We start from the raw sequence: 140,722 nt of genomic DNA on the forward strand, positions 1-140,722 counted from the left end.
GCAGTCTGCTGAAAGCAAGCTGTGCTCTGACAGTCTTTCTTATGGAGTGCAGTTAAGCTAATAAAACTCTTTCTGCCTTTCATTGCAAGCGAGCCCGAAAGTGTTTTTATGCTTCATAACGGATTGTAAAAGCAAAGATGCAGTTTGCTGAAAACAAGTTTATCTTTGACAGTCTTGAATACTGAGTGCGGTTCAGTTAATAAAACTGTCTTTCTGGTGCTCATTGCAAACACGCCAGAAAGTGTTTTTCTGTGTTCCAATTGTTAGTATAAACAAATACGCAGTCTGCTGAAAGCAAGCTGTGCTCTGACAGTCTTTCTTATGGAGCGCAGTTCAGCTAATAAAACACTTTCTGCCTTTCATTGCAAGCAAGCCCGAAAGTGTTTTTATGCTTCATAACGGATTGTAAAAGCAAAGATGCAGTTTGCTGAAAACAAGTTTATCTTTGACAGTCTTGAATACTGAGTGCGGTTCAGTTAATAAAACTGTCTTTCTGGTGCTCATTGCAAACACGCCAGAAAGTGTTTTTCTGTGTTCCAATTGTTAGTATAAACAAATACGCAGTCTGCTGAAAGCAAGCTGTGCTCTGACAGTCTTTCTTATGGAGCGCAGTTCAGCTAATAAAACTCTTTCTGCCTTTCATTGCAAGCGAGCCCGAAAGTGTTTTTATGCTTCATAACGGGTTGTAAAAGCAAAGATGCAGTTTGCTGAAAACAAGTTGTTCTTTGACAGTCTTGAATACTGAGTGCGGTTCAGTTAATAAAACTGTCTTTCTGGTGCTCATTGCAAGCAAGCCAGAAAGTGTTTTTCTGTGTTCCAATTGCTAGTATAAAGAAATACGCAGTCTGCTGAAAGCAAGCTGTGCTCTGACAGTCATTCTTATGGAGTGCAGTTCAGCTAATAAAACACTTTCTGCCTTTCATTGCAAGCGAGCCCGAAAGTGTTTTTATGCTTCATAATGGACTGTAAAAGCAAAGATGCAGTTTGCTGAAAACAAGTTGTTCTTTGACAGTCTTGAATACTAAGTGCAGTTGAGTTAATAAAACTGTCTTTCTGGTGCTCATTGCAAGCAAGCCAGAAAGTGTTTTTCTGTGTTCCAATTGCTAGTATAAACAAATAAGCAGTCTGCTGAAAGCAAGCTGTGCTCTGACAGTCTTTCTTATGGAGTGCAGTTCAGCTAATAAAACTCTTTCTGCCTTTCATTGCAAGCGAGCCCGAAAGTGTTTTTATGCTTCATAACGGGTTGTAAAAGCAAAGATGCAGTTTGCTGAAAACAAGTTGTTCTTTGACAGTCTTGAATACTGAGTGCGGTTCAGTTAATAAAACTGTCTTTCTGGTGCTCATTGCAAGCAAGCCAAAAAGTGTTTTTCTGTGTTCCAATTGCTAGTATAAAGAAATACGCAGTCTGCTGAAAGCAAGCTGTGCTCTGACAGTCATTCTTATGGAGTGCAGTTCAGCTAATAAAACACTTTCTGCCTTTCATTGCAAGCGAGCCCGAAAGTGTTTTTATGCTTCATAATGGACTGTAAAAGCAAAGATGCAGTTTGCTGAAAACAAGTTGTTCTTTGACAGTCTTGAATACTGAGTGCGGTTCAGTTAATAAAACTGTCTTTCTGGTGCTCATTGCAAGCAAGCCAGAAAGTGTTTTTCTGTGTTCCAATTGCTAGTATAAAGAAATAAGCAGTCTGCTGAAAGCAAGCTGTGCTCTGACAGTCATTCTTATGGAGTGCAGTTCAGCTAATAAAACACTTTCTGCCTTTCATTGCAAGCGAGCCCGAAAGTGTTTTTATGCTTCATAATGGACTGTAAAAGCAAAGATGCAGTTTGCTGAAAACAAGTTGTTCTTTGACAGTCTTGAATGCTGAGTGCGGTTCAGTTAATAAAACTGTCTTTCTGGTGCTCATTGCAAACAAACAAGAAAGTGTTTTTCTGTGCTCTACTTGTTAGTATAAACAAATATGCATTCTGCTGAAAGCAAGCTGTGCTCTGACAGTCTTTCTTATGGAGTGCAGTTCAGCTAATAAAACTCTTTCTGCCTTTCATTGCAAGCGAGCCCGAAAGTGTTTTTATGCTTCATAATGGGTTGTAAAAGCAAAGATGCAGTTTGCTGAAAACAAGTTGTTCTTTGACAGTCTTGAATACTGAGTGCGGTTCAGTTAATAAAACTGTCTTTCTGGTGCTCATTGCAAGCAAGCCAGAAAGTGTTTTTCTGTGTTCCAATTGCTAGTATAAAGAAATACGCAGTCTGCTGAAAGCAAGCTGTGCTCTGACAGTCTTTCTTATGGAATGCAGTTCAGCTAATAAAACTCTTTCTGCCTTTCATTGCAAGCGAGCCCGAAAGTGTTTTTATGCTTCATAACGGGTTGTAAAAGCAAAGATGCAGTTTGCTGAAAACAAGTTGTTCTTTGACAGTCTTGAATACTGAGTGCGGTTCAGTTAATAAAACTGTCTTTCTGGTGCTCATTGCAAACACGCCAGAAAGTGCTTTTCTGTGTTCCAATTGTTAGTATAAACAAATACGCAGTCTGCTGAAAGCAAGCTGTGCTCTGACAGTCTTTCTTATGGAGCGCAGTTCAGCTAATAAAACACTTTCTGCCTTTCATTGCAAGCAAGCCCGAAAGTGTTTTTATGCTTCATAATGGATTGTAAAAGCAAAGATGCAGTTTGCTGAAAACAAGTTTATCTTTGACAGTCTTGAATACTGAGTGCGGTTCAGTTAATAAAACTGTCTTTCTGGTGCTCATTGCAAACACGCCAGAAAGTGTTTTTCTGTGTTCCAATTGTTAGTATAAACAAATACGCAGTCTGCTGAAAGCAAGCTGTGCTCTGACAGTCTTTCTTATGGAGCGCAGTTCAGCTAATAAAACTCTTTCTGCCTTTCATTGCAAGCGAGCCCGAAAGTGTTTTTATGCTTCATAACGGGTTGTAAAAGCAAAGATGCAGTTTGCTGAAAACAAGTTGTTCTTTGACAGTCTTGAATACTGAGTGCGGTTCAGTTAATAAAACTGTCTTTCTGGTGCTCATTGCAAGCAAGCCAGAAAGTGTTTTTCTGTGTTCCAATTGCTAGTATAAAGAAATACGCAGTCTGCTGAAAGCAAGCTGTGCTCTGACAGTCATTCTTATGGAGTGCAGTTCAGCTAATAAAACACTTTCTGCCTTTCATTGCAAGCGAGCCCGAAAGTGTTTTTATGCTTCATAATGGACTGTAAAAGCAAAGATGCAGTTTGCTGAAAACAAGTTGTTCTTTGACAGTCTTGAATACTAAGTGCAGTTGAGTTAATAAAACTGTCTTTCTGGTGCTCATTGCAAGCAAGCCAGAAAGTGTTTTTCTGTGTTCCAATTGCTAGTATAAACAAATAAGCAGTCTGCTGAAAGCAAGCTGTGCTCTGACAGTCTTTCTAATGGAGTGCAGTTCAGCTAATAAAACTCTTTCTGCCTTTCATTGCAAGCGAGCCCGAAAGTGTTTTTATGCTTCATAACGGGTTGTAAAAGCAAAGATGCAGTTTGCTGAAAACAAGTTGTTCTTTGACAGTCTTGAATACTGAGTGCGGTTCAGTTAATAAAACTGTCTTTCTGGTGCTCATTGCAAGCAAGCCAAAAAGTGTTTTTCTGTGTTCCAATTGCTAGTATAAAGAAATACGCAGTCTGCTGAAAGCAAGCTGTGCTCTGACAGTCATTCTTATGGAGTGCAGTTCAGCTAATAAAACACTTTCTGCCTTTCATTGCAAGCGAGCCCGAAAGTGTTTTTATGCTTCATAATGGACTGTAAAAGCAAAGATGCAGTTTGCTGAAAACAAGTTGTTCTTTGACAGTCTTGAATACTGAGTGCGGTTCAGTTAATAAAACTGTCTTTCTGGTGCTCATTGCAAGCAAGCCAGAAAGTGTTTTTCTGTGTTCCAATTGCTAGTATAAAGAAATACGCAGTCTGCTGAAAGCAAGCTGTGCTCTGACAGTCATTCTTATGGAGTGCAGTTCAGCTAATAAAACACTTTCTGCCTTTCATTGCAAGCGAGCCCGAAAGTGTTTTTATGCTTCATAATGGACTGTAAAAGCAAAGATGCAGTTTGCTGAAAACAAGTTGTTCTTTGACAGTCTTGAATACTGAGTGCGGTTCAGTTAATAAAACTGTCTTTCTGGTGCTCATTGCAAACACGCCAGAAAGTGTTTTTCTGTGTTCCAATTGTTAGTATAAACAAATACGCAGTCTCCTGAAAGCAAGCTGTGCTCTGACAGTCTTTCTTATGGAGCGCAGTTCAGCTAATAAAGCTCTTTCTGCCTTTCATTGCAAGCGAGCCCGAAAGTGTTTTTATGCTTCATAATGGGTTGTAAAAGCAAAGATGCAGTTTGCTGAAAACAAGTTGTTCTTTGACAGTCTTGAATACTGAGTGCGGTTCAGTTAATAAAACTGTCTTTCTGGTGCTCATTGCAAACACGCCAGAAAGTGTTTTTCTGTGTTCCAATTGTTAGTATAAACAAATACGCAGTCTCCTGAAAGCAAGCTGTGCTCTGACAGTCTTTCTTATGGAGCGCAGTTCAGCTAATAAAACTCTTTCTGCCTTTCATTGCAAGCGAGCCCGAAAGTGTTTTTATGCTTCATAACGGGTTGTAAAAGCAAAGATGCAGTTTGCTGAAAACAAGTTGTTCTTTGACAGTCTTGAATACTAAGTGCAGTTGAGTTAATAAAACTGTCTTTCTGGTGCTCATTGCAAACAAACAAGAAAGTGTTTTTCTGTGTTCTACTTGTTAGTATAAACAAATATGCATTCTGCTGAAAGCAAGCTGTGCTCTGACAGTCTTTCTTATGGAGTGCAGTTCAGCTAATAAAACTCTTTCTGCCTTTCATTGCAAGCGAGCCCGAAAGTGTTTTTATGCTTCATAATGGACTGTAAAAGCAAAGATGCAGTTTGCTGAAAACAAGTTGTTCTTTGACAGTCTTGAATACTGAGTGCGGTTCAGTTAATAAAACTGTCTTTCTGGTGCTCATTGCAAACACGCCAGAAAGTGTTTTTCTGTGTTCCAATTGTTAGTATAAACAAATACGCAGTCTCCTGAAAGCAAGCTGTGCTCTGACAGTCTTTCTTATGGAGCGCAGTTCAGCTAATAAAACTCTTTCTGCCTTTCATTGCAAGCGAGCCCGAAAGTGTTTTTATGCTTCATAACGGGTTGTAAAAGCAAAGATGCAGTTTGCTGAAAACAAGTTGTTCTTTGACAGTCTTGAATACTAAGTGCAGTTGAGTTAATAAAACTGTCTTTCTGGTGCTCATTGCAAACAAACAAGAAAGTGTTTTTCTGTGTTCTACTTGTTAGTATAAACAAATATGCATTCTGCTGAAAGCAAGCTGTGCTCTGACAGTCTTTCTTATGGAGTGCAGTTCAGCTAATAAAACTCTTTCTGCCTTTCATTGCAAGCGAGCCCGAAAGTGTTTTTATGCTTCATAATGGACTGTAAAAGCAAAGATGCAGTTTGCTGAAAACAAGTTGTTCTTTGACAGTCTTGAATACTGAGTGCGGTTCAGTTAATAAAACTGTCTTTCTGGTGCTCATTGCAAACACGCCAGAAAGTGTTTTTCTGTGTTCCAATTGTTAGTATAAACAAATACGCAGTCTCCTGAAAGCAAGCTGTGCTCTGACAGTCTTTCTTATGGAGCGCAGTTCAGCTAATAAAACTCTTTCTGCCTTTCATTGCAAGCGAGCCCGAAAGTGTTTTTATGCTTCATAATGGGTTGTAAAAGCAAAGATGCAGTTTGCTGAAAACAAGTTTATCTTTGACAGTCTTGAATACTGAGTGCGGTTCAGTTAATAAAACTGTCTTTCTGGTGCTCATTGCAAGCAAGCCAGAAAGTGTTTTTCTGAGTTCCAATTGTTAGTATAAACAAATACGCAGTCTGCTGAAAGCAAGCTGTGCTCTGACAGTCTTTCTTATGGAGTGCAGTTCAGCTAATAAAACTCTTTCTGCCTTTCATTGCAAGCGAGCCCGAAAGTGTTTTTATGCTTCATAACGGGTTGTAAAAGCAAAGATGCAGTTTGCTGAAAACAAGTTGTTCTTTGACAGTCTTGAATACTGAGTGCGGTTCAGTTAATAAAACTGTCTTTCTGGTGCTCATTGCAAACAAACCAGAAAGTGTTTTTCTGTGTTCTACTTGTTAGTATAAACAAATATGCAGTCTGCTGAAAGCAAGCTGTGCTCTGACAGTCTTTCTTATGGAGTGTAGTTAAGCTAATAAAACTCTTTCTGCCTTTCATTGCAAGCGAGCCCGAAAGTGTTTTTATGCTTCATAACGGGTTGTAAAAGCAAAGATGCAGTTTGCTGAAAACAAGTTGTTCTTTGACAGTCTTGAATACTGAGTGCGGTTCAGTTAATAAAACTGTCTTTCTGGTGCTCATTGCAAGCAAGCCAGAAAGTGTTTTTCTGTGTTCCAATTGCTAGTATAAAGAGATACGCAGTCTGCTGAAAGCAAGCTGTGCTCTGACAGTCATTCTTATGGAGTGCAGTTCAGCTAATAAAACTCTTTCTGCCTTTCATTGCAAGCGAGCCCGAAAGTGTTTTTATGCTTCATAATGGACTGTAAAAGCAAAGATGCAGTTTGCTGAAAACAAGTTGTTCTTTGACAGTCTTGAATACTGAGTGCGGTTCAGTTAATAAAACTGTCTTTCTGGTGCTCATTGCAAACAAACAAGAAAGTGTTTTTCTGTGTTCTACTTGTTAGTATAAACAAATATGCATTCTGCTGAAAGCAAGCTGTGCTCTGAAGGTCTTTCTTATGGAGTGCAGTTCAGCTAATAAAACTCTTTCTGCCTTTCATTGCAAGCGAGCCCGAAAGTGTTTTTATGCTTCATAATGGGTTGTAAAAGCAAAGATGCAGTTTGCTGAAAACAAGTTGTTCTTTGACAGTCTTGAATACTGAGTGCGGTTCAGTTAATAAAACTGTCTTTCTGGTGCTCATTGCAAGCAAGCCAGAAAGTGTTTTTCTGTGTTCCAATTGCTAGTATAAAGAAATACGCAGTCTGCTGAAAGCAAGCTGTGCTCTGACAGTCTTTCTTATGGAGTGCAGTTCAGCTAATAAAACTCTTTCTGCCTTTCATTGCAAGCGAGCCCGAAAGTGTTTTTATGCTTCATAACGGGTTGTAAAAGCAAAGATGCAGTTTGCTGAAAACAAGTTGTTCTTTGACAGTCTTGAATACTGAGTGCGGTTCAGTTAATAAAACTGTCTTTCTGGTGCTCATTGCAAGCAAGCCAAAAAGTGTTTTTCTGTGTTCCAATTGCTAGTATAAAGAAATACGCAGTCTGCTGAAAGCAAGCTGTGCTCTGACAGTCATTCTTATGGAGTGCAGTTCAGCTAATAAAACACTTTCTGCCTTTCATTGCAAGCGAGCCCGAAAGTGTTTTTATGCTTCATAATGGACTGTAAAAGCAAAGATGCAGTTTGCTGAAAACAAGTTGTTCTTTGACAGTCTTGAATACTGAGTGCGGTTCAGTTAATAAAACTGTCTTTCTGGTGCTCATTGCAAGCAAGCCAGAAAGTGTTTTTCTGTGTTCCAATTGCTAGTATAAAGAAATACGCAGTCTGCTGAAAGCAAGCTGTGCTCTGACAGTCATTCTTATGGAGTGCAGTTCAGCTAATAAAACACTTTCTGCCTTTCATTGCAAGCGAGCCCGAAAGTGTTTTTATGCTTCATAATGGATTGTAAAAGCAAAGATGCAGTTTGCTGAAAACAAGTTTATCTTTGACAGTCTTGAATACTGAGTGCGGTTCAGTTAATAAAACTGTCTTTCTGGTGCTCATTGCAAACACGCCAGAAAGTGTTTTTCTGTGTTCCAATTGTTAGTATAAACAAATACGCAGTCTGCTGAAAGCAAGCTGTGCTCTGACAGTCTTTCTTATGGAGCGCAGTTCAGCTAATAAAACTCTTTCTGCCTTTCATTGCAAGCGAGCCCGAAAGTGTTTTTATGCTTCATAACGGGTTGTAAAAGCAAAGATGCAGTTTGCTGAAAACAAGTTGTTCTTTGACAGTCTTGAATACTGAGTGCGGTTCAGTTAATAAAACTGTCTTTCTGGTGCTCATTGCAAGCAAGCCAGAAAGTGTTTTTCTGTGTTCCAATTGCTAGTATAAAGAAATACGCAGTCTGCTGAAAGCAAGCTGTGCTCTGACAGTCATTCTTATGGAGTGCAGTTCAGCTAATAAAACACTTTCTGCCTTTCATTGCAAGCGAGCCCGAAAGTGTTTTTATGCTTCATAATGGACTGTAAAAGCAAAGATGCAGTTTGCTGAAAACAAGTTGTTCTTTGACAGTCTTGAATACTAAGTGCAGTTGAGTTAATAAAACTGTCTTTCTGGTGCTCATTGCAAGCAAGCCAGAAAGTGTTTTTCTGTGTTCCAATTGCTAGTATAAACAAATAAGCAGTCTGCTGAAAGCAAGCTGTGCTCTGACAGTCTTTCTAATGGAGTGCAGTTCAGCTAATAAAACTCTTTCTGCCTTTCATTGCAAGCGAGCCCGAAAGTGTTTTTATGCTTCATAACGGGTTGTAAAAGCAAAGATGCAGTTTGCTGAAAACAAGTTGTTCTTTGACAGTCTTGAATACTGAGTGCGGTTCAGTTAATAAAACTGTCTTTCTGGTGCTCATTGCAAGCAAGCCAGAAAGTGTTTTTCTGTGTTCCAATTGCTAGTATAAAGAAATACGCAGTCTGCTGAAAGCAAGCTGTGCTCTGACAGTCATTCTTATGGAGTGCAGTTCAGCTAATAAAACACTTTCTGCCTTTCATTGCAAGCGAGCCCGAAAGTGTTTTTATGCTTCATAATGGACTGTAAAAGCAAAGATGCAGTTTGCTGAAAACAAGTTGTTCTTTGACAGTCTTGAATACTAAGTGCAGTTGAGTTAATAAAACTGTCTTTCTGGTGCTCATTGCAAGCAAGCCAGAAAGTGTTTTTCTGTGTTCCAATTGCTAGTATAAACAAATAAGCAGTCTGCTGAAAGCAAGCTGTGCTCTGACAGTCTTTCTTATGGAGTGCAGTTCAGCTAATAAAACTCTTTCTGCCTTTCATTGCAAGCGAGCCCGAAAGTGTTTTTATGCTTCATAACGGGTTGTAAAAGCAAAGATGCAGTTTGCTGAAAACAAGTTGTTCTTTGACAGTCTTGAATACTGAGTGCGGTTCAGTTAATAAAACTGTCTTTCTGGTGCTCATTGCAAGCAAGCCAAAAAGTGTTTTTCTGTGTTCCAATTGCTAGTATAAAGAAATACGCAGTCTGCTGAAAGCAAGCTGTGCTCTGACAGTCATTCTTATGGAGTGCAGTTCAGCTAATAAAACACTTTCTGCCTTTCATTGCAAGCGAGCCCGAAAGTGTTTTTATGCTTCATAATGGACTGTAAAAGCAAAGATGCAGTTTGCTGAAAACAAGTTGTTCTTTGACAGTCTTGAATACTAAGTGCAGTTGAGTTAATAAAACTGTCTTTCTGGTGCTCATTGCAAGCAAGCCAGAAAGTGTTTTTCTGTGTTCCAATTGCTAGTATAAACAAATAAGCAGTCTGCTGAAAGCAAGCTGTGCTCTGACAGTCTTTCTTATGGAGTGCAGTTCAGCTAATAAAACTCTTTCTGCCTTTCATTGCAAGCGAGCCCGAAAGTGTTTTTATGCTTCATAACGGGTTGTAAAAGCAAAGATGCAGTTTGCTGAAAACAAGTTGTTCTTTGACAGTCTTGAATACTGAGTGCGGTTCAGTTAATAAAACTGTCTTTCTGGTGCTCATTGCAAGCAAGCCAGAAAGTGTTTTTCTGTGTTCCAATTGTTAGTATAAACAAATACGCAGTCTGCTGAAAGCAAGCTGTGCTCTGACAGTCTTTCTTATGGAGCGCAGTTCAGCTAATAAAACACTTTCTGCCTTTCATTGCAAGCAAGCCCGAAAGTGTTTTTATGCTTCATAATGGATTGTAAAAGCAAAGATGCAGTTTGCTGAAAACAAGTTTATCTTTGACAGTCTTGAATACTGAGTGCGGTTCAGTTAATAAAACTGTCTTTCTGGTGCTCATTGCAAACACGCCAGAAAGTGTTTTTCTGTGTTCCAATTGTTAGTATAAACAAATACGCAGTCTGCTGAAAGCAAGCTGTGCTCTGACAGTCTTTCTTATGGAGCGCAGTTCAGCTAATAAAACTCTTTCTGCCTTTCATTGCAAGCGAGCCCGAAAGTGTTTTTATGCTTCATAACGGGTTGTAAAAGCAAAGATGCAGTTTGCTGAAAACAAGTTGTTCTTTGACAGTCTTGAATACTGAGTGCGGTTCAGTTAATAAAACTGTCTTTCTGGTGCTCATTGCAAGCAAGCCAGAAAGTGTTTTTCTGTGTTCCAATTGCTAGTATAAAGAAATACGCAGTCTGCTGAAAGCAAGCTGTGCTCTGACAGTCATTCTTATGGAGTGCAGTTCAGCTAATAAAACACTTTCTGCCTTTCATTGCAAGCGAGCCCGAAAGTGTTTTTATGCTTCATAATGGACTGTAAAAGCAAAGATGCAGTTTGCTGAAAACAAGTTGTTCTTTGACAGTCTTGAATACTAAGTGCAGTTGAGTTAATAAAACTGTCTTTCTGGTGCTCATTGCAAGCAAGCCAGAAAGTGTTTTTCTGTGTTCCAATTGCTAGTATAAACAAATAAGCAGTCTGCTGAAAGCAAGCTGTGCTCTGACAGTCTTTCTTATGGAGTGCAGTTCAGCTAATAAAACTCTTTCTGCCTTTCATTGCAAGCGAGCCCGAAAGTGTTTTTATGCTTCATAACGGGTTGTAAAAGCAAAGATGCAGTTTGCTGAAAACAAGTTGTTCTTTGACAGTCTTGAATACTGAGTGCGGTTCAGTTAATAAAACTGTCTTTCTGGTGCTCATTGCAAGCAAGCCAGAAAGTGTTTTTCTGTGTTCCAATTGTTAGTATAAACAAATACGCAGTCTGCTGAAAGCAAGCTGTGCTCTGACAGTCTTTCTTATGGAGCGCAGTTCAGCTAATAAAACACTTTCTGCCTTTCATTGCAAGCAAGCCCGAAAGTGTTTTTATGCTTCATAATGGATTGTAAAAGCAAAGATGCAGTTTGCTGAAAACAAGTTTATCTTTGACAGTCTTGAATACTGAGTGCGGTTCAGTTAATAAAACTGTCTTTCTGGTGCTCATTGCAAACACGCCAGAAAGTGTTTTTCTGTGTTCCAATTGTTAGTATAAACAAATACGCAGTCTGCTGAAAGCAAGCTGTGCTCTGACAGTCTTTCTTATGGAGCGCAGTTCAGCTAATAAAACTCTTTCTGCCTTTCATTGCAAGCGAGCCCGAAAGTGTTTTTATGCTTCATAACGGGTTGTAAAAGCAAAGATGCAGTTTGCTGAAAACAAGTTGTTCTTTGACAGTCTTGAATACTGAGTGCGGTTCAGTTAATAAAACTGTCTTTCTGGTGCTCATTGCAAGCAAGCCAGAAAGTGTTTTTCTGTGTTCCAATTGCTAGTATAAAGAAATACGCAGTCTGCTGAAAGCAAGCTGTGCTCTGACAGTCATTCTTATGGAGTGCAGTTCAGCTAATAAAACACTTTCTGCCTTTCATTGCAAGCGAGCCCGAAAGTGTTTTTATGCTTCATAATGGACTGTAAAAGCAAAGATGCAGTTTGCTGAAAACAAGTTGTTCTTTGACAGTCTTGAATACTAAGTGCAGTTGAGTTAATAAAACTGTCTTTCTGGTGCTCATTGCAAGCAAGCCAGAAAGTGTTTTTCTGTGTTCCAATTGCTAGTATAAACAAATAAGCAGTCTGCTGAAAGCAAGCTGTGCTCTGACAGTCTTTCTTATGGAGTGCAGTTCAGCTAATAAAACTCTTTCTGCCTTTCATTGCAAGCGAGCCCGAAAGTGTTTTTATGCTTCATAACGGGTTGTAAAAGCAAAGATGCAGTTTGCTGAAAACAAGTTGTTCTTTGACAGTCTTGAATACTGAGTGCGGTTCAGTTAATAAAACTGTCTTTCTGGTGCTCATTGCAAGCAAGCCAGAAAGTGTTTTTCTGTGTTCCAATTGTTAGTATAAACAAATACGCAGTCTGCTGAAAGCAAGCTGTGCTCTGACAGTCTTTCTTATGGAGCGCAGTTCAGCTAATAAAACACTTTCTGCCTTTCATTGCAAGCAAGCCCGAAAGTGTTTTTATGCTTCATAATGGATTGTAAAAGCAAAGATGCAGTTTGCTGAAAACAAGTTTATCTTTGACAGTCTTGAATACTGAGTGCGGTTCAGTTAATAAAACTGTCTTTCTGGTGCTCATTGCAAACACGCCAGAAAGTGTTTTTCTGTGTTCCAATTGTTAGTATAAACAAATACGCAGTCTGCTGAAAGCAAGCTGTGCTCTGACAGTCTTTCTTATGGAGCGCAGTTCAGCTAATAAAACTCTTTCTGCCTTTCATTGCAAGCGAGCCCGAAAGTGTTTTTATGCTTCATAACGGGTTGTAAAAGCAAAGATGCAGTTTGCTGAAAACAAGTTGTTCTTTGACAGTCTTGAATACTGAGTGCGGTTCAGTTAATAAAACTGTCTTTCTGGTGCTCATTGCAAGCAAGCCAGAAAGTGTTTTTCTGTGTTCCAATTGCTAGTATAAAGAAATACGCAGTCTGCTGAAAGCAAGCTGTGCTCTGACAGTCATTCTTATGGAGTGCAGTTCAGCTAATAAAACACTTTCTGCCTTTCATTGCAAGCGAGCCCGAAAGTGTTTTTATGCTTCATAATGGACTGTAAAAGCAAAGATGCAGTTTGCTGAAAACAAGTTGTTCTTTGACAGTCTTGAATACTAAGTGCAGTTGAGTTAATAAAACTGTCTTTCTGGTGCTCATTGCAAGCAAGCCAGAAAGTGTTTTTCTGTGTTCCAATTGCTAGTATAAACAAATAAGCAGTCTGCTGAAAGCAAGCTGTGCTCTGACAGTCTTTCTTATGGAGTGCAGTTCAGCTAATAAAACTCTTTCTGCCTTTCATTGCAAGCGAGCCCGAAAGTGTTTTTATGCTTCATAACGGGTTGTAAAAGCAAAGATGCAGTTTGCTGAAAACAAGTTGTTCTTTGACAGTTTTGAATACTGAGTGCGGTTCAGTTAATAAAACTGTCTTTCTGGTGCTCATTGCAAACACTCCAGAAAGTGTTTTTCTGTGTTCCAATTGTTAGTATAAACAAATACGCAGTCTCCTGAAAGCAAGCTGTGCTCTGACAGTCTTTCTTATGGAGCGCAGTTCAGCTAATAAAACTCTTTCTGCCTTTCATTGCAAGCGAGCCCGAAAGTGTTTTTATGCTTCATAACGGGTTGTAAAAGCAAAGATGCAGTTTGCTGAAAACAAGTTGTTCTTTGACAGTCTTGAATACTAAGTGCAGTTGAGTTAATAAAACTGTCTTTCTGGTGCTCATTGCAAACAAACAAGAAAGTGTTTTTCTGTGTTCTACTTGTTAGTATAAACAAATATGCATTCTGCTGAAAGCAAGCTGTGCTCTGACAGTCTTTCTTATGGAGTGCAGTTCAGCTAATAAAACTCTTTCTGCCTTTCATTGCAAGCGAGCCCGAAAGTGTTTTTATGCTTCATAATGGACTGTAAAAGCAAAGATGCAGTTTGCTGAAAACAAGTTGTTCTTTGACAGTCTTGAATACTGAGTGCGGTTCAGTTAATAAAACTGTCTTTCTGGTGCTCATTGCAAACACGCCAGAAAGTGTTTTTCTGTGTTCCAATTGTTAGTATAAACAAATACGCAGTCTCCTGAAAGCAAGCTGTGCTCTGACAGTCTTTCTTATGGAGCGCAGTTCAGCTAATAAAACTCTTTCTGCCTTTCATTGCAAGCGAGCCCGAAAGTGTTTTTATGCTTCATAATGGGTTGTAAAAGCAAAGATGCAGTTTGCTGAAAACAAGTTTATCTTTGACAGTCTTGAATACTGAGTGCGGTTCAGTTAATAAAACTCTCTTTCTGGTGCTCATTGCAAGCAAGCCAGAAAGTGTTTTTCTGTGTTCCAATTGTTAGTATAAACAAATACGCAGTCTGCTGAAAGCAAGCTGTGCTCTGACAGTCTTTCTTATGGAGTGCACTTCAGCTAATAAAACTCTTTCTGCCTTTCATTGCAAGCGAGCCCGAAAGTGTTTTTATGCTTCATAACGGGTTGTAAAAGCAAAGATGCAGTTTGCTGAAAACAAGTTGTTCTTTGACAGTCTTGAATACTGAGTGCGGTTCAGTTAATAAAACTGTCTTTCTGGTGCTCATTGCAAGCAAGCCAGAAAGTGTTTTTCTGTGTTCCAATTGCTAGTATAAAGAGATACGCAGTCTGCTGAAAGCAAGCTGTGCTCTGACAGTCATTCTTATGGAGTGCAGTTCAGCTAATAAAACTCTTTCTGCCTTTCATTGCAAGCGAGCCCGAAAGTGTTTTTATGCTTCATAATGGACTGTAAAAGCAAAGATGCAGTTTGCTGAAAACAAGTTGTTCTTTGACAGTCTTGAATACTGAGTGCGGTTCAGTTAATAAAACTGTCTTTCTGGTGCTCATTGCAAACAAACAAGAAAGTGTTTTTCTGTGTTCTACTTGTTAGTATAAACAAATATGCATTCTGCTGAAAGCAAGCTGTGCTCTGACAGTCTTTCTTATGGAGTGCAGTTCAGCTAATAAAACTCTTTCTGCCTTTCATTGCAAGCGAGCCCGAAAGTGTTTTTATGCTTCATAATGGGTTGTAAAAGCAAAGATGCAGTTTGCTGAAAACAAGTTGTTCTTTGACAGTCTTGAATACTGAGTGCGGTTCAGTTAATAAAACTGTCTTTCTGGTGCTCATTGCAAGCAAGCCAGAAAGTGTTTTTCTGTGTTCCAATTGCTAGTATAAAGAAATACGCAGTCTGCTGAAAGCAAGCTGTGCTCTGACAGTCTTTCTTATGGAGTGCAGTTCAGCTAATAAAACTCTTTCTGCCTTTCATTGCAAGCGAGCCCGAAAGTGTTTTTATGCTTCATAACGGGTTGTAAAAGCAAAGATGCAGTTTGCTGAAAACAAGTTGTTCTTTGACAGTCTTGAATACTGAGTGCGGTTCAGTTAATAAAACTGTCTTTCTGGTGCTCATTGCAAGCAAGCCAGAAAGTGTTTTTCTGTGTTCCAATTGCTAGTATAAAGAAATACGCAGTCTGCTGAAAGCAAGCTGTGCTCTGACAGTCATACTTATGGAGTGCAGTTCAGCTAATAAAACACTTTCTGCCTTTCATTGCAAGCGAGCCCGAAAGTGTTTTTATGCTTCATAATGGACTGTAAAAGCAAAGATGCAGTTTGCTGAAAACAAGTTGTTCTTTGACAGTCTTGAATACTAAGTGCAGTTGAGTTAATAAAACTGTCTTTCTGGTGCTCATTGCAAGCAAGCCAGAAAGTGTTTTTCTGTGTTCCAATTGTTAGTATAAACAAATACGCAGTCTGCTGAAAGCAAGCTGTGCTCTGACAGTCTTTCTTATGGAGCGCAGTTCAGCTAATAAAACACTTTCTGCCTTTCATTGCAAGCAAGCCCGAAAGTGTTTTTATGCTTCATAATGGATTGTAAAAGCAAAGATGCAGTTTGCTGAAAACAAGTTTATCTTTGACAGTCTTGAATACTGAGTGCGGTTCAGTTAATAAAACTGTCTCTCTGGTGCTCATTGCAAACACGCCAGAAAGTGTTTTTCTGTGTTCCAATTGTTAGTATAAACAAATACGCAGTCTGCTGAAAGCAAGCTGTGCTCTGACAGTCTTTCTTATGGAGCGCAGTTCAGCTAATAAAACTCTTTCTGCCTTTCATTGCAAGCGAGCCCGAAAGTGTTTTTATGCTTCATAACGGGTTGTAAAAGCAAAGATGCAGTTTGCTGAAAACAAGTTGTTCTTTGACAGTCTTGAATACTGAGTGCGGTTCAGTTAATAAAACTGTCTTTCTGGTGCTCATTGCAAGCAAGCCAGAAAGTGTTTTTCTGTGTTCCAATTGCTAGTATAAAGAAATACGCAGTCTGCTGAAAGCAAGCTGTGCTCTGACAGTCATACTTATGGAGTGCAGTTCAGCTAATAAAACACTTTCTGCCTTTCATTGCAAGCGAGCCCGAAAGTGTTTTTATGCTTCATAATGGACTGTAAAAGCAAAGATGCAGTTTGCTGAAAACAAGTTGTTCTTTGACAGTCTTGAATACTAAGTGCAGTTGAGTTAATAAAACTGTCTTTCTGGTGCTCATTGCAAGCAAGCCAGAAAGTGTTTTTCTGTGTTCCAATTGTTAGTATAAACAAATACGCAGTCTGCTGAAAGCAAGCTGTGCTCTGACAGTCTTTCTTATGGAGTGCACTTCAGCTAATAAAACTCTTTCTGCCTTTCATTGCAAGCGAGCCCGAAAGTGTTTTTATGCTTCATAACGGGTTGTAAAAGCAAAGATGCAGTTTGCTGAAAACAAGTTGTTCTTTGACAGTCTTGAATACTGAGTGCGGTTCAGTTAATAAAACTGTCTTTCTGGTGCTCATTGCAAGCAAGCCAGAAAGTGTTTTTCTGTGTTCCAATTGCTAGTATAAAGAGATACGCAGTCTGCTGAAAGCAAGCTGTGCTCTGACAGTCATTCTTATGGAGTGCAGTTCAGCTAATAAAACTCTTTCTGCCTTTCATTGCAAGCGAGCCCGAAAGTGTTTTTATGCTTCATAATGGACTGTAAAAGCAAAGATGCAGTTTGCTGAAAACAAGTTGTTCTTTGACAGTCTTGAATACTGAGTGCGGTTCAGTTAATAAAACTGTCTTTCTGGTGCTCATTGCAAACAAACAAGAAAGTGTTTTTCTGTGTTCTACTTGTTAGTATAAACAAATATGCATTCTGCTGAAAGCAAGCTGTGCTCTGACAGTCTTTCTTATGGAGTGCAGTTCAGCTAATAAAACTCTTTCTGCCTTTCATTGCAAGCGAGCCCGAAAGTGTTTTTATGCTTCATAATGGGTTGTAAAAGCAAAGATGCAGTTTGCTGAAAACAAGTTGTTCTTTGACAGTCTTGAATACTGAGTGCGGTTCAGTTAATAAAACTGTCTTTCTGGTGCTCATTGCAAGCAAGCCAGAAAGTGTTTTTCTGTGTTCCAATTGCTAGTATAAAGAAATACGCAGTCTGCTGAAAGCAAGCTGTGCTCTGACAGTCTTTCTTATGGAGTGCAGTTCAGCTAATAAAACTCTTTCTGCCTTTCATTGCAAGCGAGCCCGAAAGTGTTTTTATGCTTCATAACGGGTTGTAAAAGCAAAGATGCAGTTTGCTGAAAACAAGTTGTTCTTTGACAGTCTTGAATACTGAGTGCGGTTCAGTTAATAAAACTGTCTTTCTGGTGCTCATTGCAAGCAAGCCAGAAAGTGTTTTTCTGTGTTCCAATTGCTAGTATAAAGAAATACGCAGTCTGCTGAAAGCAAGCTGTGCTCTGACAGTCATACTTATGGAGTGCAGTTCAGCTAATAAAACACTTTCTGCCTTTCATTGCAAGCGAGCCCGAAAGTGTTTTTATGCTTCATAATGGACTGTAAAAGCAAAGATGCAGTTTGCTGAAAACAAGTTGTTCTTTGACAGTCTTGAATACTAAGTGCAGTTGAGTTAATAAAACTGTCTTTCTGGTGCTCATTGCAAGCAAGCCAGAAAGTGTTTTTCTGTGTTCCAATTGTTAGTATAAACAAATACGCAGTCTGCTGAAAGCAAGCTGTGCTCTGACAGTCTTTCTTATGGAGCGCAGTTCAGCTAATAAAACACTTTCTGCCTTTCATTGCAAGCAAGCCCGAAAGTGTTTTTATGCTTCATAATGGATTGTAAAAGCAAAGATGCAGTTTGCTGAAAACAAGTTTATCTTTGACAGTCTTGAATACTGAGTGCGGTTCAGTTAATAAAACTGTCTCTCTGGTGCTCATTGCAAACACGCCAGAAAGTGTTTTTCTGTGTTCCAATTGTTAGTATAAACAAATACGCAGTCTGCTGAAAGCAAGCTGTGCTCTGACAGTCTTTCTTATGGAGCGCAGTTCAGCTAATAAAACTCTTTCTGCCTTTCATTGCAAGCGAGCCCGAAAGTGTTTTTATGCTTCATAACGGGTTGTAAAAGCAAAGATGCAGTTTGCTGAAAACAAGTTGTTCTTTGACAGTCTTGAATACTGAGTGCGGTTCAGTTAATAAAACTGTCTTTCTGGTGCTCATTGCAAGCAAGCCAGAAAGTGTTTTTCTGTGTTCCAATTGCTAGTATAAAGAAATACGCAGTCTGCTGAAAGCAAGCTGTGCTCTGACAGTCATACTTATGGAGTGCAGTTCAGCTAATAAAACACTTTCTGCCTTTCATTGCAAGCGAGCCCGAAAGTGTTTTTATGCTTCATAATGGACTGTAAAAGCAAAGATGCAGTTTGCTGAAAACAAGTTGTTCTTTGACAGTCTTGAATACTAAGTGCAGTTGAGTTAATAAAACTGTCTTTCTGGTGCTCATTGCAAGCAAGCCAGAAAGTGTTTTTCTGTGTTCCAATTGCTAGTATAAACAAATAAGCAGTCTGCTGAAAGCAAGCTGTGCTCTGACAGTCTTTCTTATGGAGTGCAGTTCAGCTAATAAAACTCTTTCTGCCTTTCATTGCAAGCGAGCCCGAAAGTGTTTTTATGCTTCATAACGGGTTGTAAAAGCAAAGATGCAGTTTGCTGAAAACAAGTTGTTCTTTGACAGTCTTGAATACTGAGTGAGGTTCAGTTAATAAAACTGTCTTTCTGGTGCTCATTGCAAGCAAGCCAGAAAGTGTTTTTCTGTGTTCCAATTGCTAGTATAAAGAAATACGCAGTCTGCTGAAAGCAAGCTGTGCTCTGACAGTCATACTTATGGAGTGCAGTTCAGCTAATAAAACACTTTCTGCCTTTCATTGCAAGCGAGCCCGAAAGTGTTTTTATGCTTCATAATGGACTGTAAAAGCAAAGATGCAGTTTGCTGAAAACAAGTTGTTCTTTGACAGTCTTGAATACTAAGTGCAGTTGAGTTAATAAAACTGTCTTTCTGGTGCTCATTGCAAGCAAGCCAGAAAGTGTTTTTCTGTGTTCCAATTGCTAGTATAAACAAATAAGCAGTCTGCTGAAAGCAAGCTGTGCTCTGACAGTCTTTCTTATGGAGTGCAGTTCAGCTAATAAAACTCTTTCTGCCTTTCATTGCAAGCGAGCCCGAAAGTGTTTTTATGCTTCATAACGGGTTGTAAAAGCAAAGATGCAGTTTGCTGAAAACAAGTTGTTCTTTGACAGTCTTGAATACTGAGTGAGGTTCAGTTAATAAAACTGTCTTTCTGGTGCTCATTGCAAGCAAGCCAGAAAGTGTTTTTCTGTGTTCCAATTGCTAGTATAAAGAAATACGCAGTCTGCTGAAAGCAAGCTGTGCTCTGACAGTCTTTCTTATGGAGTGCAGTTCAGCTAATAAAACTCTTTCTGCCTTTCATTGCAAGCGAGCCCGAAAGTGTTTTTATGCTTCATAACGGGTTGTAAAAGCAAAGATGCAGTTTGCTGAAAACAAGTTGTTCTTTGACAGTCTTGAATACTGAGTGCGGTTCAGTTAATAAAACTGTCTTTCTGGTGCTCATTGCAAACACGCCAGAAAGTGTTTTTCTGTGTTCCAATTGTTAGTATAAACAAATACGCAGTCTGCTGAAAGCAAGCTGTGCTCTGACAGTCTTTCTTATGGAGCGCAGTTCAGCTAATAAAACACTTTCTGCCTTTCATTGCAAGCAAGCCCGAAAGTGTTTTTATGCTTCATAATGGATTGTAAAAGCAAAGATGCAGTTTGCTGAAAACAAGTTTATCTTTGACAGTCTTGAATACTGAGTGCGGTTCAGTTAATAAAACTGTCTTTCTGGTGCTCATTGCAAACACGCCAGAAAGTGTTTTTCTGTGTTCCAATTGTTAGTATAAACAAATACGCAGTCTGCTGAAAGCAAGCTGTGCTCTGACAGTCTTTCTTATGGAGCGCAGTTCAGCTAATAAAACTCTTTCTGCCTTTCATTGCAAGCGAGCCCGAAAGTGTTTTTATGCTTCATAACGGGTTGTAAAAGCAAAGATGCAGTTTGCTGAAAACAAGTTGTTCTTTGACAGTCTTGAATACTGAGTGCGGTTCAGTTAATAAAACTGTCTTTCTGGTGCTCATTGCAAGCAAGCCAGAAAGTGTTTTTCTGTGTTCCAATTGCTAGTATAAAGAAATACGCAGTCTGCTGAAAGCAAGCTGTGCTCTGACAGTCATACTTATGGAGTGCAGTTCAGCTAATAAAACACTTTCTGCCTTTCATTGCAAGCGAGCCCGAAAGTGTTTTTATGCTTCATAATGGACTGTAAAAGCAAAGATGCAGTTTGCTGAAAACAAGTTGTTCTTTGACAGTCTTGAATACTAAGTGCAGTTGAGTTAATAAAACTGTCTTTCTGGTGCTCATTGCAAGCAAGCCAGAAAGTGTTTTTCTGTGTTCCAATTGCTAGTATAAACAAATAAGCAGTCTGCTGAAAGCAAGCTGTGCTCTGACAGTCTTTCTTATGGAGTGCAGTTCAGCTAATAAAACTCTTTCTGCCTTTCATTGCAAGCGAGCCCGAAAGTGTTTTTATGCTTCATAACGGGTTGTAAAAGCAAAGATGCAGTTTGCTGAAAACAAGTTGTTCTTTGACAGTCTTGAATACTGAGTGCGGTTCAGTTAATAAAACTGTCTTTCTGGTGCTCATTGCAAACAAACCAGAAAGTGTTTTTCTGTGTTCTACTTGTTAGTATAAACAAATATGCAGTCTGCTGAAAGCAAGCTGTGCTCTGACAGTCATTCTTATGGAGTGCAGTTCAGCTAATAAAACACTTTCTGCCTTTCATTGCAAGCGAGCCCGAAAGTGTTTTTATGCTTCATAATGGACTGTAAAAGCAAAGATGCAGTTTGCTGAAAACAAGTTGTTCTTTGACAGTCTTGAATACTAAGTGCAATTGAGTTAATAAAACTGTCTTTCTGGTGCTCATTGCAAGCAAGCCAGAAAGTGTTTTTCTGTGTTCCAATTGTTAGTATAAACAAATAAGCAGTCTGCTGAAAGCAAGCTGTGCTCTGACAGTCTTTCTTATGGAGTGCAGTTCAGCTAATAAAACTCTTTCTGCCTTTCATTGCAAGCGAGCCCGAAAGTGTTTTTATGCTTCATAACGGGTTGTAAAAGCAAAGATGCAGTTTGCTGAAAACAAGTTGTTCTTTGACAGTCTTGAATACTGAGTGCGGTTCAGTTAATAAAACTGTCTTTCTGGTGCTCATTGCAAGCAAGCCAGAAAGTGTTTTTCTGTGTTCCAATTGTTAGTATAAACAAATACGCAGTCTGCTGAAAGCAAGCTGTGCTCTGACAGTCTTTCTTATGGAGCGCAGTTCAGCTAATAAAACACTTTCTGCCTTTCATTGCAAGCAAGCCCGAAAGTGTTTTTATGCTTCATAATGGATTGTAAAAGCAAAGATGCAGTTTGCTGAAAACAAGTTTATCTTTGACAGTCTTGAATACTGAGTGCGGTTCAGTTAATAAAACTGTCTTTCTGGTGCTCATTGCAAGCAAGCCAGAAAGTGTTTTTCTGTGTTCCAATTGCTAGTATAAAGAAATACGCAGTCTGCTGAAAGCAAGCTGTGCTCTGACAGTCATACTTATGGAGTGCAGTTCAGCTAATAAAACACTTTCTGCCTTTCATTGCAAGCGAGCCCGAAAGTGTTTTTATGCTTCATAATGGACTGTAAAAGCAAAGATGCAGTTTGCTGAAAACAAGTTGTTCTTTGACAGTCTTGAATACTAAGTGCAGTTGAGTTAATAAAACTGTCTTTCTGGTGCTCATTGCAAGCAAGCCAGAAAGTGTTTTTCTGTGTTCCAATTGCTAGTATAAACAAATAAGCAGTCTGCTGAAAGCAAGCTGTGCTCTGACAGTCTTTCTTATGGAGTGCAGTTCAGCTAATAAAACTCTTTCTGCCTTTCATTGCAAGCGAGCCCGAAAGTGTTTTTATGCTTCATAACGGGTTGTAAAAGCAAAGATGCAGTTTGCTGAAAACAAGTTGTTCTTTGACAGTCTTGAATACTGAGTGCGGTTCAGTTAATAAAACTGTCTTTCTGGTGCTCATTGCAAGCAAGCCAGAAAGTGTTTTTCTGTGTTCCAATTGTTAGTATAAACAAATACGCAGTCTGCTGAAAGCAAGCTGTGCTCTGACAGTCTTTCTTATGGAGCGCAGTTCAGCTAATAAAACACTTTCTGCCTTTCATTGCAAGCAAGCCCGAAAGTGTTTTTATGCTTCATAATGGATTGTAAAAGCAAAGATGCAGTTTGCTGAAAACAAGTTTATCTTTGACAGTCTTGAATACTGAGTGCGGTTCAGTTAATAAAACTGTCTTTCTGGTGCTCATTGCAAACACGCCAGAAAGTGTTTTTCTGTGTTCCAATTGTTAGTATAAACAAATACGCAGTCTGCTGAAAGCAAGCTGTGCTCTGACAGTCTTTCTTATGGAGCGCAGTTCAGCTAATAAAACTCTTTCTGCCTTTCATTGCAAGCGAGCCCGAAAGTGTTTTTATGCTTCATAACGGGTTGTAAAAGCAAAGATGCAGTTTGCTGAAAACAAGTTGTTCTTTGACAGTCTTGAATACTGAGTGCGGTTCAGTTAATAAAACTGTCTTTCTGGTGCTCATTGCAAGCAAGCCAGAAAGTGTTTTTCTGTGTTCCAATTGCTAGTATAAACAAATAAGCAGTCTGCTGAAAGCAAGCTGTGCTCTGACAGTCTTTCTTATGGAGTGCAGTTCAGCTAATAAAACTCTTTCTGCCTTTCATTGCAAGCGAGCCCGAAAGTGTTTTTATGCTTCATAACGGGTTGTAAAAGCAAAGATGCAGTTTGCTGAAAACAAGTTGTTCTTTGACAGTCTTGAATACTGAGTGCGGTTCAGTTAATAAAACTGTCTTTCTGGTGCTCATTGCAAGCAAGCCAGAAAGTGTTTTTCTGTGTTCCAATTGCTAGTATAAAGAAATACGCAGTCTGCTGAAAGCAAGCTGTGCTCTGACAGTCATTCTTATGGAGTGCAGTTCAGCTAATAAAACACTTTCTGCCTTTCATTGCAAGCGAGCCCGAAAGTGTTTTTATGCTTCATAATGGACTGTAAAAGCAAAGATGCAGTTTGCTGAAAACAAGTTGTTCTTTGACAGTCTTGAATACTAAGTGCAGTTGAGTTAATAAAACTGTCTTTCTGGTGCTCATTGCAAGCAAGCCAGAAAGTGTTTTTCTGTGTTCCAATTGCTAGTATAAACAAATAAGCAGTCTGCTGAAAGCAAGCTGTGCTCTGACAGTCTTTCTTATGGAGTGCAGTTCAGCTAATAAAACTCTTTCTGCCTTTCATTGCAAGCGAGCCCGAAAGTGTTTTTATGCTTCATAACGGGTTGTAAAAGCAAAGATGCAGTTTGCTGAAAACAAGTTGTTCTTTGACAGTCTTGAATACTGAGTGCGGTTCAGTTAATAAAACTGTCTTTCTGGTGCTCATTGCAAACAAACCAGAAAGTGTTTTTCTGTGTTCTACTTGTTAGTATAAACAAATATGCAGTCTGCTGAAAGCAAGCTGTGCTCTGACAGTCATTCTTATGGAGTGCAGTTCAGCTAATAAAACACTTTCTGCCTTTCATTGCAAGCGAGCCCGAAAGTGTTTTTATGCTTCATAATGGACTGTAAAAGCAAAGATGCAGTTTGCTGAAAACAAGTTGTTCTTTGACAGTCTTGAATACTAAGTGCAATTGAGTTAATAAAACTGTCTTTCTGGTGCTCATTGCAAGCAAGCCAGAAAGTGTTTTTCTGTGTTCCAATTGTTAGTATAAACAAATAAGCAGTCTGCTGAAAGCAAGCTGTGCTCTGACAGTCTTTCTTATGGAGTGCAGTTCAGCTAATAAAACTCTTTCTGCCTTTCATTGCAAGCAAGCCCGAAAGTGTTTTTATGCTTCATAATGGATTGTAAAAGCAAAGATGCAGTTTGCTGAAAACAAGTTTATCTTTGACAGTCTTGAATACTGAGTGCGGTTCAGTTAATAAAACTGTCTTTCTGGTGCTCATTGCAAACACGCCAGAAAGTGTTTTTCTGTGTTCCAATTGTTAGTATAAACAAATACGCAGTCTGCTGAAAGCAAGCTGTGCTCTGACAGTCTTTCTTATGGAGCGCAGTTCAGCTAATAAAACTCTTTCTGCCTTTCATTGCAAGCGAGCCCGAAAGTGTTTTTATGCTTCATAATGGATTGTAAAAGCAAAGATGCAGTTTGCTGAAAACAAGTTGTTCTTTGACAGTCTTGAATACTGAGTGCGGTTCAGTTAATAAAACTGTCTTTCTGGTGCTCATTGCAAGCAAGCCAGAAAGTGTTTTTCTGTGTTCCAATTGCTAGTATAAAGAAATACGCAGTCTGCTGAAAGCAAGCTGTGCTCTGACAGTCTTTCTTATGGAGTGCAGTTCAGCTAATAAAACTCTTTCTGCCTTTCATTGCAAGCGAGCCCGAAAGTGTTTTTATGCTTCATAACGGGTTGTAAAAGCAAAGATGCAGTTTGCTGAAAACAAGTTGTTCTTTGTTAGTCTTGAATACTGAGTGCGGTTCAGTTAATAAAACTGTCTTTCTGGTGCTCATTGCAAACAAACAAGAAAGTGTTTTTCTGTGTTCTACTTGTTAGTATAAACAAATATGCATTCTGCTGAAAGCAAGCTGTGCTCTGACAGTCTTTCTTATGGAGTGCAGTTCAGCTAATAAAACTCTTTCTGCCTTTCATTGCAAGCGAGCCCGAAAGTGTTTTTATGCTTCATAATGGGTTGTAAAAGCAAAGATGCAGTTTGCTGAAAACAAGTTGTTCTTTGACAGTCTTGAATACTGAGTGCGGTTCAGTTAATAAAACTGTCTTTCTGGTGCTCATTGCAAACACGCCAGAAAGTGTTTTTCTGTGTTCCAATTGTTAGTATAAACAAATACGCAGTCTGCTGAAAGCAAGCTGTGCTCTGACAGTCTTTCTTATGGAGCGCAGTTCAGCTAATAAAACTCTTTCTGCCTTTCATTGCAAGCAAGCCCGAAAGTGTTTTTATGCTTCATAATGGGTTGTAAAAGCAAAGATGCAGTTTGCTGAAAACAAGTTGTTCTTTGACAGTCTTGAATACTGAGTGCGGTTCAGTTAATAAAACTGTCTTTCTGGTGCTCATTGCAAACACGCCAGAAAGTGTTTTTATGCTTCATAACGGGTTGTAAAAGCAAAGATGCAGTTTGCTGAAAACAAGTTGTTCTTTGACAGTCTTGAATACTGAGTGCGGTTCAGTTAATAAAACTGTCTTTCTGGTGCTCATTGCAAGCAAGCCAAAAAGTGTTTTTCTGTGTTCCAATTGCTAGTATAAAGAAATACGCAGTCTGCTGAAAGCAAGCTGTGCTCTGACAGTCATTCTTATGGAGTGCAGTTCAGCTAATAAAACACTTTCTGCCTTTCATTGCAAGCGAGCCCGAAAGTGTTTTTATGCTTCATAATGGACTGTAAAAGCAAAGATGCAGTTTGCTGAAAACAAGTTGTTCTTTGACAGTCTTGAATACTAAGTGCAGTTGAGTTAATAAAACTGTCTTTCTGGTGCTCATTGCAAGCAAGCCAGAAAGTGTTTTTCTGTGTTCCAATTGCTAGTATAAACAAATAAGCAGTCTGCTGAAAGCAAGCTGTGCTCTGACAGTCTTTCTTATGGAGTGCAGTTCAGCTAATAAAACTCTTTCTGCCTTTCATTGCAAGCGAGCCCGAAAGTGTTTTTATGCTTCATAACGGGTTGTAAAAGCAAAGATGCAGTTTGCTGAAAACAAGTTGTCCTTTGACAGTCTTGAATACTGAGTGCGGTTCAGTTAATAAAACTGTCTTTCTGGTGCTCATTGCAAGCAAGCCAGAAAGTGTTTTTCTGTGTTCCAATTGTTAGTATAAACAAATACGCAGTCTGCTGAAAGCAAGCTGTGCTCTGACAGTCTTTCTTATGGAGCGCAGTTCAGCTAATAAAACACTTTCTGCCTTTCATTGCAAGCAAGCCCGAAAGTGTTTTTATGCTTCATAATGGATTGTAAAAGCAAAGATGCAGTTTGCTGAAAACAAGTTTATCTTTGACAGTCTTGAATACTGAGTGCGGTTCAGTTAATAAAACTGTCTTTCTGGTGCTCATTGCAAACACGCCAGAAAGTGTTTTTCTGTGTTCCAATTGTTAGTATAAACAAATACGCAGTCTGCTGAAAGCAAGCTGTGCTCTGACAGTCTTTCTTATGGAGCGCAGTTCAGCTAATAAAACTCTTTCTGCCTTTCATTGCAAGCGAGCCCGAAAGTGTTTTTATGCTTCATAACGGGTTGTAAAAGCAAAGATGCAGTTTGCTGAAAACAAGTTGTTCTTTGACAGTCTTGAATACTGAGTGCGGTTCAGTTAATAAAACTGTCTTTCTGGTGCTCATTGCAAGCAAGCCAGAAAGTGTTTTTCTGTGTTCCAATTGCTAGTATAAAGAAATACGCAGTCTGCTGAAAGCAAGCTGTGCTCTGACAGTCATTCTTATGGAGTGCAGTTCAGCTAATGAAACACTTTCTGCCTTTCATTGCAAGCGAGCCCGAAAGTGTTTTTATGCTTCATAACGGGTTGTAAAAGCAAAGATGCAGTTTGCTGAAAACAAGTTGTTCTTTGACAGTCTTGAATACTAAGTGCAGTTAAGTTAATAAAACTGTCTTTCTGGTACTCATTGCAAGCAAGCCAGAAAGTGTTTTTCTGTGTTCCAATTGCTAGTATAAACAAATATGCAGTCTGCTGAAAGCAAGCTGTGCTCTGACAGTCTTTCTTATGGAGTGCAGTTAAGCTAATAAAACTCTTTCTGCCTTTCATTGCAAGCGAGCCCGAAAGTGTTTTTATGCTTCATAACGGGTTGTAAAAGCAAAGATGCAGTTTGCTGAAAACAAGTTGTTCTTTGACAGTCTTGAATACTGAGTGAGGTTCAGTTAATAAAACTGTCTTTCTGGTGCTCATTGCAAACACGCCAGACAGTGTTTTTCTGTGTTCCAATTGTTAGTATAAACAAATACGCAGTCTCCTGAAAGCAAGCTGTGCTCTGACAGTCTTTCTTATGGAGCGCAGTTCAGCTAATAAAACTCTTTCTGCCTTTCATTGCAAGCGAGCCCGAAAGTGTTTTTATGCTTCATAACGGGTTGTAAAAGCAAAGATGCAGTTTGCTGAAAACAAGTTGTTCTTTGACAGTCTTGAATACTAAGTGCAGTTGAGTTAATAAAACTGTCTTTCTGGTGCTCATTGCAAACAAACAAGAAAGTGTTTTTCTGTGTTCTACTTGTTAGTATAAACAAATATGCATTCTGCTGAAAGCAAGCTGTGCTCTGACAGTCTTTCTTATGGAGTGCAGTTCAGCTAATAAAACTCTTTCTGCCTTTCATTGCAAGCGAGCCCGAAAGTGTTTTTATGCTTCATAATGGACTGTAAAAGCAAAGATGCAGTTTGCTGAAAACAAGTTGTTCTTTGACAGTCTTGAATACTGAGTGCGGTTCAGTTAATAAAACTGTCTTTCTGGTGCTCATTGCAAACACGCCAGAAAGTGTTTTTCTGTGTTCCAATTGTTAGTATAAACAAATACGCAGTCTCCTGAAAGCAAGCTGTGCTCTGACAGTCTTTCTTATGGAGCGCAGTTCAGCTAATAAAACTCTTTCTGCCTTTCATTGCAAGCGAGCCCGAAAGTGTTTTTATGCTTCATAATGGGTTGTAAAAGCAAAGATGCAGTTTGCTGAAAACAAGTTTATCTTTGACAGTCTTGAATACTGAGTGCGGTTCAGTTAATAAAACTCTCTTTCTGGTGCTCATTGCAAGCAAGCCAGAAAGTGTTTTTCTGTGTTCCAATTGTTAGTATAAACAAATACGCAGTCTGCTGAAAGCAAGCTGTGCTCTGACAGTCTTTCTTATGGAGTGCAGTTCAGCTAATAAAACTCTTTCTGCCTTTCATTGCAAGCGAGCCCGAAAGTGTTTTTATGCTTCATAACGGGTTGTAAAAGCAAAGATGCAGTTTGCTGAAAACAAGTTGTTCTTTGACAGTCTTGAATACTGAGTGCGGTTCAGTTAATAAAACTGTCTTTCTGGTGCTCATTGCAAACAAACCAGAAAGTGTTTTTCTGTGTTCTACTTGTTAGTATAAACAAATATGCAGTCTGCTGAAAGCAAGCTGTGCTCTGACAGTCTTTCTTATGGAGTGCAGTTAAGCTAATAAAACTCTTTCTGCCTTTCATTGCAAGCGAGCCCGAAAGTGTTTTTATGCTTCATAACGGGTTGTAAAAGCAAAGATGCAGTTTGCTGAAAACAAGTTGTTCTTTGACAGTCTTGAATACTGAGTGCGGTTCAGTTAATAAAACTGTCTTTCTGGTGCTCATTGCAAGCAAGCCAGAAAGTGTTTTTCTGTGTTCCAATTGCTAGTATAAAGAGATACGCAGTCTGCTGAAAGCAAGCTGTGCTCTGACAGTCATTCTTATGGAGTGCAGTTCAGCTAATAAAACTCTTTCTGCCTTTCATTGCAAGCGAGCCCGAAAGTGTTTTTATGCTTCATAATGGACTGTAAAAGCAAAGATGCAGTTTGCTGAAAACAAGTTGTTCTTTGACAGTCTTGAATACTGAGTGCGGTTCAGTTAATAAAACTGTCTTTCTGGTGCTCATTGCAAACAAACAAGAAAGTGTTTTTCTGTGTTCTACTTGTTAGTATAAACAAATATGCATTCTGCTGAAAGCAAGCTGTGCTCTGACAGTCTTTCTTATGGAGTGCAGTTCAGCTAATAAAACTCTTTCTGCCTTTCATTGCAAGCGAGCCCGAAAGTGTTTTTATGCTTCATAACGGGTTGTAAAAGCAAAGATGCAGTTTGCTGAAAACAAGTTGTTCTTTGACAGTCTTGAATACTGAGTGCGGTTCAGTTAATAAAACTGTCTTTCTGGTGCTCATTGCAAGCAAGCCAGAAAGTGTTTTTCTGTGTTCCAATTGCTAGTATAAAGAAATACGCAGTCTGCTGAAAGCAAGCTGTGCTCTGACAGTCTTTCTTATGGAGTGCAGTTCAGCTAATAAAACTCTTTCTGCCTTTCATTGCAAGCGAGCCCGAAAGTGTTTTTATGCTTCATAACGGGTTGTAAAAGCAAAGATGCAGTTTGCTGAAAACAAGTTGTTCTTTGACAGTCTTGAATACTGAGTGCGGTTCAGTTAATAAAACTGTCTTTCTGGTGCTCATTGCAAACACGCCAGAAAGTGTTTTTCTGTGTTCCAATTGTTAGTATAAACAAATACGCAGTCTGCTGAAAGCAAGCTGTGCTCTGACAGTCTTTCTTATGGAGCGCAGTTCAGCTAATAAAACTCTTTCTGCCTTTCATTGCAAGCGAGCCCGAAAGTGTTTTTATGCTTCATAACGGGTTGTAAAAGCAAAGATGCAGTTTGCTGAAAACAAGTTGTTCTTTGACAGTCTTGAATACTGAGTGCGGTTCAGTTAATAAAACTGTCTTTCTGGTGCTCATTGCAAGCAAGCCAGAAAGTGTTTTTCTGTGTTCCAATTGCTAGTATAAAGAAATACGCAGTCTGCTGAAAGCAAGCTGTGCTCTGACAGTCATTCTTATGGAGTGCAGTTCAGCTAATAAAACACTTTCTGCCTTTCATTGCAAGCGAGCCCGAAAGTGTTTTTATGCTTCATAATGGACTGTAAAAGCAAAGATGCAGTTTGCTGAAAACAAGTTGTTCTTTGACAGTCTTGAATACTAAGTGCAGTTGAGTTAATAAAACTGTCTTTCTGGTGCTCATTGCAAGCAAGCCAGAAAGTGTTTTTCTGTGTTCCAATTGCTAGTATAAACAAATAAGCAGTCTGCTGAAAGCAAGCTGTGCTCTGACAGTCTTTCTTATGGAGTGCAGTTCAGCTAATAAAACTCTTTCTGCCTTTCATTGCAAGCGAGCCCGAAAGTGTTTTTATGCTTCATAACGGGTTGTAAAAGCAAAGATGCAGTTTGCTGAAAACAAGTTGTTCTTTGACAGTCTTGAATACTGAGTGCGGTTCAGTTAATAAAACTGTCTTTCTGGTGCTCATTGCAAGCAAGCCAAAAAGTGTTTTTCTGTGTTCCAATTGCTAGTATAAAGAGATACGCAGTCTGCTGAAAGCAAGCTGTGCTCTGACAGTCATTCTTATGGAGTGCAGTTCAGCTAATAAAACTCTTTCTGCCTTTCATTGCAAGCGAGCCCGAAAGTGTTTTTATGCTTCATAATGGACTGTAAAAGCAAAGATGCAGTTTGCTGAAAACAAGTTGTTCTTTGACAGTCTTGAATACTGAGTGCGGTTCAGTTAATAAAACTGTCTTTCTGGTGCTCATTGCAAACAAACAAGAAAGTGTTTTTCTGTGTTCTACTTGTTAGTATAAACAAATATGCATTCTGCTGAAAGCAAGCTGTGCTCTGACAGTCTTTCTTATGGAGTGCAGTTCAGCTAATAAAACTCTTTCTGCCTTTCATTGCAAGCGAGCCCGAAAGTGTTTTTATGCTTCATAACGGGTTGTAAAAGCAAAGATGCAGTTTGCTGAAAACAAGTTGTTCTTTGACAGTCTTGAATACTGAGTGCGGTTCAGTTAATAAAACTGTCTTTCTGGTGCTCATTGCAAGCAAGCCAGAAAGTGTTTTTCTGTGTTCCAATTGCTAGTATAAAGAAATACGCAGTCTGCTGAAAGCAAGCTGTGCTCTGACAGTCTTTCTTATGGAGTGCAGTTCAGCTAATAAAACTCTTTCTGCCTTTCATTGCAAGCGAGCCCGAAAGTGTTTTTATGCTTCATAACGGGTTGTAAAAGCAAAGATGCAGTTTGCTGAAAACAAGTTGTTCTTTGACAGTCTTGAATACTGAGTGCGGTTCAGTTAATAAAACTGTCTTTCTGGTGCTCATTGCAAACACGCCAGAAAGTGTTTTTCTGTGTTCCAATTGTTAGTATAAACAAATACGCAGTCTGCTGAAAGCAAGCTGTGCTCTGACAGTCTTTCTTATGGAGCGCAGTTCAGCTAATAAAACACTTTCTGCCTTTCATTGCAAGCAAGCCCGAAAGTGTTTTTATGCTTCATAATGGATTGTAAAAGCAAAGATGCAGTTTGCTGAAAACAAGTTTATCTTTGACAGTCTTGAATACTGAGTGCGGTTCAGTTAATAAAACTGTCTTTCTGGTGCTCATTGCAAACACGCCAGAAAGTGTTTTTCTGTGTTCCAATTGTTAGTATAAACAAATACGCAGTCTGCTGAAAGCAAGCTGTGCTCTGACAGTCTTTCTTATGGAGCGCAGTTCAGCTAATAAAACTCTTTCTGCCTTTCATTGCAAGCGAGCCCGAAAGTGTTTTTATGCTTCATAACGGGTTGTAAAAGCAAAGATGCAGTTTGCTGAAAACAAGTTGTTCTTTGACAGTCTTGAATACTGAGTGCGGTTCAGTTAATAAAACTGTCTTTCTGGTGCTCATTGCAAGCAAGCCAGAAAGTGTTTTTCTGTGTTCCAATTGCTAGTATAAAGAAATACGCAGTCTGCTGAAAGCAAGCTGTGCTCTGACAGTCATTCTTATGGAGTGCAGTTCAGCTAATAAAACACTTTCTGCCTTTCATTGCAAGCGAGCCCGAAAGTGTTTTTATGCTTCATAATGGACTGTAAAAGCAAAGATGCAGTTTGCTGAAAACAAGTTGTTCTTTGACAGTCTTGAATACTAAGTGCAGTTGAGTTAATAAAACTGTCTTTCTGGTGCTCATTGCAAGCAAGCCAGAAAGTGTTTTTCTGTGTTCCAATTGCTAGTATAAACAAATAAGCAGTCTGCTGAAAGCAAGCTGTGCTCTGACAGTCTTTCTTATGGAGTGCAGTTCAGCTAATAAAACTCTTTCTGCCTTTCATTGCAAGCGAGCCCGAAAGTGTTTTTATGCTTCATAACGGGTTGTAAAAGCAAAGATGCAGTTTGCTGAAAACAAGTTGTTCTTTGACAGTCTTGAATACTGAGTGCGGTTCAGTTAATAAAACTGTCTTTCTGGTGCTCATTGCAAGCAAGCCAAAAAGTGTTTTTCTGTGTTCCAATTGCTAGTATAAAGAGATACGCAGTCTGCTGAAAGCAAGCTGTGCTCTGACAGTCATTCTTATGGAGTGCAGTTCAGCTAATAAAACTCTTTCTGCCTTTCATTGCAAGCGAGCCCGAAAGTGTTTTTATGCTTCATAATGGACTGTAAAAGCAAAGATGCAGTTTGCTGAAAACAAGTTGTTCTTTGACAGTCTTGAATACTGAGTGCGGTTCAGTTAATAAAACTGTCTTTCTGGTGCTCATTGCAAACAAACAAGAAAGTGTTTTTCTGTGTTCTACTTGTTAGTATAAACAAATATGCATTCTGCTGAAAGCAAGCTGTGCTCTGACAGTCTTTCTTATGGAGTGCAGTTCAGCTAATAAAACTCTTTCTGCCTTTCATTGCAAGCGAGCCCGAAAGTGTTTTTATGCTTCATAACGGGTTGTAAAAGCAAAGATGCAGTTTGCTGAAAACAAGTTGTTCTTTGACAGTCTTGAATACTGAGTGCGGTTCAGTTAATAAAACTGTCTTTCTGGTGCTCATTGCAAGCAAGCCAGAAAGTGTTTTTCTGTGTTCCAATTGCTAGTATAAAGAAATACGCAGTCTGCTGAAAGCAAGCTGTGCTCTGACAGTCTTTCTTATGGAGTGCAGTTCAGCTAATAAAACTCTTTCTGCCTTTCATTGCAAGCGAGCCCGAAAGTGTTTTTATGCTTCATAACGGGTTGTAAAAGCAAAGATGCAGTTTGCTGAAAACAAGTTGTTCTTTGACAGTCTTGAGTACTGAGTGCGGTTCAGTTAATAAAACTGTCTTTCTGGTGCTCATTGCAAACACGCCAGAAAGTGTTTTTCTGTGTTCCAATTGTTAGTATAAACAAATACGCAGTCTGCTGAAAGCAAGCTGTGCTCTGACAGTCTTTCTTATGGAGCGCAGTTCAGCTAATAAAACTCTTTCTGCCTTTCATTGCAAGCGAGCCCGAAAGTGTTTTTATGCTTCATAACGGGTTGTAAAAGCAAAGATGCAGTTTGCTGAAAACAAGTTGTTCTTTGACAGTCTTGAATACTGAGTGCGGTTCAGTTAATAAAACTGTCTTTCTGGTGCTCATTGCAAGCAAGCCAGAAAGTGTTTTTCTGTGTTCCAATTGCTAGTATAAAGAAATACGCAGTCTGCTGAAAGCAAGCTGTGCTCTGACAGTCATTCTTATGGAGTGCAGTTCAGCTAATAAAACACTTTCTGCCTTTCATTGCAAGCGAGCCCGAAAGTGTTTTTATGCTTCATAATGGACTGTAAAAGCAAAGATGCAGTTTGCTGAAAACAAGTTGTTCTTTGACAGTCTTGAATACTAAGTGCAGTTGAGTTAATAAAACTGTCTTTCTGGTGCTCATTGCAAGCAAGCCAGAAAGTGTTTTTCTGTGTTCCAATTGCTAGTATAAACAAATAAGCAGTCTGCTGAAAGCAAGCTGTGCTCTGACAGTCTTTCTTATGGAGTGCAGTTCAGCTAATAAAACTCTTTCTGCCTTTCATTGCAAGCGAGCCCGAAAGTGTTTTTATGCTTCATAACGGGTTGTAAAAGCAAAGATGCAGTTTGCTGAAAACAAGTTGTTCTTTGACAGTCTTGAATACTGAGTGCGGTTCAGTTAATAAAACTGTCTTTCTGGTGCTCATTGCAAGCAAGCCAGAAAGTGTTTTTCTGTGTTCCAATTGCTAGTATAAAGAAATACGCAGTCTGCTGAAAGCAAGCTGTGCTCTGACAGTCTTTCTTATGGAGTGCAGTTCAGCTAATAAAACTCTTTCTGCCTTTCATTGCAAGCGAGCCCGAAAGTGTTTTTATGCTTCATAACGGGTTGTAAAAGCAAAGATGCAGTTTGCTGAAAACAAGTTGTTCTTTGACAGTCTTGAATACTGAGTGCGGTTCAGTTAATAAAACTGTCTTTCTGGTGCTCATTGCAAACACGCCAGAAAGTGTTTTTCTGTGTTCCAATTGTTAGTATAAACAAATACGCAGTCTGCTGAAAGCAAGCTGTGCTCTGACAGTCTTTCTTATGGAGCGCAGTTCAGCTAATAAAACACTTTCTGCCTTTCATTGCAAGCAAGCCCGAAAGTGTTTTTATGCTTCATAATGGATTGTAAAAGCAAAGATGCAGTTTGCTGAAAACAAGTTTATCTTTGACAGTCTTGAATACTGAGTGCGGTTCAGTTAATAAAACTGTCTTTCTGGTGCTCATTGCAAACACGCCAGAAAGTGTTTTTCTGTGTTCCAATTGTTAGTATAAACAAATACGCAGTCTGCTGAAAGCAAGCTGTGCTCTGACAGTCTTTCTTATGGAGCGCAGTTCAGCTAATAAAACTCTTTCTGCCTTTCATTGCAAGCGAGCCCGAAAGTGTTTTTATGCTTCATAACGGGTTGTAAAAGCAAAGATGCAGTTTGCTGAAAACAAGTTGTTCTTTGACAGTCTTGAATACTGAGTGCGGTTCAGTTAATAAAACTGTCTTTCTGGTGCTCATTGCAAGCAAGCCAGAAAGTGTTTTTCTGTGTTCCAATTGCTAGTATAAAGAAATACGCAGTCTGCTGAAAGCAAGCTGTGCTCTGACAGTCATTCTTATGGAGTGCAGTTCAGCTAATAAAACACTTTCTGCCTTTCATTGCAAGCGAGCCCGAAAGTGTTTTTATGCTTCATAATGGACTGTAAAAGCAAAGATGCAGTTTGCTGAAAACAAGTTGTTCTTTGACAGTCTTGAATACTAAGTGCAGTTGAGTTAATAAAACTGTCTTTCTGGTGCTCATTGCAAGCAAGCCAGAAAGTGTTTTTCTGTGTTCCAATTGCTAGTATAAACAAATAAGCAGTCTGCTGAAAGCAAGCTGTGCTCTGACAGTCTTTCTTATGGAGTGCAGTTCAGCTAATAAAACTCTTTCTGCCTTTCATTGCAAGCGAGCCCGAAAGTGTTTTTATGCTTCATAATGGACTGTAAAAGCAAAGATGCAGTTTGCTGAAAACAAGTTGTTCTTTGACAGTCTTGAATACTGAGTGCGGTTCAGTTAATAAAACTGTCTTTCTGGTGCTCATTGCAAACAAACAAGAAAGTGTTTTTCTGTGTTCTACTTGTTAGTATAAACAAATATGCATTCTGCTGAAAGCAAGCTGTGCTCTGACAGTCTTTCTTATGGAGTGCAGTTCAGCTAATAAAACTCTTTCTGCCTTTCATTGCAAGCGAGCCCGAAAGTGTTTTTATGCTTCATAACGGGTTGTAAAAGCAAAGATGCAGTTTGCTGAAAACAAGTTGTTCTTTGACAGTCTTGAATACTGAGTGCGGTTCAGTTAATAAAACTGTCTTTCTGGTGCTCATTGCAAGCAAGCCAGAAAGTGTTTTTCTGTGTTCCAATTGCTAGTATAAAGAAATACGCAGTCTGCTGAAAGCAAGCTGTGCTCTGACAGTCTTTCTTATGGAGTGCAGTTCAGCTAATAAAACTCTTTCTGCCTTTCATTGCAAGCGAGCCCGAAAGTGTTTTTATGCTTCATAACGGGTTGTAAAAGCAAAGATGCAGTTTGCTGAAAACAAGTTGTTCTTTGACAGTCTTGAATACTGAGTGCGGTTCAGTTAATAAAACTGTCTTTCTGGTGCTCATTGCAAACACGCCAGAAAGTGTTTTTCTGTGTTCCAATTGTTAGTATAAACAAATACGCAGTCTGCTGAAAGCAAGCTGTGCTCTGACAGTCTTTCTTATGGAGCGCAGTTCAGCTAATAAAACACTTTCTGCCTTTCATTGCAAGCAAGCCCGAAAGTGTTTTTATGCTTCATAATGGATTGTAAAAGCAAAGATGCAGTTTGCTGAAAACAAGTTTATCTTTGACAGTCTTGAATACTGAGTGCGGTTCAGTTAATAAAACTGTCTTTCTGGTGCTCATTGCAAACACGCCAGAAAGTGTTTTTCTGTGTTCCAATTGTTAGTATAAACAAATACGCAGTCTGCTGAAAGCAAGCTGTGCTCTGACAGTCTTTCTTATGGAGCGCAGTTCAGCTAATAAAACTCTTTCTGCCTTTCATTGCAAGCGAGCCCGAAAGTGTTTTTATGCTTCATAACGGGTTGTAAAAGCAAAGATGCAGTTTGCTGAAAACAAGTTGTTCTTTGACAGTCTTGAATACTAAGTGCAGTTGAGTTAATAAAACTGTCTTTCTGGTGCTCATTGCAAGCAAGCCAGAAAGTGTTTTTCTGTGTTCCAATTGCTAGTATAAACAAATAAGCAGTCTGCTGAAAGCAAGCTGTGCTCTGACAGTCTTTCTTATGGAGTGCAGTTCAGCTAATAAAACTCTTTCTGCCTTTCATTGCAAGCGAGCCCGAAAGTGTTTTTATGCTTCATAATGGACTGTAAAAGCAAAGATGCAGTTTGCTGAAAACAAGTTGTTCTTTGACAGTCTTGAATACTAAGTGCAGTTGAGTTAATAAAACTGTCTTTCTGGTGCTCATTGCAAGCAAGCCAGAAAGTGTTTTTCTGTGTTCCAATTGCTAGTATAAACAAATAAGCAGTCTGCTGAAAGCAAGCTGTGCTCTGACAGTCTTTCTTATGGAGTGCAGTTCAGCTAATAAAACTCTTTCTGCCTTTCATTGCAAGCGAGCCCGAAAGTGTTTTTATGCTTCATAACGGGTTGTAAAAGCAAAGATGCAGTTTGCTGAAAACAAGTTGTTCTTTGACAGTCTTGAATACTGAGTGCGGTTCAGTTAATAAAACTGTCTTTCTGGTGCTCATTGCAAACACGCCAGAAAGTGTTTTTCTGTGTTCCAATTGTTAGTATAAACAAATACGCAGTCTGCTGAAAGCAAGCTGTGCTCTGACAGTCTTTCTTATGGAGCGCAGTTCAGCTAATAAAACTCTTTCTGCCTTTCATTGCAAGCGAGCCCGAAAGTGTTTTTATGCTTCATAACGGGTTGTAAAAGCAAAGATGCAGTTTGCTGAAAACAAGTTGTTCTTTGACAGTCTTGAATACTGAGTGCGGTTCAGTTAATAAAACTGTCTTTCTGGTGCTCATTGCAAACAAACCAGAAAGTGTTTTTCTGTGTTCTACTTGTTAGTATAAACAAATATGCAGTCTGCTGAAAGCAAGCTGTGCTCTGACAGTCATTCTTATGGAGTGCAGTTCAGCTAATAAAACACTTTCTGCCTTTCATTGCAAGCGAGCCCGAAAGTGTTTTTATGCTTCATAATGGACTGTAAAAGCAAAGATGCAGTTTGCTGAAAACAAGTTTTTCTTTGACAGTCTTGAATACTAAGTGCAGTTGAGTTAATAAAACTGTCTTTCTGGTGCTCATTGCAAGCAAGCCAGAAAGTGTTTTTCTGTGTTCCAATTGTTAGTATAAACAAATAAGCAGTCTGCTGAAAGCAAGCTGTGCTCTGACAGTCTTTCTTATGGAGTGCAGTTCAGCTAATAAAACTCTTTCTGCCTTTCATTGCAAGCAAGCCCGAAAGTGTTTTTATGCTTCATAATGGATTGTAAAAGCAAAGATGCAGTTTGCTGAAAACAAGTTTATCTTTGACAGTCTTGAATACTGAGTGCGGTTCAGTTAATAAAACTGTCTTTCTGGTGCTCATTGCAAACACGCCAGAAAGTGTTTTTCTGTGTTCCAATTGTTAGTATAAACAAATACGCAGTCTGCTGAAAGCAAGCTGTGCTCTGACAGTCTTTCTTATGGAGCGCAGTTCAGCTAATAAAACTCTTTCTGCCTTTCATTGCAAGCGAGCCCGAAAGTGTTTTTATGCTTCATAACGGGTTGTAAAAGCAAAGATGCAGTTTGCTGAAAACAAGTTGTTCTTTGACAGTCTTGAATACTGAGTGCGGTTCAGTTAATAAAACTGTCTTTCTGGTGCTCATTGCAAACACGCCAGAAAGTGTTTTTCTGTGTTCCAATTGTTAGTATAAACAAATACGCAGTCTGCTGAAAGCAAGCTGTGCTCTGACAGTCTTTCTTATGGAGCGCAGTTCGGCTAATAAAACTCTTTCTGCCTTTCATTGCAAGCGAGCCCGAAAGTGTTTTTATGCTTCATAACGGGTTGTAAAAGCAAAGATGCAGTTTGCTGAAAACAAGTTGTTCTTTGACAGTCTTGAATACTGAGTGCGGTTCAGTTAATAAAACTGTCTTTCTGGTGCTCATTGCAAACACGCCAGAAAGTGTTTTTCTGTGTTCCAATTGTTAGTATAAACAAATACGCAGTCTGCTGAAAGCAAGCTGTGCTCTGACAGTCTTTCTTATGGAGCGCAGTTCAGCTAATAAAACTCTTTCTGCCTTTCATTGCAAGCGAGCCCGAAAGTGTTTTTATGCTTCATAACGGGTTGTAAAAGCAAAGATGCAGTTTGCTGAAAACAAGTTGTTCTTTGACAGTCTTGAATACTGAGTGCGGTTCAGTTAATAAAACTGTCTTTCTGGTGCTCATTGCAAACAAACCAGAAAGTGTTTTTCTGTGTTCTACTTGTTAGTATAAACAAATATGCAGTCTGCTGAAAGCAAGCTGTGCTCTGACAGTCATTCTTATGGAGTGCAGTTCAGCTAATAAAACACTTTCTGCCTTTCATTGCAAGCGAGCCCGAAAGTGTTTTTATGCTTCATAATGGACTGTAAAAGCAAAGATGCAGTTTGCTGAAAACAAGTTTTTCTTTGACAGTCTTGAATACTAAGTGCAGTTGAGTTAATAAAACTGTCTTTCTGGTGCTCATTGCAAGCAAGCCAGAAAGTGTTTTTCTGTGTTCCAATTGTTAGTATAAACAAATAAGCAGTCTGCTGAAAGCAAGCTGTGCTCTGACAGTCTTTCTTATGGAGTGCAGTTCAGCTAATAAAACTCTTTCTGCCTTTCATTGCAAGCAAGCCCGAAAGTGTTTTTATGCTTCATAATGGATTGTAAAAGCAAAGATGCAGTTTGCTGAAAACAAGTTTATCTTTGACAGTCTTGAATACTGAGTGCGGTTCAGTTAATAAAACTGTCTTTCTGGTGCTCATTGCAAACACGCCAGAAAGTGTTTTTCTGTGTTCCAATTGTTAGTATAAACAAATACGCAGTCTGCTGAAAGCAAGCTGTGCTCTGACAGTCTTTCTTATGGAGCGCAGTTCAGCTAATAAAACTCTTTCTGCCTTTCATTGCAAGCGAGCCCGAAAGTGTTTTTATGCTTCATAATGGACTGTAAAAGCAAAGATGCAGTTTGCTGAAAACAAGTTGTTCTTTGACAGTCTTGAATACTAAGTGCAGTTGAGTTAATAAAACTGTCTTTCTGGTGCTCATTGCAAGCAAGCCAGAAAGTGTTTTTCTGTGTTCCAATTGCTAGTATAAACAAATAAGCAGTCTGCTGAAAGCAAGCTGTGCTCTGACAGTCTTTCTTATGGAGTGCAGTTCAGCTAATAAAACTCTTTCTGCCTTTCATTGCAAGCGAGCCCGAAAGTGTTTTTATGCTTCATAACGGGTTGTAAAAGCAAAGATGCAGTTTGCTGAAAACAAGTTGTTCTTTGACAGTCTTGAATACTGAGTGCGGTTCAGTTAATAAAACTGTCTTTCTGGTGCTCATTGCAAGCAAGCCAGAAAGTGTTTTTCTGTGTTCCAATTGTTAGTATAAACAAATACGCAGTCTGCTGAAAGCAAGCTGTGCTCTGACAGTCTTTCTTATGGAGCGCAGTTCAGCTAATAAAACACTTTCTGCCTTTCATTGCAAGCAAGCCCGAAAGTGTTTTTATGCTTCATAATGGATTGTAAAAGCAAAGATGCAGTTTGCTGAAAACAAGTTTATCTTTGACAGTCTTGAATACTGAGTGCGGTTCAGTTAATAAAACTGTCTTTCTGGTGCTCATTGCAAACACGCCAGAAAGTGTTTTTCTGTGTTCCAATTGTTAGTATAAACAAATACGCAGTCTGCTGAAAGCAAGCTGTGCTCTGACAGTCTTTCTTATGGAGTGCAGTTCAGCTAATAAAACTCTTTCTGCCTTTCATTGCAAGCGAGCCCGAAAGTGTTTTTATGCTTCATAACGGGTTGTAAAAGCAAAGATGCAGTTTGCTGAAAACAAGTTGTTCTTTGACAGTCTTGAATACTGAGTGCGGTTCAGTTAATAAAACTGTCTTTCTGGTGCTCATTGCAAACAAACCAGAAAGTGTTTTTCTGTGTTCTACTTGTTAGTATAAACAAATATGCAGTCTGCTGAAAGCAAGCTGTGCTCTGACAGTCATTCTTATGGAGTGCAGTTCAGCTAATAAAACACTTTCTGCCTTTCATTGCAAGCGAGCCCGAAAGTGTTTTTATGCTTCATAATGGACTGTAAAAGCAAAGATGCAGTTTGCTGAAAACAAGTTTTTCTTTGACAGTCTTGAATACTAAGTGCAGTTGAGTTAATAAAACTGTCTTTCTGGTGCTCATTGCAAGCAAGCCAGAAAGTGTTTTTCTGTGTTCCAATTGTTAGTATAAACAAATAAGCAGTCTGCTGAAAGCAAGCTGTGCTCTGACAGTCTTTCTTATGGAGTGCAGTTCAGCTAATAAAACTCTTTCTGCCTTTCATTGCAAGCAAGCCCGAAAGTGTTTTTATGCTTCATAATGGATTGTAAAAGCAAAGATGCAGTTTGCTGAAAACAAGTTTATCTTTGACAGTCTTGAATACTGAGTGCGGTTCAGTTAATAAAACTGTCTTTCTGGTGCTCATTGCAAACACGCCAGAAAGTGTTTTTCTGTGTTCCAATTGTTAGTATAAACAAATACGCAGTCTGCTGAAAGCAAGCTGTGCTCTGACAGTCTTTCTTATGGAGCGCAGTTCAGCTAATAAAACTCTTTCTGCCTTTCATTGCAAGCGAGCCCGAAAGTGTTTTTATGCTTCATAATGGACTGTAAAAGCAAAGATGCAGTTTGCTGAAAACAAGTTGTTCTTTGACAGTCTTGAATACTAAGTGCAGTTGAGTTAATAAAACTGTCTTTCTGGTGCTCATTGCAAGCAAGCCAGAAAGTGTTTTTCTGTGTTCCAATTGCTAGTATAAACAAATAAGCAGTCTGCTGAAAGCAAGCTGTGCTCTGACAGTCTTTCTTATGGAGTGCAGTTCAGCTAATAAAACTCTTTCTGCCTTTCATTGCAAGCGAGCCCGAAAGTGTTTTTATGCTTCATAACGGGTTGTAAAAGCAAAGATGCAGTTTGCTGAAAACAAGTTGTTCTTTGACAGTCTTGAATACTGAGTGCGGTTCAGTTAATAAAACTGTCTTTCTGGTGCTCATTGCAAGCAAGCCAGAAAGTGTTTTTCTGTGTTCCAATTGTTAGTATAAACAAATACGCAGTCTGCTGAAAGCAAGCTGTGCTCTGACAGTCTTTCTTATGGAGCGCAGTTCAGCTAATAAAACACTTTCTGCCTTTCATTGCAAGCAAGCCCGAAAGTGTTTTTATGCTTCATAATGGATTGTAAAAGCAAAGATGCAGTTTGCTGAAAACAAGTTTATCTTTGACAGTCTTGAATACTGAGTGCGGTTCAGTTAATAAAACTGTCTTTCTGGTGCTCATTGCAAACACGCCAGAAAGTGTTTTTCTGTGTTCCAATTGTTAGTATAAACAAATACGCAGTCTGCTGAAAGCAAGCTGTGCTCTGACAGTCTTTCTTATGGAGTGCAGTTCAGCTAATAAAACTCTTTCTGCCTTTCATTGCAAGCGAGCCCGAAAGTGTTTTTATGCTTCATAACGGGTTGTAAAAGCAAAGATGCAGTTTGCTGAAAACAAGTTGTTCTTTGACAGTCTTGAATACTGAGTGCGGTTCAGTTAATAAAACTGTCTTTCTGGTGCTCATTGCAAGCAAGCCAGAAAGTGTTTTTCTGTGTTCCAATTGCTAGTATAAAGAAATACGCAGTCTGCTGAAAGCAAGCTGTGCTCTGACAGTCATTCTTATGGAGTGCAGTTCAGCTAATAAAACACTTTCTGCCTTTCATTGCAAGCGAGCCCGAAAGTGTTTTTATGCTTCATAATGGACTGTAAAAGCAAAGATGCAGTTTGCTGAAAACAAGTTGTTCTTTGACAGTCTTGAATACTAAGTGCAGTTGAGTTAATAAAACTGTCTTTCTGGTGCTCATTGCAAACAAACCAGAAAGTGTTTTTCTGTGTTCTACTTGTTAGTATAAACAAATATGCAGTCTGCTGAAAGCAAGCTGTGCTCTGACAGTCATTCTTATGGAGTGCAGTTCAGCTAATAAAACACTTTCTGCCTTTCATTGCAAGCGAGCCCGAAAGTGTTTTTATGCTTCATAATGGACTGTAAAAGCAAAGATGCAGTTTGCTGAAAACAAGTTGTTCTTTGACAGTCTTGAATACTAAGTGCAATTGAGTTAATAAAACTGTCTTTCTGGTGCTCATTGCAAGCAAGCCAGAAAGTGTTTTTCTGTGTTCCAATTGTTAGTATAAACAAATAAGCAGTCTGCTGAAAGCAAGCTGTGCTCTGACAGTCTTTCTTATGGAGTGCAGTTCAGCTAATAAAACTCTTTCTGCCTTTCATTGCAAGCAAGCCCGAAAGTGTTTTTATGCTTCATAATGGATTGTAAAAGCAAAGATGCAGTTTGCTGAAAACAAGTTTATCTTTGACAGTCTTGAATACTGAGTGCGGTTCAGTTAATAAAACTGTCTTTCTGGTGCTCATTGCAAACACGCCAGAAGGTGTTTTTCTGTGTTCCAATTGTTAGTATAAACAAATACGCAGTCTGCTGAAAGCAAGCTGTGCTCTGACAGTCTTTCTTATGGAGCGCAGTTCAGCTAATAAAACTCTTTCTGCCTTTCATTGCAAGCGAGCCCGAAAGTGTTTTTATGCTTCATAATGGATTGTAAAAGCAAAGATGCAGTTTGCTGAAAACAAGTTGTTCTTTGACAGTCTTGAATACTGAGTGCGGTTCAGTTAATAAAACTGTCTTTCTGGTGCTCATTGCAAGCAAGCCAGAAAGTGTTTTTCTGTGTTCCAATTGCTAGTATAAAGAAATACGCAGTCTGCTGAAAGCAAGCTGTGCTCTGACAGTCTTTCTTATGGAGTGCAGTTCAGCTAATAAAACTCTTTCTGCCTTTCATTGCAAGCGAGCCCGAAAGTGTTTTTATGCTTCATAATGGACTGTAAAAGCAAAGATGCAGTTTGCTGAAAACAAGTTGTTCTTTGACAGTCTTGAATACTGAGTGCGGTTCAGTTAATAAAACTGTCTTTCTGGTGCTCATTGCAAACACGCCAGAAAGTGTTTTTCTGTGTTCCAATTGTTAGTATAAACAAATACGCAGTCTCCTGAAAGCAAGCTGTGCTCTGACAGTCTTTCTTATGGAGCGCAGTTCAGCTAATAAAACTCTTTCTGCCTTTCATTGCAAGCGAGCCCGAAAGTGTTTTTATGCTTCATAATGGGTTGTAAAAGCAAAGATGCAGTTTGCTGAAAACAAGTTTATCTTTGACAGTCTTGAATACTGAGTGCGGTTCAGTTAATAAAACTGTCTTTCTGGTGCTCATTGCAAACACGCCAGAAAGTGTTTTTCTGTGTTCCAATTGTTAGTATAAACAAATACGCAGTCTGCTGAAAGCAAGCTGTGCTCTGACAGTCTTTCTTATGGAGTGCAGTTCAGCTAATAAAACTCTTTCTGCCTTTCATTGCAAGCGAGCCCGAAAGTGTTTTTATGCTTCATAACGGGTTGTAAAAGCAAAGATGCAGTTTGCTGAAAACAAGTTGTTCTTTGACAGTCTTGAATACTGAGTGCGGTTCAGTTAATAAAACTGTCTTTCTGGTGCTCATTGCAAACAAACCAGAAAGTGTTTTTCTGTGTTCTACTTGTTAGTATAAACAAATATGCAGTCTGCTGAAAGCAAGCTGTGCTCTGACAGTCATTCTTATGGAGTGCAGTTCAGCTAATAAAACACTTTCTGCCTTTCATTGCAAGCGAGCCCGAAAGTGTTTTTATGCTTCATAATGGACTGTAAAAGCAAAGATGCAGTTTGCTGAAAACAAGTTTTTCTTTGACAGTCTTGAATACTAAGTGCAGTTGAGTTAATAAAACTGTCTTTCTGGTGCTCATTGCAAGCAAGCCAGAAAGTGTTTTTCTGTGTTCCAATTGTTAGTATAAACAAATAAGCAGTCTGCTGAAAGCAAGCTGTGCTCTGACAGTCTTTCTTATGGAGTGCAGTTCAGCTAATAAAACTCTTTCTGCCTTTCATTGCAAGCAAGCCCGAAAGTGTTTTTATGCTTCATAATGGATTGTAAAAGCAAAGATGCAGTTTGCTGAAAACAAGTTTATCTTTGACAGTCTTGAATACTGAGTGCGGTTCAGTTAATAAAACTGTCTTTCTGGTGCTCATTGCAAACACGCCAGAAAGTGTTTTTCTGTGTTCCAATTGTTAGTATAAACAAATACGCAGTCTGCTGAAAGCAAGCTGTGCTCTGACAGTCTTTCTTATGGAGCGCAGTTCAGCTAATAAAACTCTTTCTGCCTTTCATTGCAAGCGAGCCCGAAAGTGTTTTTATGCTTCATAATGGACTGTAAAAGCAAAGATGCAGTTTGCTGAAAACAAGTTGTTCTTTGACAGTCTTGAATACTAAGTGCAGTTGAGTTAATAAAACTGTCTTTCTGGTGCTCATTGCAAGCAAGCCAGAAAGTGTTTTTCTGTGTTCCAATTGCTAGTATAAACAAATAAGCAGTCTGCTGAAAGCAAGCTGTGCTCTGACAGTCTTTCTTATGGAGTGCAGTTCAGCTAATAAAACTCTTTCTGCCTTTCATTGCAAGCGAGCCCGAAAGTGTTTTTATGCTTCATAACGGGTTGTAAAAGCAAAGATGCAGTTTGCTGAAAACAAGTTGTTCTTTGACAGTCTTGAATACTGAGTGCGGTTCAGTTAATAAAACTGTCTTTCTGGTGCTCATTGCAAGCAAGCCAGAAAGTGTTTTTCTGTGTTCCAATTGTTAGTATAAACAAATACGCAGTCTGCTGAAAGCAAGCTGTGCTCTGACAGTCTTTCTTATGGAGCGCAGTTCAGCTAATAAAACACTTTCTGCCTTTCATTGCAAGCAAGCCCGAAAGTGTTTTTATGCTTCATAATGGATTGTAAAAGCAAAGATGCAGTTTGCTGAAAACAAGTTTATCTTTGACAGTCTTGAATACTGAGTGCGGTTCAGTTAATAAAACTGTCTTTCTGGTGCTCATTGCAAACACGCCAGAAAGTGTTTTTCTGTGTTCCAATTGTTAGTATAAACAAATACGCAGTCTGCTGAAAGCAAGCTGTGCTCTGACAGTCTTTCTTATGGAGTGCAGTTCAGCTAATAAAACTCTTTCTGCCTTTCATTGCAAGCGAGCCCGAAAGTGTTTTTATGCTTCATAACGGGTTGTAAAAGCAAAGATGCAGTTTGCTGAAAACAAGTTGTTCTTTGACAGTCTTGAATACTGAGTGCGGTTCAGTTAATAAAACTGTCTTTCTGGTGCTCATTGCAAGCAAGCCAGAAAGTGTTTTTCTGTGTTCCAATTGCTAGTATAAAGAAATACGCAGTCTGCTGAAAGCAAGCTGTGCTCTGACAGTCATTCTTATGGAGTGCAGTTCAGCTAATAAAACACTTTCTGCCTTTCATTGCAAGCGAGCCCGAAAGTGTTTTTATGCTTCATAATGGACTGTAAAAGCAAAGATGCAGTTTGCTGAAAACAAGTTGTTCTTTGACAGTCTTGAATACTAAGTGCAGTTGAGTTAATAAAACTGTCTTTCTGGTGCTCATTGCAAACAAACCAGAAAGTGTTTTTCTGTGTTCTACTTGTTAGTATAAACAAATATGCAGTCTGCTGAAAGCAAGCTGTGCTCTGACAGTCATTCTTATGGAGTGCAGTTCAGCTAATAAAACACTTTCTGCCTTTCATTGCAAGCGAGCCCGAAAGTGTTTTTATGCTTCATAATGGACTGTAAAAGCAAAGATGCAGTTTGCTGAAAACAAGTTGTTCTTTGACAGTCTTGAATACTAAGTGCAATTGAGTTAATAAAACTGTCTTTCTGGTGCTCATTGCAAGCAAGCCAGAAAGTGTTTTTCTGTGTTCCAATTGTTAGTATAAACAAATAAGCAGTCTGCTGAAAGCAAGCTGTGCTCTGACAGTCTTTCTTATGGAGTGCAGTTCAGCTAATAAAACTCTTTCTGCCTTTCATTGCAAGCAAGCCCGAAAGTGTTTTTATGCTTCATAATGGATTGTAAAAGCAAAGATGCAGTTTGCTGAAAACAAGTTTATCTTTGACAGTCTTGAATACTGAGTGCGGTTCAGTTAATAAAACTGTCTTTCTGGTGCTCATTGCAAACACGCCAGAAAGTGTTTTTCTGTGTTCCAATTGTTAGTATAAACAAATACGCAGTCTCCTGAAAGCAAGCTGTGCTCTGACAGTCTTTCTTATGGAGCGCAGTTCAGCTAATAAAACTCTTTCTGCCTTTCATTGCAAGCGAGCCCGAAAGTGTTTTTATGCTTCATAATGGGTTGTAAAAGCAAAGATGCAGTTTGCTGAAAACAAGTTTATCTTTGACAGTCTTGAATACTGAGTGCGGTTCAGTTAATAAAACTCTCTTTCTGGTGCTCATTGCAAGCAAGCCGGAAAGTGTTTTTCTGTGTTCCAATTGTTAGTATAAACAAATACGCAGTCTGCTGAAAGCAAGCTGTGCTCTGACAGTCTTTCTTATGGAGTGCAGTTCAGCTAATAAAACACTTTCTGCCTTTCATTGCAAGCGAGCCCGAAAGTGTTTTTATGCTTCATAATGGACTGTAAAAGCAAAGATGCAGTTTGCTGAAAACAAGTTGTTCTTTGACAGTCTTGAATACTGAGTGCGGTTCAGTTAATAAAACTGTCTTTCTGGTGCTCATTGCAAACACGCCAGAAAGTGTTTTTCTGTGTTCCAATTGTTAGTATAAACAAATACGCAGTCTGCTGAAAGCAAGCTGTGCTCTGACAGTCTTTCTTATGGAGTGCAGTTCAGCTAATAAAACTCTTTCTGCCTTTCATTGCAAGCGAGCCCGAAAGTGTTTTTATGCTTCATAACGGGTTGTAAAAGCAAAGATGCAGTTTGCTGAAAACAAGTTGTTCTTTGACAGTCTTGAATACTGAGTGCGGTTCAGTTAATAAAACTGTCTTTCTGGTGCTCATTGCAAACACGCCAGAAAGTGTTTTTATGCTTCATAACGGGTTGTAAAAGCAAAGATGCAGTTTGCTGAAAACAAGTTGTTCTTTGACAGTCTTGAATACTGAGTGCGGTTCAGTTAATAAAACTGTCTTTCTGGTGCTCATTGCAAGCAAGCCAGAAAGTGTTTTTCTGTGTTCCAATTGCTAGTATAAAGAGATACGCAGTCTGCTGAAAGCAAGCTGTGCTCTGACAGTCATTCTTATGGAGTGCAGTTCAGCTAATAAAACTCTTTCTGCCTTTCATTGCAAGCGAGCCCGAAAGTGTTTTTATGCTTCATAATGGACTGTAAAAGCAAAGATGCAGTTTGCTGAAAACAAGTTGTTCTTTGACAGTCTTGAATACTGAGTGCGGTTCAGTTAATAAAACTGTCTTTCTGGTGCTCATTGCAAACAAACAAGAAAGTGTTTTTCTGTGTTCTACTTGTTAGTATAAACAAATATGCATTCTGCTGAAAGCAAGCTGTGCTCTGACAGTCTTTCTTATGGAGTGCAGTTCAGCTAATAAAACTCTTTCTGCCTTTCATTGCAAGCGAGCCCGAAAGTGTTTTTATGCTTCATAATGGGTTGTAAAAGCAAAGATGCAGTTTGCTGAAAACAAGTTGTTCTTTGACAGTCTTGAATACTGAGTGCGGTTCAGTTAATAAAACTGTCTTTCTGGTGCTCATTGCAAACACGCCAGAAAGTGTTTTTCTGTGTTCCAATTGTTAGTATAAACAAATACGCAGTCTGCTGAAAGCAAGCTGTGCTCTGACAGTCTTTCTTATGGAGCGCAGTTCAGCTAATAAAACTCTTTCTGCCTTTCATTGCAAGCAAGCCCGAAAGTGTTTTTATGCTTCATAATGGGTTGTAAAAGCAAAGATGCAGTTTGCTGAAAACAAGTTGTTCTTTGACAGTCTTGAATACTGAGTGCGGTTCAGTTAATAAAACTGTCTTTCTGGTGCTCATTGCAAACAAACCAGAAAGTGTTTTTCTGTGTTCTACTTGTTAGTATAAACAAATATGCAGTCTGCTGAAAGCAAGCTGTGCTCTGACAGTCATTCTTATGGAGTGCAGTTCAGCTAATAAAACACTTTCTGCCTTTCATTGCAAGCGAGCCCGAAAGTGTTTTTATGCTTCATAATGGACTGTAAAAGCAAAGATGCAGTTTGCTGAAAACAAGTTTTTCTTTGACAGTCTTGAATACTAAGTGCAGTTGAGTTAATAAAACTGTCTTTCTGGTGCTCATTGCAAGCAAGCCAGAAAGTGTTTTTCTGTGTTCCAATTGTTAGTATAAACAAATAAGCAGTCTGCTGAAAGCAAGCTGTGCTCTGACAGTCTTTCTTATGGAGTGCAGTTCAGCTAATAAAACTCTTTCTGCCTTTCATTGCAAGCAAGCCCGAAAGTGTTTTTATGCTTCATAATGGATTGTAAAAGCAAAGATGCAGTTTGCTGAAAACAAGTTTATCTTTGACAGTCTTGAATACTGAGTGCGGTTCAGTTAATAAAACTGTCTTTCTGGTGCTCATTGCAAACAAACCAGAAAGTGTTTTTCTGTGTTCTACTTGTTAGTATAAACAAATATGCAGTCTGCTGAAAGCAAGCTGTGCTCTGACAGTCATTCTTATGGAGTGCAGTTCAGCTAATAAAACTCTTTCTGCCTTTCATTGCAAGCAAGCCCGAAAGTGTTTTTATGCTTCATAATGGATTGTAAAAGCAAAGATGCAGTTTGCTGAAAACAAGTTTATCTTTGACAGTCTTGAATACTGAGTGCGGTTCAGTTAATAAAACTGTCTTTCTGGTGCTCATTGCAAACACGCCAGAAAGTGTTTTTCTGTGTTCCAATTGTTAGTATAAACAAATACGCAGTCTGCTGAAAGCAAGCTGTGCTCTGACAGTCTTTCTTATGGAGCGCAGTTCAGCTAATAAAACTCTTTCTGCCTTTCATTGCAAGCGAGCCCGAAAGTGTTTTTATGCTTCATAACGGGTTGTAAAAGCAAAGATGCAGTTTGCTGAAAACAAGTTGTTCTTTGACAGTCTTGAATACTGAGTGCGGTTCAGTTAATAAAACTGTCTTTCTGGTGCTCATTGCAAACACGCCAGAAAGTGTTTTTCTGTGTTCCAATTGTTAGTATAAACAAATACGCAGTCTGCTGAAAGCAAGCTGTGCTCTGACAGTCTTTCTTATGGAGCGCAGTTCAGCTAATAAAACTCTTTCTGCCTTTCATTGCAAGCGAGCCCGAAAGTGTTTTTATGCTTCATAACGGGTTGTAAAAGCAAAGATGCAGTTTGCTGAAAACAAGTTGTTCTTTGACAGTCTTGAATACTAAGTGCAGTTGAGTTAATAAAACTGTCTTTCTGGTGCTCATTGCAAACAAACAAGAAAGTGTTTTTCTGTGTTCTACTTGTTAGTATAAACAAATATGCATTCTGCTGAAAGCAAGCTGTGCTCTGACAGTCTTTCTTATGGAGTGCAGTTCAGCTAATAAAACTCTTTCTGCCTTTCATTGCAAGCGAGCCCGAAAGTGTTTTTATGCTTCATAACGGGTTGTAAAAGCAAAGATGCAGTTTGCTGAAAACAAGTTGTTCTTTGACAGTCTTGAATACTGAGTGCGGTTCAGTTAATAAAACTGTCTTTCTGGTGCTCATTGCAAGCAAGCCAGAAAGTGTTTTTCTGTGTTCCAATTGCTAGTATAAACAAATAAGCAGTCTGCTGAAAGCAAGCTGTGCTCTGACAGTCTTTCTTATGGAGTGCAGTTCAGCTAATAAAACTCTTTCTGCCTTTCATTGCAAGCGAGCCCGAAAGTGTTTTTATGCTTCATAACGGGTTGTAAAAGCAAAGATGCAGTTTGCTGAAAACAAGTTGTTCTTTGACAGTCTTGAATACTGAGTGCGGTTCAGTTAATAAAACTGTCTTTCTGGTGCTCATTGCAAGCAAGCCAGAAAGTGTTTTTCTGTGTTCCAATTGCTAGTATAAAGAAATACGCAGTCTGCTGAAAGCAAGCTGTGCTCTGACAGTCATTCTTATGGAGTGCAGTTCAGCTAATAAAACACTTTCTGCCTTTCATTGCAAGCGAGCCCGAAAGTGTTTTTATGCTTCATAATGGACTGTAAAAGCAAAGATGCAGTTTGCTGAAAACAAGTTGTTCTTTGACAGTCTTGAATACTAAGTGCAGTTGAGTTAATAAAACTGTCTTTCTGGTGCTCATTGCAAGCAAGCCAGAAAGTGTTTTTCTGTGTTCCAATTGCTAGTATAAACAAATAAGCAGTCTGCTGAAAGCAAGCTGTGCTCTGACAGTCTTTCTTATGGAGTGCAGTTCAGCTAATAAAACTCTTTCTGCCTTTCATTGCAAGCGAGCCCGAAAGTGTTTTTATGCTTCATAACGGGTTGTAAAAGCAAAGATGCAGTTTGCTGAAAACAAGTTGTTCTTTGACAGTCTTGAATACTGAGTGCGGTTCAGTTAATAAAACTGTCTTTCTGGTGCTCATTGCAAACAAACCAGAAAGTGTTTTTCTGTGTTCTACTTGTTAGTATAAACAAATATGCAGTCTGCTGAAAGCAAGCTGTGCTCTGACAGTCATTCTTATGGAGTGCAGTTCAGCTAATAAAACACTTTCTGCCTTTCATTGCAAGCGAGCCCGAAAGTGTTTTTATGCTTCATAATGGACTGTAAAAGCAAAGATGCAGTTTGCTGAAAACAAGTTGTTCTTTGACAGTCTTGAATACTAAGTGCAATTGAGTTAATAAAACTGTCTTTCTGGTGCTCATTGCAAGCAAGCCAGAAAGTGTTTTTCTGTGTTCCAATTGTTAGTATAAACAAATAAGCAGTCTGCTGAAAGCAAGCTGTGCTCTGACAGTCTTTCTTATGGAGTGCAGTTCAGCTAATAAAACTCTTTCTGCCTTTCATTGCAAGCAAGCCCGAAAGTGTTTTTATGCTTCATAATGGATTGTAAAAGCAAAGATGCAGTTTGCTGAAAACAAGTTTATCTTTGACAGTCTTGAATACTGAGTGCGGTTCAGTTAATAAAACTGTCTTTCTGGTGCTCATTGCAAACACGCCAGAAAGTGTTTTTCTGTGTTCCAATTGTTAGTATAAACAAATACGCAGTCTGCTGAAAGCAAGCTGTGCTCTGACAGTCTTTCTTATGGAGCGCAGTTCAGCTAATAAAACTCTTTCTGCCTTTCATTGCAAGCGAGCCCGAAAGTGTTTTTATGCTTCATAATGGATTGTAAAAGCAAAGATGCAGTTTGCTGAAAACAAGTTGTTCTTTGACAGTCTTGAATACTGAGTGCGGTTCAGTTAATAAAACTGTCTTTCTGGTGCTCATTGCAAACACGCCAGAAAGTGTTTTTCTGTGTTCCAATTGTTAGTATAAACAAATACGCAGTCTGCTGAAAGCAAGCTGTGCTCTGACAGTCTTTCTTATGGAGCGCAGTTCAGCTAATAAAACTCTTTCTGCCTTTCATTGCAAGCGAGCCCGAAAGTGTTTTTATGCTTCATAACGGGTTGTAAAAGCAAAGATGCAGTTTGCTGAAAACAAGTTGTTCTTTGACAGTCTTGAATACTGAGTGCGGTTCAGTTAATAAAACTGTCTTTCTGGTGCTCATTGCAAGCAAGCCAGAAAGTGTTTTTCTGTGTTCCAATTGCTAGTATAAAGAAATACGCAGTCTGCTGAAAGCAAGCTGTGCTCTGACAGTCATTCTTATGGAGTGCAGTTCAGCTAATGAAACACTTTCTGCCTTTCATTGCAAGCGAGCCCGAAAGTGTTTTTATGCTTCATAACGGGTTGTAAAAGCAAAGATGCAGTTTGCTGAAAACAAGTTGTTCTTTGACAGTCTTGAATACTAAGTGCAGTTAAGTTAATAAAACTGTCTTTCTGGTACTCATTGCAAGCAAGCCAGAAAGTGTTTTTCTGTGTTCCAATTGCTAGTATAAACAAATATGCAGTCTGCTGAAAGCAAGCTGTGCTCTGACAGTCTTTCTTATGGAGTGCAGTTAAGCTAATAAAACTCTTTCTGCCTTTCATTGCAAGCGAGCCCGAAAGTGTTTTTATGCTTCATAACGGGTTGTAAAAGCAAAGATGCAGTTTGCTGAAAACAAGTTGTTCTTTGACAGTCTTGAATACTGAGTGAGGTTCAGTTAATAAAACTGTCTTTCTGGTGCTCATTGCAAACACGCCAGACAGTGTTTTTCTGTGTTCCAATTGTTAGTATAAACAAATACGCAGTCTCCTGAAAGCAAGCTGTGCTCTGACAGTCTTTCTTATGGAGCGCAGTTCAGCTAATAAAACTCTTTCTGCCTTTCATTGCAAGCGAGCCCGAAAGTGTTTTTATGCTTCATAACGGGTTGTAAAAGCAAAGATGCAGTTTGCTGAAAACAAGTTGTTCTTTGACAGTCTTGAATACTAAGTGCAGTTGAGTTAATAAAACTGTCTTTCTGGTGCTCATTGCAAACAAACAAGAAAGTGTTTTTCTGTGTTCTACTTGTTAGTATAAACAAATATGCATTCTGCTGAAAGCAAGCTGTGCTCTGACAGTCTTTCTTATGGAGTGCAGTTCAGCTAATAAAACTCTTTCTGCCTTTCATTGCAAGCGAGCCCGAAAGTGTTTTTATGCTTCATAATGGACTGTAAAAGCAAAGATGCAGTTTGCTGAAAACAAGTTGTTCTTTGACAGTCTTGAATACTGAGTGCGGTTCAGTTAATAAAACTGTCTTTCTGGTGCTCATTGCAAACACGCCAGAAAGTGTTTTTCTGTGTTCCAATTGTTAGTATAAACAAATACGCAGTCTCCTGAAAGCAAGCTGTGCTCTGACAGTCTTTCTTATGGAGCGCAGTTCAGCTAATAAAACTCTTTCTGCCTTTCATTGCAAGCGAGCCCGAAAGTGTTTTTATGCTTCATAATGGGTTGTAAAAGCAAAGATGCAGTTTGCTGAAAACAAGTTTATCTTTGACAGTCTTGAATACTGAGTGCGGTTCAGTTAATAAAACTCTCTTTCTGGTGCTCATTGCAAGCAAGCCAGAAAGTGTTTTTCTGTGTTCCAATTGTTAGTATAAACAAATACGCAGTCTGCTGAAAGCAAGCTGTGCTCTGACAGTCTTTCTTATGGAGTGCAGTTCAGCTAATAAAACTCTTTCTGCCTTTCATTGCAAGCGAGCCCGAAAGTGTTTTTATGCTTCATAACGGGTTGTAAAAGCAAAGATGCAGTTTGCTGAAAACAAGTTGTTCTTTGACAGTCTTGAATACTGAGTGCGGTTCAGTTAATAAAACTGTCTTTCTGGTGCTCATTGCAAACAAACCAGAAAGTGTTTTTCTGTGTTCTACTTGTTAGTATAAACAAATATGCAGTCTGCTGAAAGCAAGCTGTGCTCTGACAGTCTTTCTTATGGAGTGCAGTTAAGCTAATAAAACTCTTTCTGCCTTTCATTGCAAGCGAGCCCGAAAGTGTTTTTATGCTTCATAACGGGTTGTAAAAGCAAAGATGCAGTTTGCTGAAAACAAGTTGTTCTTTGACAGTCTTGAATACTGAGTGCGGTTCAGTTAATAAAACTGTCTTTCTGGTGCTCATTGCAAGCAAGCCAGAAAGTGTTTTTCTGTGTTCCAATTGCTAGTATAAAGAGATACGCAGTCTGCTGAAAGCAAGCTGTGCTCTGACAGTCATTCTTATGGAGTGCAGTTCAGCTAATAAAACTCTTTCTGCCTTTCATTGCAAGCGAGCCCGAAAGTGTTTTTATGCTTCATAATGGACTGTAAAAGCAAAGATGCAGTTTGCTGAAAACAAGTTGTTCTTTGACAGTCTTGAATACTGAGTGCGGTTCAGTTAATAAAACTGTCTTTCTGGTGCTCATTGCAAACAAACAAGAAAGTGTTTTTCTGTGTTCTACTTGTTAGTATAAACAAATATGCATTCTGCTGAAAGCAAGCTGTGCTCTGACAGTCTTTCTTATGGAGTGCAGTTCAGCTAATAAAACTCTTTCTGCCTTTCATTGCAAGCGAGCCCGAAAGTGTTTTTATGCTTCATAACGGGTTGTAAAAGCAAAGATGCAGTTTGCTGAAAACAAGTTGTTCTTTGACAGTCTTGAATACTGAGTGCGGTTCAGTTAATAAAACTGTCTTTCTGGTGCTCATTGCAAGCAAGCCAGAAAGTGTTTTTCTGTGTTCCAATTGCTAGTATAAAGAAATACGCAGTCTGCTGAAAGCAAGCTGTGCTCTGACAGTCTTTCTTATGGAGTGCAGTTCAGCTAATAAAACTCTTTCTGCCTTTCATTGCAAGCGAGCCCGAAAGTGTTTTTATGCTTCATAACGGGTTGTAAAAGCAAAGATGCAGTTTGCTGAAAACAAGTTGTTCTTTGACAGTCTTGAATACTGAGTGCGGTTCAGTTAATAAAACTGTCTTTCTGGTGCTCATTGCAAACACGCCAGAAAGTGTTTTTCTGTGTTCCAATTGTTAGTATAAACAAATACGCAGTCTGCTGAAAGCAAGCTGTGCTCTGACAGTCTTTCTTATGGAGCGCAGTTCAGCTAATAAAACTCTTTCTGCCTTTCATTGCAAGCGAGCCCGAAAGTGTTTTTATGCTTCATAACGGGTTGTAAAAGCAAAGATGCAGTTTGCTGAAAACAAGTTGTTCTTTGACAGTCTTGAATACTGAGTGCGGTTCAGTTAATAAAACTGTCTTTCTGGTGCTCATTGCAAGCAAGCCAGAAAGTGTTTTTCTGTGTTCCAATTGCTAGTATAAAGAAATACGCAGTCTGCTGAAAGCAAGCTGTGCTCTGACAGTCATTCTTATGGAGTGCAGTTCAGCTAATAAAACACTTTCTGCCTTTCATTGCAAGCGAGCCCGAAAGTGTTTTTATGCTTCATAATGGACTGTAAAAGCAAAGATGCAGTTTGCTGAAAACAAGTTGTTCTTTGACAGTCTTGAATACTAAGTGCAGTTGAGTTAATAAAACTGTCTTTCTGGTGCTCATTGCAAGCAAGCCAGAAAGTGTTTTTCTGTGTTCCAATTGCTAGTATAAACAAATAAGCAGTCTGCTGAAAGCAAGCTGTGCTCTGACAGTCTTTCTTATGGAGTGCAGTTCAGCTAATAAAACTCTTTCTGCCTTTCATTGCAAGCGAGCCCGAAAGTGTTTTTATGCTTCATAACGGGTTGTAAAAGCAAAGATGCAGTTTGCTGAAAACAAGTTGTTCTTTGACAGTCTTGAATACTGAGTGCGGTTCAGTTAATAAAACTGTCTTTCTGGTGCTCATTGCAAGCAAGCCAAAAAGTGTTTTTCTGTGTTCCAATTGCTAGTATAAAGAGATACGCAGTCTGCTGAAAGCAAGCTGTGCTCTGACAGTCATTCTTATGGAGTGCAGTTCAGCTAATAAAACTCTTTCTGCCTTTCATTGCAAGCGAGCCCGAAAGTGTTTTTATGCTTCATAATGGACTGTAAAAGCAAAGATGCAGTTTGCTGAAAACAAGTTGTTCTTTGACAGTCTTGAATACTGAGTGCGGTTCAGTTAATAAAACTGTCTTTCTGGTGCTCATTGCAAACACGCCAGAAAGTGTTTTTCTGTGTTCCAATTGTTAGTATAAACAAATACGCAGTCTGCTGAAAGCAAGCTGTGCTCTGACAGTCTTTCTTATGGAGCGCAGTTCAGCTAATAAAACTCTTTCTGCCTTTCATTGCAAGCGAGCCCGAAAGTGTTTTTATGCTTCATAACGGGTTGTAAAAGCAAAGATGCAGTTTGCTGAAAACAAGTTGTTCTTTGACAGTCTTGAATACTGAGTGCGGTTCAGTTAATAAAACTGTCTTTCTGGTGCTCATTGCAAGCAAGCCAGAAAGTGTTTTTCTGTGTTCCAATTGCTAGTATAAAGAAATACGCAGTCTGCTGAAAGCAAGCTGTGCTCTGACAGTCATTCTTATGGAGTGCAGTTCAGCTAATAAAACACTTTCTGCCTTTCATTGCAAGCGAGCCCGAAAGTGTTTTTATGCTTCATAATGGACTGTAAAAGCAAAGATGCAGTTTGCTGAAAACAAGTTGTTCTTTGACAGTCTTGAATACTAAGTGCAGTTGAGTTAATAAAACTGTCTTTCTGGTGCTCATTGCAAGCAAGCCAGAAAGTGTTTTTCTGTGTTCCAATTGCTAGTATAAACAAATAAGCAGTCTGCTGAAAGCAAGCTGTGCTCTGACAGTCTTTCTTATGGAGTGCAGTTCAGCTAATAAAACTCTTTCTGCCTTTCATTGCAAGCGAGCCCGAAAGTGTTTTTATGCTTCATAACGGGTTGTAAAAGCAAAGATGCAGTTTGCTGAAAACAAGTTGTTCTTTGACAGTCTTGAATACTGAGTGCGGTTCAGTTAATAAAACTGTCTTTCTGGTGCTCATTGCAAGCAAGCCAAAAAGTGTTTTTCTGTGTTCCAATTGCTAGTATAAAGAGATACGCAGTCTGCTGAAAGCAAGCTGTGCTCTGACAGTCATTCTTATGGAGTGCAGTTCAGCTAATAAAACTCTTTCTGCCTTTCATTGCAAGCGAGCCCGAAAGTGTTTTTATGCTTCATAATGGACTGTAAAAGCAAAGATGCAGTTTGCTGAAAACAAGTTGTTCTTTGACAGTCTTGAATACTGAGTGCGGTTCAGTTAATAAAACTGTCTTTCTGGTGCTCATTGCAAACAAACAAGAAAGTGTTTTTCTGTGTTCTACTTGTTAGTATAAACAAATATGCATTCTGCTGAAAGCAAGCTGTGCTCTGACAGTCTTTCTTATGGAGTGCAGTTCAGCTAATAAAACTCTTTCTGCCTTTCATTGCAAGCGAGCCCGAAAGTGTTTTTATGCTTCATAACGGGTTGTAAAAGCAAAGATGCAGTTTGCTGAAAACAAGTTGTTCTTTGACAGTCTTGAATACTGAGTGCGGTTCAGTTAATAAAACTGTCTTTCTGGTGCTCATTGCAAGCAAGCCAGAAAGTGTTTTTCTGTGTTCCAATTGCTAGTATAAAGAAATACGCAGTCTGCTGAAAGCAAGCTGTGCTCTGACAGTCTTTCTTATGGAGTGCAGTTCAGCTAATAAAACTCTTTCTGCCTTTCATTGCAAGCGAGCCCGAAAGTGTTTTTATGCTTCATAACGGGTTGTAAAAGCAAAGATGCAGTTTGCTGAAAACAAGTTGTTCTTTGACAGTCTTGAGTACTGAGTGCGGTTCAGTTAATAAAACTGTCTTTCTGGTGCTCATTGCAAACACGCCAGAAAGTGTTTTTCTGTGTTCCAATTGTTAGTATAAACAAATACGCAGTCTGCTGAAAGCAAGCTGTGCTCTGACAGTCTTTCTTATGGAGCGCAGTTCAGCTAATAAAACTCTTTCTGCCTTTCATTGCAAGCGAGCCCGAAAGTGTTTTTATGCTTCATAACGGGTTGTAAAAGCAAAGATGCAGTTTGCTGAAAACAAGTTGTTCTTTGACAGTCTTGAATACTGAGTGCGGTTCAGTTAATAAAACTGTCTTTCTGGTGCTCATTGCAAGCAAGCCAGAAAGTGTTTTTCTGTGTTCCAATTGCTAGTATAAAGAAATACGCAGTCTGCTGAAAGCAAGCTGTGCTCTGACAGTCATTCTTATGGAGTGCAGTTCAGCTAATAAAACACTTTCTGCCTTTCATTGCAAGCGAGCCCGAAAGTGTTTTTATGCTTCATAATGGACTGTAAAAGCAAAGATGCAGTTTGCTGAAAACAAGTTGTTCTTTGACAGTCTTGAATACTAAGTGCAGTTGAGTTAATAAAACTGTCTTTCTGGTGCTCATTGCAAGCAAGCCAGAAAGTGTTTTTCTGTGTTCCAATTGCTAGTATAAACAAATAAGCAGTCTGCTGAAAGCAAGCTGTGCTCTGACAGTCTTTCTTATGGAGTGCAGTTCAGCTAATAAAACTCTTTCTGCCTTTCATTGCAAGCGAGCCCGAAAGTGTTTTTATGCTTCATAACGGGTTGTAAAAGCAAAGATGCAGTTTGCTGAAAACAAGTTGTTCTTTGACAGTCTTGAATACTGAGTGCGGTTCAGTTAATAAAACTGTCTTTCTGGTGCTCATTGCAAGCAAGCCAGAAAGTGTTTTTCTGTGTTCCAATTGCTAGTATAAAGAAATACGCAGTCTGCTGAAAGCAAGCTGTGCTCTGACAGTCTTTCTTATGGAGTGCAGTTCAGCTAATAAAACTCTTTCTGCCTTTCATTGCAAGCGAGCCCGAAAGTGTTTTTATGCTTCATAACGGGTTGTAAAAGCAAAGATGCAGTTTGCTGAAAACAAGTTGTTCTTTGACAGTCTTGAATACTGAGTGCGGTTCAGTTAATAAAACTGTCTTTCTGGTGCTCATTGCAAACACGCCAGAAAGTGTTTTTCTGTGTTCCAATTGTTAGTATAAACAAATACGCAGTCTGCTGAAAGCAAGCTGTGCTCTGACAGTCTTTCTTATGGAGCGCAGTTCAGCTAATAAAACACTTTCTGCCTTTCATTGCAAGCAAGCCCGAAAGTGTTTTTATGCTTCATAATGGATTGTAAAAGCAAAGATGCAGTTTGCTGAAAACAAGTTTATCTTTGACAGTCTTGAATACTGAGTGCGGTTCAGTTAATAAAACTGTCTTTCTGGTGCTCATTGCAAACACGCCAGAAAGTGTTTTTCTGTGTTCCAATTGTTAGTATAAACAAATACGCAGTCTGCTGAAAGCAAGCTGTGCTCTGACAGTCTTTCTTATGGAGCGCAGTTCAGCTAATAAAACTCTTTCTGCCTTTCATTGCAAGCGAGCCCGAAAGTGTTTTTATGCTTCATAACGGGTTGTAAAAGCAAAGATGCAGTTTGCTGAAAACAAGTTGTTCTTTGACAGTCTTGAATACTGAGTGCGGTTCAGTTAATAAAACTGTCTTTCTGGTGCTCATTGCAAGCAAGCCAGAAAGTGTTTTTCTGTGTTCCAATTGCTAGTATAAAGAAATACGCAGTCTGCTGAAAGCAAGCTGTGCTCTGACAGTCATTCTTATGGAGTGCAGTTCAGCTAATAAAACACTTTCTGCCTTTCATTGCAAGCGAGCCCGAAAGTGTTTTTATGCTTCATAATGGACTGTAAAAGCAAAGATGCAGTTTGCTGAAAACAAGTTGTTCTTTGACAGTCTTGAATACTAAGTGCAGTTGAGTTAATAAAACTGTCTTTCTGGTGCTCATTGCAAGCAAGCCAGAAAGTGTTTTTCTGTGTTCCAATTGCTAGTATAAACAAATAAGCAGTCTGCTGAAAGCAAGCTGTGCTCTGACAGTCTTTCTTATGGAGTGCAGTTCAGCTAATAAAACTCTTTCTGCCTTTCATTGCAAGCGAGCCCGAAAGTGTTTTTATGCTTCATAATGGACTGTAAAAGCAAAGATGCAGTTTGCTGAAAACAAGTTGTTCTTTGACAGTCTTGAATACTGAGTGCGGTTCAGTTAATAAAACTGTCTTTCTGGTGCTCATTGCAAACAAACAAGAAAGTGTTTTTCTGTGTTCTACTTGTTAGTATAAACAAATATGCATTCTGCTGAAAGCAAGCTGTGCTCTGACAGTCTTTCTTATGGAGTGCAGTTCAGCTAATAAAACTCTTTCTGCCTTTCATTGCAAGCGAGCCCGAAAGTGTTTTTATGCTTCATAACGGGTTGTAAAAGCAAAGATGCAGTTTGCTGAAAACAAGTTGTTCTTTGACAGTCTTGAATACTGAGTGCGGTTCAGTTAATAAAACTGTCTTTCTGGTGCTCATTGCAAGCAAGCCAGAAAGTGTTTTTCTGTGTTCCAATTGCTAGTATAAAGAAATACGCAGTCTGCTGAAAGCAAGCTGTGCTCTGACAGTCTTTCTTATGGAGTGCAGTTCAGCTAATAAAACTCTTTCTGCCTTTCATTGCAAGCGAGCCCGAAAGTGTTTTTATGCTTCATAACGGGTTGTAAAAGCAAAGATGCAGTTTGCTGAAAACAAGTTGTTCTTTGACAGTCTTGAATACTGAGTGCGGTTCAGTTAATAAAACTGTCTTTCTGGTGCTCATTGCAAACACGCCAGAAAGTGTTTTTCTGTGTTCCAATTGTTAGTATAAACAAATACGCAGTCTGCTGAAAGCAAGCTGTGCTCTGACAGTCTTTCTTATGGAGCGCAGTTCAGCTAATAAAACACTTTCTGCCTTTCATTGCAAGCAAGCCCGAAAGTGTTTTTATGCTTCATAATGGATTGTAAAAGCAAAGATGCAGTTTGCTGAAAACAAGTTTATCTTTGACAGTCTTGAATACTGAGTGCGGTTCAGTTAATAAAACTGTCTTTCTGGTGCTCATTGCAAACACGCCAGAAAGTGTTTTTCTGTGTTCCAATTGTTAGTATAAACAAATACGCAGTCTGCTGAAAGCAAGCTGTGCTCTGACAGTCTTTCTTATGGAGCGCAGTTCAGCTAATAAAACTCTTTCTGCCTTTCATTGCAAGCGAGCCCGAAAGTGTTTTTATGCTTCATAACGGGTTGTAAAAGCAAAGATGCAGTTTGCTGAAAACAAGTTGTTCTTTGACAGTCTTGAATACTAAGTGCAGTTGAGTTAATAAAACTGTCTTTCTGGTGCTCATTGCAAGCAAGCCAGAAAGTGTTTTTCTGTGTTCCAATTGCTAGTATAAACAAATAAGCAGTCTGCTGAAAGCAAGCTGTGCTCTGACAGTCTTTCTTATGGAGTGCAGTTCAGCTAATAAAACTCTTTCTGCCTTTCATTGCAAGCGAGCCCGAAAGTGTTTTTATGCTTCATAATGGACTGTAAAAGCAAAGATGCAGTTTGCTGAAAACAAGTTGTTCTTTGACAGTCTTGAATACTAAGTGCAGTTGAGTTAATAAAACTGTCTTTCTGGTGCTCATTGCAAGCAAGCCAGAAAGTGTTTTTCTGTGTTCCAATTGCTAGTATAAACAAATAAGCAGTCTGCTGAAAGCAAGCTGTGCTCTGACAGTCTTTCTTATGGAGTGCAGTTCAGCTAATAAAACTCTTTCTGCCTTTCATTGCAAGCGAGCCCGAAAGTGTTTTTATGCTTCATAACGGGTTGTAAAAGCAAAGATGCAGTTTGCTGAAAACAAGTTGTTCTTTGACAGTCTTGAATACTGAGTGCGGTTCAGTTAATAAAACTGTCTTTCTGGTGCTCATTGCAAACACGCCAGAAAGTGTTTTTCTGTGTTCCAATTGTTAGTATAAACAAATACGCAGTCTGCTGAAAGCAAGCTGTGCTCTGACAGTCTTTCTTATGGAGCGCAGTTCAGCTAATAAAACTCTTTCTGCCTTTCATTGCAAGCGAGCCCGAAAGTGTTTTTATGCTTCATAACGGGTTGTAAAAGCAAAGATGCAGTTTGCTGAAAACAAGTTGTTCTTTGACAGTCTTGAATACTGAGTGCGGTTCAGTTAATAAAACTGTCTTTCTGGTGCTCATTGCAAACAAACCAGAAAGTGTTTTTCTGTGTTCTACTTGTTAGTATAAACAAATATGCAGTCTGCTGAAAGCAAGCTGTGCTCTGACAGTCATTCTTATGGAGTGCAGTTCAGCTAATAAAACACTTTCTGCCTTTCATTGCAAGCGAGCCCGAAAGTGTTTTTATGCTTCATAATGGACTGTAAAAGCAAAGATGCAGTTTGCTGAAAACAAGTTTTTCTTTGACAGTCTTGAATACTAAGTGCAGTTGAGTTAATAAAACTGTCTTTCTGGTGCTCATTGCAAGCAAGCCAGAAAGTGTTTTTCTGTGTTCCAATTGTTAGTATAAACAAATAAGCAGTCTGCTGAAAGCAAGCTGTGCTCTGACAGTCTTTCTTATGGAGTGCAGTTCAGCTAATAAAACTCTTTCTGCCTTTCATTGCAAGCAAGCCCGAAAGTGTTTTTATGCTTCATAATGGATTGTAAAAGCAAAGATGCAGTTTGCTGAAAACAAGTTTATCTTTGACAGTCTTGAATACTGAGTGCGGTTCAGTTAATAAAACTGTCTTTCTGGTGCTCATTGCAAACACGCCAGAAAGTGTTTTTCTGTGTTCCAATTGTTAGTATAAACAAATACGCAGTCTGCTGAAAGCAAGCTGTGCTCTGACAGTCTTTCTTATGGAGCGCAGTTCAGCTAATAAAACTCTTTCTGCCTTTCATTGCAAGCGAGCCCGAAAGTGTTTTTATGCTTCATAACGGGTTGTAAAAGCAAAGATGCAGTTTGCTGAAAACAAGTTGTTCTTTGACAGTCTTGAATACTGAGTGCGGTTCAGTTAATAAAACTGTCTTTCTGGTGCTCATTGCAAACACGCCAGAAAGTGTTTTTCTGTGTTCCAATTGTTAGTATAAACAAATACGCAGTCTGCTGAAAGCAAGCTGTGCTCTGACAGTCTTTCTTATGGAGCGCAGTTCGGCTAATAAAACTCTTTCTGCCTTTCATTGCAAGCGAGCCCGAAAGTGTTTTTATGCTTCATAACGGGTTGTAAAAGCAAAGATGCAGTTTGCTGAAAACAAGTTGTTCTTTGACAGTCTTGAATACTGAGTGCGGTTCAGTTAATAAAACTGTCTTTCTGGTGCTCATTGCAAACACGCCAGAAAGTGTTTTTCTGTGTTCCAATTGTTAGTATAAACAAATACGCAGTCTGCTGAAAGCAAGCTGTGCTCTGACAGTCTTTCTTATGGAGCGCAGTTCAGCTAATAAAACTCTTTCTGCCTTTCATTGCAAGCGAGCCCGAAAGTGTTTTTATGCTTCATAACGGGTTGTAAAAGCAAAGATGCAGTTTGCTGAAAACAAGTTGTTCTTTGACAGTCTTGAATACTGAGTGCGGTTCAGTTAATAAAACTGTCTTTCTGGTGCTCATTGCAAACAAACCAGAAAGTGTTTTTCTGTGTTCTACTTGTTAGTATAAACAAATATGCAGTCTGCTGAAAGCAAGCTGTGCTCTGACAGTCATTCTTATGGAGTGCAGTTCAGCTAATAAAACACTTTCTGCCTTTCATTGCAAGCGAGCCCGAAAGTGTTTTTATGCTTCATAATGGACTGTAAAAGCAAAGATGCAGTTTGCTGAAAACAAGTTTTTCTTTGACAGTCTTGAATACTAAGTGCAGTTGAGTTAATAAAACTGTCTTTCTGGTGCTCATTGCAAGCAAGCCAGAAAGTGTTTTTCTGTGTTCCAATTGTTAGTATAAACAAATAAGCAGTCTGCTGAAAGCAAGCTGTGCTCTGACAGTCTTTCTTATGGAGTGCAGTTCAGCTAATAAAACTCTTTCTGCCTTTCATTGCAAGCAAGCCCGAAAGTGTTTTTATGCTTCATAATGGATTGTAAAAGCAAAGATGCAGTTTGCTGAAAACAAGTTTATCTTTGACAGTCTTGAATACTGAGTGCGGTTCAGTTAATAAAACTGTCTTTCTGGTGCTCATTGCAAACACGCCAGAAAGTGTTTTTCTGTGTTCCAATTGTTAGTATAAACAAATACGCAGTCTGCTGAAAGCAAGCTGTGCTCTGACAGTCTTTCTTATGGAGCGCAGTTCAGCTAATAAAACTCTTTCTGCCTTTCATTGCAAGCGAGCCCGAAAGTGTTTTTATGCTTCATAATGGACTGTAAAAGCAAAGATGCAGTTTGCTGAAAACAAGTTGTTCTTTGACAGTCTTGAATACTAAGTGCAGTTGAGTTAATAAAACTGTCTTTCTGGTGCTCATTGCAAGCAAGCCAGAAAGTGTTTTTCTGTGTTCCAATTGCTAGTATAAACAAATAAGCAGTCTGCTGAAAGCAAGCTGTGCTCTGACAGTCTTTCTTATGGAGTGCAGTTCAGCTAATAAAACTCTTTCTGCCTTTCATTGCAAGCGAGCCCGAAAGTGTTTTTATGCTTCATAACGGGTTGTAAAAGCAAAGATGCAGTTTGCTGAAAACAAGTTGTTCTTTGACAGTCTTGAATACTGAGTGCGGTTCAGTTAATAAAACTGTCTTTCTGGTGCTCATTGCAAGCAAGCCAGAAAGTGTTTTTCTGTGTTCCAATTGTTAGTATAAACAAATACGCAGTCTGCTGAAAGCAAGCTGTGCTCTGACAGTCTTTCTTATGGAGCGCAGTTCAGCTAATAAAACACTTTCTGCCTTTCATTGCAAGCAAGCCCGAAAGTGTTTTTATGCTTCATAATGGATTGTAAAAGCAAAGATGCAGTTTGCTGAAAACAAGTTTATCTTTGACAGTCTTGAATACTGAGTGCGGTTCAGTTAATAAAACTGTCTTTCTGGTGCTCATTGCAAACACGCCAGAAAGTGTTTTTCTGTGTTCCAATTGTTAGTATAAACAAATACGCAGTCTGCTGAAAGCAAGCTGTGCTCTGACAGTCTTTCTTATGGAGTGCAGTTCAGCTAATAAAACTCTTTCTGCCTTTCATTGCAAGCGAGCCCGAAAGTGTTTTTATGCTTCATAACGGGTTGTAAAAGCAAAGATGCAGTTTGCTGAAAACAAGTTGTTCTTTGACAGTCTTGAATACTGAGTGCGGTTCAGTTAATAAAACTGTCTTTCTGGTGCTCATTGCAAACAAACCAGAAAGTGTTTTTCTGTGTTCTACTTGTTAGTATAAACAAATATGCAGTCTGCTGAAAGCAAGCTGTGCTCTGACAGTCATTCTTATGGAGTGCAGTTCAGCTAATAAAACACTTTCTGCCTTTCATTGCAAGCGAGCCCGAAAGTGTTTTTATGCTTCATAATGGACTGTAAAAGCAAAGATGCAGTTTGCTGAAAACAAGTTTTTCTTTGACAGTCTTGAATACTAAGTGCAGTTGAGTTAATAAAACTGTCTTTCTGGTGCTCATTGCAAGCAAGCCAGAAAGTGTTTTTCTGTGTTCCAATTGTTAGTATAAACAAATAAGCAGTCTGCTGAAAGCAAGCTGTGCTCTGACAGTCTTTCTTATGGAGTGCAGTTCAGCTAATAAAACTCTTTCTGCCTTTCATTGCAAGCAAGCCCGAAAGTGTTTTTATGCTTCATAATGGATTGTAAAAGCAAAGATGCAGTTTGCTGAAAACAAGTTTATCTTTGACAGTCTTGAATACTGAGTGCGGTTCAGTTAATAAAACTGTCTTTCTGGTGCTCATTGCAAACACGCCAGAAAGTGTTTTTCTGTGTTCCAATTGTTAGTATAAACAAATACGCAGTCTGCTGAAAGCAAGCTGTGCTCTGACAGTCTTTCTTATGGAGCGCAGTTCAGCTAATAAAACTCTTTCTGCCTTTCATTGCAAGCGAGCCCGAAAGTGTTTTTATGCTTCATAACGGGTTGTAAAAGCAAAGATGCAGTTTGCTGAAAACAAGTTGTTCTTTGACAGTCTTGAATACTGAGTGCGGTTCAGTTAATAAAACTGTCTTTCTGGTGCTCATTGCAAACACGCCAGAAAGTGTTTTTCTGTGTTCCAATTGTTAGTATAAACAAATACGCAGTCTGCTGAAAGCAAGCTGTGCTCTGACAGTCTTTCTTATGGAGCGCAGTTCGGCTAATAAAACTCTTTCTGCCTTTCATTGCAAGCGAGCCCGAAAGTGTTTTTATGCTTCATAACGGGTTGTAAAAGCAAAGATGCAGTTTGCTGAAAACAAGTTGTTCTTTGACAGTCTTGAATACTGAGTGCGGTTCAGTTAATAAAACTGTCTTTCTGGTGCTCATTGCAAACACGCCAGAAAGTGTTTTTCTGTGTTCCAATTGTTAGTATAAACAAATACGCAGTCTGCTGAAAGCAAGCTGTGCTCTGACAGTCTTTCTTATGGAGCGCAGTTCAGCTAATAAAACTCTTTCTGCCTTTCATTGCAAGCGAGCCCGAAAGTGTTTTTATGCTTCATAACGGGTTGTAAAAGCAAAGATGCAGTTTGCTGAAAACAAGTTGTTCTTTGACAGTCTTGAATACTGAGTGCGGTTCAGTTAATAAAACTGTCTTTCTGGTGCTCATTGCAAACAAACCAGAAAGTGTTTTTCTGTGTTCTACTTGTTAGTATAAACAAATATGCAGTCTGCTGAAAGCAAGCTGTGCTCTGACAGTCATTCTTATGGAGTGCAGTTCAGCTAATAAAACACTTTCTGCCTTTCATTGCAAGCGAGCCCGAAAGTGTTTTTATGCTTCATAATGGACTGTAAAAGCAAAGATGCAGTTTGCTGAAAACAAGTTTTTCTTTGACAGTCTTGAATACTAAGTGCAGTTGAGTTAATAAAACTGTCTTTCTGGTGCTCATTGCAAGCAAGCCAGAAAGTGTTTTTCTGTGTTCCAATTGTTAGTATAAACAAATAAGCAGTCTGCTGAAAGCAAGCTGTGCTCTGACAGTCTTTCTTATGGAGTGCAGTTCAGCTAATAAAACTCTTTCTGCCTTTCATTGCAAGCAAGCCCGAAAGTGTTTTTATGCTTCATAATGGATTGTAAAAGCAAAGATGCAGTTTGCTGAAAACAAGTTTATCTTTGACAGTCTTGAATACTGAGTGCGGTTCAGTTAATAAAACTGTCTTTCTGGTGCTCATTGCAAACACGCCAGAAAGTGTTTTTCTGTGTTCCAATTGTTAGTATAAACAAATACGCAGTCTGCTGAAAGCAAGCTGTGCTCTGACAGTCTTTCTTATGGAGCGCAGTTCAGCTAATAAAACTCTTTCTGCCTTTCATTGCAAGCGAGCCCGAAAGTGTTTTTATGCTTCATAATGGACTGTAAAAGCAAAGATGCAGTTTGCTGAAAACAAGTTGTTCTTTGACAGTCTTGAATACTAAGTGCAGTTGAGTTAATAAAACTGTCTTTCTGGTGCTCATTGCAAGCAAGCCAGAAAGTGTTTTTCTGTGTTCCAATTGCTAGTATAAACAAATAAGCAGTCTGCTGAAAGCAAGCTGTGCTCTGACAGTCTTTCTTATGGAGTGCAGTTCAGCTAATAAAACTCTTTCTGCCTTTCATTGCAAGCGAGCCCGAAAGTGTTTTTATGCTTCATAACGGGTTGTAAAAGCAAAGATGCAGTTTGCTGAAAACAAGTTGTTCTTTGACAGTCTTGAATACTGAGTGCGGTTCAGTTAATAAAACTGTCTTTCTGGTGCTCATTGCAAGCAAGCCAGAAAGTGTTTTTCTGTGTTCCAATTGTTAGTATAAACAAATACGCAGTCTGCTGAAAGCAAGCTGTGCTCTGACAGTCTTTCTTATGGAGCGCAGTTCAGCTAATAAAACACTTTCTGCCTTTCATTGCAAGCAAGCCCGAAAGTGTTTTTATGCTTCATAATGGATTGTAAAAGCAAAGATGCAGTTTGCTGAAAACAAGTTTATCTTTGACAGTCTTGAATACTGAGTGCGGTTCAGTTAATAAAACTGTCTTTCTGGTGCTCATTGCAAACACGCCAGAAAGTGTTTTTCTGTGTTCCAATTGTTAGTATAAACAAATACGCAGTCTGCTGAAAGCAAGCTGTGCTCTGACAGTCTTTCTTATGGAGTGCAGTTCAGCTAATAAAACTCTTTCTGCCTTTCATTGCAAGCGAGCCCGAAAGTGTTTTTATGCTTCATAACGGGTTGTAAAAGCAAAGATGCAGTTTGCTGAAAACAAGTTGTTCTTTGACAGTCTTGAATACTGAGTGCGGTTCAGTTAATAAAACTGTCTTTCTGGTGCTCATTGCAAACAAACCAGAAAGTGTTTTTCTGTGTTCTACTTGTTAGTATAAACAAATATGCAGTCTGCTGAAAGCAAGCTGTGCTCTGACAGTCATTCTTATGGAGTGCAGTTCAGCTAATAAAACACTTTCTGCCTTTCATTGCAAGCGAGCCCGAAAGTGTTTTTATGCTTCATAATGGACTGTAAAAGCAAAGATGCAGTTTGCTGAAAACAAGTTTTTCTTTGACAGTCTTGAATACTAAGTGCAGTTGAGTTAATAAAACTGTCTTTCTGGTGCTCATTGCAAGCAAGCCAGAAAGTGTTTTTCTGTGTTCCAATTGTTAGTATAAACAAATAAGCAGTCTGCTGAAAGCAAGCTGTGCTCTGACAGTCTTTCTTATGGAGTGCAGTTCAGCTAATAAAACTCTTTCTGCCTTTCATTGCAAGCAAGCCCGAAAGTGTTTTTATGCTTCATAATGGATTGTAAAAGCAAAGATGCAGTTTGCTGAAAACAAGTTTATCTTTGACAGTCTTGAATACTGAGTGCGGTTCAGTTAATAAAACTGTCTTTCTGGTGCTCATTGCAAACACGCCAGAAAGTGTTTTTCTGTGTTCCAATTGTTAGTATAAACAAATACGCAGTCTGCTGAAAGCAAGCTGTGCTCTGACAGTCTTTCTTATGGAGCGCAGTTCAGCTAATAAAACTCTTTCTGCCTTTCATTGCAAGCGAGCCCGAAAGTGTTTTTATGCTTCATAATGGACTGTAAAAGCAAAGATGCAGTTTGCTGAAAACAAGTTGTTCTTTGACAGTCTTGAATACTAAGTGCAGTTGAGTTAATAAAACTGTCTTTCTGGTGCTCATTGCAAGCAAGCCAGAAAGTGTTTTTCTGTGTTCCAATTGCTAGTATAAACAAATAAGCAGTCTGCTGAAAGCAAGCTGTGCTCTGACAGTCTTTCTTATGGAGTGCAGTTCAGCTAATAAAACTCTTTCTGCCTTTCATTGCAAGCGAGCCCGAAAGTGTTTTTATGCTTCATAACGGGTTGTAAAAGCAAAGATGCAGTTTGCTGAAAACAAGTTGTTCTTTGACAGTCTTGAATACTGAGTGCGGTTCAGTTAATAAAACTGTCTTTCTGGTGCTCATTGCAAGCAAGCCAGAAAGTGTTTTTCTGTGTTCCAATTGTTAGTATAAACAAATACGCAGTCTGCTGAAAGCAAGCTGTGCTCTGACAGTCTTTCTTATGGAGCGCAGTTCAGCTAATAAAACACTTTCTGCCTTTCATTGCAAGCAAGCCCGAAAGTGTTTTTATGCTTCATAATGGATTGTAAAAGCAAAGATGCAGTTTGCTGAAAACAAGTTTATCTTTGACAGTCTTGAATACTGAGTGCGGTTCAGTTAATAAAACTGTCTTTCTGGTGCTCATTGCAAACACGCCAGAAAGTGTTTTTCTGTGTTCCAATTGTTAGTATAAACAAATACGCAGTCTGCTGAAAGCAAGCTGTGCTCTGACAGTCTTTCTTATGGAGTGCAGTTCAGCTAATAAAACTCTTTCTGCCTTTCATTGCAAGCGAGCCCGAAAGTGTTTTTATGCTTCATAACGGGTTGTAAAAGCAAAGATGCAGTTTGCTGAAAACAAGTTGTTCTTTGACAGTCTTGAATACTGAGTGCGGTTCAGTTAATAAAACTGTCTTTCTGGTGCTCATTGCAAACAAACCAGAAAGTGTTTTTCTGTGTTCTACTTGTTAGTATAAACAAATATGCAGTCTGCTGAAAGCAAGCTGTGCTCTGACAGTCATTCTTATGGAGTGCAGTTCAGCTAATAAAACACTTTCTGCCTTTCATTGCAAGCGAGCCCGAAAGTGTTTTTATGCTTCATAATGGACTGTAAAAGCAAAGATGCAGTTTGCTGAAAACAAGTTTTTCTTTGACAGTCTTGAATACTAAGTGCAGTTGAGTTAATAAAACTGTCTTTCTGGTGCTCATTGCAAGCAAGCCAGAAAGTGTTTTTCTGTGTTCCAATTGTTAGTATAAACAAATAAGCAGTCTGCTGAAAGCAAGCTGTGCTCTGACAGTCTTTCTTATGGAGTGCAGTTCAGCTAATAAAACTCTTTCTGCCTTTCATTGCAAGCAAGCCCGAAAGTGTTTTTATGCTTCATAATGGATTGTAAAAGCAAAGATGCAGTTTGCTGAAAACAAGTTTATCTTTGACAGTCTTGAATACTGAGTGCGGTTCAGTTAATAAAACTGTCTTTCTGGTGCTCATTGCAAACACGCCAGAAAGTGTTTTTCTGTGTTCCAATTGTTAGTATAAACAAATACGCAGTCTGCTGAAAGCAAGCTGTGCTCTGACAGTCTTTCTTATGGAGCGCAGTTCAGCTAATAAAACTCTTTCTGCCTTTCATTGCAAGCGAGCCCGAAAGTGTTTTTATGCTTCATAATGGACTGTAAAAGCAAAGATGCAGTTTGCTGAAAACAAGTTGTTCTTTGACAGTCTTGAATACTAAGTGCAGTTGAGTTAATAAAACTGTCTTTCTGGTGCTCATTGCAAGCAAGCCAGAAAGTGTTTTTCTGTGTTCCAATTGCTAGTATAAACAAATAAGCAGTCTGCTGAAAGCAAGCTGTGCTCTGACAGTCTTTCTTATGGAGTGCAGTTCAGCTAATAAAACTCTTTCTGCCTTTCATTGCAAGCGAGCCCGAAAGTGTTTTTATGCTTCATAACGGGTTGTAAAAGCAAAGATGCAGTTTGCTGAAAACAAGTTGTTCTTTGACAGTCTTGAATACTGAGTGCGGTTCAGTTAATAAAACTGTCTTTCTGGTGCTCATTGCAAGCAAGCCAGAAAGTGTTTTTCTGTGTTCCAATTGTTAGTATAAACAAATACGCAGTCTGCTGAAAGCAAGCTGTGCTCTGACAGTCTTTCTTATGGAGCGCAGTTCAGCTAATAAAACACTTTCTGCCTTTCATTGCAAGCAAGCCCGAAAGTGTTTTTATGCTTCATAATGGATTGTAAAAGCAAAGATGCAGTTTGCTGAAAACAAGTTTATCTTTGACAGTCTTGAATACTGAGTGCGGTTCAGTTAATAAAACTGTCTTTCTGGTGCTCATTGCAAACACGCCAGAAAGTGTTTTTCTGTGTTCCAATTGTTAGTATAAACAAATACGCAGTCTGCTGAAAGCAAGCTGTGCTCTGACAGTCTTTCTTATGGAGTGCAGTTCAGCTAATAAAACTCTTTCTGCCTTTCATTGCAAGCGAGCCCGAAAGTGTTTTTATGCTTCATAACGGGTTGTAAAAGCAAAGATGCAGTTTGCTGAAAACAAGTTGTTCTTTGACAGTCTTGAATACTGAGTGCGGTTCAGTTAATAAAACTGTCTTTCTGGTGCTCATTGCAAACAAACCAGAAAGTGTTTTTCTGTGTTCTACTTGTTAGTATAAACAAATATGCAGTCTGCTGAAAGCAAGCTGTGCTCTGACAGTCATTCTTATGGAGTGCAGTTCAGCTAATAAAACACTTTCTGCCTTTCATTGCAAGCGAGCCCGAAAGTGTTTTTATGCTTCATAATGGACTGTAAAAGCAAAGATGCAGTTTGCTGAAAACAAGTTTTTCTTTGACAGTCTTGAATACTAAGTGCAGTTGAGTTAATAAAACTGTCTTTCTGGTGCTCATTGCAAGCAAGCCAGAAAGTGTTTTTCTGTGTTCCAATTGTTAGTATAAACAAATAAGCAGTCTGCTGAAAGCAAGCTGTGCTCTGACAGTCTTTCTTATGGAGTGCAGTTCAGCTAATAAAACTCTTTCTGCCTTTCATTGCAAGCAAGCCCGAAAGTGTTTTTATGCTTCATAATGGATTGTAAAAGCAAAGATGCAGTTTGCTGAAAACAAGTTTATCTTTGACAGTCTTGAATACTGAGTGCGGTTCAGTTAATAAAACTGTCTTTCTGGTGCTCATTGCAAACACGCCAGAAAGTGTTTTTCTGTGTTCCAATTGTTAGTATAAACAAATACGCAGTCTGCTGAAAGCAAGCTGTGCTCTGACAGTCTTTCTTATGGAGCGCAGTTCAGCTAATAAAACTCTTTCTGCCTTTCATTGCAAGCGAGCCCGAAAGTGTTTTTATGCTTCATAATGGACTGTAAAAGCAAAGATGCAGTTTGCTGAAAACAAGTTGTTCTTTGACAGTCTTGAATACTAAGTGCAGTTGAGTTAATAAAACTGTCTTTCTGGTGCTCATTGCAAGCAAGCCAGAAAGTGTTTTTCTGTGTTCCAATTGCTAGTATAAACAAATAAGCAGTCTGCTGAAAGCAAGCTGTGCTCTGACAGTCTTTCTTATGGAGTGCAGTTCAGCTAATAAAACTCTTTCTGCCTTTCATTGCAAGCGAGCCCGAAAGTGTTTTTATGCTTCATAACGGGTTGTAAAAGCAAAGATGCAGTTTGCTGAAAACAAGTTGTTCTTTGACAGTCTTGAATACTGAGTGCGGTTCAGTTAATAAAACTGTCTTTCTGGTGCTCATTGCAAGCAAGCCAGAAAGTGTTTTTCTGTGTTCCAATTGTTAGTATAAACAAATACGCAGTCTGCTGAAAGCAAGCTGTGCTCTGACAGTCTTTCTTATGGAGCGCAGTTCAGCTAATAAAACACTTTCTGCCTTTCATTGCAAGCAAGCCCGAAAGTGTTTTTATGCTTCATAATGGATTGTAAAAGCAAAGATGCAGTTTGCTGAAAACAAGTTTATCTTTGACAGTCTTGAATACTGAGTGCGGTTCAGTTAATAAAACTGTCTTTCTGGTGCTCATTGCAAACACGCCAGAAAGTGTTTTTCTGTGTTCCAATTGTTAGTATAAACAAATACGCAGTCTGCTGAAAGCAAGCTGTGCTCTGACAGTCTTTCTTATGGAGTGCAGTTCAGCTAATAAAACTCTTTCTGCCTTTCATTGCAAGCGAGCCCGAAAGTGTTTTTATGCTTCATAACGGGTTGTAAAAGCAAAGATGCAGTTTGCTGAAAACAAGTTGTTCTTTGACAGTCTTGAATACTGAGTGCGGTTCAGTTAATAAAACTGTCTTTCTGGTGCTCATTGCAAACAAACCAGAAAGTGTTTTTCTGTGTTCTACTTGTTAGTATAAACAAATATGCAGTCTGCTGAAAGCAAGCTGTGCTCTGACAGTCATTCTTATGGAGTGCAGTTCAGCTAATAAAACACTTTCTGCCTTTCATTGCAAGCGAGCCCGAAAGTGTTTTTATGCTTCATAATGGACTGTAAAAGCAAAGATGCAGTTTGCTGAAAACAAGTTTTTCTTTGACAGTCTTGAATACTAAGTGCAGTTGAGTTAATAAAACTGTCTTTCTGGTGCTCATTGCAAGCAAGCCAGAAAGTGTTTTTCTGTGTTCCAATTGTTAGTATAAACAAATAAGCAGTCTGCTGAAAGCAAGCTGTGCTCTGACAGTCTTTCTTATGGAGTGCAGTTCAGCTAATAAAACTCTTTCTGCCTTTCATTGCAAGCAAGCCCGAAAGTGTTTTTATGCTTCATAATGGATTGTAAAAGCAAAGATGCAGTTTGCTGAAAACAAGTTTATCTTTGACAGTCTTGAATACTGAGTGCGGTTCAGTTAATAAAACTGTCTTTCTGGTGCTCATTGCAAACACGCCAGAAAGTGTTTTTCTGTGTTCCAATTGTTAGTATAAACAAATACGCAGTCTGCTGAAAGCAAGCTGTGCTCTGACAGTCTTTCTTATGGAGCGCAGTTCAGCTAATAAAACTCTTTCTGCCTTTCATTGCAAGCGAGCCCGAAAGTGTTTTTATGCTTCATAATGGACTGTAAAAGCAAAGATGCAGTTTGCTGAAAACAAGTTGTTCTTTGACAGTCTTGAATACTAAGTGCAGTTGAGTTAATAAAACTGTCTTTCTGGTGCTCATTGCAAGCAAGCCAGAAAGTGTTTTTCTGTGTTCCAATTGCTAGTATAAACAAATAAGCAGTCTGCTGAAAGCAAGCTGTGCTCTGACAGTCTTTCTTATGGAGTGCAGTTCAGCTAATAAAACTCTTTCTGCCTTTCATTGCAAGCGAGCCCGAAAGTGTTTTTATGCTTCATAACGGGTTGTAAAAGCAAAGATGCAGTTTGCTGAAAACAAGTTGTTCTTTGACAGTCTTGAATACTGAGTGCGGTTCAGTTAATAAAACTGTCTTTCTGGTGCTCATTGCAAGCAAGCCAGAAAGTGTTTTTCTGTGTTCCAATTGTTAGTATAAACAAATACGCAGTCTGCTGAAAGCAAGCTGTGCTCTGACAGTCTTTCTTATGGAGCGCAGTTCAGCTAATAAAACACTTTCTGCCTTTCATTGCAAGCAAGCCCGAAAGTGTTTTTATGCTTCATAATGGATTGTAAAAGCAAAGATGCAGTTTGCTGAAAACAAGTTTATCTTTGACAGTCTTGAATACTGAGTGCGGTTCAGTTAATAAAACTGTCTTTCTGGTGCTCATTGCAAACACGCCAGAAAGTGTTTTTCTGTGTTCCAATTGTTAGTATAAACAAATACGCAGTCTGCTGAAAGCAAGCTGTGCTCTGACAGTCTTTCTTATGGAGTGCAGTTCAGCTAATAAAACTCTTTCTGCCTTTCATTGCAAGCGAGCCCGAAAGTGTTTTTATGCTTCATAACGGGTTGTAAAAGCAAAGATGCAGTTTGCTGAAAACAAGTTGTTCTTTGACAGTCTTGAATACTGAGTGCGGTTCAGTTAATAAAACTGTCTTTCTGGTGCTCATTGCAAGCAAGCCAGAAAGTGTTTTTCTGTGTTCCAATTGCTAGTATAAAGAAATACGCAGTCTGCTGAAAGCAAGCTGTGCTCTGACAGTCATTCTTATGGAGTGCAGTTCAGCTAATAAAACACTTTCTGCCTTTCATTGCAAGCGAGCCCGAAAGTGTTTTTATGCTTCATAATGGACTGTAAAAGCAAAGATGCAGTTTGCTGAAAACAAGTTGTTCTTTGACAGTCTTGAATACTAAGTGCAGTTGAGTTAATAAAACTGTCTTTCTGGTGCTCATTGCAAACAAACCAGAAAGTGTTTTTCTGTGTTCTACTTGTTAGTATAAACAAATATGCAGTCTGCTGAAAGCAAGCTGTGCTCTGACAGTCATTCTTATGGAGTGCAGTTCAGCTAATAAAACACTTTCTGCCTTTCATTGCAAGCGAGCCCGAAAGTGTTTTTATGCTTCATAATGGACTGTAAAAGCAAAGATGCAGTTTGCTGAAAACAAGTTGTTCTTTGACAGTCTTGAATACTAAGTGCAATTGAGTTAATAAAACTGTCTTTCTGGTGCTCATTGCAAGCAAGCCAGAAAGTGTTTTTCTGTGTTCCAATTGTTAGTATAAACAAATAAGCAGTCTGCTGAAAGCAAGCTGTGCTCTGACAGTCTTTCTTATGGAGTGCAGTTCAGCTAATAAAACTCTTTCTGCCTTTCATTGCAAGCAAGCCCGAAAGTGTTTTTATGCTTCATAATGGATTGTAAAAGCAAAGATGCAGTTTGCTGAAAACAAGTTTATCTTTGACAGTCTTGAATACTGAGTGCGGTTCAGTTAATAAAACTGTCTTTCTGGTGCTCATTGCAAACACGCCAGAAGGTGTTTTTCTGTGTTCCAATTGTTAGTATAAACAAATACGCAGTCTGCTGAAAGCAAGCTGTGCTCTGACAGTCTTTCTTATGGAGCGCAGTTCAGCTAATAAAACTCTTTCTGCCTTTCATTGCAAGCGAGCCCGAAAGTGTTTTTATGCTTCATAATGGATTGTAAAAGCAAAGATGCAGTTTGCTGAAAACAAGTTGTTCTTTGACAGTCTTGAATACTAAGTGCAGTTGAGTTAATAAAACTGTCTTTCTGGTGCTCATTGCAAGCAAGCCAGAAAGTGTTTTTCTGTGTTCCAATTGCTAGTATAAACAAATAAGCAGTCTGCTGAAAGCAAGCTGTGCTCTGACAGTCTTTCTTATGGAGTGCAGTTCAGCTAATAAAACTCTTTCTGCCTTTCATTGCAAGCGAGCCCGAAAGTGTTTTTATGCTTCATAACGGGTTGTAAAAGCAAAGATGCAGTTTGCTGAAAACAAGTTGTTCTTTGACAGTCTTGAATACTGAGTGCGGTTCAGTTAATAAAACTGTCTTTCTGGTGCTCATTGCAAGCAAGCCAGAAAGTGTTTTTCTGTGTTCCAATTGTTAGTATAAACAAATACGCAGTCTGCTGAAAGCAAGCTGTGCTCTGACAGTCTTTCTTATGGAGCGCAGTTCAGCTAATAAAACACTTTCTGCCTTTCATTGCAAGCAAGCCCGAAAGTGTTTTTATGCTTCATAATGGATTGTAAAAGCAAAGATGCAGTTTGCTGAAAACAAGTTTATCTTTGACAGTCTTGAATACTGAGTGCGGTTCAGTTAATAAAACTGTCTTTCTGGTGCTCATTGCAAACACGCCAGAAAGTGTTTTTCTGTGTTCCAATTGTTAGTATAAACAAATACGCAGTCTGCTGAAAGCAAGCTGTGCTCTGACAGTCTTTCTTATGGAGTGCAGTTCAGCTAATAAAACTCTTTCTGCCTTTCATTGCAAGCGAGCCCGAAAGTGTTTTTATGCTTCATAACGGGTTGTAAAAGCAAAGATGCAGTTTGCTGAAAACAAGTTGTTCTTTGACAGTCTTGAATACTGAGTGCGGTTCAGTTAATAAAACTGTCTTTCTGGTGCTCATTGCAAACAAACCAGAAAGTGTTTTTCTGTGTTCTACTTGTTAGTATAAACAAATATGCAGTCTGCTGAAAGCAAGCTGTGCTCTGACAGTCATTCTTATGGAGTGCAGTTCAGCTAATAAAACACTTTCTGCCTTTCATTGCAAGCGAGCCCGAAAGTGTTTTTATGCTTCATAATGGACTGTAAAAGCAAAGATGCAGTTTGCTGAAAACAAGTTTTTCTTTGACAGTCTTGAATACTAAGTGCAGTTGAGTTAATAAAACTGTCTTTCTGGTGCTCATTGCAAGCAAGCCAGAAAGTGTTTTTCTGTGTTCCAATTGTTAGTATAAACAAATAAGCAGTCTGCTGAAAGCAAGCTGTGCTCTGACAGTCTTTCTTATGGAGTGCAGTTCAGCTAATAAAACTCTTTCTGCCTTTCATTGCAAGCAAGCCCGAAAGTGTTTTTATGCTTCATAATGGATTGTAAAAGCAAAGATGCAGTTTGCTGAAAACAAGTTTATCTTTGACAGTCTTGAATACTGAGTGCGGTTCAGTTAATAAAACTGTCTTTCTGGTGCTCATTGCAAACACGCCAGAAAGTGTTTTTCTGTGTTCCAATTGTTAGTATAAACAAATACGCAGTCTGCTGAAAGCAAGCTGTGCTCTGACAGTCTTTCTTATGGAGCGCAGTTCAGCTAATAAAACTCTTTCTGCCTTTCATTGCAAGCGAGCCCGAAAGTGTTTTTATGCTTCATAATGGACTGTAAAAGCAAAGATGCAGTTTGCTGAAAACAAGTTGTTCTTTGACAGTCTTGAATACTAAGTGCAGTTGAGTTAATAAAACTGTCTTTCTGGTGCTCATTGCAAGCAAGCCAGAAAGTGTTTTTCTGTGTTCCAATTGCTAGTATAAACAAATAAGCAGTCTGCTGAAAGCAAGCTGTGCTCTGACAGTCTTTCTTATGGAGTGCAGTTCAGCTAATAAAACTCTTTCTGCCTTTCATTGCAAGCGAGCCCGAAAGTGTTTTTATGCTTCATAACGGGTTGTAAAAGCAAAGATGCAGTTTGCTGAAAACAAGTTGTTCTTTGACAGTCTTGAATACTGAGTGCGGTTCAGTTAATAAAACTGTCTTTCTGGTGCTCATTGCAAGCAAGCCAGAAAGTGTTTTTCTGTGTTCCAATTGTTAGTATAAACAAATACGCAGTCTGCTGAAAGCAAGCTGTGCTCTGACAGTCTTTCTTATGGAGCGCAGTTCAGCTAATAAAACACTTTCTGCCTTTCATTGCAAGCAAGCCCGAAAGTGTTTTTATGCTTCATAATGGATTGTAAAAGCAAAGATGCAGTTTGCTGAAAACAAGTTTATCTTTGACAGTCTTGAATACTGAGTGCGGTTCAGTTAATAAAACTGTCTTTCTGGTGCTCATTGCAAACACGCCAGAAAGTGTTTTTCTGTGTTCCAATTGTTAGTATAAACAAATACGCAGTCTGCTGAAAGCAAGCTGTGCTCTGACAGTCTTTCTTATGGAGTGCAGTTCAGCTAATAAAACTCTTTCTGCCTTTCATTGCAAGCGAGCCCGAAAGTGTTTTTATGCTTCATAACGGGTTGTAAAAGCAAAGATGCAGTTTGCTGAAAACAAGTTGTTCTTTGACAGTCTTGAATACTGAGTGCGGTTCAGTTAATAAAACTGTCTTTCTGGTGCTCATTGCAAGCAAGCCAGAAAGTGTTTTTCTGTGTTCCAATTGCTAGTATAAAGAAATACGCAGTCTGCTGAAAGCAAGCTGTGCTCTGACAGTCATTCTTATGGAGTGCAGTTCAGCTAATAAAACACTTTCTGCCTTTCATTGCAAGCGAGCCCGAAAGTGTTTTTATGCTTCATAATGGACTGTAAAAGCAAAGATGCAGTTTGCTGAAAACAAGTTGTTCTTTGACAGTCTTGAATACTAAGTGCAGTTGAGTTAATAAAACTGTCTTTCTGGTGCTCATTGCAAACAAACCAGAAAGTGTTTTTCTGTGTTCTACTTGTTAGTATAAACAAATATGCAGTCTGCTGAAAGCAAGCTGTGCTCTGACAGTCATTCTTATGGAGTGCAGTTCAGCTAATAAAACACTTTCTGCCTTTCATTGCAAGCGAGCCCGAAAGTGTTTTTATGCTTCATAATGGACTGTAAAAGCAAAGATGCAGTTTGCTGAAAACAAGTTGTTCTTTGACAGTCTTGAATACTAAGTGCAATTGAGTTAATAAAACTGTCTTTCTGGTGCTCATTGCAAGCAAGCCAGAAAGTGTTTTTCTGTGTTCCAATTGTTAGTATAAACAAATAAGCAGTCTGCTGAAAGCAAGCTGTGCTCTGACAGTCTTTCTTATGGAGTGCAGTTCAGCTAATAAAACTCTTTCTGCCTTTCATTGCAAGCAAGCCCGAAAGTGTTTTTATGCTTCATAATGGATTGTAAAAGCAAAGATGCAGTTTGCTGAAAACAAGTTTATCTTTGACAGTCTTGAATACTGAGTGCGGTTCAGTTAATAAAACTGTCTTTCTGGTGCTCATTGCAAACACGCCAGAAGGTGTTTTTCTGTGTTCCAATTGTTAGTATAAACAAATACGCAGTCTGCTGAAAGCAAGCTGTGCTCTGACAGTCTTTCTTATGGAGCGCAGTTCAGCTAATAAAACTCTTTCTGCCTTTCATTGCAAGCGAGCCCGAAAGTGTTTTTATGCTTCATAATGGATTGTAAAAGCAAAGATGCAGTTTGCTGAAAACAAGTTGTTCTTTGACAGTCTTGAATACTGAGTGCGGTTCAGTTAATAAAACTGTCTTTCTGGTGCTCATTGCAAGCAAGCCAGAAAGTGTTTTTCTGTGTTCCAATTGCTAGTATAAAGAAATACGCAGTCTGCTGAAAGCAAGCTGTGCTCTGACAGTCTTTCTTATGGAGTGCAGTTCAGCTAATAAAACTCTTTCTGCCTTTCATTGCAAGCGAGCCCGAAAGTGTTTTTATGCTTCATAATGGACTGTAAAAGCAAAGATGCAGTTTGCTGAAAACAAGTTGTTCTTTGACAGTCTTGAATACTGAGTGCGGTTCAGTTAATAAAACTGTCTTTCTGGTGCTCATTGCAAACACGCCAGAAAGTGTTTTTCTGTGTTCCAATTGTTAGTATAAACAAATACGCAGTCTCCTGAAAGCAAGCTGTGCTCTGACAGTCTTTCTTATGGAGCGCAGTTCAGCTAATAAAACTCTTTCTGCCTTTCATTGCAAGCGAGCCCGAAAGTGTTTTTATGCTTCATAATGGGTTGTAAAAGCAAAGATGCAGTTTGCTGAAAACAAGTTTATCTTTGACAGTCTTGAATACTGAGTGCGGTTCAGTTAATAAAACTGTCTTTCTGGTGCTCATTGCAAACACGCCAGAAAGTGTTTTTCTGTGTTCCAATTGTTAGTATAAACAAATACGCAGTCTGCTGAAAGCAAGCTGTGCTCTGACAGTCTTTCTTATGGAGTGCAGTTCAGCTAATAAAACTCTTTCTGCCTTTCATTGCAAGCAAGCCCGAAAGTGTTTTTATGCTTCATAATGGATTGTAAAAGCAAAGATGCAGTTTGCTGAAAACAAGTTTATCTTTGACAGTCTTGAATACTGAGTGCGGTTCAGTTAATAAAACTGTCTTTCTGGTGCTCATTGCAAACACGCCAGAAAGTGTTTTTCTGTGTTCCAATTGTTAGTATAAACAAATACGCAGTCTGCTGAAAGCAAGCTGTGCTCTGACAGTCTTTCTTATGGAGCGCAGTTCAGCTAATAAAACTCTTTCTGCCTTTCATTGCAAGCGAGCCCGAAAGTGTTTTTATGCTTCATAATGGACTGTAAAAGCAAAGATGCAGTTTGCTGAAAACAAGTTGTTCTTTGACAGTCTTGAATACTAAGTGCAGTTGAGTTAATAAAACTGTCTTTCTGGTGCTCATTGCAAGCAAGCCAGAAAGTGTTTTTCTGTGTTCCAATTGCTAGTATAAACAAATAAGCAGTCTGCTGAAAGCAAGCTGTGCTCTGACAGTCTTTCTTATGGAGTGCAGTTCAGCTAATAAAACTCTTTCTGCCTTTCATTGCAAGCGAGCCCGAAAGTGTTTTTATGCTTCATAACGGGTTGTAAAAGCAAAGATGCAGTTTGCTGAAAACAAGTTGTTCTTTGACAGTCTTGAATACTGAGTGCGGTTCAGTTAATAAAACTGTCTTTCTGGTGCTCATTGCAAGCAAGCCAGAAAGTGTTTTTCTGTGTTCCAATTGTTAGTATAAACAAATACGCAGTCTGCTGAAAGCAAGCTGTGCTCTGACAGTCTTTCTTATGGAGCGCAGTTCAGCTAATAAAACACTTTCTGCCTTTCATTGCAAGCAAGCCCGAAAGTGTTTTTATGCTTCATAATGGATTGTAAAAGCAAAGATGCAGTTTGCTGAAAACAAGTTTATCTTTGACAGTCTTGAATACTGAGTGCGGTTCAGTTAATAAAACTGTCTTTCTGGTGCTCATTGCAAACACGCCAGAAAGTGTTTTTCTGTGTTCCAATTGTTAGTATAAACAAATACGCAGTCTGCTGAAAGCAAGCTGTGCTCTGACAGTCTTTCTTATGGAGTGCAGTTCAGCTAATAAAACTCTTTCTGCCTTTCATTGCAAGCGAGCCCGAAAGTGTTTTTATGCTTCATAACGGGTTGTAAAAGCAAAGATGCAGTTTGCTGAAAACAAGTTGTTCTTTGACAGTCTTGAATACTGAGTGCGGTTCAGTTAATAAAACTGTCTTTCTGGTGCTCATTGCAAGCAAGCCAGAAAGTGTTTTTCTGTGTTCCAATTGCTAGTATAAAGAAATACGCAGTCTGCTGAAAGCAAGCTGTGCTCTGACAGTCATTCTTATGGAGTGCAGTTCAGCTAATAAAACACTTTCTGCCTTTCATTGCAAGCGAGCCCGAAAGTGTTTTTATGCTTCATAATGGACTGTAAAAGCAAAGATGCAGTTTGCTGAAAACAAGTTGTTCTTTGACAGTCTTGAATACTAAGTGCAGTTGAGTTAATAAAACTGTCTTTCTGGTGCTCATTGCAAACAAACCAGAAAGTGTTTTTCTGTGTTCTACTTGTTAGTATAAACAAATATGCAGTCTGCTGAAAGCAAGCTGTGCTCTGACAGTCATTCTTATGGAGTGCAGTTCAGCTAATAAAACACTTTCTGCCTTTCATTGCAAGCGAGCCCGAAAGTGTTTTTATGCTTCATAATGGACTGTAAAAGCAAAGATGCAGTTTGCTGAAAACAAGTTGTTCTTTGACAGTCTTGAATACTAAGTGCAATTGAGTTAATAAAACTGTCTTTCTGGTGCTCATTGCAAGCAAGCCAGAAAGTGTTTTTCTGTGTTCCAATTGTTAGTATAAACAAATAAGCAGTCTGCTGAAAGCAAGCTGTGCTCTGACAGTCTTTCTTATGGAGTGCAGTTCAGCTAATAAAACTCTTTCTGCCTTTCATTGCAAGCAAGCCCGAAAGTGTTTTTATGCTTCATAATGGATTGTAAAAGCAAAGATGCAGTTTGCTGAAAACAAGTTTATCTTTGACAGTCTTGAATACTGAGTGCGGTTCAGTTAATAAAACTGTCTTTCTGGTGCTCATTGCAAACACGCCAGAAGGTGTTTTTCTGTGTTCCAATTGTTAGTATAAACAAATACGCAGTCTGCTGAAAGCAAGCTGTGCTCTGACAGTCTTTCTTATGGAGCGCAGTTCAGCTAATAAAACTCTTTCTGCCTTTCATTGCAAGCGAGCCCGAAAGTGTTTTTATGCTTCATAATGGATTGTAAAAGCAAAGATGCAGTTTGCTGAAAACAAGTTGTTCTTTGACAGTCTTGAATACTGAGTGCGGTTCAGTTAATAAAACTGTCTTTCTGGTGCTCATTGCAAGCAAGCCAGAAAGTGTTTTTCTGTGTTCCAATTGCTAGTATAAAGAAATACGCAGTCTGCTGAAAGCAAGCTGTGCTCTGACAGTCTTTCTTATGGAGTGCAGTTCAGCTAATAAAACTCTTTCTGCCTTTCATTGCAAGCGAGCCCGAAAGTGTTTTTATGCTTCATAATGGACTGTAAAAGCAAAGATGCAGTTTGCTGAAAACAAGTTGTTCTTTGACAGTCTTGAATACTGAGTGCGGTTCAGTTAATAAAACTGTCTTTCTGGTGCTCATTGCAAACACGCCAGAAAGTGTTTTTCTGTGTTCCAATTGTTAGTATAAACAAATACGCAGTCTCCTGAAAGCAAGCTGTGCTCTGACAGTCTTTCTTATGGAGCGCAGTTCAGCTAATAAAACTCTTTCTGCCTTTCATTGCAAGCGAGCCCGAAAGTGTTTTTATGCTTCATAATGGGTTGTAAAAGCAAAGATGCAGTTTGCTGAAAACAAGTTTATCTTTGACAGTCTTGAATACTGAGTGCGGTTCAGTTAATAAAACTGTCTTTCTGGTGCTCATTGCAAACACGCCAGAAAGTGTTTTTCTGTGTTCCAATTGTTAGTATAAACAAATACGCAGTCTGCTGAAAGCAAGCTGTGCTCTGACAGTCTTTCTTATGGAGTGCAGTTCAGCTAATAAAACTCTTTCTGCCTTTCATTGCAAGCGAGCCCGAAAGTGTTTTTATGCTTCATAACGGGTTGTAAAAGCAAAGATGCAGTTTGCTGAAAACAAGTTGTTCTTTGACAGTCTTGAATACTGAGTGCGGTTCAGTTAATAAAACTGTCTTTCTGGTGCTCATTGCAAACAAACCAGAAAGTGTTTTTCTGTGTTCTACTTGTTAGTATAAACAAATATGCAGTCTGCTGAAAGCAAGCTGTGCTCTGACAGTCATTCTTATGGAGTGCAGTTCAGCTAATAAAACACTTTCTGCCTTTCATTGCAAGCGAGCCCGAAAGTGTTTTTATGCTTCATAATGGACTGTAAAAGCAAAGATGCAGTTTGCTGAAAACAAGTTTTTCTTTGACAGTCTTGAATACTAAGTGCAGTTGAGTTAATAAAACTGTCTTTCTGGTGCTCATTGCAAGCAAGCCAGAAAGTGTTTTTCTGTGTTCCAATTGTTAGTATAAACAAATAAGCAGTCTGCTGAAAGCAAGCTGTGCTCTGACAGTCTTTCTTATGGAGTGCAGTTCAGCTAATAAAACTCTTTCTGCCTTTCATTGCAAGCAAGCCCGAAAGTGTTTTTATGCTTCATAATGGATTGTAAAAGCAAAGATGCAGTTTGCTGAAAACAAGTTTATCTTTGACAGTCTTGAATACTGAGTGCGGTTCAGTTAATAAAACTGTCTTTCTGGTGCTCATTGCAAACACGCCAGAAAGTGTTTTTCTGTGTTCCAATTGTTAGTATAAACAAATACGCAGTCTGCTGAAAGCAAGCTGTGCTCTGACAGTCTTTCTTATGGAGCGCAGTTCAGCTAATAAAACTCTTTCTGCCTTTCATTGCAAGCGAGCCCGAAAGTGTTTTTATGCTTCATAATGGACTGTAAAAGCAAAGATGCAGTTTGCTGAAAACAAGTTGTTCTTTGACAGTCTTGAATACTAAGTGCAGTTGAGTTAATAAAACTGTCTTTCTGGTGCTCATTGCAAGCAAGCCAGAAAGTGTTTTTCTGTGTTCCAATTGCTAGTATAAACAAATAAGCAGTCTGCTGAAAGCAAGCTGTGCTCTGACAGTCTTTCTTATGGAGTGCAGTTCAGCTAATAAAACTCTTTCTGCCTTTCATTGCAAGCGAGCCCGAAAGTGTTTTTATGCTTCATAACGGGTTGTAAAAGCAAAGATGCAGTTTGCTGAAAACAAGTTGTTCTTTGACAGTCTTGAATACTGAGTGCGGTTCAGTTAATAAAACTGTCTTTCTGGTGCTCATTGCAAGCAAGCCAGAAAGTGTTTTTCTGTGTTCCAATTGTTAGTATAAACAAATACGCAGTCTGCTGAAAGCAAGCTGTGCTCTGACAGTCTTTCTTATGGAGCGCAGTTCAGCTAATAAAACACTTTCTGCCTTTCATTGCAAGCAAGCCCGAAAGTGTTTTTATGCTTCATAATGGATTGTAAAAGCAAAGATGCAGTTTGCTGAAAACAAGTTTATCTTTGACAGTCTTGAATACTGAGTGCGGTTCAGTTAATAAAACTGTCTTTCTGGTGCTCATTGCAAACACGCCAGAAAGTGTTTTTCTGTGTTCCAATTGTTAGTATAAACAAATACGCAGTCTGCTGAAAGCAAGCTGTGCTCTGACAGTCTTTCTTATGGAGTGCAGTTCAGCTAATAAAACTCTTTCTGCCTTTCATTGCAAGCGAGCCCGAAAGTGTTTTTATGCTTCATAACGGGTTGTAAAAGCAAAGATGCAGTTTGCTGAAAACAAGTTGTTCTTTGACAGTCTTGAATACTGAGTGCGGTTCAGTTAATAAAACTGTCTTTCTGGTGCTCATTGCAAGCAAGCCAGAAAGTGTTTTTCTGTGTTCCAATTGCTAGTATAAAGAAATACGCAGTCTGCTGAAAGCAAGCTGTGCTCTGACAGTCATTCTTATGGAGTGCAGTTCAGCTAATAAAACACTTTCTGCCTTTCATTGCAAGCGAGCCCGAAAGTGTTTTTATGCTTCATAATGGACTGTAAAAGCAAAGATGCAGTTTGCTGAAAACAAGTTGTTCTTTGACAGTCTTGAATACTAAGTGCAGTTGAGTTAATAAAACTGTCTTTCTGGTGCTCATTGCAAACAAACCAGAAAGTGTTTTTCTGTGTTCTACTTGTTAGTATAAACAAATATGCAGTCTGCTGAAAGCAAGCTGTGCTCTGACAGTCATTCTTATGGAGTGCAGTTCAGCTAATAAAACACTTTCTGCCTTTCATTGCAAGCGAGCCCGAAAGTGTTTTTATGCTTCATAATGGACTGTAAAAGCAAAGATGCAGTTTGCTGAAAACAAGTTGTTCTTTGACAGTCTTGAATACTAAGTGCAATTGAGTTAATAAAACTGTCTTTCTGGTGCTCATTGCAAGCAAGCCAGAAAGTGTTTTTCTGTGTTCCAATTGTTAGTATAAACAAATAAGCAGTCTGCTGAAAGCAAGCTGTGCTCTGACAGTCTTTCTTATGGAGTGCAGTTCAGCTAATAAAACTCTTTCTGCCTTTCATTGCAAGCAAGCCCGAAAGTGTTTTTATGCTTCATAATGGATTGTAAAAGCAAAGATGCAGTTTGCTGAAAACAAGTTTATCTTTGACAGTCTTGAATACTGAGTGCGGTTCAGTTAATAAAACTGTCTTTCTGGTGCTCATTGCAAACACGCCAGAAGGTGTTTTTCTGTGTTCCAATTGTTAGTATAAACAAATACGCAGTCTGCTGAAAGCAAGCTGTGCTCTGACAGTCTTTCTTATGGAGCGCAGTTCAGCTAATAAAACTCTTTCTGCCTTTCATTGCAAGCGAGCCCGAAAGTGTTTTTATGCTTCATAATGGATTGTAAAAGCAAAGATGCAGTTTGCTGAAAACAAGTTGTTCTTTGACAGTCTTGAATACTGAGTGCGGTTCAGTTAATAAAACTGTCTTTCTGGTGCTCATTGCAAGCAAGCCAGAAAGTGTTTTTCTGTGTTCCAATTGCTAGTATAAAGAAATACGCAGTCTGCTGAAAGCAAGCTGTGCTCTGACAGTCTTTCTTATGGAGTGCAGTTCAGCTAATAAAACTCTTTCTGCCTTTCATTGCAAGCGAGCCCGAAAGTGTTTTTATGCTTCATAATGGACTGTAAAAGCAAAGATGCAGTTTGCTGAAAACAAGTTGTTCTTTGACAGTCTTGAATACTGAGTGCGGTTCAGTTAATAAAACTGTCTTTCTGGTGCTCATTGCAAACACGCCAGAAAGTGTTTTTCTGTGTTCCAATTGTTAGTATAAACAAATACGCAGTCTCCTGAAAGCAAGCTGTGCTCTGACAGTCTTTCTTATGGAGCGCAGTTCAGCTAATAAAACTCTTTCTGCCTTTCATTGCAAGCGAGCCCGAAAGTGTTTTTATGCTTCATAATGGGTTGTAAAAGCAAAGATGCAGTTTGCTGAAAACAAGTTTATCTTTGACAGTCTTGAATACTGAGTGCGGTTCAGTTAATAAAACTCTCTTTCTGGTGCTCATTGCAAGCAAGCCGGAAAGTGTTTTTCTGTGTTCCAATTGTTAGTATAAACAAATACGCAGTCTGCTGAAAGCAAGCTGTGCTCTGACAGTCTTTCTTATGGAGTGCAGTTCAGCTAATAAAACACTTTCTGCCTTTCATTGCAAGCGAGCCCGAAAGTGTTTTTATGCTTCATAATGGACTGTAAAAGCAAAGATGCAGTTTGCTGAAAACAAGTTGTTCTTTGACAGTCTTGAATACTGAGTGCGGTTCAGTTAATAAAACTGTCTTTCTGGTGCTCATTGCAAACACGCCAGAAAGTGTTTTTCTGTGTTCCAATTGTTAGTATAAACAAATACGCAGTCTGCTGAAAGCAAGCTGTGCTCTGACAGTCTTTCTTATGGAGTGCAGTTCAGCTAATAAAACTCTTTCTGCCTTTCATTGCAAGCGAGCCCGAAAGTGTTTTTATGCTTCATAACGGGTTGTAAAAGCAAAGATGCAGTTTGCTGAAAACAAGTTGTTCTTTGACAGTCTTGAATACTGAGTGCGGTTCAGTTAATAAAACTGTCTTTCTGGTGCTCATTGCAAGCAAGCCAAAAAGTGTTTTTCTGTGTTCCAATTGCTAGTATAAAGAAATACGCAGTCTGCTGAAAGCAAGCTGTGCTCTGACAGTCATTCTTATGGAGTGCAGTTCAGCTAATAAAACACTTTCTGCCTTTCATTGCAAGCGAGCCCGAAAGTGTTTTTATGCTTCATAATGGACTGTAAAAGCAAAGATGCAGTTTGCTGAAAACAAGTTGTTCTTTGACAGTCTTGAATACTGAGTGCGGTTCAGTTAATAAAACTGTCTTTCTGGTGCTCATTGCAAGCAAGCCAGAAAGTGTTTTTCTGTGTTCCAATTGCTAGTATAAAGAAATACGCAGTCTGCTGAAAGCAAGCTGTGCTCTGACAGTCATTCTTATGGAGTGCAGTTCAGCTAATAAAACACTTTCTGCCTTTCATTGCAAGCGAGCCCGAAAGTGTTTTTATGCTTCATAATGGACTGTAAAAGCAAAGATGCAGTTTGCTGAAAACAAGTTGTTCTTTGACAGTCTTGAATACTAAGTGCAGTTGAGTTAATAAAACTGTCTTTCTGGTGCTCATTGCAAACACGCCAGAAAGTGTTTTTCTGTGTTCCAATTGTTAGTATAAACAAATACGCAGTCTGCTGAAAGCAAGCTGTGCTCTGACAGTCTTTCTTATGGAGCGCAGTTCGGCTAATAAAACTCTTTCTGCCTTTCATTGCAAGCGAGCCCGAAAGTGTTTTTATGCTTCATAACGGGTTGTAAAAGCAAAGATGCAGTTTGCTGAAAACAAGTTGTTCTTTGACAGTCTTGAATACTGAGTGCGGTTCAGTTAATAAAACTGTCTTTCTGGTGCTCATTGCAAACAAACCAGAAAGTGTTTTTCTGTGTTCTACTTGTTAGTATAAACAAATATGCAGTCTGCTGAAAGCAAGCTGTGCTCTGACAGTCATTCTTATGGAGTGCAGTTCAGCTAATAAAACACTTTCTGCCTTTCATTGCAAGCGAGCCCGAAAGTGTTTTTATGCTTCATAATGGACTGTAAAAGCAAAGATGCAGTTTGCTGAAAACAAGTTTTTCTTTGACAGTCTTGAATACTAAGTGCAGTTGAGTTAATAAAACTGTCTTTCTGGTGCTCATTGCAAGCAAGCCAGAAAGTGTTTTTCTGTGTTCCAATTGTTAGTATAAACAAATAAGCAGTCTGCTGAAAGCAAGCTGTGCTCTGACAGTCTTTCTTATGGAGTGCAGTTCAGCTAATAAAACTCTTTCTGCCTTTCATTGCAAGCAAGCCCGAAAGTGTTTTTATGCTTCATAATGGATTGTAAAAGCAAAGATGCAGTTTGCTGAAAACAAGTTTATCTTTGACAGTCTTGAATACTGAGTGCGGTTCAGTTAATAAAACTGTCTTTCTGGTGCTCATTGCAAACACGCCAGAAAGTGTTTTTCTGTGTTCCAATTGTTAGTATAAACAAATACGCAGTCTGCTGAAAGCAAGCTGTGCTCTGACAGTCTTTCTTATGGAGCGCAGTTCAGCTAATAAAACTCTTTCTGCCTTTCATTGCAAGCGAGCCCGAAAGTGTTTTTATGCTTCATAACGGGTTGTAAAAGCAAAGATGCAGTTTGCTGAAAACAAGTTGTTCTTTGACAGTCTTGAATACTGAGTGCGGTTCAGTTAATAAAACTGTCTTTCTGGTGCTCATTGCAAGCAAGCCAGAAAGTGTTTTTCTGTGTTCCAATTGCTAGTATAAAGAGATACGCAGTCTGCTGAAAGCAAGCTGTGCTCTGACAGTCATTCTTATGGAGTGCAGTTCAGCTAATAAAACTCTTTCTGCCTTTCATTGCAAGCGAGCCCGAAAGTGTTTTTATGCTTCATAATGGACTGTAAAAGCAAAGATGCAGTTTGCTGAAAACAAGTTGTTCTTTGACAGTCTTGAATACTGAGTGCGGTTCAGTTAATAAAACTGTCTTTCTGGTGCTCATTGCAAACAAACAAGAAAGTGTTTTTCTGTGTTCTACTTGTTAGTATAAACAAATATGCATTCTGCTGAAAGCAAGCTGTGCTCTGACAGTCTTTCTTATGGAGTGCAGTTCAGCTAATAAAACTCTTTCTGCCTTTCATTGCAAGCGAGCCCGAAAGTGTTTTTATGCTTCATAATGGGTTGTAAAAGCAAAGATGCAGTTTGCTGAAAACAAGTTGTTCTTTGACAGTCTTGAATACTGAGTGCGGTTCAGTTAATAAAACTGTCTTTCTGGTGCTCATTGCAAACACGCCAGAAAGTGTTTTTCTGTGTTCCAATTGTTAGTATAAACAAATACGCAGTCTGCTGAAAGCAAGCTGTGCTCTGACAGTCTTTCTTATGGAGCGCAGTTCAGCTAATAAAACTCTTTCTGCCTTTCATTGCAAGCAAGCCCGAAAGTGTTTTTATGCTTCATAATGGGTTGTAAAAGCAAAGATGCAGTTTGCTGAAAACAAGTTGTTCTTTGACAGTCTTGAATACTGAGTGCGGTTCAGTTAATAAAACTGTCTTTCTGGTGCTCATTGCAAACAAACCAGAAAGTGTTTTTCTGTGTTCTACTTGTTAGTATAAACAAATATGCAGTCTGCTGAAAGCAAGCTGTGCTCTGACAGTCATTCTTATGGAGTGCAGTTCAGCTAATAAAACACTTTCTGCCTTTCATTGCAAGCGAGCCCGAAAGTGTTTTTATGCTTCATAATGGACTGTAAAAGCAAAGATGCAGTTTGCTGAAAACAAGTTTTTCTTTGACAGTCTTGAATACTAAGTGCAGTTGAGTTAATAAAACTGTCTTTCTGGTGCTCATTGCAAGCAAGCCAGAAAGTGTTTTTCTGTGTTCCAATTGTTAGTATAAACAAATAAGCAGTCTGCTGAAAGCAAGCTGTGCTCTGACAGTCTTTCTTATGGAGTGCAGTTCAGCTAATAAAACTCTTTCTGCCTTTCATTGCAAGCAAGCCCGAAAGTGTTTTTATGCTTCATAATGGATTGTAAAAGCAAAGATGCAGTTTGCTGAAAACAAGTTTATCTTTGACAGTCTTGAATACTGAGTGCGGTTCAGTTAATAAAACTGTCTTTCTGGTGCTCATTGCAAACAAACCAGAAAGTGTTTTTCTGTGTTCTACTTGTTAGTATAAACAAATATGCAGTCTGCTGAAAGCAAGCTGTGCTCTGACAGTCATTCTTATGGAGTGCAGTTCAGCTAATAAAACTCTTTCTGCCTTTCATTGCAAGCAAGCCCGAAAGTGTTTTTATGCTTCATAATGGATTGTAAAAGCAAAGATGCAGTTTGCTGAAAACAAGTTTATCTTTGACAGTCTTGAATACTGAGTGCGGTTCAGTTAATAAAACTGTCTTTCTGGTGCTCATTGCAAACACGCCAGAAAGTGTTTTTCTGTGTTCCAATTGTTAGTATAAACAAATACGCAGTCTGCTGAAAGCAAGCTGTGCTCTGACAGTCTTTCTTATGGAGCGCAGTTCAGCTAATAAAACTCTTTCTGCCTTTCATTGCAAGCGAGCCCGAAAGTGTTTTTATGCTTCATAACGGGTTGTAAAAGCAAAGATGCAGTTTGCTGAAAACAAGTTGTTCTTTGACAGTCTTGAATACTGAGTGCGGTTCAGTTAATAAAACTGTCTTTCTGGTGCTCATTGCAAACACGCCAGAAAGTGTTTTTCTGTGTTCCAATTGTTAGTATAAACAAATACGCAGTCTGCTGAAAGCAAGCTGTGCTCTGACAGTCTTTCTTATGGAGCGCAGTTCAGCTAATAAAACTCTTTCTGCCTTTCATTGCAAGCGAGCCCGAAAGTGTTTTTATGCTTCATAACGGGTTGTAAAAGCAAAGATGCAGTTTGCTGAAAACAAGTTGTTCTTTGACAGTCTTGAATACTAAGTGCAGTTGAGTTAATAAAACTGTCTTTCTGGTGCTCATTGCAAACAAACAAGAAAGTGTTTTTCTGTGTTCTACTTGTTAGTATAAACAAATATGCATTCTGCTGAAAGCAAGCTGTGCTCTGACAGTCTTTCTTATGGAGTGCAGTTCAGCTAATAAAACTCTTTCTGCCTTTCATTGCAAGCGAGCCCGAAAGTGTTTTTATGCTTCATAATGGACTGTAAAAGCAAAGATGCAGTTTGCTGAAAACAAGTTGTTCTTTGACAGTCTTGAATACTGAGTGCGGTTCAGTTAATAAAACTGTCTTTCTGGTGCTCATTGCAAACAAACAAGAAAGTGTTTTTCTGTGTTCTACTTGTTAGTATAAACAAATATGCATTCTGCTGAAAGCAAGCTGTGCTCTGACAGTCTTTCTTATGGAGTGCAGTTCAGCTAATAAAACTCTTTCTGCCTTTCATTGCAAGCGAGCCCGAAAGTGTTTTTATGCTTCATAATGGGTTGTAAAAGCAAAGATGCAGTTTGCTGAAAACAAGTTGTTCTTTGACAGTCTTGAATACTGAGTGCGGTTCAGTTAATAAAACTGTCTTTCTGGTGCTCATTGCAAGCAAGCCAGAAAGTGTTTTTCTGTGTTCCAATTGCTAGTATAAAGAAATACGCAGTCTGCTGAAAGCAAGCTGTGCTCTGACAGTCTTTCTTATGGAGTGCAGTTCAGCTAATAAAACTCTTTCTGCCTTTCATTGCAAGCGAGCCCGAAAGTGTTTTTATGCTTCATAACGGGTTGTAAAAGCAAAGATGCAGTTTGCTGAAAACAAGTTGTTCTTTGACAGTCTTGAATACTGAGTGCGGTTCAGTTAATAAAACTGTCTTTCTGGTGCTCATTGCAAACACGCCAGAAAGTGTTTTTCTGTGTTCCAATTGTTAGTATAAACAAATACGCAGTCTGCTGAAAGCAAGCTGTGCTCTGACAGTCTTTCTTATGGAGCGCAGTTCAGCTAATAAAACTCTTTCTGCCTTTCATTGCAAGCAAGCCCGAAAGTGTTTTTATGCTTCATAATGGGTTGTAAAAGCAAAGATGCAGTTTGCTGAAAACAAGTTGTTCTTTGACAGTCTTGAATACTGAGTGCGGTTCAGTTAATAAAACTGTCTTTCTGGTGCTCATTGCAAACAAACCAGAAAGTGTTTTTCTGTGTTCTACTTGTTAGTATAAACAAATATGCAGTCTGCTGAAAGCAAGCTGTGCTCTGACAGTCATTCTTATGGAGTGCAGTTCAGCTAATAAAACACTTTCTGCCTTTCATTGCAAGCGAGCCCGAAAGTGTTTTTATGCTTCATAATGGACTGTAAAAGCAAAGATGCAGTTTGCTGAAAACAAGTTTTTCTTTGACAGTCTTGAATACTAAGTGCAGTTGAGTTAATAAAACTGTCTTTCTGGTGCTCATTGCAAGCAAGCCAGAAAGTGTTTTTCTGTGTTCCAATTGTTAGTATAAACAAATAAGCAGTCTGCTGAAAGCAAGCTGTGCTCTGACAGTCTTTCTTATGGAGTGCAGTTCAGCTAATAAAACTCTTTCTGCCTTTCATTGCAAGCAAGCCCGAAAGTGTTTTTATGCTTCATAATGGATTGTAAAAGCAAAGATGCAGTTTGCTGAAAACAAGTTTATCTTTGACAGTCTTGAATACTGAGTGCGGTTCAGTTAATAAAACTGTCTTTCTGGTGCTCATTGCAAACAAACCAGAAAGTGTTTTTCTGTGTTCTACTTGTTAGTATAAACAAATATGCAGTCTGCTGAAAGCAAGCTGTGCTCTGACAGTCATTCTTATGGAGTGCAGTTCAGCTAATAAAACTCTTTCTGCCTTTCATTGCAAGCAAGCCCGAAAGTGTTTTTATGCTTCATAATGGATTGTAAAAGCAAAGATGCAGTTTGCTGAAAACAAGTTTATCTTTGACAGTCTTGAATACTGAGTGCGGTTCAGTTAATAAAACTGTCTTTCTGGTGCTCATTGCAAACACGCCAGAAAGTGTTTTTCTGTGTTCCAATTGTTAGTATAAACAAATACGCAGTCTGCTGAAAGCAAGCTGTGCTCTGACAGTCTTTCTTATGGAGCGCAGTTCAGCTAATAAAACTCTTTCTGCCTTTCATTGCAAGCGAGCCCGAAAGTGTTTTTATGCTTCATAACGGGTTGTAAAAGCAAAGATGCAGTTTGCTGAAAACAAGTTGTTCTTTGACAGTCTTGAATACTGAGTGCGGTTCAGTTAATAAAACTGTCTTTCTGGTGCTCATTGCAAACACGCCAGAAAGTGTTTTTCTGTGTTCCAATTGTTAGTATAAACAAATACGCAGTCTGCTGAAAGCAAGCTGTGCTCTGACAGTCTTTCTTATGGAGCGCAGTTCAGCTAATAAAACTCTTTCTGCCTTTCATTGCAAGCGAGCCCGAAAGTGTTTTTATGCTTCATAACGGGTTGTAAAAGCAAAGATGCAGTTTGCTGAAAACAAGTTGTTCTTTGACAGTCTTGAATACTAAGTGCAGTTGAGTTAATAAAACTGTCTTTCTGGTGCTCATTGCAAACAAACAAGAAAGTGTTTTTCTGTGTTCTACTTGTTAGTATAAACAAATATGCATTCTGCTGAAAGCAAGCTGTGCTCTGACAGTCTTTCTTATGGAGTGCAGTTCAGCTAATAAAACTCTTTCTGCCTTTCATTGCAAGCGAGCCCGAAAGTGTTTTTATGCTTCATAATGGACTGTAAAAGCAAAGATGCAGTTTGCTGAAAACAAGTTGTTCTTTGACAGTCTTGAATACTGAGTGCGGTTCAGTTAATAAAACTGTCTTTCTGGTGCTCATTGCAAACAAACAAGAAAGTGTTTTTCTGTGTTCTACTTGTTAGTATAAACAAATATGCATTCTGCTGAAAGCAAGCTGTGCTCTGACAGTCTTTCTTATGGAGTGCAGTTCAGCTAATAAAACTCTTTCTGCCTTTCATTGCAAGCGAGCCCGAAAGTGTTTTTATGCTTCATAATGGGTTGTAAAAGCAAAGATGCAGTTTGCTGAAAACAAGTTGTTCTTTGACAGTCTTGAATACTGAGTGCGGTTCAGTTAATAAAACTGTCTTTCTGGTGCTCATTGCAAGCAAGCCAGAAAGTGTTTTTCTGTGTTCCAATTGCTAGTATAAAGAAATACGCAGTCTGCTGAAAGCAAGCTGTGCTCTGACAGTCTTTCTTATGGAGTGCAGTTCAGCTAATAAAACTCTTTCTGCCTTTCATTGCAAGCGAGCCCGAAAGTGTTTTTATGCTTCATAACGGGTTGTAAAAGCAAAGATGCAGTTTGCTGAAAACAAGTTGTTCTTTGACAGTCTTGAATACTGAGTGCGGTTCAGTTAATAAAACTGTCTTTCTGGTGCTCATTGCAAACACGCCAGAAAGTGTTTTTCTGTGTTCCAATTGTTAGTATAAACAAATACGCAGTCTGCTGAAAGCAAGCTGTGCTCTGACAGTCTTTCTTATGGAGCGCAGTTCAGCTAATAAAACACTTTCTGCCTTTCATTGCAAGCAAGCCCGAAAGTGTTTTTATGCTTCATAATGGATTGTAAAAGCAAAGATGCAGTTTGCTGAAAACAAGTTTATCTTTGACAGTCTTGAATACTGAGTGCGGTTCAGTTAATAAAACTGTCTTTCTGGTGCTCATTGCAAACACGCCAGAAAGTGTTTTTCTGTGTTCCAATTGTTAGTATAAACAAATACGCAGTCTGCTGAAAGCAAGCTGTGCTCTGACAGTCTTTCTTATGGAGCGCAGTTCAGCTAATAAAACTCTTTCTGCCTTTCATTGCAAGCGAGCCCGAAAGTGTTTTTATGCTTCATAACGGGTTGTAAAAGCAAAGATGCAGTTTGCTGAAAACAAGTTGTTCTTGACAGTCTTGAATACTGAGTGCGGTTCAGTTAATAAAACTGTCTTTCTGGTGCTCATTGCAAGCAAGCCAGAAAGTGTTTTTCTGTGTTCCAATTGCTAGTATAAAGAAATACGCAGTCTGCTGAAAGCAAGCTGTGCTCTGACAGTCATTCTTATGGAGTGCAGTTCAGCTAATAAAACACTTTCTGCCTTTCATTGCAAGCGAGCCCGAAAGTGTTTTTATGCTTCATAATGGACTGTAAAAGCAAAGATGCAGTTTGCTGAAAACAAGTTGTTCTTTGACAGTCTTGAATACTAAGTGCAGTTGAGTTAATAAAACTGTCTTTCTGGTGCTCATTGCAAGCAAGCCAGAAAGTGTTTTTCTGTGTTCCAATTGCTAGTATAAACAAATAAGCAGTCTGCTGAAAGCAAGCTGTGCTCTGACAGTCTTTCTTATGGAGTGCAGTTCAGCTAATAAAACTCTTTCTGCCTTTCATTGCAAGCGAGCCCGAAAGTGTTTTTATGCTTCATAACGGGTTGTAAAAGCAAAGATGCAGTTTGCTGAAAACAAGTTGTTCTTTGACAGTCTTGAATACTGAGTGCGGTTCAGTTAATAAAACTGTCTTTCTGGTGCTCATTGCAAGCAAGCCAGAAAGTGTTTTTCTGTGTTCCAATTGCTAGTATAAAGAAATACGCAGTCTGCTGAAAGCAAGCTGTGCTCTGACAGTCATTCTTATGGAGTGCAGTTCAGCTAATAAAACACTTTCTGCCTTTCATTGCAAGCGAGCCCGAAAGTGTTTTTATGCTTCATAATGGACTGTAAAAGCAAAGATGCAGTTTGCTGAAAACAAGTTGTTCTTTGACAGTCTTGAATACTAAGTGCAGTTGAGTTAATAAAACTGTCTTTCTGGTGCTCATTGCAAGCAAGCCAGAAAGTGTTTTTCTGTGTTCCAATTGCTAGTATAAACAAATAAGCAGTCTGCTGAAAGCAAGCTGTGCTCTGACAGTCTTTCTTATGGAGTGCAGTTCAGCTAATAAAACTCTTTCTGCCTTTCATTGCAAGCGAGCCCGAAAGTGTTTTTATGCTTCATAACGGGTTGTAAAAGCAAAGATGCAGTTTGCTGAAAACAAGTTGTTCTTTGACAGTCTTGAATACTGAGTGCGGTTCAGTTAATAAAACTGTCTTTCTGGTGCTCATTGCAAACAAACCAGAAAGTGTTTTTCTGTGTTCTACTTGTTAGTATAAACAAATATGCAGTCTGCTGAAAGCAAGCTGTGCTCTGACAGTCATTCTTATGGAGTGCAGTTCAGCTAATAAAACACTTTCTGCCTTTCATTGCAAGCGAGCCCGAAAGTGTTTTTATGCTTCATAATGGACTGTAAAAGCAAAGATGCAGTTTGCTGAAAACAAGTTGTTCTTTGACAGTCTTGAATACTAAGTGCAATTGAGTTAATAAAACTGTCTTTCTGGTGCTCATTGCAAGCAAGCCAGAAAGTGTTTTTCTGTGTTCCAATTGTTAGTATAAACAAATAAGCAGTCTGCTGAAAGCAAGCTGTGCTCTGACAGTCTTTCTTATGGAGTGCAGTTCAGCTAATAAAACTCTTTCTGCCTTTCATTGCAAGCAAGCCCGAAAGTGTTTTTATGCTTCATAATGGATTGTAAAAGCAAAGATGCAGTTTGCTGAAAACAAGTTTATCTTTGACAGTCTTGAATACTGAGTGCGGTTCAGTTAATAAAACTGTCTTTCTGGTGCTCATTGCAAACACGCCAGAAAGTGTTTTTCTGTGTTCCAATTGTTAGTATAAACAAATACGCAGTCTGCTGAAAGCAAGCTGTGCTCTGACAGTCTTTCTTATGGAGCGCAGTTCAGCTAATAAAACTCTTTCTGCCTTTCATTGCAAGCGAGCCCGAAAGTGTTTTTATGCTTCATAACGGGTTGTAAAAGCAAAGATGCAGTTTGCTGAAACAAGTTGTTCTTTGACAGTCTTGAATACTGAGTGCGGTTCAGTTAATAAAACTGTCTTTCTGGTGCTCATTGCAAACAAACCAGAAAGTGTTTTTCTGTGTTCTACTTGTTAGTATAAACAAATAAGCAGTCTGCTGAAAGCAAGCTGTGCTCTGACAGTCTTTCTTATGGAGTGCAGTTCAGCTAATAAAACTCTTTCTGCCTTTCATTGCAAGCGAGCCCGAAAGTGTTTTTATGCTTCATAACGGGTTGTAAAAGCAAAGATGCAGTTTGCTGAAAACAAGTTGTTCTTTGACAGTCTTGAATACTGAGTGCGGTTCAGTTAATAAAACTGTCTTTCTGGTGCTCATTGCAAGCAAGCCAGAAAGTGTTTTTCTGTGTTCCAATTGTTAGTATAAACAAATACGCAGTCTGCTGAAAGCAAGCTGTGCTCTGACAGTCTTTCTTATGGAGCGCAGTTCAGCTAATAAAACTCTTTCTGCCTTTCATTGCAAGCGAGCCCGAAAGTGTTTTTATGCTTCATAACGGGTTGTAAAAGCAAAGATGCAGTTTGCTGAAAACAAGTTGTTCTTTGACAGTCTTGAATACTGAGTGCGGTTCAGTTAATAAAACTGTCTTTCTGGTGCTCATTGCAAACACGCCAGAAAGTGTTTTTCTGTGTTCCAATTGTTAGTATAAACAAATACGCAGTCTGCTGAAAGCAAGCTGTGCTCTGACAGTCTTTCTTATGGAGCGCAGTTCAGCTAATAAAACTCTTTCTGCCTTTCATTGCAAGCGAGCCCGAAAGTGTTTTTATGCTTCATAACGGGTTGTAAAAGCAAAGATGCAGTTTGCTGAAAACAAGTTGTTCTTTGACAGTCTTGAATACTGAGTGCGGTTCAGTTAATAAAACTGTCTTTCTGGTGCTCATTGCAAACAAACCAGAAAGTGTTTTTCTGTGTTCTACTTGTTAGTATAAACAAATATGCAGTCTGCTGAAAGCAAGCTGTGCTCTGACAGTCATTCTTATGGAGTGCAGTTCAGCTAATAAAACACTTTCTGCCTTTCATTGCAAGCGAGCCCGAAAGTGTTTTTATGCTTCATAATGGACTGTAAAAGCAAAGATGCAGTTTGCTGAAAACAAGTTTTTCTTTGACAGTCTTGAATACTAAGTGCAGTTGAGTTAATAAAACTGTCTTTCTGGTGCTCATTGCAAGCAAGCCAGAAAGTGTTTTTCTGTGTTCCAATTGTTAGTATAAACAAATAAGCAGTCTGCTGAAAGCCAGCTGTGCTCTGACAGTCTTTCTTATGGAGTGCAGTTCAGCTAATAAAACTCTTTCTGCCTTTCATTGCAAGCAAGCCCGAAAGTGTTTTTATGCTTCATAATGGATTGTAAAAGCAAAGATGCAGTTTGCTGAAAACAAGTTTATCTTTGACAGTCTTGAATACTGAGTGCGGTTCAGTTAATAAAACTGTCTTTCTGGTGCTCATTGCAAACACGCCAGAAAGTGTTTTTCTGTGTTCCAATTGTTAGTATAAACAAATACGCAGTCTGCTGAAAGCAAGCTGTGCTCTGACAGTCTTTCTTATGGAGTGCAGTTCAGCTAATAAAACTCTTTCTGCCTTTCATTGCAAGCGAGCCCGAAAGTGTTTTTATGCTTCATAACGGGTTGTAAAAGCAAAGATGCAGTTTGCTGAAAACAAGTTGTTCTTTGACAGTCTTGAATACTGAGTGCGGTTCAGTTAATAAAACTGTCTTTCTGGTGCTCATTGCAAGCAAGCCAGAAAGTGTTTTTCTGTGTTCCAATTGCTAGTATAAAGAAATACGCAGTCTGCTGAAAGCAAGCTGTGCTCTGACAGTCATTCTTATGGAGTGCAGTTCAGCTAATAAAACACTTTCTGCCTTTCATTGCAAGCGAGCCCGAAAGTGTTTTTATGCTTCATAATGGACTGTAAAAGCAAAGATGCAGTTTGCTGAAAACAAGTTGTTCTTTGACAGTCTTGAATACTAAGTGCAGTTGAGTTAATAAAACTGTCTTTCTGGTGCTCATTGCAAGCAAGCCAGAAAGTGTTTTTCTGTGTTCCAATTGCTAGTATAAACAAATAAGCAGTCTGCTGAAAGCAAGCTGTGCTCTGACAGTCTTTCTTATGGAGTGCAGTTCAGCTAATAAAACTCTTTCTGCCTTTCATTGCAAGCGAGCCCGAAAGTGTTTTTATGCTTCGTAACGGGTTGTAAAAGCAAAGATGCAGTTTGCTGAAAACAAGTTGTTCTTTGACAGTCTTGAATACTGAGTGCGGTTCAGTTAATAAAACTGTCTTTCTGGTGCTCATTGCAAACAAACCAGAAAGTGTTTTTCTGTGTTCTACTTGTTAGTATAAACAAATATGCAGTCTGCTGAAAGCAAGCTGTGCTCTGACAGTCATTCTTATGGAGTGCAGTTCAGCTAATAAAACACTTTCTGCCTTTCATTGCAAGCGAGCCCGAAAGTGTTTTTATGCTTCATAATGGACTGTAAAAGCAAAGATGCAGTTTGCTGAAAACAAGTTGTTCTTTGACAGTCTTGAATACTAAGTGCAATTGAGTTAATAAAACTGTCTTTCTGGTGCTCATTGCAAGCAAGCCAGAAAGTGTTTTTCTGTGTTCCAATTGTTAGTATAAACAAATACGCAGTCTGCTGAAAGCAAGCTGTGCTCTGACAGTCTTTCTTATGGAGCGCAGTTCAGCTAATAAAACTCTTTCTGCCTTTCATTGCAAGCGAGCCCGAAAGTGTTTTTATGCTTCATAACGGGTTGTAAAAGCAAAGATGCAGTTTGCTGAAAACAAGTTGTTCTTTGACAGTCTTGAATACTGAGTGCGGTTCAGTTAATAAAACTGTCTTTCTGGTGCTCATTGCAAACAAACCAGAAAGTGTTTTTCTGTGTTCTACTTGTTAGTATAAACAAATATGCAGTCTGCTGAAAGCAAGCTGTGCTCTGACAGTCATTCTTATGGAGTGCAGTTCAGCTAATAAAACACTTTCTGCCTTTCATTGCAAGCGAGCCCGAAAGTGTTTTTATGCTTCATAATGGACTGTAAAAGCAAAGATGCAGTTTGCTGAAAACAAGTTTTTCTTTGACAGTCTTGAATACTAAGTGCAGTTGAGTTAATAAAACTGTCTTTCTGGTGCTCATTGCAAGCAAGCCAGAAAGTGTTTTTCTGTGTTCCAATTGTTAGTATAAACAAATAAGCAGTCTGCTGAAAGCCAGCTGTGCTCTGACAGTCTTTCTTATGGAGTGCAGTTCAGCTAATAAAACTCTTTCTGCCTTTCATTGCAAGCAAGCCCGAAAGTGTTTTTATGCTTCATAATGGATTGTAAAAGCAAAGATGCAGTTTGCTGAAAACAAGTTTATCTTTGACAGTCTTGAATACTGAGTGCGGTTCAGTTAATAAAACTGTCTTTCTGGTGCTCATTGCAAACACGCCAGAAAGTGTTTTTCTGTGTTCCAATTGTTAGTATAAACAAATACGCAGTCTGCTGAAAGCAAGCTGTGCTCTGACAGTCTTTCTTATGGAGCGCAGTTCAGCTAATAAAACTCTTTCTGCCTTTCATTGCAAGCGAGCCCGAAAGTGTTTTTATGCTTCATAACGGGTTGTAAAAGCAAAGATGCAGTTTGCTGAAAACAAGTTGTTCTTTGACAGTCTTGAATACTGAGTGCGGTTCAGTTAATAAAACTGTCTTTCTGGTGCTCATTGCAAGCAAGCCAGAAAGTGTTTTTCTGTGTTCCAATTGCTAGTATAAAGAGATACGCAGTCTGCTGAAAGCAAGCTGTGCTCTGACAGTCATTCTTATGGAGTGCAGTTCAGCTAATAAAACTCTTTCTGCCTTTCATTGCAAGCGAGCCCGAAAGTGTTTTTATGCTTCATAATGGACTGTAAAAGCAAAGATGCAGTTTGCTGAAAACAAGTTGTTCTTTGACAGTCTTGAATACTGAGTGCGGTTCAGTTAATAAAACTGTCTTTCTGGTGCTCATTGCAAGCAAGCCAGAAAGTGTTTTTCTGTGTTCCAATTGCTAGTATAAAGAGATACGCAGTCTGCTGAAAGCAAGCTGTGCTCTGACAGTCATTCTTATGGAGTGCAGTTCAGCTAATAAAACTCTTTCTGCCTTTCATTGCAAGCGAGCCCGAAAGTGTTTTTATGCTTCATAATGGACTGTAAAAGCAAAGATGCAGTTTGCTGAAAACAAGTTGTTCTTTGACAGTCTTGAATACTGAGTGCGGTTCAGTTAATAAAACTGTCTTTCTGGTGCTCATTGCAAACAAACAAGAAAGTGTTTTTCTGTGTTCTACTTGTTAGTATAAACAAATATGCATTCTGCTGAAAGCAAGCTGTGCTCTGACAGTCTTTCTTATGGAGTGCAGTTCAGCTAATAAAACTCTTTCTGCCTTTCATTGCAAGCGAGCCCGAAAGTGTTTTTATGCTTCATAATGGGTTGTAAAAGCAAAGATGCAGTTTGCTGAAAACAAGTTGTTCTTTGACAGTCTTGAATACTGAGTGCGGTTCAGTTAATAAAACTGTCTTTCTGGTGCTCATTGCAAGCAAGCCAGAAAGTGTTTTTCTGTGTTCCAATTGCTAGTATAAAGAAATACGCAGTCTGCTGAAAGCAAGCTGTGCTCTGACAGTCTTTCTTATGGAGTGCAGTTCAGCTAATAAAACTCTTTCTGCCTTTCATTGCAAGCGAGCCCGAAAGTGTTTTTATGCTTCATAACGGGTTGTAAAAGCAAAGATGCAGTTTGCTGAAAACAAGTTGTTCTTTGACAGTCTTGAATACTGAGTGCGGTTCAGTTAATAAAACTGTCTTTCTGGTGCTCATTGCAAACACGCCAGAAAGTGTTTTTCTGTGTTCCAATTGTTAGTATAAACAAATACGCAGTCTGCTGAAAGCAAGCTGTGCTCTGACAGTCTTTCTTATGGAGCGCAGTTCAGCTAATAAAACACTTTCTGCCTTTCATTGCAAGCAAGCCCGAAAGTGTTTTTATGCTTCATAATGGATTGTAAAAGCAAAGATGCAGTTTGCTGAAAACAAGTTTATCTTTGACAGTCTTGAATACTGAGTGCGGTTCAGTTAATAAAACTGTCTTTCTGGTGCTCATTGCAAACACGCCAGAAAGTGTTTTTCTGTGTTCCAATTGTTAGTATAAACAAATACGCAGTCTGCTGAAAGCAAGCTGTGCTCTGACAGTCTTTCTTATGGAGCGCAGTTCAGCTAATAAAACTCTTTCTGCCTTTCATTGCAAGCGAGCCCGAAAGTGTTTTTATGCTTCATAACGGGTTGTAAAAGCAAAGATGCAGTTTGCTGAAAACAAGTTGTTCTTTGACAGTCTTGAATACTGAGTGCGGTTCAGTTAATAAAACTGTCTTTCTGGTGCTCATTGCAAGCAAGCCAGAAAGTGTTTTTCTGTGTTCCAATTGCTAGTATAAAGAAATACGCAGTCTGCTGAAAGCAAGCTGTGCTCTGACAGTCATTCTTATGGAGTGCAGTTCAGCTAATAAAACACTTTCTGCCTTTCATTGCAAGCGAGCCCGAAAGTGTTTTTATGCTTCATAATGGACTGTAAAAGCAAAGATGCAGTTTGCTGAAAACAAGTTGTTCTTTGACAGTCTTGAATACTGAGTGCAGTTGAGTTAATAAAACTGTCTTTCTGGTGCTCATTGCAAGCAAGCCAGAAAGTGTTTTTCTGTGTTCCAATTGCTAGTATAAACAAATAAGCAGTCTGCTGAAAGCAAGCTGTGCTCTGACAGTCTTTCTTATGGAGTGCAGTTCAGCTAATAAAACTCTTTCTGCCTTTCATTGCAAGCGAGCCCGAAAGTGTTTTTATGCTTCATAACGGGTTGTAAAAGCAAAGATGCAGTTTGCTGAAAACAAGTTGTTCTTTGACAGTCTTGAATACTGAGTGCGGTTCAGTTAATAAAACTGTCTTTCTGGTGCTCATTGCAAGCAAGCCAAAAAGTGTTTTTCTGTGTTCCAATTGCTAGTATAAAGAAATACGCAGTCTGCTGAAAGCAAGCTGTGCTCTGACAGTCATTTTTATGGAGTGCAGTTCAGCTAATAAAACACTTTCTGCCTTTCATTGCAAGCGAGCCCGAAAGTGTTTTTATGCTTCATAATGGACTGTAAAAGCAAAGATGCAGTTTGCTGAAAACAAGTTGTTCTTTGACAGTCTTGAATACTGAGTGCGGTTCAGTTAATAAAACTGTCTTTCTGGTGCTCATTGCAAGCAAGCCAGAAAGTGTTTTTCTGTGTTCCAATTGCTAGTATAAAGAAATACGCAGTCTGCTGAAAGCAAGCTGTGCTCTGACAGTCATTCTTATGGAGTGCAGTTCAGCTAATAAAACACTTTCTGCCTTTCATTGCAAGCGAGCCCGAAAGTGTTTTTATGCTTCATAATGGACTGTAAAAGCAAAGATGCAGTTTGCTGAAAACAAGTTGTTCTTTGACAGTCTTGAATACTAAGTGCAGTTGAGTTAATAAAACTGTCTTTCTGGTGCTCATTGCAAGCAAGCCAGAAAGTGTTTTTCTGTGTTCCAATTGCTAGTATAAACAAATAAGCAGTCTGCTGAAAGCAAGCTGTGCTCTGACAGTCTTTCTTATGGAGTGCAGTTCAGCTAATAAAACTCTTTCTGCCTTTCATTGCAAGCGAGCCCGAAAGTGTTTTTATGCTTCATAACGGGTTGTAAAAGCAAAGATGCAGTTTGCTGAAAACAAGTTGTTCTTTGACAGTCTTGAATACTGAGTGCGGTTCAGTTAATAAAACTGTCTTTCTGGTGCTCATTGCAAGCAAGCCAAAAAGTGTTTTTCTGTGTTCCAATTGCTAGTATAAAGAAATACGCAGTCTGCTGAAAGCAAGCTGTGCTCTGACAGTCATTCTTATGGAGTGCAGTTCAGCTAATAAAACACTTTCTGCCTTTCATTGCAAGCGAGCCCGAAAGTGTTTTTATGCTTCATAATGGACTGTAAAAGCAAAGATGCAGTTTGCTGAAAACAAGTTGTTCTTTGACAGTCTTGAATACTAAGTGCAGTTGAGTTAATAAAACTGTCTTTCTGGTGCTCATTGCAAGCAAGCCAGAAAGTGTTTTTCTGTGTTCCAATTGCTAGTATAAACAAATAAGCAGTCTGCTGAAAGCAAGCTGTGCTCTGACAGTCTTTCTTATGGAGTGCAGTTCAGCTAATAAAACTCTTTCTGCCTTTCATTGCAAGCGAGCCCGAAAGTGTTTTTATGCTTCATAACGGGTTGTAAAAGCAAAGATGCAGTTTGCTGAAAACAAGTTGTTCTTTGACAGTCTTGAATACTGAGTGCGGTTCAGTTAATAAAACTGTCTTTCTGGTGCTCATTGCAAGCAAGCCAGAAAGTGTTTTTCTGTGTTCCAATTGTTAGTATAAACAAATACGCAGTCTGCTGAAAGCAAGCTGTGCTCTGACAGTCTTTCTTATGGAGCGCAGTTCAGCTAATAAAACACTTTCTGCCTTTCATTGCAAGCAAGCCCGAAAGTGTTTTTATGCTTCATAATGGATTGTAAAAGCAAAGATGCAGTTTGCTGAAAACAAGTTTATCTTTGACAGTCTTGAATACTGAGTGCGGTTCAGTTAATAAAACTGTCTTTCTGGTGCTCATTGCAAACACGCCAGAAAGTGTTTTTCTGTGTTCCAATTGTTAGTATAAACAAATACGCAGTCTGCTGAAAGCAAGCTGTGCTCTGACAGTCTTTCTTATGGAGCGCAGTTCAGCTAATAAAACTCTTTCTGCCTTTCATTGCAAGCGAGCCCGAAAGTGTTTTTATGCTTCATAACGGGTTGTAAAAGCAAAGATGCAGTTTGCTGAAAACAAGTTGTTCTTTGACAGTCTTGAATACTGAGTGCGGTTCAGTTAATAAAACTGTCTTTCTGGTGCTCATTGCAAGCAAGCCAGAAAGTGTTTTTCTGTGTTCCAATTGCCAGTATAAAGAAATACGCAGTCTGCTGAAAGCAAGCTGTGCTCTGACAGTCATACTTATGGAGTGCAGTTCAGCTAAAAAAACACTTTCTGCCTTTCATTGCAAGCGAGCCCGAAAGTGTTTTTATGCTTCATAATGGACTGTAAAAGCAAAGATGCAGTTTGCTGAAAACAAGTTGTTCTTTGACAGTCTTGAATACTAAGTGCAGTTGAGTTAATAAAACTGTCTTTCTGGTGCTCATTGCAAGCAAGCCAGAAAGTGTTTTTCTGTGTTCCAATTGCTAGTATAAACAAATAAGCAGTCTGCTGAAAGCAAGCTGTGCTCTGACAGTCTTTCTTATGGAGTGCAGTTCAGCTAATAAAACTCTTTCTGCCTTTCATTGCAAGCGAGCCCGAAAGTGTTTTTATGCTTCATAACGGGTTGTAAAAGCAAAGATGCAGTTTGCTGAAAACAAGTTGTTCTTTGACAGTCTTGAATACTGAGTGCGGTTCAGTTAATAAAACTGTCTTTCTGGTGCTCATTGCAAGCAAGCCAGAAAGTGTTTTTCTGTGTTCCAATTGCTAGTATAAAGAAATACGCAGTCTGCTGAAAGCAAGCTGTGCTCTGACAGTCATTCTTATGGAGTGCAGTTCAGCTAATAAAACACTTTCTGCCTTTCATTGCAAGCGAGCCCGAAAGTGTTTTTATGCTTCATAATGGACTGTAAAAGCAAAGATGCAGTTTGCTGAAAACAAGTTGTTCTTTGACAGTCTTGAATACTAAGTGCAGTTGAGTTAATAAAACTGTCTTTCTGGTGCTCATTGCAAGCAAGCCAGAAAGTGTTTTTCTGTGTTCCAATTGCTAGTATAAACAAATAAGCAGTCTGCTGAAAGCAAGCTGTGCTCTGACAGTCTTTCTTATGGAGTGCAGTTCAGCTAATAAAACTCTTTCTGCCTTTCATTGCAAGCGAGCCCGAAAGTGTTTTTATGCTTCATAACGGGTTGTAAAAGCAAAGATGCAGTTTGCTGAAAACAAGTTGTTCTTTGACAGTCTTGAATACTGAGTGCGGTTCAGTTAATAAAACTGTCTTTCTGGTGCTCATTGCAAACAAACCAGAAAGTGTTTTTCTGTGTTCTACTTGTTAGTATAAACAAATATGCAGTCTGCTGAAAGCAAGCTGTGCTCTGACAGTCATTCTTATGGAGTGCAGTTCAGCTAATAAAACACTTTCTGCCTTTCATTGCAAGCGAGCCCGAAAGTGTTTTTATGCTTCATAATGGACTGTAAAAGCAAAGATGCAGTTTGCTGAAAACAAGTTGTTCTTTGACAGTCTTGAATACTAAGTGCAATTGAGTTAATAAAACTGTCTTTCTGGTGCTCATTGCAAGCAAGCCAGAAAGTGTTTTTCTGTGTTCCAATTGCTAGTATAAAGAAATACGCAGTCTGCTGAAAGCAAGCTGTGCTCTGACAGTCTTTCTTATGGAGTGCAGTTCAGCTAATAAAACTCTTTCTGCCTTTCATTGCAAGCGAGCCCGAAAGTGTTTTTATGCTTCATAACGGGTTGTAAAAGCAAAGATGCAGTTTGCTGAAAACAAGTTGTTCTTTGACAGTCTTGAATACTGAGTGCGGTTCAGTTAATAAAACTGTCTTTCTGGTGCTCATTGCAAACAAACAAGAAAGTGTTTTTCTGTGTTCTACTTGTTAGTATAAACAAATATGCATTCTGCTGAAAGCAAGCTGTGCTCTGACAGTCTTTCTTATGGAGTGCAGTTCAGCTAATAAAACTCTTTCTGCCTTTCATTGCAAGCGAGCCCGAAAGTGTTTTTATGCTTCATAATGGGTTGTAAAAGCAAAGATGCAGTTTGCTGAAAACAAGTTGTTCTTTGACAGTCTTGAATACTGAGTGCGGTTCAGTTAATAAAACTGTCTTTCTGGTGCTCATTGCAAACACGCCAGAAAGTGTTTTTCTGTGTTCCAATTGTTAGTATAAACAAATACGCAGTCTGCTGAAAGCAAGCTGTGCTCTGACAGTCTTTCTTATGGAGCGCAGTTCAGCTAATAAAACTCTTTCTGCCTTTCATTGCAAGCGAGCCCGAAAGTGTTTTTATGCTTCATAACGGGTTGTAAAAGCAAAGATGCAGTTTGCTGAAAACAAGTTGTTCTTTGACAGTCTTGAATACTGAGTGCGGTTCAGTTAATAAAACTGTCTTTCTGGTGCTCATTGCAAACACGCCAGAAAGTGTTTTTCTGTGTTCCAATTGTTAGTATAAACAAATACGCAGTCTGCTGAAAGCAAGCTGTGCTCTGACAGTCTTTCTTATGGAGCGCAGTTCAGCTAATAAAACTCTTTCTGCCTTTCATTGCAAGCGAGCCCGAAAGTGTTTTTATGCTTCATAACGGGTTGTAAAAGCAAAGATGCAGTTTGCTGAAAACAAGTTGTTCTTTGACAGTCTTGAATACTGAGTGCGGTTCAGTTAATAAAACTGTCTTTCTGGTGCTCATTGCAAACACGCCAGAAAGTGTTTTTCTGTGTTCCAATTGTTAGTATAAACAAATAAGCAGTCTGCTGAAAGCAAGCTGTGCTCTGACAGTCTTTCTTATGGAGTGCAGTTCAGCTAATAAAACTCTTTCTGCCTTTCATTGCAAGCAAGCCCGAAAGTGTTTTTATGCTTCATAATGGATTGTAAAAGCAAAGATGCAGTTTGCTGAAAACAAGTTTATCTTTGACAGTCTTGAATACTGAGTGCGGTTCAGTTAATAAAACTGTCTTTCTGGTGCTCATTGCAAACACGCCAGAAAGTGTTTTTCTGTGTTCCAATTGTTAGTATAAACAAATACGCAGTCTGCTGAAAGCAAGCTGTGCTCTGACAGTCTTTCTTATGGAGCGCAGTTCAGCTAATAAAACTCTTTCTGCCTTTCATTGCAAGCGAGCCCGAAAGTGTTTTTATGCTTCATAATGGATTGTAAAAGCAAAGATGCAGTTTGCTGAAAACAAGTTGTTCTTTGACAGTCTTGAATACTGAGTGCGGTTCAGTTAATAAAACTGTCTTTCTGGTGCTCATTGCAAGCAAGCCAGAAAGTGTTTTTCTGTGTTCCAATTGCTAGTATAAAGAAATACGCAGTCTGCTGAAAGCAAGCTGTGCTCTGACAGTCTTTCTTATGGAGTGCAGTTCAGCTAATAAAACTCTTTCTGCCTTTCATTGCAAGCGAGCCCGAAAGTGTTTTTATGCTTCATAACGGGTTGTAAAAGCAAAGATGCAGTTTGCTGAAAACAAGTTGTTCTTTGACAGTCTTGAATACTGAGTGCGGTTCAGTTAATAAAACTGTCTTTCTGGTGCTCATTGCAAGCAAGCCAAAAAGTGTTTTTCTGTGTTCCAATTGCTAGTATAAAGAAATACGCAGTCTGCTGAAAGCAAGCTGTGCTCTGACAGTCATTCTTATGGAGTGCAGTTCAGCTAATAAAACACTTTCTGCCTTTCATTGCAAGCGAGCCCGAAAGTGTTTTTATGCTTCATAATGGACTGTAAAAGCAAAGATGCAGTTTGCTGAAAACAAGTTGTTCTTTGACAGTCTTGAATACTGAGTGCGGTCAGTTAATAAAACTGTCTTTCTGGTGCTCATTGCAAGCAAGCCAGAAAGTGTTTTTCTGTGTTCCAATTGCTAGTATAAAGAAATACGCAGTCTGCTGAAAGCAAGCTGTGCTCTGACAGTCATTCTTATGGAGTGCAGTTCAGCTAATAAAACACTTTCTGCCTTTCATTGCAAGCGAGCCCGAAAGTGTTTTTATGCTTCATAATGGACTGTAAAAGCAAAGATCCAGTTTGCTGAAAACAAGTTGTTCTTTGACAGTCTTGAATACTAAGTGCAGTTGAGTTAATAAAACTGTCTTTCTGGTGCTCATTGCAAGCAAGCCAGAAAGTGTTTTTCTGTGTTCCAATTGCTAGTATAAACAAATAAGCAGTCTGCTGAAAGCAAGCTGTGCTCTGACAGTCTTTCTTATGGAGTGCAGTTCAGCTAATAAAACTCTTTCTGCCTTTCATTGCAAGCGAGCCCGAAAGTGTTTTTATGCTTCATAACGGGTTGTAAAAGCAAAGATGCAGTTTGCTGAAAACAAGTTGTTCTTTGACAGTCTTGAATACTGAGTGCGGTTCAGTTAATAAAACTGTCTTTCTGGTGCTCATTGCAAGCAAGCCAGAAAGTGTTTTTCTGTGTTCCAATTGTTAGTATAAACAAATACGCAGTCTGCTGAAAGCAAGCTGTGCTCTGACAGTCTTTCTTATGGAGCGCAGTTCAGCTAATAAAACTCTTTCTGCCTTTCATTGCAAGCGAGCCCGAAAGTGTTTTTATGCTTCATAACGGGTTGTAAAAGCAAAGATGCAGTTTGCTGAAAACAAGTTGTTCTTTGACAGTCTTGAATACTGAGTGCGGTTCAGTTAATAAAACTGTCTTTCTGGTGCTCATTGCAAACACGCCAGAAAGTGTTTTTCTGTGTTCCAATTGTTAGTATAAACAAATAAGCAGTCTGCTGAAAGCAAGCTGTGCTCTGACAGTCTTTCTTATGGAGTGCAGTTCAGCTAATAAAACTCTTTCTGCCTTTCATTGCAAGCAAGCCCGAAAGTGTTTTTATGCTTCATAATGGATTGTAAAAGCAAAGATGCAGTTTGCTGAAAACAAGTTGTTCTTTGACAGTCTTGAATACTGAGTGCGGTTCAGTTAATAAAACTGTCTTTCTGGTGCTCATTGCAAACACGCCAGAAAGTGTTTTTCTGTGTTCCAATTGTTAGTATAAACAAATACGCAGTCTGCTGAAAGCAAGCTGTGCTCTGACAGTCTTTCTTATGGAGCGCAGTTCAGCTAATAAAACTCTTTCTGCCTTTCATTGCAAGCGAGCCCGAAAGTGTTTTTATGCTTCATAATGGATTGTAAAAGCAAAGATGCAGTTTGCTGAAAACAAGTTGTTCTTTGACAGTCTTGAATACTGAGTGCGGTTCAGTTAATAAAACTGTCTTTCTGGTGCTCATTGCAAGCAAGCCAGAAAGTGTTTTTCTGTGTTCCAATTGCTAGTATAAAGAAATACGCAGTCTGCTGAAAGCAAGCTGTGCTCTGACAGTCTTTCTTATGGAGTGCAGTTCAGCTAATAAAACTCTTTCTGCCTTTCATTGCAAGCGAGCCCGAAAGTGTTTTTATGCTTCATAACGGGTTGTAAAAGCAAAGATGCAGTTTGCTGAAAACAAGTTGTTCTTTGACAGTCTTGAATACTGAGTGCGGTTCAGTTAATAAAACTGTCTTTCTGGTGCTCATTGCAAGCAAGCCAAAAAGTGTTTTTCTGTGTTCCAATTGCTAGTATAAAGAAATACGCAGTCTGCTGAAAGCAAGCTGTGCTCTGACAGTCATTCTTATGGAGTGCAGTTCAGCTAATAAAACACTTTCTGCCTTTCATTGCAAGCGAGCCCGAAAGTGTTTTTATGCTTCATAATGGACTGTAAAAGCAAAGATGCAGTTTGCTGAAAACAAGTTGTTCTTTGACAGTCTTGAATACTGAGTGCGGTCAGTTAATAAAACTGTCTTTCTGGTGCTCATTGCAAGCAAGCCAGAAAGTGTTTTTCTGTGTTCCAATTGCTAGTATAAAGAAATACGCAGTCTGCTGAAAGCAAGCTGTGCTCTGACAGTCATTCTTATGGAGTGCAGTTCAGCTAATAAAACACTTTCTGCCTTTCATTGCAAGCGAGCCCGAAAGTGTTTTTATGCTTCATAATGGACTGTAAAAGCAAAGATGCAGTTTGCTGAAAACAAGTTGTTCTTTGACAGTCTTGAATACTAAGTGCAGTTGAGTTAATAAAACTGTCTTTCTGGTGCTCATTGCAAGCAAGCCAGAAAGTGTTTTTCTGTGTTCCAATTGCTAGTATAAACAAATAAGCAGTCTGCTGAAAGCAAGCTGTGCTCTGACAGTCTTTCTTATGGAGTGCAGTTCAGCTAATAAAACTCTTTCTGCCTTTCATTGCAAGCGAGCCCGAAAGTGTTTTTATGCTTCATAACGGGTTGTAAAAGCAAAGATGCAGTTTGCTGAAAACAAGTTGTTCTTTGACAGTCTTGAATACTGAGTGCGGTTCAGTTAATAAAACTGTCTTTCTGGTGCTCATTGCAAGCAAGCCAAAAAGTGTTTTTCTGTGTTCCAATTGCTAGTATAAAGAAATACGCAGTCTGCTGAAAGCAAGCTGTGCTCTGACAGTCATTCTTATGGAGTGCAGTTCAGCTAATAAAACACTTTCTGCCTTTCATTGCAAGCGAGCCCGAAAGTGTTTTTATGCTTCATAATGGACTGTAAAAGCAAAGATGCAGTTTGCTGAAAACAAGTTGTTCTTTGACAGTCTTGAATACTAAGTGCAGTTGAGTTAATAAAACTGTCTTTCTGGTGCTCATTGCAAGCAAGCCAGAAAGTGTTTTTCTGTGTTCCAATTGCTAGTATAAACAAATAAGCAGTCTGCTGAAAGCAAGCTGTGCTCTGACAGTCTTTCTTATGGAGTGCAGTTCAGCTAATAAAACTCTTTCTGCCTTTCATTGCAAGCGAGCCCGAAAGTGTTTTTATGCTTCATAACGGGTTGTAAAAGCAAAGATGCAGTTTGCTGAAAACAAGTTGTTCTTTGACAGTCTTGAATACTGAGTGCGGTTCAGTTAATAAAACTGTCTTTCTGGTGCTCATTGCAAGCAAGCCAGAAAGTGTTTTTCTGTGTTCCAATTGTTAGTATAAACAAATACGCAGTCTGCTGAAAGCAAGCTGTGCTCTGACAGTCTTTCTTATGGAGCGCAGTTCAGCTAATAAAACACTTTCTGCCTTTCATTGCAAGCAAGCCCGAAAGTGTTTTTATGCTTCATAATGGATTGTAAAAGCAAAGATGCAGTTTGCTGAAAACAAGTTTATCTTTGACAGTCTTGAATACTGAGTGCGGTTCAGTTAATAAAACTGTCTTTCTGGTGCTCATTGCAAACACGCCAGAAAGTGTTTTTCTGTGTTCCAATTGTTAGTATAAACAAATACGCAGTCTGCTGAAAGCAAGCTGTGCTCTGACAGTCTTTCTTATGGAGCGCAGTTCAGCTAATAAAACTCTTTCTGCCTTTCATTGCAAGCGAGCCCGAAAGTGTTTTTATGCTTCATAACGGGTTGTAAAAGCAAAGATGCAGTTTGCTGAAAACAAGTTGTTCTTTGACAGTCTTGAATACTGAGTGCGGTTCAGTTAATAAAACTGTCTTTCTGGTGCTCATTGCAAGCAAGCCAGAAAGTGTTTTTCTGTGTTCCAATTGCTAGTATAAAGAAATACGCAGTCTGCTGAAAGCAAGCTGTGCTCTGACAGTCATTCTTATGGAGTGCAGTTCAGCTAATAAAACACTTTCTGCCTTTCATTGCAAGCGAGCCCGAAAGTGTTTTTATGCTTCATAATGGACTGTAAAAGCAAAGATGCAGTTTGCTGAAAACAAGTTGTTCTTTGACAGTCTTGAATACTAAGTGCAGTTGAGTTAATAAAACTGTCTTTCTGGTGCTCATTGCAAGCAAGCCAGAAAGTGTTTTTCTGTGTTCCAATTGCTAGTATAAACAAATAAGCAGTCTGCTGAAAGCAAGCTGTGCTCTGACAGTCTTTCTTATGGAGTGCAGTTCAGCTAATAAAACTCTTTCTGCCTTTCATTGCAAGCGAGCCCGAAAGTGTTTTTATGCTTCATAACGGGTTGTAAAAGCAAAGATGCAGTTTGCTGAAAACAAGTTGTTCTTTGACAGTCTTGAATACTGAGTGCGGTTCAGTTAATAAAACTGTCTTTCTGGTGCTCATTGCAAACAAACCAGAAAGTGTTTTTCTGTGTTCTACTTGTTAGTATAAACAAATATGCAGTCTGCTGAAAGCAAGCTGTGCTCTGACAGTCATTCTTATGGAGTGCAGTTCAGCTAATAAAACACTTTCTGCCTTTCATTGCAAGCGAGCCCGAAAGTGTTTTTATGCTTCATAATGGACTGTAAAAGCAAAGATGCAGTTTGCTGAAAACAAGTTGTTCTTTGACAGTCTTGAATACTAAGTGCAGTTGAGTTAATAAAACTGTCTTTCTGGTGCTCATTGCAAGCAAGCCAGAAAGTGTTTTTCTGTGTTCCAATTGCTAGTATAAACAAATAAGCAGTCTGCTGAAAGCAAGCTGTGCTCTGACAGTCTTTCTTATGGAGTGCAGTTCAGCTAATAAAACTCTTTCTGCCTTTCATTGCAAGCGAGCCCGAAAGTGTTTTTATGCTTCATAACGGGTTGTAAAAGCAAAGATGCAGTTTGCTGAAAACAAGTTGTTCTTTGACAGTCTTGAATACTGAGTGCGGTTCAGTTAATAAAACTGTCTTTCTGGTGCTCATTGCAAGCAAGCCAAAAAGTGTTTTTCTGTGTTCCAATTGCTAGTATAAAGAAATACGCAGTCTGCTGAAAGCAAGCTGTGCTCTGACAGTCATTCTTATGGAGTGCAGTTCAGCTAATAAAACACTTTCTGCCTTTCATTGCAAGCGAGCCCGAAAGTGTTTTTATGCTTCATAATGGACTGTAAAAGCAAAGATGCAGTTTGCTGAAAACAAGTTGTTCTTTGACAGTCTTGAATACTAAGTGCAGTTGAGTTAATAAAACTGTCTTTCTGGTGCTCATTGCAAGCAAGCCAGAAAGTGTTTTTCTGTGTTCCAATTGCTAGTATAAACAAATAAGCAGTCTGCTGAAAGCAAGCTGTGCTCTGACAGTCTTTCTTATGGAGTGCAGTTCAGCTAATAAAACTCTTTCTGCCTTTCATTGCAAGCGAGCCCGAAAGTGTTTTTATGCTTCATAACGGGTTGTAAAAGCAAAGATGCAGTTTGCTGAAAACAAGTTGTTCTTTGACAGTCTTGAATACTGAGTGCGGTTCAGTTAATAAAACTGTCTTTCTGGTGCTCATTGCAAGCAAGCCAGAAAGTGTTTTTCTGTGTTCCAATTGTTAGTATAAACAAATACGCAGTCTGCTGAAAGCAAGCTGTGCTCTGACAGTCTTTCTTATGGAGCGCAGTTCAGCTAATAAAACACTTTCTGCCTTTCATTGCAAGCAAGCCCGAAAGTGTTTTTATGCTTCATAATGGATTGTAAAAGCAAAGATGCAGTTTGCTGAAAACAAGTTTATCTTTGACAGTCTTGAATACTGAGTGCGGTTCAGTTAATAAAACTGTCTTTCTGGTGCTCATTGCAAACACGCCAGAAAGTGTTTTTCTGTGTTCCAATTGTTAGTATAAACAAATACGCAGTCTGCTGAAAGCAAGCTGTGCTCTGACAGTCTTTCTTATGGAGCGCAGTTCAGCTAATAAAACTCTTTCTGCCTTTCATTGCAAGCGAGCCCGAAAGTGTTTTTATGCTTCATAACGGGTTGTAAAAGCAAAGATGCAGTTTGCTGAAAACAAGTTGTTCTTTGACAGTCTTGAATACTGAGTGCGGTTCAGTTAATAAAACTGTCTTTCTGGTGCTCATTGCAAGCAAGCCAGAAAGTGTTTTTCTGTGTTCCAATTGCTAGTATAAAGAAATACGCAGTCTGCTGAAAGCAAGCTGTGCTCTGACAGTCATTCTTATGGAGTGCAGTTCAGCTAATAAAACACTTTCTGCCTTTCATTGCAAGCGAGCCCGAAAGTGTTTTTATGCTTCATAATGGACTGTAAAAGCAAAGATGCAGTTTGCTGAAAACAAGTTGTTCTTTGACAGTCTTGAATACTAAGTGCAGTTGAGTTAATAAAACTGTCTTTCTGGTGCTCATTGCAAGCAAGCCAGAAAGTGTTTTTCTGTGTTCCAATTGCTAGTATAAACAAATAAGCAGTCTGCTGAAAGCAAGCTGTGCTCTGACAGTCTTTCTTATGGAGTGCAGTTCAGCTAATAAAACTCTTTCTGCCTTTCATTGCAAGCGAGCCCGAAAGTGTTTTTATGCTTCATAACGGGTTGTAAAAGCAAAGATGCAGTTTGCTGAAAACAAGTTGTTCTTTGACAGTCTTGAATACTGAGTGCGGTTCAGTTAATAAAACTGTCTTTCTGGTGCTCATTGCAAACAAACCAGAAAGTGTTTTTCTGTGTTCTACTTGTTAGTATAAACAAATATGCAGTCTGCTGAAAGCAAGCTGTGCTCTGACAGTCATTCTTATGGAGTGCAGTTCAGCTAATAAAACACTTTCTGCCTTTCATTGCAAGCGAGCCCGAAAGTGTTTTTATGCTTCATAATGGACTGTAAAAGCAAAGATGCAGTTTGCTGAAAACAAGTTGTTCTTTGACAGTCTTGAATACTAAGTGCAATTGAGTTAATAAAACTGTCTTTCTGGTGCTCATTGCAAGCAAGCCAGAAAGTGTTTTTCTGTGTTCCAATTGTTAGTATAAACAAATAAGCAGTCTGCTGAAAGCAAGCTGTGCTCTGACAGTCTTTCTTATGGAGTGCAGTTCAGCTAATAAAACTCTTTCTGCCTTTCATTGCAAGCAAGCCCGAAAGTGTTTTTATGCTTCATAATGGATTGTAAAAGCAAAGATGCAGTTTGCTGAAAACAAGTTTATCTTTGACAGTCTTGAATACTGAGTGCGGTTCAGTTAATAAAACTGTCTTTCTGGTGCTCATTGCAAACACGCCAGAAAGTGTTTTTCTGTGTTCCAATTGTTAGTATAAACAAATACGCAGTCTGCTGAAAGCAAGCTGTGCTCTGACAGTCTTTCTTATGGAGCGCAGTTCAGCTAATAAAACTCTTTCTGCCTTTCATTGCAAGCGAGCCCGAAAGTGTTTTTATGCTTCATAACGGATTGTAAAAGCAAAGATGCAGTTTGCTGAAAACAAGTTGTTCTTTGACAGTCTTGAATACTGAGTGCGGTTCAGTTAATAAAACTGTCTTTCTGGTGCTCATTGCAAGCAAGCCAGAAAGTGTTTTTCTGTGTTCCAATTGCTAGTATAAAGAGATACGCAGTCTGCTGAAAGCAAGCTGTGCTCTGACAGTCATTCTTATGGAGTGCAGTTCAGCTAATAAAACTCTTTCTGCCTTTCATTGCAAGCGAGCCCGAAAGTGTTTTTATGCTTCATAATGGACTGTAAAAGCAAAGATGCAGTTTGCTGAAAACAAGTTGTTCTTTGATAGTCTTGAATACTGAGTGCGGTTCAGTTAATAAAACTGTCTTTCTGGTGCTCATTGCAAACAAACAAGAAAGTGCTTTTCTGTGTTCTACTTGTTAGTATAAACAAATATGCATTCTGCTGAAAGCAAGCTGTGCTCTGACAGTCTTTCTTATGGAGTGCAGTTCAGCTAATAAAACTCTTTCTGCCTTTCATTGCAAGCGAGCCCGAAAGTGTTTTTATGCTTCATAATGGGTTGTAAAAGCAAAGATGCAGTTTGCTGAAAACAAGTTGTTCTTTGACAGTCTTGAATACTGAGTGCGGTTCAGTTAATAAAACTGTCTTTCTGGTGCTCATTGCAAGCAAGCCAGAAAGTGTTTTTCTGTGTTCCAATTGCTAGTATAAAGAAATACGCAGTCTGCTGAAAGCAAGCTGTGCTCTGACAGTCTTTCTTATGGAGTGCAGTTCAGCTAATAAAACTCTTTCTGCCTTTCATTGCAAGCGAGCCCGAAAGTGTTTTTATGCTTCATAACGGGTTGTAAAAGCAAAGATGCAGTTTGCTGAAAACAAGTTGTTCTTTGACAGTCTTGAATACTGAGTGCGGTTCAGTTAATAAAACTGTCTTTCTGGTGCTCATTGCAAACACGCCAGAAAGTGTTTTTCTGTGTTCCAATTGTTAGTATAAACAAATACGCAGTCTGCTGAAAGCAAGCTGTGCTCTGACAGTCTTTCTTATGGAGCGCAGTTCAGCTAATAAAACACTTTCTGCCTTTCATTGCAAGCAAGCCCGAAAGTGTTTTTATGCTTCATAATGGATTGTAAAAGCAAAGATGCAGTTTGCTGAAAACAAGTTTATCTTTGACAGTCTTGAATACTGAGTGCGGTTCAGTTAATAAAACTGTCTTTCTGGTGCTCATTGCAAACACGCCAGAAAGTGTTTTTCTGTGTTCCAATTGTTAGTATAAACAAATACGCAGTCTGCTGAAAGCAAGCTGTGCTCTGACAGTCTTTCTTATGGAGCGCAGTTCAGCTAATAAAACTCTTTCTGCCTTTCATTGCAAGCGAGCCCGAAAGTGTTTTTATGCTTCATAACGGGTTGTAAAAGCAAAGATGCAGTTTGCTGAAAACAAGTTGTTCTTTGACAGTCTTGAATACTGAGTGCGGTTCAGTTAATAAAACTGTCTTTCTGGTGCTCATTGCAAGCAAGCCAGAAAGTGTTTTTCTGTGTTCCAATTGCTAGTATAAAGAAATACGCAGTCTGCTGAAAGCAAGCTGTGCTCTGACAGTCATTCTTATGGAGTGCAGTTCAGCTAATAAAACACTTTCTGCCTTTCATTGCAAGCGAGCCCGAAAGTGTTTTTATGCTTCATAATGGACTGTAAAAGCAAAGATGCAGTTTGCTGAAAACAAGTTGTTCTTTGACAGTCTTGAATACTGAGTGCAGTTGAGTTAATAAAACTGTCTTTCTGGTGCTCATTGCAAGCAAGCCAGAAAGTGTTTTTCTGTGTTCCAATTGCTAGTATAAACAAATAAGCAGTCTGCTGAAAGCAAGCTGTGCTCTGACAGTCTTTCTTATGGAGTGCAGTTCAGCTAATAAAACTCTTTCTGCCTTTCATTGCAAGCGAGCCCGAAAGTGTTTTTATGCTTCATAACGGGTTGTAAAAGCAAAGATGCAGTTTGCTGAAAACAAGTTGTTCTTTGACAGTCTTGAATACTGAGTGCGGTTCAGTTAATAAAACTGTCTTTCTGGTGCTCATTGCAAGCAAGCCAAAAAGTGTTTTTCTGTGTTCCAATTGCTAGTATAAAGAAATACGCAGTCTGCTGAAAGCAAGCTGTGCTCTGACAGTCATTCTTATGGAGTGCAGTTCAGCTAATAAAACACTTTCTGCCTTTCATTGCAAGCGAGCCCGAAAGTGTTTTTATGCTTCATAATGGACTGTAAAAGCAAAGATGCAGTTTGCTGAAAACAAGTTGTTCTTTGACAGTCTTGAATACTGAGTGCGGTTCAGTTAATAAAACTGTCTTTCTGGTGCTCATTGCAAGCAAGCCAGAAAGTGTTTTTCTGTGTTCCAATTGCTAGTATAAAGAAATACGCAGTCTGCTGAAAGCAAGCTGTGCTCTGACAGTCATTCTTATGGAGTGCAGTTCAGCTAATAAAACACTTTCTGCCTTTCATTGCAAGCGAGCCCGAAAGTGTTTTTATGCTTCATAATGGACTGTAAAAGCAAAGATGCAGTTTGCTGAAAACAAGTTGTTCTTTGACAGTCTTGAATACTAAGTGCAGTTGAGTTAATAAAACTGTCTTTCTGGTGCTCATTGCAAGCAAGCCAGAAAGTGTTTTTCTGTGTTCCAATTGCTAGTATAAACAAATAAGCAGTCTGCTGAAAGCAAGCTGTGCTCTGACAGTCTTTCTTATGGAGTGCAGTTCAGCTAATAAAACTCTTTCTGCCTTTCATTGCAAGCGAGCCCGAAAGTGTTTTTATGCTTCATAACGGGTTGTAAAAGCAAAGATGCAGTTTGCTGAAAACAAGTTGTTCTTTGACAGTCTTGAATACTGAGTGCGGTTCAGTTAATAAAACTGTCTTTCTGGTGCTCATTGCAAGCAAGCCAGAAAGTGTTTTTCTGTGTTCCAATTGTTAGTATAAACAAATACGCAGTCTGCTGAAAGCAAGCTGTGCTCTGACAGTCTTTCTTATGGAGCGCAGTTCAGCTAATAAAACACTTTCTGCCTTTCATTGCAAGCAAGCCCGAAAGTGTTTTTATGCTTCATAATGGATTGTAAAAGCAAAGATGCAGTTTGCTGAAAACAAGTTTATCTTTGACAGTCTTGAATACTGAGTGCGGTTCAGTTAATAAAACTGTCTTTCTGGTGCTCATTGCAAACACGCCAGAAAGTGTTTTTCTGTGTTCCAATTGTTAGTATAAACAAATACGCAGTCTGCTGAAAGCAAGCTGTGCTCTGACAGTCTTTCTTATGGAGCGCAGTTCAGCTAATAAAACTCTTTCTGCCTTTCATTGCAAGCGAGCCCGAAAGTGTTTTTATGCTTCATAACGGGTTGTAAAAGCAAAGATGCAGTTTGCTGAAAACAAGTTGTTCTTTGACAGTCTTGAATACTGAGTGCGGTTCAGTTAATAAAACTGTCTTTCTGGTGCTCATTGCAAGCAAGCCAGAAAGTGTTTTTCTGTGTTCCAATTGCCAGTATAAAGAAATACGCAGTCTGCTGAAAGCAAGCTGTGCTCTGACAGTCATACTTATGGAGTGCAGTTCAGCTAAAAAAACACTTTCTGCCTTTCATTGCAAGCGAGCCCGAAAGTGTTTTTATGCTTCATAATGGGTTGTAAAAGCAAAGATGCAGTTTGCTGAAAACAAGTTGTTCTTTGACAGTCTTGAATACTGAGTGCGGTTCAGTTAATAAAACTGTCTTTCTGGTGCTCATTGCAAACAAACCAGAAAGTGTTTTTCTGTGTTCTACTTGTTAGTATAAACAAATATGCAGTCTGCTGAAAGCAAGCTGTGCTCTGACAGTCATTCTTATGGAGTGCAGTTCAGCTAATAAAACACTTTCTGCCTTTCATTGCAAGCGAGCCCGAAAGTGTTTTTATGCTTCATAATGGACTGTAAAAGCAAAGATGCAGTTTGCTGAAAACAAGTTGTTCTTTGACAGTCTTGAATACTAAGTGCAATTGAGTTAATAAAACTGTCTTTCTGGTGCTCATTGCAAGCAAGCCAGAAAGTGTTTTTCTGTGTTCCAATTGTTAGTATAAACAAATAAGCAGTCTGCTGAAAGCAAGCTGTGCTCTGACAGTCTTTCTTATGGAGTGCAGTTCAGCTAATAAAACTCTTTCTGCCTTTCATTGCAAGCAAGCCCGAAAGTGTTTTTATGCTTCATAATGGATTGTAAAAGCAAAGATGCAGTTTGCTGAAAACAAGTTTATCTTTGACAGTCTTGAATACTGAGTGCGGTTCAGTTAATAAAACTGTCTTTCTGGTGCTCATTGCAAACACGCCAGAAAGTGTTTTTCTGTGTTCCAATTGTTAGTATAAACAAATACGCAGTCTGCTGAAAGCAAGCTGTGCTCTGACAGTCTTTCTTATGGAGCGCAGTTCAGCTAATAAAACTCTTTCTGCCTTTCATTGCAAGCGAGCCCGAAAGTGTTTTTATGCTTCATAATGGATTGTAAAAGCAAAGATGCAGTTTGCTGAAAACAAGTTGTTCTTTGACAGTCTTGAATACTGAGTGCGGTTCAGTTAATAAAACTGTCTTTCTGGTGCTCATTGCAAGCAAGCCAGAAAGTGTTTTTCTGTGTTCCAATTGCTAGTATAAAGAAATACGCAGTCTGCTGAAAGCAAGCTGTGCTCTGACAGTCTTTCTTATGGAGTGCAGTTCAGCTAATAAAACTCTTTCTGCCTTTCATTGCAAGCGAGCCCGAAAGTGTTTTTATGCTTCATAACGGGTTGTAAAAGCAAAGATGCAGTTTGCTGAAAACAAGTTGTTCTTTGACAGTCTTGAATACTGAGTGCGGTTCAGTTAATAAAACTGTCTTTCTGGTGCTCATTGCAAACAAACAAGAAAGTGTTTTTCTGTGTTCTACTTGTTAGTATAAACAAATATGCATTCTGCTGAAAGCAAGCTGTGCTCTGACAGTCTTTCTTATGGAGTGCAGTTCAGCTAATAAAACTCTTTCTGCCTTTCATTGCAAGCGAGCCCGAAAGTGTTTTTATGCTTCATAATGGGTTGTAAAAGCAAAGATGCAGTTTGCTGAAAACAAGTTTATCTTTGACAGTCTTGAATACTGAGTGCGGTTCAGTTAATAAAACTGTCTTTCTGGTGCTCATTGCAAACACGCCAGAAAGTGTTTTTCTGTGTTCCAATTGTTAGTATAAACAAATACGCAGTCTGCTGAAAGCAAGCTGTGCTCTGACAGTCTTTCTTATGGAGCGCAGTTCAGCTAATAAAACTCTTTCTGCCTTTCATTGCAAGCAAGCCCGAAAGTGTTTTTATGCTTCATAATGGATTGTAAAAGCAAAGATGCAGTTTGCTGAAAACAAGTTTATCTTTGACAGTCTTGAATACTGAGTGCGGTTCAGTTAATAAAACTGTCTTTCTGGTGCTCATTGCAAACACGCCAGAAAGTGTTTTTCTGTGTTCCAATTGTTAGTATAAACAAATACGCAGTCTGCTGAAAGCAAGCTGTGCTCTGACAGTCTTTCTTATGGAGCGCAGTTCAGCTAATAAAACTCTTTCTGCCTTTCATTGCAAGCGAGCCCGAAAGTGTTTTTATGCTTCATAACGGGTTGTAAAAGCAAAGATGCAGTTTGCTGAAAACAAGTTGTTCTTTGACAGTCTTGAATACTGAGTGCGGTTCAGTTAATAAAACTGTCTTTCTGGTGCTCATTGCAAGCAAGCCAGAAAGTGTTTTTCTGTGTTCCAATTGCCAGTATAAAGAAATACGCAGTCTGCTGAAAGCAAGCTGTGCTCTGACAGTCATACTTATGGAGTGCAGTTCAGCTAAAAAAACACTTTCTGCCTTTCATTGCAAGCGAGCCCGAAAGTGTTTTTATGCTTCATAATGGGTTGTAAAAGCAAAGATGCAGTTTGCTGAAAACAAGTTGTTCTTTGACAGTCTTGAATACTGAGTGCGGTTCAGTTAATAAAACTGTCTTTCTGGTGCTCATTGCAAACAAACCAGAAAGTGTTTTTCTGTGTTCTACTTGTTAGTATAAACAAATATGCAGTCTGCTGAAAGCAAGCTGTGCTCTGACAGTCATTCTTATGGAGTGCAGTTCAGCTAATAAAACACTTTCTGCCTTTCATTGCAAGCGAGCCCGAAAGTGTTTTTATGCTTCATAATGGACTGTAAAAGCAAAGATGCAGTTTGCTGAAAACAAGTTGTTCTTTGACAGTCTTGAATACTAAGTGCAATTGAGTTAATAAAACTGTCTTTCTGGTGCTCATTGCAAGCAAGCCAGAAAGTGTTTTTCTGTGTTCCAATTGTTAGTATAAACAAATAAGCAGTCTGCTGAAAGCAAGCTGTGCTCTGACAGTCTTTCTTATGGAGTGCAGTTCAGCTAATAAAACTCTTTCTGCCTTTCATTGCAAGCAAGCCCGAAAGTGTTTTTATGCTTCATAATGGATTGTAAAAGCAAAGATGCAGTTTGCTGAAAACAAGTTTATCTTTGACAGTCTTGAATACTGAGTGCGGTTCAGTTAATAAAACTGTCTTTCTGGTGCTCATTGCAAACACGCCAGAAAGTGTTTTTCTGTGTTCCAATTGTTAGTATAAACAAATACGCAGTCTGCTGAAAGCAAGCTGTGCTCTGACAGTCTTTCTTATGGAGCGCAGTTCAGCTAATAAAACTCTTTCTGCCTTTCATTGCAAGCGAGCCCGAAAGTGTTTTTATGCTTCATAATGGATTGTAAAAGCAAAGATGCAGTTTGCTGAAAACAAGTTGTTCTTTGACAGTCTTGAATACTGAGTGCGGTTCAGTTAATAAAACTGTCTTTCTGGTGCTCATTGCAAGCAAGCCAGAAAGTGTTTTTCTGTGTTCCAATTGCTAGTATAAAGAAATACGCAGTCTGCTGAAAGCAAGCTGTGCTCTGACAGTCTTTCTTATGGAGTGCAGTTCAGCTAATAAAACTCTTTCTGCCTTTCATTGCAAGCGAGCCCGAAAGTGTTTTTATGCTTCATAACGGGTTGTAAAAGCAAAGATGCAGTTTGCTGAAAACAAGTTGTTCTTTGACAGTCTTGAATACTGAGTGCGGTTCAGTTAATAAAACTGTCTTTCTGGTGCTCATTGCAAACAAACAAGAAAGTGTTTTTCTGTGTTCTACTTGTTAGTATAAACAAATATGCATTCTGCTGAAAGCAAGCTGTGCTCTGACAGTCTTTCTTATGGAGTGCAGTTCAGCTAATAAAACTCTTTCTGCCTTTCATTGCAAGCGAGCCCGAAAGTGTTTTTATGCTTCATAATGGGTTGTAAAAGCAAAGATGCAGTTTGCTGAAAACAAGTTTATCTTTGACAGTCTTGAATACTGAGTGCGGTTCAGTTAATAAAACTGTCTTTCTGGTGCTCATTGCAAACACGCCAGAAAGTGTTTTTCTGTGTTCCAATTGTTAGTATAAACAAATACGCAGTCTGCTGAAAGCAAGCTGTGCTCTGACAGTCTTTCTTATGGAGCGCAGTTCAGCTAATAAAACTCTTTCTGCCTTTCATTGCAAGCAAGCCCGAAAGTGTTTTTATGCTTCATAATGGGTTGTAAAAGCAAAGATGCAGTTTGCTGAAAACAAGTTGTTCTTTGACAGTCTTGAATACTGAGTGCGGTTCAGTTAATAAAACTGTCTTTCTGGTGCTCATTGCAAACACGCCAGAAAGTGTTTTTCTGTGTTCCAATTGTTAGTATAAACAAATACGCAGTCTGCTGAAAGCAAGCTGTGCTCTGACAGTCTTTCTTATGGAGCGCAGTTCAGCTAATAAAACTCTTTCTGCCTTTCATTGCAAGCAAACCCGAAAGTGTTTTTATGCTTCATAATGGATTGTAAAAGCAAAGATGCAGTTTGCTGAAAACAAGTTTATCTTTGACAGTCTTGAATACTGAGTGCGGTTCAGTTAATAAAACTGTCTTTCTGGTGCTCATTGCAAACACGCCAGAAAGTGTTTTTCTGTGTTCCAATTGTTAGTATAAACAAATACGCAGTCTGCTGAAAGCAAGCTGTGCTCTGACAGTCTTTCTTATGGAGCGCAGTTCAGCTAATAAAACTCTTTCTGCCTTTCATTGCAAGCGAGCCCGAAAGTGTTTTTATGCTTCATAACGGGTTGTAAAAGCAAAGATGCAGTTTGCTGAAAACAAGTTTATCTTTGACAGTCTTGAATACTGAGTGCGGTTCAGTTAATAAAACTGTCTTTCTGGTGCTCATTGCAAACACGCCAGAAAGTGTTTTTCTGTGTTCCAATTGTTAGTATAAACAAATACGCAGTCTGCTGAAAGCAAGCTGTGCTCTGACAGTCTTTCTTATGGAGCGCAGTTCAGCTAATAAAACTCTTTCTGCCTTTCATTGCAAGCGAGCCCGAAAGTGTTTTTATGCTTCATAACGGGTTGTAAAAGCAAAGATGCAGTTTGCTGAAAACAAGTTGTTCTTTGACAGTCTTGAATACTGAGTGCGGTTCAGTTAATAAAACTGTCTTTCTGGTGCTCATTGCAAACACGCCAGAAAGTGTTTTTCTGTGTTCCAATTGTTAGTATAAACAAATACGCAGTCTGCTGAAAGCAAGCTGTGCTCTGACAGTCTTTCTTATGGAGCGCAGTTCAGCTAATAAAACTCTTTCTGCCTTTCATTGCAAGCGAGCCCGAAAGTGTTTTTATGCTTCATAACGGGTTGTAAAAGCAAAGATGCAGTTTGCTGAAAACAAGTTGTTCTTTGACAGTCTTGAATACTGAGTGCGGTTCAGTTAATAAAACTGTCTTTCTGGTGCTCATTACAAACACGCCAGAAAGTGTTTTTCTGTGTTCCAATTGTTAGTATAAACAAATACGCAGTCTGCTGAAAGCAAGCTGTGCTCTGACAGTCTTTCTTATGGAGCGCAGTTCAGCTAATAAAACTCTTTCTGCCTTTCATTGCAAGCGAGCCCGAAAGTGTTTTTATGCTTCATAACGGGTTGTAAAAGCAAAGATGCAGTTTGCTGAAAACAAGTTGTTCTTTGACAGTCTTGAATACTGAGTGCGGTTCAGTTAATAAAACTGTCTTTCTGGTGCTCATTGCAAACACGCCAGAAAGTGTTTTTCTGTGTTCCAATTGTTAGTATAAACAAATACGCAGTCTGCTGAAAGCAAGCTGTGCTCTGACAGTCTTTCTTATGGAGCGCAGTTCAGCTAATAAAACTCTTTCTGCCTTTCATTGCAAGCGAGCCCGAAAGTGTTTTTATGCTTCATAACGGGTTGTAAAAGCAAAGATGCAGTTTGCTGAAAACAAGTTGTTCTTTGACAGTCTTGAATACTGAGTGCGGTTCAGTTAATAAAACTGTCTTTCTGGTGCTCATTGCAAACAAACCAGAAAGTGTTTTTCTGTGTTCTACTTGTTAGTATAAACAAATATGCAGTCTGCTGAAAGCAAGCTGTGCTCTGACAGTCTTTCTTATGGAGTGCAGTTCAGCTAATAAAACTCTTTCTGCCTTTCATTGCAAGCGAGCCCGAAAGTGTTTTTATGCTTCATAATGGACTGTAAAAGCAAAGATCCAGTTTGCTGAAAACAAGTTGTTCTTTGACAGTCTTGAATACTAAGTGCAGTTGAGTTAATAAAACTGTCTTTCTGGTGCTCATTGCAAGCAAGCCAGAAAGTGTTTTTCTGTGTTCCAATTGCTAGTATAAACAAATAAGCAGTCTGCTGAAAGCAAGCTGTGCTCTGACAGTCTTTCTTATGGAGTGCAGTTCAGCTAATAAAACTCTTTCTGCCTTTCATTGCAAGCGAGCCCGAAAGTGTTTTTATGCTTCATAACGGGTTGTAAAAGCAAAGATGCAGTTTGCTGAAAACAAGTTGTTCTTTGACAGTCTTGAATACTGAGTGCGGTTCAGTTAATAAAACTGTCTTTCTGGTGCTCATTGCAAGCAAGCCAAAAAGTGTTTTTCTGTGTTCCAATTGCTAGTATAAAGAAATACGCAGTCTGCTGAAAGCAAGCTGTGCTCTGACAGTCATTCTTATGGAGTGCAGTTCAGCTAATAAAACACTTTCTGCCTTTCATTGCAAGCGAGCCCGAAAGTGTTTTTATGCTTCATAATGGACTGTAAAAGCAAAGATGCAGTTTGCTGAAAACAAGTTGTTCTTTGACAGTCTTGAATACTAAGTGCAGTTGAGTTAATAAAACTGTCTTTCTGGTGCTCATTGCAAGCAAGCCAGAAAGTGTTTTTCTGTGTTCCAATTGCTAGTATAAACAAATAAGCAGTCTGCTGAAAGCAAGCTGTGCTCTGACAGTCTTTCTTATGGAGTGCAGTTCAGCTAATAAAACTCTTTCTGCCTTTCATTGCAAGCGAGCCCGAAAGTGTTTTTATGCTTCATAACGGGTTGTAAAAGCAAAGATGCAGTTTGCTGAAAACAAGTTGTTCTTTGACAGTCTTGAATACTGAGTGCGGTTCAGTTAATAAAACTGTCTTTCTGGTGCTCATTGCAAGCAAGCCAGAAAGTGTTTTTCTGTGTTCCAATTGTTAGTATAAACAAATACGCAGTCTGCTGAAAGCAAGCTGTGCTCTGACAGTCTTTCTTATGGAGCGCAGTTCAGCTAATAAAACTCTTTCTGCCTTTCATTGCAAGCGAGCCCGAAAGTGTTTTTATGCTTCATAACGGGTTGTAAAAGCAAAGATGCAGTTTGCTGAAAACAAGTTGTTCTTTGACAGTCTTGAATACTGAGTGCGGTTCAGTTAATAAAACTGTCTTTCTGGTGCTCATTGCAAACACGCCAGAAAGTGTTTTTCTGTGTTCCAATTGTTAGTATAAACAAATAAGCAGTCTGCTGAAAGCAAGCTGTGCTCTGACAGTCTTTCTTATGGAGTGCAGTTCAGCTAATAAAACTCTTTCTGCCTTTCATTGCAAGCAAGCCCGAAAGTGTTTTTATGCTTCATAATGGATTGTAAAAGCAAAGATGCAGTTTGCTGAAAACAAGTTTATCTTTGACAGTCTTGAATACTGAGTGCGGTTCAGTTAATAAAACTGTCTTTCTGGTGCTCATTGCAAACACGCCAGAAAGTGTTTTTCTGTGTTCCAATTGTTAGTATAAACAAATACGCAGTCTGCTGAAAGCAAGCTGTGCTCTGACAGTCTTTCTTATGGAGCGCAGTTCAGCTAATAAAACTCTTTCTGCCTTTCATTGCAAGCGAGCCCGAAAGTGTTTTTATGCTTCATAATGGATTGTAAAAGCAAAGATGCAGTTTGCTGAAAACAAGTTGTTCTTTGACAGTCTTGAATACTGAGTGCGGTTCAGTTAATAAAACTGTCTTTCTGGTGCTCATTGCAAGCAAGCCAGAAAGTGTTTTTCTGTGTTCCAATTGCTAGTATAAAGAAATACGCAGTCTGCTGAAAGCAAGCTGTGCTCTGACAGTCTTTCTTATGGAGTGCAGTTCAGCTAATAAAACTCTTTCTGCCTTTCATTGCAAGCGAGCCCGAAAGTGTTTTTATGCTTCATAACGGGTTGTAAAAGCAAAGATGCAGTTTGCTGAAAACAAGTTGTTCTTTGACAGTCTTGAATACTGAGTGCGGTTCAGTTAATAAAACTGTCTTTCTGGTGCTCATTGCAAGCAAGCCAAAAAGTGTTTTTCTGTGTTCCAATTGCTAGTATAAAGAAATACGCAGTCTGCTGAAAGCAAGCTGTGCTCTGACAGTCATTCTTATGGAGTGCAGTTCAGCTAATAAAACACTTTCTGCCTTTCATTGCAAGCGAGCCCGAAAGTGTTTTTATGCTTCATAATGGACTGTAAAAGCAAAGATGCAGTTTGCTGAAAACAAGTTGTTCTTTGACAGTCTTGAATACTGAGTGCGGTCAGTTAATAAAACTGTCTTTCTGGTGCTCATTGCAAGCAAGCCAGAAAGTGTTTTTCTGTGTTCCAATTGCTAGTATAAAGAAATACGCAGTCTGCTGAAAGCAAGCTGTGCTCTGACAGTCATTCTTATGGAGTGCAGTTCAGCTAATAAAACACTTTCTGCCTTTCATTGCAAGCGAGCCCGAAAGTGTTTTTATGCTTCATAATGGACTGTAAAAGCAAAGATGCAGTTTGCTGAAAACAAGTTGTTCTTTGACAGTCTTGAATACTAAGTGCAGTTGAGTTAATAAAACTGTCTTTCTGGTGCTCATTGCAAGCAAGCCAGAAAGTGTTTTTCTGTGTTCCAATTGCTAGTATAAACAAATAAGCAGTCTGCTGAAAGCAAGCTGTGCTCTGACAGTCTTTCTTATGGAGTGCAGTTCAGCTAATAAAACTCTTTCTGCCTTTCATTGCAAGCGAGCCCGAAAGTGTTTTTATGCTTCATAACGGGTTGTAAAAGCAAAGATGCAGTTTGCTGAAAACAAGTTGTTCTTTGACAGTCTTGAATACTGAGTGCGGTTCAGTTAATAAAACTGTCTTTCTGGTGCTCATTGCAAGCAAGCCAAAAAGTGTTTTTCTGTGTTCCAATTGCTAGTATAAAGAAATACGCAGTCTGCTGAAAGCAAGCTGTGCTCTGACAGTCATTCTTATGGAGTGCAGTTCAGCTAATAAAACACTTTCTGCCTTTCATTGCAAGCGAGCCCGAAAGTGTTTTTATGCTTCATAATGGACTGTAAAAGCAAAGATGCAGTTTGCTGAAAACAAGTTGTTCTTTGACAGTCTTGAATACTAAGTGCAGTTGAGTTAATAAAACTGTCTTTCTGGTGCTCATTGCAAGCAAGCCAGAAAGTGTTTTTCTGTGTTCCAATTGCTAGTATAAACAAATAAGCAGTCTGCTGAAAGCAAGCTGTGCTCTGACAGTCTTTCTTATGGAGTGCAGTTCAGCTAATAAAACTCTTTCTGCCTTTCATTGCAAGCGAGCCCGAAAGTGTTTTTATGCTTCATAACGGGTTGTAAAAGCAAAGATGCAGTTTGCTGAAAACAAGTTGTTCTTTGACAGTCTTGAATACTGAGTGCGGTTCAGTTAATAAAACTGTCTTTCTGGTGCTCATTGCAAGCAAGCCAGAAAGTGTTTTTCTGTGTTCCAATTGTTAGTATAAACAAATACGCAGTCTGCTGAAAGCAAGCTGTGCTCTGACAGTCTTTCTTATGGAGCGCAGTTCAGCTAATAAAACACTTTCTGCCTTTCATTGCAAGCAAGCCCGAAAGTGTTTTTATGCTTCATAATGGATTGTAAAAGCAAAGATGCAGTTTGCTGAAAACAAGTTTATCTTTGACAGTCTTGAATACTGAGTGCGGTTCAGTTAATAAAACTGTCTTTCTGGTGCTCATTGCAAACACGCCAGAAAGTGTTTTTCTGTGTTCCAATTGTTAGTATAAACAAATACGCAGTCTGCTGAAAGCAAGCTGTGCTCTGACAGTCTTTCTTATGGAGCGCAGTTCAGCTAATAAAACTCTTTCTGCCTTTCATTGCAAGCGAGCCCGAAAGTGTTTTTATGCTTCATAACGGGTTGTAAAAGCAAAGATGCAGTTTGCTGAAAACAAGTTGTTCTTTGACAGTCTTGAATACTGAGTGCGGTTCAGTTAATAAAACTGTCTTTCTGGTGCTCATTGCAAGCAAGCCAGAAAGTGTTTTTCTGTGTTCCAATTGCCAGTATAAAGAAATACGCAGTCTGCTGAAAGCAAGCTGTGCTCTGACAGTCATACTTATGGAGTGCAGTTCAGCTAAAAAAACACTTTCTGCCTTTCATTGCAAGCGAGCCCGAAAGTGTTTTTATGCTTCATAATGGACTGTAAAAGCAAAGATGCAGTTTGCTGAAAACAAGTTGTTCTTTGACAGTCTTGAATACTAAGTGCAGTTGAGTTAATAAAACTGTCTTTCTGGTGCTCATTGCAAGCAAGCCAGAAAGTGTTTTTCTGTGTTCCAATTGCTAGTATAAACAAATAAGCAGTCTGCTGAAAGCAAGCTGTGCTCTGACAGTCTTTCTTATGGAGTGCAGTTCAGCTAATAAAACTCTTTCTGCCTTTCATTGCAAGCGAGCCCGAAAGTGTTTTTATGCTTCATAACGGGTTGTAAAAGCAAAGATGCAGTTTGCTGAAAACAAGTTGTTCTTTGACAGTCTTGAATACTGAGTGCAGTTGAGTTAATAAAACTGTCTTTCTGGTGCTCATTGCAAGCAAGCCAGAAAGTGTTTTTCTGTGTTCCAATTGCTAGTATAAACAAATAAGCAGTCTGCTGAAAGCAAGCTGTGCTCTGACAGTCTTTCTTATGGAGTGCAGTTCAGCTAATAAAACTCTTTCTGCCTTTCATTGCAAGCGAGCCCGAAAGTGTTTTTATGCTTCATAACGGGTTGTAAAAGCAAAGATGCAGTTTGCTGAAAACAAGTTGTTCTTTGACAGTCTTGAATACTGAGTGCGGTTCAGTTAATAAAACTGTCTTTCTGGTGCTCATTGCAAACAAACCAGAAAGTGTTTTTCTGTGTTCTACTTGTTAGTATAAACAAATATGCAGTCTGCTGAAAGCAAGCTGTGCTCTGACAGTCATTCTTATGGAGTGCAGTTCAGCTAATAAAACACTTTCTGCCTTTCATTGCAAGCGAGCCCGAAAGTGTTTTTATGCTTCATAATGGACTGTAAAAGCAAAGATGCAGTTTGCTGAAAACAAGTTGTTCTTTGACAGTCTTGAATACTAAGTGCAATTGAGTTAATAAAACTGTCTTTCTGGTGCTCATTGCAAGCAAGCCAGAAAGTGTTTTTCTGTGTTCCAATTGTTAGTATAAACAAATAAGCAGTCTGCTGAAAGCAAGCTGTGCTCTGACAGTCTTTCTTATGGAGTGCAGTTCAGCTAATAAAACTCTTTCTGCCTTTCATTGCAAGCAAGCCCGAAAGTGTTTTTATGCTTCATAATGGATTGTAAAAGCAAAGATGCAGTTTGCTGAAAACAAGTTTATCTTTGACAGTCTTGAATACTGAGTGCGGTTCAGTTAATAAAACTGTCTTTCTGGTGCTCATTGCAAACACGCCAGAAAGTGTTTTTCTGTGTTCCAATTGTTAGTATAAACAAATACGCAGTCTGCTGAAAGCAAGCTGTGCTCTGACAGTCTTTCTTATGGAGCGCAGTTCAGCTAATAAAACTCTTTCTGCCTTTCATTGCAAGCGAGCCCGAAAGTGTTTTTATGCTTCATAATGGATTGTAAAAGCAAAGATGCAGTTTGCTGAAAACAAGTTGTTCTTTGACAGTCTTGAATACTGAGTGCGGTTCAGTTAAGAAAACTATCTTTCTGGTGCTCATTGCAAACAAACCAGAAAGTGTTTTTCTGTGTTCTACTTGTTAGTATAAACAAATATGCAGTCTGCTGAAAGCAAGCTGTGCTCTGAGAGTCTTTCTTATGGAGTGCAGTTCAGCTAATAAAACTCTTTCTGCCTTTCATTGCAAGCGAGCCCGAAAGTGTTTTTATGCTTCATAACGGGTTGTAAAAGCAAAGATGCAGTTTGCTGAAAACAAGTTGTTCTTTGACAGTCTTGAATACTGAGTGCGGTTCAGTTAATAAAACTGTCTTTCTGGTGCTCATTGCAAACACGCCAGAAAGTGTTTTTCTGTGTTCCAATTGCTAGTATAAACAAATACGCAGTCTGCTGAAAGCAAGCTGTGCTCTGACAGTCTTTCTTATGGAGCGCAGTTCAGCTAATAAAACTCTTTCTGCCTTTCATTGCAAGCGAGCCCGAAAGTGTTTTTATGCTTCATAACGGGTTGTAAAAGCAAAGATGCAGTTTGCTGAAAACAAGTTGTTCTTTGACAGTCTTGAATACTGAGTGCGGTTCAGTTAATAAAACTGTCTTTCTGGTGCTCATTGCAAACACGCCAGAAAGTGTTTTTCTGTGTTCCAATTGTTAGTATAAACAAATACGCAGTCTGCTGAAAGCAAGCTGTGCTCTGACAGTCTTTCTTATGGAGCGCAGTTCAGCTAATAAAACTCTTTCTGCCTTTCATTGCAAGCGAGCCCGAAAGTGTTTTTATGCTTCATAACGGGTTGTAAAAGCAAAGATGCAGTTTGCTGAAAACAAGTTGTTCTTTGACAGTCTTGAATACTGAGTGCGGTTCAGTTAATAAAACTGTCTTTCTGGTGCTCATTGCAAACACGCCAGAAAGTGTTTTTCTGTGTTCCAATTGCTAGTATAAACAAATACGCAGTCTGCTGAAAGCAAGCTGTGCTCTGACAGTCTTTCTTATGGAGCGCAGTTCAGCTAATAAAACTCTTTCTGCCTTTCATTGCAAGCGAGCCCGAAAGTGTTTTTATGCTTCATAACGGGTTGTAAAAGCAAAGATGCAGTTTGCTGAAAACAAGTTGTTCTTTGACAGTCTTGAATACTGAGTGCGGTTCAGTTAATAAAACTGTCTTTCTGGTGCTCATTGCAAACACGCCAGAAAGTGTTTTTCTGTGTTCCAATTGTTAGTATAAACAAATACGCAGTCTGCTGAAAGCAAGCTGTGCTCTGACAGTCTTTCTTATGGAGCGCAGTTCAGCTAATAAAACTCTTTCTGCCTTTCATTGCAAGCGAGCCCGAAAGTGTTTTTATGCTTCATAACGGGTTGTAAAAGCAAAGATGCAGTTTGCTGAAAACAAGTTGTTCTTTGACAGTCTTGAATACTGAGTGCGGTTCAGTTAATAAAACTGTCTTTCTGGTGCTCATTGCAAAGAAGCCAGAAAGTGTTTTTCTGTGTTCCAATTGTTAGTATAAACAAATACGCAGTCTGCTGAAAGCAAGCTGTGCTCTGACAGTCTTTCTTATGGAGCGCAGTTCAGCTAATAAAACTCTTTCTGCCTTTCATTGCAAGCGAGCCCGAAAGTTTTTTTATGCTTCATAACGGGTTGTAAAAGCAAAGATGCAGTTTGCTGAAAACAAGTTGTTCTTTGACAGTCTTGAATACTGAGTGCGGTTCAGTTAATAAAACTGTCTTTCTGGTGCTCATTGCAAACACGCCAGAAAGTGTTTTTCTGTGTTCCAATTGCTAGTATAAAGAAATACGGAGTCTGCTGAAAGCAAGCTGTGCTCTGACAGTCTTTCTTATGGAGTGCAGTTCAGCTAATAAAACTCTTTCTGCCTTTCATTGCAAGCGAGCCCGAAAGTGTTTTTATGCTTCATAATGGATTGTAAAAGCAAAGATGCAGTTTGCTGAAAACAAGTTTATCTTTGACAGTCTTGAATACTGAGTGCAGTTGAGTTAATAAAACTGTCTTTCTGGTGCTCATTGCAAGCAAGCCAGAAAGTGTTTTTCTGTGTTCCAATTGCTAGTATAAAGAAATACGCAGTCTGCTGAAAGCAAGCTGTGCTCTGACAGTCTTTCTTATGGAGTGCAGTTCAGCTAATAAAACTCTTTCTGCCTTTCATTGCAAGCGAGCCCGAAAGTGTTTTTATGCTTCATAATGGATTGTAAAAGCAAAGATGCAGTTTGCTGAAAACAAGTTGTTCTTTGACAGTCTTGAATACTGAGTGCGGTTCAGTTAATAAAACTGTCTTTCTGGTGCTCATTGCAAGCAAGCCAGAAAGTGTTTTTCTGTGTTCCAATTGCTAGTATAAAGAAATACGCAGTCTGCTGAAAGCAAGCTGTTCTTTGATAGTCTTTCTTATGGAGTGCAGTTCAGCTAATAAAACTCTTTCTGCCTTTCATTGCAAGCGAGCCCGAAAGTGATTTTATGCTTCATAATGGGTTGTAAAAGCAAAGATGCAGTTTGCTGAAAACAAGTTGTTCTTTGACAGTCTTGAATACTGAGTGCGGTTCAGTTAATAAAACTGTCTTTCTGGTGCTCAATGCAAGCAAGCCAGAAAGTGTTTTTCTGTGTTCCAATTGCTAGTATAAGGAAATACGCAGTCTGCTGAAAGCAAGCTGTGCTCTGACAGTATTTCTTATGGAGTGCAGTTCAGCTAATAAAACTCTTTCTGCCTTTCATTGCAAGCGAGCCCGAAAGTGTTTTTATGCTTCATAATGGATTGTAAAAGCAAAGATGCAGTTTGCTGAAAACAAGTTGTTCTTTGACAGTCTTGAATACTGAGTGCGGTTCAGTTAATAAAACTGTCTTTCTGGTGCTCATTGCAAGCAAGCCAGAAAGTGTTTTTCTGTGTTCCAATTGCTAGTATAAAGAAATACGCAGTCTGCTGAAAGCAAGCTGTTCTTTGTTAGTCTTTCTTATGGAGTGCAGTTCAGCTAATAAAACTCTTTCTGCCTTTCATTGCAAGCGAGCCCGAAAGTGATTTCATGCTTCATAATGGGTTGTAAAAGCAAAGATGCAGTTTGCTGAAAACAAGTTGTTCTTTGACAGTCTTGAATACTGAGTGCGGTTCAGTTAATAAAACTGTCTTTCTGGTGCTCATTGCAAACACGCCAGAAAGTGTTTTTCTGTGTTCCAATTGCTAGTATAAAGAAATACGCAGTCTGCTGAAAGTAAGCTGTGCTCTGACAGTCTTTCTTATGGAGTGCAGTTCAGCTAATAAAACTCTTTCTGCCTCTCATTGCAAACGAGCCCGAAAGTGTTTTTATGCTTCATAATGGACTGTAAGAGCAAAGATGCAGTTTGCTGAAAACAAGTTGTTCTTTGACAGTCTTGAATACTGAGTGCGGTTCAGTTAATAAAACTATCTTTCTGGTGCTCATTGCAAACAAACCAGAAAGTGTTTTTCTGTGTTCTACTTGTTAGTATAAACAAATATGCAGTCTGCTGAAAGCAAGCTGTGCTCTGACAGTCTTTCTTATGGAGCGCAGTTCAGCTAATAAAACTCTTTCTGCCTTTCATTGCAAGCGAGCCCGAAAGTGTTTTTATGCTTCATAACGGGTTGTAAAAGCAAAGATGCAGTTTGCTGAAAACAAGTTTATCTTTGACAGTCTTGAATACTGAGTGCGGTTCAGTTAATAAAACTGTCTTTCTGGTGCTCATTGCAAGCAAGCCAGAAAGTGTTTTTCTGTGTTCCAATTGCTAGTATAAAGAAATACGCAGTCTGCTGAAAGCAAGCTGTGCTCTGACAGTCTTTCTTATGGAGTGCAGTTCAGCTAATAAAACTCTTTCTGCCTTTCATTGCAAGCGAGCCCGAAAGTGTTTTTATGCTTCATAACGGGTTGTAAAAGCAAAGATGCAGTTTGCTGAAAACAAGTTGTTCTTTGACAGTCTTGAATACTGAGTGCGGTTCAGTTAATAAAACTGTCTTTCTGGTGCTCATTGCAAACAAACAAGAAAGTGTTTTTCTGTGTTCTACTTGTTAGTATAAACAAATATGCATTCTGCTGAAAGCAAGCTGTGCTCTGACAGTCTTTCTTATGGAGTGCAGTTCAGCTAATAAAACTCTTTCTGCCTTTCATTGCAAGCGAGCCCGAAAGTGTTTTTATGCTTCATAATGGGTTGTAAAAGCAAAGATGCAGTTTGCTGAAAACAAGTTGTTCTTTGACAGTCTTGAATACTGAGTGCGGTTCAGTTAATAAAACTGTCTTTCTGGTGCTCATTGCAAACACGCCAGAAAGTGTTTTTCTGTGTTCCAATTGTTAGTATAAACAAATACGCAGTCTGCTGAAAGCAAGCTGTGCTCTGACAGTCTTTCTTATGGAGCGCAGTTCAGCTAATAAAACTCTTTCTGCCTTTCATTGCAAGCAAGCCCGAAAGTGTTTTTATGCTTCATAATGGGTTGTAAAAGCAAAGATGCAGTTTGCTGAAAACAAGTTGTTCTTTGACAGTCTTGAATACTGAGTGCGGTTCAGTTAATAAAACTGTCTTTCTGGTGCTCATTGCAAACACGCCAGAAAGTGTTTTTCTGTGTTCCAATTGTTAGTATAAACAAATACGCAGTCTGCTGAAAGCAAGCTGTGCTCTGACAGTCTTTCTTATGGAGCGCAGTTCAGCTAATAAAACTCTTTCTGCCTTTCATTGCAAGCAAACCCGAAAGTGTTTTTATGCTTCATAATGGATTGTAAAAGCAAAGATGCAGTTTGCTGAAAACAAGTTTATCTTTGACAGTCTTGAATACTGAGTGCGGTTCAGTTAATAAAACTGTCTTTCTGGTGCTCATTGCAAACACGCCAGAAAGTGTTTTTCTGTGTTCCAATTGTTAGTATAAACAAATACGCAGTCTGCTGAAAGCAAGCTGTGCTCTGACAGTCTTTCTTATGGAGCGCAGTTCAGCTAATAAAACTCTTTCTGCCTTTCATTGCAAGCGAGCCCGAAAGTGTTTTTATGCTTCATAACGGGTTGTAAAAGCAAAGATGCAGTTTGCTGAAAACAAGTTGTTCTTTGACAGTCTTGAATACTGAGTGCGGTTCAGTTAATAAAACTGTCTTTCTGGTGCTCATTGCAAACACGCCAGAAAGTGTTTTTCTGTGTTCCAATTGTTAGTATAAACAAATACGCAGTCTGCTGAAAGCAAGCTGTGCTCTGACAGTCTTTCTTATGGAGCGCAGTTCAGCTAATAAAACTCTTTCTGCCTTTCATTGCAAGCGAGCCCGAAAGTGTTTTTATGCTTCATAACGGGTTGTAAAAGCAAAGATGCAGTTTGCTGAAAACAAGTTGTTCTTTGACAGTCTTGAATACTGAGTGCGGTTCAGTTAATAAAACTGTCTTTCTGGTGCTCATTGCAAACACGCCAGAAAGTGTTTTTCTGTGTTCCAATTGTTAGTATAAACAAATACGCAGTCTGCTGAAAGCAAGCTGTGCTCTGACAGTCTTTCTTATGGAGCGCAGTTCAGCTAATAAAACTCTTTCTGCCTTTCATTGCAAGCGAGCCCGAAAGTGTTTTTATGCTTCATAACGGGTTGTAAAAGCAAAGATGCAGTTTGCTGAAAACAAGTTGTTCTTTGACAGTCTTGAATACTGAGTGCGGTTCAGTTAATAAAACTGTCTTTCTGGTGCTCATTGCAAACAAACCAGAAAGTGTTTTTCTGTGTTCTACTTGTTAGTATAAACAAATATGCAGTCTGCTGAAAGCAAGCTGTGCTCTGACAGTCATTCTTATGGAGTGCAGTTCAGCTAATAAAACACTTTCTGCCTTTCATTGCAAGCGAGCCCGAAAGTGTTTTTATGCTTCATAACGGACTGTAAAAGCAAAGATGCAGTTTGCTGAAAACAAGTTTTTCTTTGACAGTCTTGAATACTAAGTGCAGTTGAGTTAATAAAACTGTCTTTCTGGTGCTCATTGCAAGCAAGCCAGAAAGTGTTTTTCTGTGTTCCAATTGTTAGTATAAACAAATAAGCAGTCTGCTGAAAGCAAGCTGTGCTCTGACAGTCTTTCTTATGGAGTGCAGTTCAGCTAATAAAACTCTTTCTGCCTTTCATTGCAAGCAAGCCCGAAAGTGTTTTTATGCTTCATAATGGATTGTAAAAGCAAAGATGCAGTTTGCTGAAAACAAGTTTATCTTTGACAGTCTTGAATACTGAGTGCGGTTCAGTTAATAAAACTGTCTTTCTGGTGCTCATTGCAAACACGCCAGAAAGTGTTTTTCTGTGTTCCAATTGTTAGTATAAACAAATACGCAGTCTGCTGAAAGCAAGCTGTGCTCTGACAGTCTTTCTTATGGAGCGCAGTTCAGCTAATAAAACTCTTTCTGCCTTTCATTGCAAGCGAGCCCGAAAGTGTTTTTATGCTTCATAACGGGTTGTAAAAGCAAAGATGCAGTTTGCTGAAAACAAGTTGTTCTTTGACAGTCTTGAATACTGAGTGCGGTTCAGTTAATAAAACTGTCTTTCTGGTGCTCATTGCAAACACGCCAGAAAGTGTTTTTCTGTGTTCCAATTGTTAGTATAAACAAATAAGCAGTCTGCTGAAAGCAAGCTGTGCTCTGACAGTCTTTCTTATGGAGTGCAGTTCAGCTAATAAAACTCTTTCTGCCTTTCATTGCAAGCAAGCCCGAAAGTGTTTTTATGCTTCATAATGGATTGTAAAAGCAAAGATGCAGTTTGCTGAAAACAAGTTTATCTTTGACAGTCTTGAATACTGAGTGCGGTTCAGTTAATAAAACTGTCTTTCTGGTGCTCATTGCAAACACGCCAGAAAGTGTTTTTCTGTGTTCCAATTGTTAGTATAAACAAATACGCAGTCTGCTGAAAGCAAGCTGTGCTCTGACAGTCTTTCTTATGGAGCGCAGTTCAGCTAATAAAACTCTTTCTGCCTTTCATTGCAAGCGAGCCCGAAAGTGTTTTTATGCTTCATAATGGATTGTAAAAGCAAAGATGCAGTTTGCTGAAAACAAGTTGTTCTTTGACAGTCTTGAATACTGAGTGCGGTTCAGTTATTAAAACTGTCTTTCTGGTGCTCATTGCAAGCAAGCCAGAAAGTGTTTTTCTGTGTTCCAATTGCTAGTATAAAGAAATACGCAGTCTGCTGAAAGCAAGCTGTGCTCTGACAGTCTTTCTTATGGAGTGCAGTTCAGCTAATAAAACTCTTTCTGCCTTTCATTGCAAGCGAGCCCGAAAGTGTTTTTATGCTTCATAACGGGTTGTAAAAGCAAAGATGCAGTTTGCTGAAAACAAGTTGTTCTTTGACAGTCTTGAATACTGAGTGCGGTTCAGTTAATAAAACTGTCTTTCTGGTGCTCATTGCAAGCAAGCCAAAAAGTGTTTTTCTGTGTTCCAATTGCTAGTATAAAGAAATACGCAGTCTGCTGAAAGCAAGCTGTGCTCTGACAGTCATTCTTATGGAGTGCAGTTCAGCTAATAAAACACTTTCTGCCTTTCATTGCAAGCGAGCCCGAAAGTGTTTTTATGCTTCATAATGGACTGTAAAAGCAAAGATGCAGTTTGCTGAAAACAAGTTGTTCTTTGACAGTCTTGAATACTGAGTGCGGTCAGTTAATAAAACTGTCTTTCTGGTGCTCATTGCAAGCAAGCCAGAAAGTGTTTTTCTGTGTTCCAATTGCTAGTATAAAGAAATACGCAGTCTGCTGAAAGCAAGCTGTGCTCTGACAGTCATTCTTATGGAGTGCAGTTCAGCTAATAAAACACTTTCTGCCTTTCATTGCAAGCGAGCCCGAAAGTGTTTTTATGCTTCATAATGGACTGTAAAAGCAAAGATGCAGTTTGCTGAAAACAAGTTGTTCTTTGACAGTCTTGAATACTAAGTGCAGTTGAGTTAATAAAACTGTCTTTCTGGTGCTCATTGCAAGCAAGCCAGAAAGTGTTTTTCTGTGTTCCAATTGCTAGTATAAACAAATAAGCAGTCTGCTGAAAGCAAGCTGTGCTCTGACAGTCTTTCTTATGGAGTGCAGTTCAGCTAATAAAACTCTTTCTGCCTTTCATTGCAAGCGAGCCCGAAAGTGTTTTTATGCTTCATAACGGGTTGTAAAAGCAAAGATGCAGTTTGCTGAAAACAAGTTGTTCTTTGACAGTCTTGAATACTGAGTGCGGTTCAGTTAATAAAACTGTCTTTCTGGTGCTCATTGCAAGCAAGCCAAAAAGTGTTTTTCTGTGTTCCAATTGCTAGTATAAAGAAATACGCAGTCTGCTGAAAGCAAGCTGTGCTCTGACAGTCATTCTTATGGAGTGCAGTTCAGCTAATAAAACACTTTCTGCCTTTCATTGCAAGCGAGCCCGAAAGTGTTTTTATGCTTCATAATGGACTGTAAAAGCAAAGATGCAGTTTGCTGAAAACAAGTTGTTCTTTGACAGTCTTGAATACTAAGTGCAGTTGAGTTAATAAAACTGTCTTTCTGGTGCTCATTGCAAGCAAGCCAGAAAGTGTTTTTCTGTGTTCCAATTGCTAGTATAAACAAATAAGCAGTCTGCTGAAAGCAAGCTGTGCTCTGACAGTCTTTCTTATGGAGTGCAGTTCAGCTAATAAAACTCTTTCTGCCTTTCATTGCAAGCGAGCCCGAAAGTGTTTTTATGCTTCATAACGGGTTGTAAAAGCAAAGATGCAGTTTGCTGAAAACAAGTTGTTCTTTGACAGTCTTGAATACTGAGTGCGGTTCAGTTAATAAAACTGTCTTTCTGGTGCTCATTGCAAGCAAGCCAGAAAGTGTTTTTCTGTGTTCCAATTGTTAGTATAAACAAATACGCAGTCTGCTGAAAGCAAGCTGTGCTCTGACAGTCTTTCTTATGGAGCGCAGTTCAGCTAATAAAACACTTTCTGCCTTTCATTGCAAGCAAGCCCGAAAGTGTTTTTATGCTTCATAATGGATTGTAAAAGCAAAGATGCAGTTTGCTGAAAACAAGTTTATCTTTGACAGTCTTGAATACTGAGTGCGGTTCAGTTAATAAAACTGTCTTTCTGGTGCTCATTGCAAACACGCCAGAAAGTGTTTTTCTGTGTTCCAATTGTTAGTATAAACAAATACGCAGTCTGCTGAAAGCAAGCTGTGCTCTGACAGTCTTTCTTATGGAGCGCAGTTCAGCTAATAAAACTCTTTCTGCCTTTCATTGCAAGCGAGCCCGAAAGTGTTTTTATGCTTCATAACGGGTTGTAAAAGCAAAGATGCAGTTTGCTGAAAACAAGTTGTTCTTTGACAGTCTTGAATACTGAGTGCGGTTCAGTTAATAAAACTGTCTTTCTGGTGCTCATTGCAAGCAAGCCAGAAAGTGTTTTTCTGTGTTCCAATTGCTAGTATAAAGAAATACGCAGTCTGCTGAAAGCAAGCTGTGCTCTGACAGTCATACTTATGGAGTGCAGTTCAGCTAAAAAAACACTTTCTGCCTTTCATTGCAAGCGAGCCCGAAAGTGTTTTTATGCTTCATAATGGACTGTAAAAGCAAAGATGCAGTTTGCTGAAAACAAGTTGTTCTTTGACAGTCTTGAATACTAAGTGCAGTTGAGTTAATAAAACTGTCTTTCTGGTGCTCATTGCAAGCAAGCCAGAAAGTGTTTTTCTGTGTTCCAATTGCTAGTATAAACAAATAAGCAGTCTGCTGAAAGCAAGCTGTGCTCTGACAGTCTTTCTTATGGAGTGCAGTTCAGCTAATAAAACTCTTTCTGCCTTTCATTGCAAGCGAGCCCGAAAGTGTTTTTATGCTTCATAACGGGTTGTAAAAGCAAAGATGCAGTTTGCTGAAAACAAGTTGTTCTTTGACAGTCTTGAATACTGAGTGCGGTTCAGTTAATAAAACTGTCTTTCTGGTGCTCATTGCAAACACGCCAGAAAGTGTTTTTCTGTGTTCCAATTGTTAGTATAAACAAATAAGCAGTCTGCTGAAAGCAAGCTGTGCTCTGACAGTCTTTCTTATGGAGTGCAGTTCAGCTAATAAAACTCTTTCTGCCTTTCATTGCAAGCAAGCCCGAAAGTGTTTTTATGCTTCATAATGGATTGTAAAAGCAAAGATGCAGTTTGCTGAAAACAAGTTTATCTT

Source organism: Hoplias malabaricus, chromosome 6 (genome assembly GCF_029633855.1).
Source record: "Hoplias malabaricus isolate fHopMal1 chromosome 6, fHopMal1.hap1, whole genome shotgun sequence".
NCBI lineage: Eukaryota > Metazoa > Chordata > Actinopteri > Characiformes > Erythrinidae > Hoplias > Hoplias malabaricus.